The sequence below is a fragment of the Microtus oregoni genome, unplaced genomic scaffold (assembly GCF_018167655.1).
Source record: "Microtus oregoni isolate MIOR12 unplaced genomic scaffold, Mior012 000018F_ref0000195, whole genome shotgun sequence".
Classification (NCBI taxonomy): Eukaryota; Metazoa; Chordata; class Mammalia; order Rodentia; family Cricetidae; genus Microtus; species Microtus oregoni.
The window spans coordinates 29,525,085-29,669,263 of record NW_024543077.1 but is presented as its reverse complement, the minus strand read 5'-3'; the positions used below and the strand labels follow the sequence as shown (position 1 = coordinate 29,669,263).

Here is a 144,179-nt window from a genome sequence, read left to right as displayed (position 1 = left end):
CAGAAACATTTTTCTATTTGACATATTTCTCATATTTGAAGAGGACTGGATAACCTCAGAACAACTTTATTACATTCATAAACTGTCCTATACTATGAATCATACTACATTTGCTAACTGAACTAGGACAATCAGAAGTATTTGCACAATTCTAGAACTCATGTGGCTTCTCTGCACTGTGAGTTTGTTTATGTATTAACAGTGATCAAAACAACTTTGAGATATCATCTTATACCTGTCAGAATGGCTAAAACCAAAAACACCAATGATAGCCTTTGCTGGAGAGGCTGTGGAGGAAGGGGAACCCTCATCCATTGCTGGTGGGAATGCAATCTTGTGCAACCACTTTGGAAATCAAGATTTTGGTTTCTCAGGAAATTAGGCATCAACCTACCCCTAGACCCAGCAATACCACTCTTGGGAACATACCCAAGAGATGCCCTATCATATGTCAAAAGCATTTGTTCAACTATGTTCATAGCAGTATTATTTGTAATAGCCAGAACCTGGAAACAACCTAGATGTCCTTCAATGGAAGAATGGATGAAGAAAGTTTGGAATATCTACTATCTACACATTAGAGTACTATGCTGCGGTAAAAAACAATGACTTCTTGAATTTTGCATGCAAATGGATGGAAATAGAGAACACTATCCTGAGTGAGGTAACCCAGACTCAAAAAGATGAACAGGGGATGTACTCACTCATAATTGGTTTCTAGCAATAAATAAGGGTCATGGAGTCTACAATTGGTGAATCTAAAGAAGCTAAATAAGAAGGTGAACCCAAGGAAAAACATATAGTTATCATCTTGGCTATGGGAAGTAGACAAAATTGCCGGGGAGAAAATTGGGATATTGGGGGTGGGATGGGATGGGGGTAAGGGGAGATGGGGAGAGAAAAGTGAGAAGGGGAGGATGGGGAGAACTTGGGGAAAAAGGATGATTCGTATAAAGGAAGGTTGGATAGGGGAGCACGGAAGCACAATTCTTTGTTAAAGGAGCCACCTTAGGGTTGGCAAGAGACTTGAACCTAGAGTCACTCCCAGGCGCCCAAGGCGATGTTGCCAGTTAGTTCCTTGGGCAGCTGAGGATAGGGAACCTGAAATGACCCTATCCTATAGCAATATTGAAGAATATCTTGCATATCACCATAGAACCTTCATCTGGTGATGGATGAAGATAGAGACAGAGGCCCACACTGGAGCACTGGACTGAGCTCCCAAGGTCCCAATGAGGAGTGGAAGGAGGGAGAAGATGAGGAAGGAAGTCAGGACCACGAGGGGTGCACTCACCCACTGAGACAGTGGGGCTGATCTATTGGGAGCTCACCAAGGCCAGGTGGACTATGACTGAAAAAGTATGGGATAAAACCGGACTCTTTGAACATGGCGAGCGATGAGTGCTGATGAGGACAATGGCATGGGGTTTTGACACTACCTCATGTTCTGGCTTTGTGGGAGCCTAGCCAGTTTGGACGTTCACCTTCCTAGACATGGACGGAGGGGGGAGGACCTTGGACTTTCCACAGGGCAGGGAACCCTGACTGCTCTTTGGTCTGGAGAGGGAGGGGGAGATGAGTGGGGGGAGGGCAAAAAGGGTGGGAGGAGGGGGAAAGAAATGGGAGGCTGGGAGAAAGCTGAAACTTTTTTTTCCTTTTCTCAATAAAATAAAAAAAATTAAAAAAGTGTATTAGTAATACAAGATTTACTATGTGCTCTCAGTTTAGTAGAAAGTCTTACAGATATACTTATCATCACTTCAATGTGTACACATTTTGTATTATGAGTAGCAAGAAATAAATGGATTGGCAGATCTACAGCATAGCTCTCATGGTGCTATGATTCAAATGGTGATATCTGTTTAGCCATTTCTCACTTGTCTTTTTAATTAAGAGAATGCCTAAAAATGCAATTCACCTACATGAAATTGTATATGAATTGTTCAGAAGTTAATAATTATAAATGTACTTAAACCTGTGCTTGCCGGGCGGTGGTGGCGCACGCCTTTTATCCCAGCACTCGGGAGGCAGAGGCAGGCGGATCTCTGTGAGTTCGAAACCAGCCTGGTCTACAAGAGCTAGTTCCAGGACAGGCTCCAAAACCACAGAGAAACCCTGTCTCGAAAAACCAAAATAAATAAATAAATAAATAAATAAATAAATAAAGCTGTGCTTATTCACACTGTTGTCTTTATTTAAATCTTCTAGGACACATTATCATTTCATCAGAGGCTCATTGTTTTCAGCATGCACAAGAAAATTACCTTCCGTGACTTCTAGAACGTTGACAATGTTCTTTACTATTATGTTCTTCCCAAATGTATCCTAAAATGCAGTACCAGAAAATGTATGTTATAATATTGAATACTGTGCAACATTTAAGTAGCTATTTTAAGTAAACCTTAGAACCATGCCTGCGTTATTCACCTCATTCTTTTTCTCCTTTCTAAATCAAATTATTGAAGAACATCACTATCTAAGGAAAAGTTGTTCCTTTATTTTGAAACATGAAGGAAATTCATTTTTACCTATAGTAGTGAGGTTCCTGTAGGTCTCCAGCATCACATCTTTGTAGAGATTCTTCTGGGAAGGATCCAGCAAATCCCACTCTTCCTTAGTGAAATTGATAAGCACATCATCATAGGTCACTGCCTTCTAAAATATGCCATATATGATAGTGACATGATAGTGACAACATTGTAAATGTATACTTTTTTGATAGTATAGTCATAAAATTCTGGTGTTCCCTAATAATATTCCAAGACATAGACAGTCATTTTAGAAGGAAATTGAAAAGGAGAGTCTTCTCTGTCATTTCTGTACTCTTTGAATGAGGTATCACCTTACAAGAGAAATATCTATTAGCAGAGAGAAACGAGGAAACAGATCAACAGTTCATAGTACAAATGAGAAATTTTTATGGAGATTAACTAACTACAAATAGAAAAATAAGTTGTACACACTGGGTGTATTGACTCATGCCTGTAAGCTCAGACCTTCAAAAACAGAGGCAGGTATATTTTTCTCTGAGTTAAATGCCAGACATGTCTATGCAATGAGGTCCAGGACAAGTGGAAGTACATAGTAAGACCCTATCATCCAGGAAGTGGTGATGCATGCCTTTAATCCCAGCAATCAGGAGGCAGAGGCAGGTGGATCTCTTTGAGTTTGAGGCCAGCCTGTTCTATGAGAGCTAGTTCCAGGACAGGCTCCAAAGCTACAGAGAAGCCCTGTCTCAAAAATCAAATAAACAAACAACAAACAAACAAAACTGCACTGTCTCCATTGCAAAAATCACTGAATCAAGCAAGAAGAATAGAAGAAATTACATGTTTTTAATGTAGTTCCTACAAAGAAGCATGCATTCACTCCACTTCTCTATTTATCTTCCAAACATCCGAAGTGCCCTATTTAAAGTGTAATACCAAGAACATTTTACAAACAGAGCTTTATGTTTAAACAGTTACAAATGGACAGATGAAAACATTAGCAATATAAATCTTGGGCATAAATAATAAACACAAGCTGGGAGAGGGATGACCAAGTAGTACCTAGCTTTTGATGGTCTTGAGTAGATGTGGCAGAATTTCCAGTACTTATTTTCGGATCATAACTATCCATTATTCCAAGTTCACACACTCTGAGATCCTTTGATCATGTTGAGAACCAGGTACCCATGTGGTCCATAGCCATGCTGATGCATCAAATAGTGTTATTAATTTAAAAAATGTAAAGTAAGCATAACAAGCAGGAAGAAGTTCATGAACCTACAATTCAATGACTCTGAATGCTTAGTCAGTACTAATGTCCTGCCTACTGAACGACTTCCAGACCCTAAAATGAGGGAAAATTTCTACTTCTATCATAGGCAACACAGACCAGAATACCAAAGAGCAGATAGAAACCAAGGAACCAAACGTGCATCCAACAACGACAAACAGAGATACTGGCACCTAGACCTGCAGTCACCTCAGACCCAGACACCTGACAACAGCACAATAACATGATCAACAACAGACAGAGCAATATGTCACTACCATATTCCAACTCTCCTACTACAGCACACCCTGAATATTCAAACACAGTCAAAGTACAATTAAGTTAGATCAACTATGAAGATGTTTTATGTCCTTAAGAAGGAAGTGAATGAATTCTTTAAAAAAACAGGGAAAAGATAAATGAAATCTTGGAGAATAATAATAAACCCCTTAAAGAAAGTCAAACAAGCAAACAGTTGACAGAAATGAATATATCAGTTCAAGAAGTGAAAATTGAAATAGAAGCATGAAAAAAAAATGCAAGCTGAAGGATTCTGGAGATAAAAAACTAGATAAATGAAAAGGAAAAACTGGCAAATTAACATGAAGTCTATCCTATCTTTGTGAGTCTAAACTTTTATATAAAATTTACACACACCATAACTAAGGGAAATGTTAACGATATAATCGTTTTCTTTTTTTTTTAATATTTATCTATTTATTATGTATACAATATTCTGTCCGTGTGTATGTCTGCAGGCCAGAAGAGGGCACCAGACCTCATTACAGATGGTTGTGAGCCACCATGTGGTTGCTGGGAATTGAACTCAGGACCTTTGGAAGAGCAGGCAATGCTCTTAACCACTGAGCCATCTCTCCAGCCCCCAATTTTTTTTTAAAGAGAGGGTTTCTTTTTTTTAATATTTATTTATTTATTTATTATGTATACAATATTCTGTCTGCATGCATTCCTGATATAATCGTTTTCAACTCAATCAAAAAACCCAAGGCATAACATTAGCCTGGAAGGTCTATGGCAGCAAAAGCAGAGCCTCTTTTCCAAAGTAACAAATTTTGAAGTCAAGATACCTTTAAAGTTTTTGTGGGGTTATCATCGCAGCCCCCAATCAATGTCTCTCTCTGCAGCCCAAAAATTCAAAGAAAGCACAATGTGCAACTCAGACTCTGTGTGTAGTTTCTATCTTTTTAAGGTCCATTAATTGTTTTACTTATTTTTTTCTTTAAGAACATTAGTGTAAATTCCTTTAAAAACCATTTTTAATCCATGGCTCTGTCTATATTTATCCTCTCTATCTTAAGCCCATGGACATTTATTAAATAAACCATCACCCACTCAGAGGCCTTTTTATCTGAATGTTTTTACTGTGTATCTGTAATCCTTTTCTGATGAGGAGTGTTTTGTAATTGAAACCTGCAATTGACTTTCATTTTTGTGCTTTTACAACCCCTCATTTTTAACTTTCTTAGGGTTTATGTGGACTTAGTTGCCAAACATTTGGTGTCCTAATGTAAATGGGGACTACACTTTCATCTTCTGGCTGCCTAGACCCAAATAATCACACACAAACTATATAATTATATCAGCATTTTTAAAATGCTTAAGGCATATTCCTAGTTAGACTTTACATGTTCAATTCATCCATTTCTATTCATCTATGTATCACCATGAGGTTGTCACTTACATGTAATGTTTTGGGATATTTCTATCACCTTCAGTGAATATGTGGCATCTCTTTGATCTTCCCAAATAGTACACCGAACAGTCGGGTCTTTCTTCATTAAAAAAAAGTAACAAATGCTGGAAAGTAATGAAATTGCTCTCCAACTACAATCAGGTCCTTTTTCATAATTGGGACTCCAGCAGTCCTATTTTCCTGTGCAGTGCACACTCAAAACTGTTGCTTCTATTCTGGACTGAGGTAGAAAACACTCTCCACATGCAAATCTTTCTCCTTTACCTGCAATGGATATTCAGTTTTATAACTCAAATTTATAACTTTGAAACTGGTGGTAGAATCATTTAATTTAAGATTTTAAAGGTGTAACATAGGACAAGGTCATTGCTCAGGCGAGGAGGGACCAAATACTCTTATGCCAAGATAAGATAGATAGTGTCAAAAAAATTTCCAAAATACTAGAAGCACAGCGTTTCTAGAATTAATATGACTTCCTAGGGAGAAATCACTCCACATGTTTGAGAGATTAATAAAGAAAAAAATCATTTAAAAATATTCACATACATCTCTGACTCATGCTCAAAGAGGACCCAGGCTAGAATTTTTTTTTTTTGCATTTCACTTATTTTCTTATCCTTATGTCTTTCAGGTTCAGGCTCCATACTCTGAACAATTTAAATAGGGGTGGAAGGCTAAAAGTCTACCCACCTGGACAGATGGAAGACTTACACAGTAAAGTCTTCCCAGTATTATTTCTTTTTTTATTTTTATTTTATTTTTTTGGTTTGTTTGAGCAGGGTTTCTCTGTGGCTTTTTGGAGCCTGTCCTGGAACTAGCTCTGTAGACCAGGCTGGTCTCGAACTCACAGAGATCCACCTGCCTCCCGAGTGCTGGGATTATAGGTGTGCGCCACCATCGCCCGGTTCCAGCATTATTTCTTAAATAAACCAGTAACCTTAAACAGTAAGACCATCTTCAGTGACAGGATCATGAGATGTCAGACTTTTCTTCCATTTTTACAAGCTTTTCATTAGCCTCTTAAAAGAGTTGATGGCCCTGATTTTGGTACATTTCTATCCAGAGTTACAAGATGGAGATTGCAGGGGATGTGAAGGACAGGAAAAGTATAAGGCAGAAAAGACAAAAACAGGTTAGGGAAGTCTTGCACAAGCTATGTCTCATGTCAAGTAAATTTCCTAAGAAGAATAGATTTGGGCTGGAGAGATGGCTCAGCGGTTAACAGTATTGACTGCTCTTTGAGAGGACCTGGGTTCAATTCCCAGTACACACGTGACAGCTCCTAAATATCTGTAAATCCAGTTTCCCAAGATCTGATACTAACATACCAACACATATAAAATAAAATAGAATAACTCATAAAATATCCACTATTTAGCTGGGCGATGCTGGCGCACGCCTTTAATCCCAGCACTCGGGAGGCAGAGGCAGGCGGATTTCTCTGAGTTCAAGAGCAGCCTTGTCTACAGAGCTAGTTCCAGGACAGGCTCCAAAAAGCCACAGAGAAACCCTGTCTCTAAAAAACAAACAAAAAAAAACCCACTATCTATACTGCCTGAGAAATAACTTGGGGCTCTTTCATATTGACTTTTAGTCCTCTAAGTCTGTTTTATGTTTCTATCTTCATTTCTTTTAATCTAACATTTCCTCAGCCTCAGCATCCCTTCCCAGAGAACCCACAGCTTAATTCTGTTGGACAGACCATATGGGGTATCCAACTATGCTTGAACAAAATTTACTGCAGTTTCTGTATGATGCTGCTTTTGATACAAGGAATTACTTTGCATATTCTGTCCATAAATTAAGAGCTTATCTGGATAGAGCCTTACACTTTAGGGCACCTTGGTAAGATTTAAATATAAAGCAAGGGCCTTCTCTTTAGCTGTGTAAAATCCTTGAAAATCCCTCTTGCTTTCACTACTGGACAGCCATCTGAAACAACCTAGTGCTTTTTTCTTCAACAAAAACATAGATTTTTTTTCATTCTTTTTATGTGTTTCTTTTGCACTGTAGATTTGAAGGAGTCAGAGGTAATAACCATCCAGCAGAAATAATATTTTGTCTAAGATATCAGTCCATTAATTTTTAATTCTGCCTTAGTCACTTTCTTGGGACATGGAAACATTAAGAGAGATTGGGGGCCAAAGTGTCACACAACTGATCTCCAGCAAACTTTTTATGAAGTTTTCTAAGCTCCTGTACTTACTTACCAGGCCAAAATAAATCAATAGGGCCACAAGGAATAAAGCCAGGCTTGGGCTGGAGGGACCAGAACAAGATGAAGTTATGAGAGCAATCAGAATTATATCTTTATCAGAAACAGAAAATAAGACAATTTCCAGGATCAATACCGTGCACTTGCCAGGATATCATGAAGACTGCAAGCTATACAGGGAATACAGGATTGTGGTCTCAGACCAAGTGTACTGTTGAACTTCCCTACTTCCTCGACCACTAAGGGATAACTCAGAGAAACACAGATTAGCCTGAATGACTCATTGCTCAAGGGAGTGCATCACCATGTCAGCAACTTAAAAAAGCACACTGTGCCCAAGGAGCCATGGATTTTAATGTGAAATAACTAAGACACACGTCTCTCAGGGTAGATGGGCCAATCCAACCCCCTTTTCCCTGCAGAGTCTTTTGTCCACTAAAATCCTATAACCTCGACCTCCACTGCCTGCCACTACCCTCAACGCTCCTGTCTTTCAGGTCCTACAATGACAGTCAGTTAAGCTGTGTAGAGTTTTCTATGACTTTTGCCATCTAAAGTCATGTTAGCTTGAAAAGTCTTCCCCAGTCAATATTCCCAAGTCCATTGCAGCACCAAAACCACTCTTATGGTACCACTTTTATTCGAACTTGCTGCTTTGTTCCTGTGATTAAAGTATCTAACCTAAAGCAACTCTGGTAATGGACAGGTTGATTTATTTGTTACCCCTAAGTCAGAATCCACTACTGTGGGAGCTTAGGGTAGGAACTCAAGTTAATCACTGAAGGCAAAACATTTGGAACCATTGTTTCCTGGTTTTCTCTTGTGCTTTCTCACTGACTTGTGCTCAGCTAGCCCCCTTAATCAGCCCAGGCCCACTTGCTTAGAGACATTGCCAACTCAGTGAAAGAATCCTCTTCCAACACCAATCATCAATCAACATAATCACTTTCAGACTGAAATCAGACATTCTGATCTAAGCACACACTCAATTGAAAATTCCTCAGGTGACCCTAGCATTTGTCTTATTGACACCTGAGGCTAATTAGCACACAGAGAAAGTCTTGTATGAGAATGTTTGTAAAGAACCAAAAATATAATGTATTATTCCTGTCAACCACTTAAGCAGCACCTAACCATGAGGATAACAACAAATGGAAAGCAGATTGCCAGAAAATGGAAAGAGAAAAGGATCTAAGATCAAGAAGAGAAAACTAAAACTGTTACTCCACAGAAACTATTCAAAACAAAAACTTAAGGAACTGATAGCAGAGGAAATATTCTGAATACAAATTGATGAATGTCCATTATTTTTGAAATTTTAATGATATATTTAGATAATGGTCCATAAAATCAACATAGATGGCACCAATGTCAAAACAAGACTCAAAGACAGACCTACAAATATATATTATAGTCCCTTAAACAAGAACTACAAGATTCTAGTCAAAATCAAATTCCAAAAAATCACTGGCCATCACGCATCCTGTACACTCCAGTTCTCTTTTTTACTAATAACAGAAAAAAAGGTTGGGTAAGGAGGGCTGTTCCACCAAAATTCACAAAATTCACTTGACACCTTCTGATATTTTTGCTTTGTGGAAATAGTTTTGATTACTAAAAGGATCTCATTTTCTTATGATAAAGAAAATGATGTCTGTTAGGATCACTTAGACACCATTTCATTTCCTACAATTGGTGATTGCCTCTAAGTCTGTATCAGAGTGAGGAAGTATAAACTTTTTAAATGAAATTTCAAGAGAACAGATTTTTAAAGAATCACTGTACATGAGAAGTAACTTGCTTTACTCTGACTGCTTTATAAATCACAATTTTGAAAACAAGGTTATTCCTATTTTTGAGTATGTTTGTGCATGAGACAAAATACCTGTGATATACAAAACAATGATTGTCAGATTTCTTGGATTGGGAATAGTAGACATTTGTTAACATGCAAACTTGAATGTAGGTTTAAATTTGGGTTATCCACAAGGAAAAAAATATGTGCTGAGCCACCTGCCAAGATGCATAATAAATTTTATCAAATAATCCAAGTCTGTCTCAGATTAATCAAAAACAAGATAAACAAAACATAAATAAAGAAGTAAAGCCGGGCAGTGGTGGCCCACGCCTTTAATCCCAGCATTCGGGAGTCAGAGGCAGGCAGATCTCAGTAAGTTTGAGACCAGCTTGGTCTACAAGAGCTAGTTCCAGGACAGGCTCCAAAACCACAATGAAACCCTGTCTGAAATACCAAAAAAAATGTAAAGAAATGAGGCAGGCATCTAAGATAAAAAAAAATTATCTGCACAGAAACATCCACCAAACCTCAAACTTAAGGAATTGATGCAAGAAATTTTCTGAATAAAATTGGTGAAGGTCCATCATTTTCAAGAAAGTGAATAATATATTAGATTTCAGATGCATATTACAAAAAATCTTATACAGATTCACATAATATGCTTTCTGCATTTTTTAACAAAGATCCATCAATCAAGAATGTGTACAATATTTGTGAAAGAATAAAGGTGTTAAAGAGAAAGAACTGTGAACAAAAGCAGGAATAAGTAGTCAATTTTTAATCCAAAGACCAAAGTAAACTTAGGCAAGGAAAAGTGTGATCTTGGTCAATGCTACCAGCAATCTTTGATTTTATGTGTACAGAAATTAAATAAACATAAACTGTTCAACTTTCACAAAGATATCTCAAAGTGATCCTAACCTGTTGTTTCTGACCCCAGGTACAGATCTGTCTTCTGAGATGCAGCCACATGATATAGATGTTCTCTTTGAAAATAGAGAAGATCTCTTGTTACAGCTCTCCAGATCCATGTGCTATCTATCTTCTGGACGAAGGGAAACACAGTCCCACTGATGTCCAATCCCAAAACACCTAAAAACTGATTTAAAATCTGCTTCCTGCTACAGGCATTATGGCAGAATTGGTGGATTGTGCCCTATCTAGCTGGCTAACACAATGCACACCTGAGAAATCTCTGCACATCAGAAACTCCTTTTGTCCCCTGGTAAGCTTCACTGGATCACACCATTGTGGCATGTGACAGAATCACATTAACAGAATTCTACTCAAGTATTGCTCTAGCAGTTCCTAAACAATTTGTAATCTTTAGAACAGAAACCTGAAATTGGAAAGCAATATTCAGATATTCAATATTCTAGAAATTAGAACTACAGTTTTCTAATCTCTCTTCCCACTTCACAACAAAAGCAGTTCCCAAGTATATACTCTGGACATAGATACAACCAGCATTATATCCTTCCATTCCAGGGCTGCAGAGTCGCCCCTTTCCCACTAAATCTACACAGAAGAGGGATCAGAGAACAAGGGCCACTGCCAGCATGAACCACATGGACCAACATAACTACAGTCTGGCTCATGATCCTTCCAAGTCACAGCAGAAATAACAGTTCAACAGACCTGCTCTATACGCCAGCTTCACTCAGTATGGGATAGCTTGTGGTCCACCTTAAAGCTACCTACTACAGAGGCATAGGAGAATCATGGAAAAAACCCACAAACTATCTGCCACTAGTACTCTGATTGCCAATGCTTCCCAGAATTCCCTCATTGGCTAGGACCTCCCAGTGGGACTCACAATATTAGCAGCTCCTCTACTGTAGGATCAGAGATCAAATGACTCAGACAGCACAGCCCTTCCAGTTCTGCCCTCCCAGCCCAGCAGACAGGGCCCCAGTTTAAAAACTTTGTATTTAGCACACATTATTCCACTCTCCTAGAGCACATACATCCTGTTCCTCATCCAAAGTGCAGGGTCGCCGGGCGAATGCGGCACATGCCTTTAATCCAAGCACTCAGGAAGCAGAGGCAGGCAGATCTCTGTGAGTTCAAGACCAGCCTGGTCTAGAGAGCTAGTTCGAGGAAAGGCTCCAAAGCCACAGAGAAACCCTGTCTCGAAAAAAAAAAAGTGCAGGGTCTTTTGGGTGCTCATTCCATGAAGGATGAAAGCTTCTCTCACCCTCAGTCCAACCTTTTTGTTTCTGCCCTGTGTCTCCACCAGCTTCAAGTTGGTCAACAAGCTCAACTTTTGCACAGGTCCCTCTGCTTCTAAGTCCCCAATAAAGCCAGAAAGATCAGCCAACACTCATTAACTACTCTATTTTTCTTTCTCATTGACATATCAAGGTCAAACCTGTAAGGAGTTACAGGACTGTTTTCCCAGCACTAGGCAGCAGAGGAAAGATTAATTAGGAGTTCAACATGATTCTCAATTACAGAGCATGAAGAAAGCCTAAACTATTGGGTACATTGTTCTACACCGAAATCAATAATCATCACTTGAAAGAAATCAAATCCCACTATTAATAACTTTGAAATGTTGGAGAACAGTAACAGAAACAAGAGCAGCAATACACTCAAAGAAAACATCTGAAAATGACAAAAATAGTGCACTTTTAAGATTAAATAAAACTTTCTATATTGACTTTGAAAGAGTCTTCTCTTTCTATAAGAAAGGAGATGTCATTAATAAGAGATAGATTGATGGTGCCCATATACATATGCTGACTGCTGAGATCTGTAACCTGACGCATAAGAGTTAGTCAATGGCCTGTTTCTCAAATCTCTGAGTTGACATAACTGTGTCAAACAAGAGCAACCACATCTGCAGAGGATAGTGGCCTAATTGCAAATTCAATGTTCATTGGCCCAAGATGACCTTCCCAATCTGTACACCCACACAAATGATCTGCATTCATTCACATGGCATTAATTTAATAACACATGCTGGGAAATTACAAATTCATTGAACCTACAACAATCAGACCCTTTTTCATAATGGTGGCTTCAATAGTTGATTGCCTCCACTGTTTCCCCTGCAGTGTACACAATAAACTATTCCTCCTATTGTGGTCTGAAGACAGAAGGAATGCTCCATATGCAAATCCTTTTCTGTGACAGCATTGCATAGTCAACTACATGACTCAAATGCATGAGTCTAAAACTGTGGGCCAAGCGATGGTGGCACATGCCTTTAATCCCAGCACTTGGGAGGCAGAGGCAGGTGATTCTCTGTAAGTTCAAGTCCAGTCTAGTCTACAGAGCAAATTCCAGGACAGGCTCCAAAGCCACAGAGAAACCCTATCTTGAAAACAAACAAACAAACAAACAAACAAACAAAAACGTGAGGTTTTACAGTCATTTTTTAGGGGAATTTTGAAAGTGTAGTATACGAAGGACACATGAGTCAAAATAAGAATTTGTCTCAGAAACTATTTTTCTAACAGGATGGAAATGCAGCTGTTCTAGAATTAATATGCCTTTCCATTGAGAAATTACTTCATACACTTAGGAGATTAATAAAGAAAGACCTCCTTAATGATGGTATACATCAATCTCTGGCTAATGCTCAAAAAGGAGCCAGCTAGACAGATTCCACATTTGCTCTTGTCCGTCAGCCTCCTTTGGGAATAGGCTGTAGGTTACACCTTGAACAATTGAAATACAAACAGACAACTTGCCAGGCTAGACATTTAGGCAGATAGGAGAGTTACAGAGCAAATATATTTCCAGGATAATTTCTTATGTACACTGGTGACCTGAATCAGCAGATCATGCTTTAGTGACAGGGTCCTGAGTTGAAGGTCACAGGGGGTGACAAAGTTAGGAAAAGTAAAATGGGAAAAGTTAAAAATTTAGGGTGGGGATGTCTTGCAGATGCCTAGTAAGCTTCCCAAGAAAAACAGCAACTTGCTGGGCATTGATGGCACACACCCTTGCTGAGCCAAGGGACCTCTATGAGTTCAAGGACAGCCTGGTCTACCCAGTGAGTTCCAGGATAGTCAGGACAGTCCTACAGAGAAACACTCTTTCAAAAAATTTTAAGAAAAGGAGTAAAAGAAGAATAGCATCTTGGATACAGCCAGAGGGGAAATGGAAGGAAATGGGAGAACTATAAGAAGTCAGTAAACAATAACATATGAATTTGGGAGGAGGTTAGTCAGACAATTCTACTTAATTGGAACATGGGTTATCTCATGAACTTTACTAAGAGCAGAGTGGCCTGGGAACTGATAACCATAGCTCCATAAGGTGAAAGGGTTGGGTTGTTGGGCCTAAAGGAACCCCTCCACAAAGGCCTTGGCACCAGACTATTACCAGATCTCCAAAGCATATTCCTGGTTTTAGAGAAGAAGCTCTGTTTTATTAATATGTCAGGTCCTTAGGGAAACTCACAAGGCTTAACCCCAAGGGCTGTTACCAGATCTTCTAGGAATGTACTGCTCCCTGCCTCAGGGAATAAATAAAACCCTTGATTGATCAGGTAACTCCTTCTCACAACAATGTTTCGCATTTCAAATATATGTCACCTGGTGTTCTATAGCCCATATGGAAGAACTGTGCTTTTCTTTGTTGTGTGTTTTTTGTGTTTTGTTTGTTTGTTTGTTTGCTTGCTTTTGGGGGATTTCTCTGTAGCCTTTTTTTTTTTTTGGCTTTTCGAGACAGAGTTTCTCTGTGGCTTTGGAGTTTGTCCTGGAACTATCTCTGTAGACCAGAGATCCGCCTGCCTCTGCCTTGCAAGTGCTGGGATTAAAGGCATGCGCCACCATCGCCTGGCGAACTGTGCTTTTTCTTAAGAAGAAAACTGGAACTTTGAGCCACAACAGGCCTTGAGGTTGTTTAGGAGCCTGTAAAGCCTCCTTGAAACCCTGCTACAGGTTTTTTTTTTTTAATGGAGATGTGCCTGGTGTCTGGTTTTAAATCAGTGGTGACTTCTCTGTAGTAGTTTGGAGCCAAATATCTGTACATTCCAGTTGAACAAAGTGTGCCCTAGCATCCTAACCTCTAACAGCCCTGATTAAAACACATTTATCTTCTGTGTGATTTAGAGGCAGTCCTCCCTCAGCTAATTCTACTTTGTGAGACTAAACTATTTCCAAGGCATTGGAAAATCTTTTATATCAGCAATTCAACTCTTCTATGTGGCAGCTTAGAAGTGCAGCGCTACCCAACAGGTGAGCTGCCTTGATATCGTCCACGGGGTTAAATATATGGAGATTGTATGTAAGGTTAAAGGCAAAGTGCTCATTTTGAGAAGATACTGGAGAAACTAGGCCTCTCTGAGTATGGCATATTTAAGTTGAGAAGAAAGATGTTTGTACACACAACACCCTGCTCCCAATTCTTTAAGCAGATTAAGCCCACAGCACAAGGTCTACGAATTAAGAGGATCACATGGGACTTCACGAGGCAGGGAATATAGCAGCAGATTCCCACAGGGATCCCGGGAGGATGCACCATGCTGTCTCCTGCACCTCACCCTCTGCTCCTCCCCATCTGGAGACAGCATTCCCTCGCTCACCATGTTGTGGTTCCCCAGATCGCCAAAGCTCTCAGATAGTCATCTCCCTGCAACAGCAACTTCACCACAGCACAGGAGACAACTGGCATAAGCTCCTCCACAAAGCCGAGTCTGAAGGCGTGTGCCCGGAAGAGCCCTGCACTGTTGCTGACTGGCAGGTCACCTGGAGGGCCTGATTGGCTGGTGCGGTCTGAGTGGCAAGAACACTGTCCACAGGGCTACAGTGTGCTTAAAGACACAGTACAGTAGTTCCTGGCCATTCCTTCCACCCCAGTCAAAGATCTTTTCTAGATTGGCCAAGCTTTGCATTTCAATAGCACTTGCCACTTGCTCCAAAAGGAGACACAGTCACAATCTTACACTCCATAGGAAATTTCCCCTTTTCCTCCAGGACACAATGTGGTTAGCTAGCTTGTACTGTGAACTGTGCCATGCTAGGTGGATGCAGTGGTTTCTTGTCCTACAGGGGGATGGGTGCACAGAATATTAACAGCTAAAGGTAACTTTAAGGTCACAAAAGATGATTGTTCTCTGGCTTCCTGCTGAGGTCACATGAACTGAAGGTACTTTTTACATGGTTTTCACAGGGATTTCACACAACAGAAAAGAGAAAAGGAGGAACCACATCTTAAAAACCATATAAAAAGTACCGTCAGTTCATCTGACCTCAGAATGAAGCCACAGAAAAAATATTTCATTTTGTAATTTTAAAACTCTCTTTAGTTCTTATTATTCCAGGCATCCTTACCTCTGTGGGACAGGAATTACTCCACCCACCTAGCACAGTGCACTGTACAAGTCACACAGTGTGCTGGAAGAAAAAGGGAAACTTCCTAGGAGTGCAAGAAGACATTGACTGCTTTAGTAGCCAGGGGCAAGTACTATTAAATGCATATATTCTCAGATCTGGAAAAGTTCTCTGTTGGGGTGAATGGAATGGAGAGGAGCCAGTATTCTGTCTCTTTAAGCACACTGTACCCCCTATGGGCGGTGCTCTAGCCACTCAGGACTCACTAGCCATTCAGCACTCCAGATGACCTGCCAGTCAGAAGCAGTGCAGGTCTCTTCCTGGCAGCCGCCTTCAGTGTTGGCTTTGAAGAGGAGCTGGCCCCAGGGGATTCCTGTTCTCGGGTGCAGTTGCTGTTGCAGGGAGACGATGATCTGAGAACTTTGGCAAAATGGAGAAGCACAACATGGTGAGTGACGGAATGCCGTCAACTGATGGGAGGAGCACAGGGTGAGGTGCGGAAAACACTATGTTGTTACCTCCATGGGTCTGGGTGGGAACCCGCCGCCATATTCCCTGTATTGTGAAGTCCCTCATGGTCCCTGGTAACTCATGGGCCTAGGGGCAGGCCTCTGAATAACTTTGCGCTGTGGCTTCATCTGTTTAGAGTATTGGGAGCAGGAATCTCCCAAACTCCTCCGTAGTCATCTTCAACAGGGTTCATGCATTTATGGATACAAGTTGCAAAACTCAGAGAAGCCTCGTTTCTCCAGTATCTTCTAGATATCGAGCACTTTGCATTTAAGATTTAAATATAATCTGAATTTATATATAAATAATATATATAAATTTATATATAAATAATATATGTAATGGAGGTTATGAAAGGCATCTCACATGTCGTGTAGCTCTCCACTACTGAGTCATAATGTTGAAGAGTAGAATTGGTGATACAATAGATTGACCAATGCTTAAAAAATAATTAAGTCGGGGGCTGGAGAGATGGCTCAGAGGGTAAGAGCATTGCCTGCTCTTCAAAGGTCCTGAGTTCAATTCTAGCAACCACATGGTGGCTCACAACCATCTGTAATGAGGTCTGGTGCCCTCTTCTGCTCTGCAGGCATACACACAGACAGAATATTGTATACATAATAAATAAATATTAAAAAACATAATTAAGTCCCGCAAAGTAGAATTTATAAGAGGGAGAACTGCGTCTAAAACACCCAAAATGTAAGTATATGCTAATTAGGGCTGGAAGAGATTAGAATGCCTGTTAGAATGATTGTTCACCAGGATTGTCCAGATATTTGACCCCAAACCATTTCAAAGAAGCCATCACTGATTTAAAGGCGATGATTGTGCACACCTCTAATTCCAGCACTCTTGAGGCAGAGGCTGATGGATTTCTTTGAGTTCAAGGCCAGCGTGATCTACTAGAGTACCAGGACAGGCTCCTCAGGTACTGAGAAACCCTGTCTTGAAAAATCCCCGAGTTCAGGGATTAAAGGCGTGCAACACCAGCAAAGATGCTAATTTTCTTCAGAAGCTTACTAGGCATGGGATGTGTCTTCTGCAACACCTCTCCACTCTATCTTTTTTATCTTTTTCTTGCCCAGTCCAGACTTTCCCCTCCCTTGTGATCTTCACCTTAGAACCCTGTCAGCCAGCCGGGTCGTGGTGGCGCACGCCTTTAATGCCAGCACTCGGGAGCCAGAGGCAGGAGGATCTCTGTGAGTTCGAGGCCAGCCTGTTCCTCAGAGAAACCCTGTCTCGAAAATCAAAAAAAAAAAAAAAAGAACCCTGTCAGTGAAGAATGACCTGCTGTAGCAGGTCATGGGCATACTTGAGAAAATAGTCTGCGAATATTTTGCCTAAATATTTAGACTGGCAAGTTGCCTGTTTCTATTTCAATTGTTCAGAGTATAATCTGGACTACTATCCTAAGGGATACTTATGAATAACAGCATATATTAAATGCAAAATCTGTCTAACCTAGCTCCCCTTGAGCATTGGACAATGCATAACATTATTAAAGAGACTTTTCTTTATTAATCTTCTAAGTGTGTGATGTGATTTCTCAGTGGGATGGTGTATTAATTCTAGAAGAGCCTCATTTCCATCTTGATAGAAATATTGTTTCTGACGAAACTTTTGTTATGTTGACTCAGTTGGCCTTGGTCCCTATTTGTTGCTTTCCTGGACAGTGACCTTGAGTGTCCTCTATATTACACCCTCAAAGTTCTTTTTTCTTTCTTTTTTTTTTTTTTGGTTTTTGAGACAGGGTTTCTCTGTGGCTTTGGAGCCTGTCCTGTAACTCACTCTGGTAGACCATGCTGTCCTCGAACTCACAGAGATCCACCTGCCTCTTCCTCCCGAGTGCTGGGATTAAAGGTGTGCGCCACCACTGCCTGGCTCACCACCAAAGTTCTTAAATGACTCTACCAATTCACAGTTTTAAAATTATGTATTTGCTGGGCAGTGGTGGTGCATGCCTTTAATCCAATCACTCGTGAGACAGAGGCAGGCAGTTCTCTGTGAAATTGAAGCTCGTGTAGTCTAGAAGAGCTAGTTCCCGGAAAGGCACCAAAGTTACAAAGATACCCTGTCTTAAACAAAACCAATAAAATAAAATAACAGATTTGAACCATGTAGTTGACTGCCAACGCAGTCACAGGAAAAGGATTTGCATATGGAGCATTTCTTCTGTCCTCAGATCACAATAGGAAGAATGGATTATTGTGTGCACTGCAGGGGGCACAGCATAGGCTATCAGCTGTTGCAGCCACCACTATGAATAAGGGCCTGACTGTGGTAGCAGCAGCGCTTTGTAGTTGCCCAGCATGTGTAAATTAAGGTCATGTGAATGAACACAGATGAGATTGTGTGGGTGTCCCGATTAGGAAGGTTATCTGAGTCAAGGAACATTGAATTTGCAATTAGGCAACTATCCTCTGCAGATATGATCGATCTTTTTTTATTGATATATATTGAGCTCTACAATTTTCTTTGCTTCACTCCCTGCCTCTCCACTCCCACATTCAACCCTCTTCCAAGGTCTCCATGTACCAAATTTACTCAGGAGATCTTGTCTTTTTCTACTTTATACTTCCCATATAGATTAGATGTGTGTAAGTCTCTCTTAGCATCCTCATTTTTGTGTAAGATCTGGGATTGTTGTTTGTAGGCTGGCTTTCTTTGCTTTATGCTTAAAAACCACCTATGAGTGAGTACATGTGATCATTATCTTTCTGTGTCTGGGTTACCACACTTAAAATAAAGTTTTCTAGATCCATCTATTTACCTGCAAAATTTAAGATGTCATTATGTATAGCACTCCTTTCTGTAAATGTTCCACATATTTCTTTTTTTTTTCTTTTTTTTTTTTTTTTTTTGGTTTTTCGAGACAGGGTTTCTCTGTATCTTTGGAGCCTGTCCTGGAGCTAGCTCTTGTAGACCTGGATGTAACACATTTTTCTTATCCATTCTTCTATGGAGGGGCATTTAGGTTGTTTCCACATTCTGGCTATGACAAACCAAGATTCTATGAAGATAGTTCAGCACATGTCCTTGTGTTACGATTGAGCATCCTTTGGTTACATACCCAAAAGTGGTATTACTGGGTCTTGAGAAAGTTTGTTTCGTAATTTTCTAGGAATTGCCACACTGACATCCAAAGGGACTATACCAGCTTGCATTCCCACCAGCAATGCAGAAGTGTTTCCATTTCCTCACCATCTCTCCAGCAGAAGTTGTCATCGGTGTTTTTAATCCTGGCCATTCTTTCAGGTGTTAGATGGAATCTCAGAGTTTTGATTTGCATTTCTCTGATTAACGATATTGAACATTTCCTTAAGTGTCTTTCAGCTACTTTAGATTCCTCTGTTGAGAGTTCTCCCTTTAGGTCTGTTTTTTTTTTTTATTGGATTATGAGTTCTTCTGGTGTCCAATATCTTTTGTTTTTTTTGTTTTTTTTTTTTTCGAGACAGGGTTTCTCTGTGGTTTTGGAGCCTGTCCTGGAACTCGCTCTTGTAGACCAGGCTGGTCTTGAACTCACAGAGATCCTCCTGCCTCTGCCTCCCAAGTGCTGGGATTAAAGGCTTGCACCACCACCGCCCGGCAGGTGTCCAATATCTTGAGTTCTTTGTATATTTTGATGATCAGACCTCTGTCTGTTGTGGGGTTAGTGATGTTCTTTTCCCATTCTGTAGGCTGTCGTTTTGCCTTGTTAATCATGTCCTTTGCTTTACCGAACCTTTTTAGTTTCAGGACGTCCCATTTAATTGTTTCTCTCAGTGTCTGTGCTACTGCGGTTATATTTAGGAAGTGGTTCCCTGTGCCAATGCCTTCAAGTGTACTTCTCAATTTTTCTTCTATAATTTTCAGTGTAGCTGGCTTTATGTTGAGGTCTTGGATCCATTTGTACTTGAGGTTTGTGCATGGTGATAGATATGGGTCTATTTTCATTTTTCTACATGGTGATATCCAGTTATGCCAGCACCACTAGTTAAATATGCTTTCTTTTATCCACTTGATATTTTTTGCTTTTTGGTCAAATATCAGGTGTTCAGAAATATGTGGATTGATATCCGTGTCTTCTATTCAGCTCCATTGGTCTTCCTGTCTGTTCTTATGACAATACCAGGCTGTTTTCAGTACTGATTGAAGTCAGGGATTGTGAGGCTTTCAGAAGTTCTTTTATTGTATAGAATTTTTTTGGCTATCCTGGGTTTTTTGTTTTTCATATGAATTTGAGTGGTGTTCTTTCAAAGTCTTTGAAGAATTTTGCTGGGATTTTGATGGGCATTGTATTCAATCTGTAGATTGATTTTGGTAAGAAATATGATGGATCTTGCTTGACAGAGTTATATCGGCTCAAATATTTGAAAAACAGGCCATTGACTAACTCTATGTGTCAGGTTATAGAGCTCAGCAGTCAACATATGTAAGGGCAAAATCAATCTGTCTCTTGTTAGTGACATCCCCTCTCCTAAGAAAGGGCCTACTCTTTTTTAAAGTCCATATAGAAAATTGTATTTAATCTTAAAAGTGCATTTTTTGGTGTATTGAGACAGGGTTTCTCTGTATCTTTGGAGCCTGTCCTGGAACTAGCTCTTGTAGACAAGGCTGGCCTCAAACTCACAAATATCTGCCTTCTGCCTCCTGAGTGCTGTAATTAAAGGTATGCACCACCACCGCCCGGCTAAAAGTGCATTATTATCATCACTTTAAAGATCACTTTTTGGTATCAGTTTCAAATACTTTCTTTAAGTGTATTGCTGCTCTTATCTCTGTTTCTGTTCTCCAGTGTTTCTAAGTCATTGATAGTTTCATTTCATTTCTTTCAAGTTATGTTGATTTCTATGTAGAGAGAGCAATGTCTCCTATACATTAGGCTTGCCTCATGCTATGTAATTGAGAATTGTTTTGAACACCTACCTAATCCCGCCTCTGCTGCCCAGTTCTGGGAAGACAGTCCTGCAACTCCTTCCAGGTTTGTCCTTCACTAGTCAGTGAGAAAGGAAAATAGAGCAGTTAATGAGTGTCTGCTAGTCATTCTGGCTTTTATTGGGGACTTAGAAATGAAGAGGGATTGGTATAAGAATTGAACTCAATGATCAACTTTGAAGTTGGTGGAGACACAGTGCAGGAAGTGAGAGGTTGCACTGTGGTTAAGGGCTTTCCTCCTTCAACTGTGATTACTTATGTGGAATCAGTTAGTCAATTGTGATGCTGTATGATTGTCCTGATTGACCATTGTGTGCAGTCCATAGACAATGGCAATCTGGGTATGGGACTGACCTTATCTTGAAATCTAATTGTGATATATACAATATTTCATCAAAAATAGATGATCTGTGTAAAATGTTGTGTCCCTGCTTAACAGGACTGTTACTTTTCTGGATAAGATCTTCATCTTTAGGGAAAATACATGAGAAATATTTATTGTGCTCTAATACAAATCCTTAGTCTCTGGAGCACATGACCATATAGTGTGTTTCAAGTTTTCAAAATAATTTTTGAGATTAAAACTTCATCATGTCCACATTGTCTTTGCTCCCTCCAAGCCGTAACATATCCTGATTGTTTTCTAATTCATGGTCTGTTTTTGTTTAACAACAGTTACAAAATAAGCACAATTACACAGGAACAGTGATTCCTTTATGACTGTGACCTGTGTTTGTCTTCAGGATTTCCCATCTCTGAGGGAATGGGATGGCTGCACTGGAAAGTGAGTGTGCAATGCAATGTGCACACAAAGGACCCTGTGCTTTGGATGAAGAATAGGATGTGCTATAGGGGAGTGGAATAATGTGTGCTAAATACAAATGTTCTAATCTAGGCCCCTGTCTTCTGGGCTGGGAGGGCAGACTGGAAGGACTGTGCTGTCCGAGTCTTTTGATATCTGATCCTTCTATAGGGGAGCGGCTAATATTTTGAGGCCCAGCGATGTGGCCCTAACCATTAAGGAATTCTGGGAAGGGTTAGAAGTGGGGAGTACTAGTAGCAGACAGTTTGTGGGTTCTTTCCATGATTCTATTCTTCCTCTGTAGTAGGAGTTGGAAGGAAGATCACAAGCTATACCATGGCGAGTGTTGGGTGTTCAGGTCTGTTGAACTGTCATTTCTGCTGTGACTTGGACTGATCATGAGCCAGCATGTAGTTATGTTGGTCCATGTGGTTCATGTTGGCAGTGGCCCTTGTTCTCTGAGCCTCCCCGTATATGAATTTATTGGGGCAGGGGAGTCTCTGGAAATTCAGGATATGATCGTGATTGTCCAGAGTACACATGTGGACACTGCTCTTGGTGTGCAGTGGGAAGAGAGATTAGAAAACTGAAGGTCTGAATTCCAGAATTTCTCAATATTGCATTCCAATTTCAGGTTTGTGTTATAAGGATTACAAATAGTTTAGGAACTGGTAGGAAATGATGATATTGACCTTCTAGCAATGCATGATCAGAATGCTTTTAATGTCATCCTGCCACTTGCTGCAATGGTGTGATCCAGTGAAGCTTTCTTCCAGGGGGAAAAGGAGTTTCTGATCTGAAGAGATTTCTCAGGTGTGCCTTGTATTGGACAGGTAGATAGAGCATAATCCACATCTTGGAGCATAATCCATGTAGCAGAAAATAAATTTAAACCATTTTTTTTGTTTTCCATAAACAACATTCTCCATGACACATTATTTTAAGAAACCCCATCCCTTTTAAATGAGTTTAAGAAAATAAACAAAATCCAGCTCCCACCTCCTTATTCCCACTTCTTCCCATTCCTTTTAAATAAAAGGGGGAAATGTAAAGATAAAATAAAACAAAACAAGAACACCTGATAAATAAATAAAAAAAACACTGCAAAACTTTCCAAAACAAAGTACTGTATTTCTCTAAGGTAAGTAAAATTTACACTGAATCCACTGGGAGTGAGTTCTTTCTGGTAATAACTTGCAAAGAAAGACACTCAAGACAGAAAAATAAACAAAAAAGCAAACAAAATAGTTCACCAAAAAAACTGGAGAGGCTGGAGCTCTGAGGAAAGAAGGGTAGCGTGTGCCTAGACCTGGTAAATCAGAAGCAGGCAGGGACTGCAAAAGACAGAGAGAAGATGAAGGAAGAAAGTAAGCTGAACAGATTGGTGCCCTTCCAGAACTCTGTGTAAAAAGAGTTCTACTACCTGTACCCACCTACCCTTGAGCATTCCCAAAGAGAGTGAAGTGGAGCAGAGGAACAGGAAACAGTTTGCACATTTTTGAAGTGTCCATGTTGAATCTCCATAGGAAATATGTCACACCTGCCCCCAGAGCAGGTCCCTATAGTTAATTTTGGGATTCTCCCCCTTCCACAGCATAACTTTTTTTAAAGATTTATTTATTTTTTTATTGAGAAAAAAAATTTCCGCCTCCTCCCAGCCTCCCACTCCTCCCTCTCTCCCCCCACTCCTCTCCCTCTCCCCCCACTCCTCTCCCCCTCCCTCTCAAGTCTGAAGAGCAGTCAGGGTTCCCTGCCCTGTGGAAAGTCCAAAGTCTAGGAAGGTGAACATCCAAACTGGCTAGGCTCCCACAAAGCCAGAACATATGGTAGGATCAAAACCCCGTGCCATTGTCCTTGGCTTCTCATCAGCCCTCATTGTCCGCCATATTCAGAGAGTCCGGTTTTATCCCCTGCTTTTTCAGTCCCAGTCCAGCTGGCCTTGGTGAGCTCCCAATAGATCAGCCCCACTGTCTCCGTGGGTGGGTGCACCCCTCTTGGTCCTGACTTCCTTGCTCATCTTCTCCCTCCTTCTGTTCCTCATTGGGACTTTGGGAGCTCAGTCCAGTGCTCCAGTGTGGGTCTCTGTCTCTATCTCCATCCATCGCCAGATGAAGGTTCTATGGTGATATGCAAAATATTCATCAGTATGGCTATAGGATTTCAGGTTCCCTATCTTCAGCTGCCCCAGGAACTAACTGGGGGCCTCGCCTTGGGCACCTGGAAGCCCCTCTAGGTCCAAGTCTTTTCCCAACCCTAAGATGGTTCCCTTAATTAAGATATGTGCTCCCCTGCTCCCCTATCCAACATTTATTTATTTATTTATTTATTTATTTATTTATTTATCCCTGCAGGCCAGCAGAGGGCACCAGATCTCATTATAATTGGTTGTGAGCCACCATGTGGTTGCTGGGAATTGAACTCAGGATCGCTGGAAGAACAGTCATTTCTTTTAACCTCTGAGCCATCTCTTAGCGCCCCAGTATATCTTTTTTATAAAACATTTTTTCCCATCGAGGTCATCGTTTGTTTTCTATCTTTTTAAATTCTTTTATTCCCTTCTTTCCTCTTTTTCCCTGTCTCTCCTTCTAATACTTTTTTAGTAAGGGGAATACCATGATATCACTCTAGCCTGGCCCTTGTAGACTTGATCCCAGGGCCTGCTGTTAAAACCACTATAGAATCGAGACAGGGAGATGTTGTAATTGGTAGTCTGGGCATGGTATTGGATTTGTGGGAAACCCCTGTCTGTTGTAGTAATGAGAATCATCTTGATTTGTCTCACTCTAAACAGGGACTCACCTAAAGCCAGGGAAGTCCTCACTGACTCTTTGTCTAAGAAGTCTACATCTTCAAACCCTTTGCCAAGGCCACTGAATTTGTCACAGACTGACAAATTAGTAACACGGTTGACTGAACCACAGCCACGAAAGTGAGCTTCCAACTCTTCTGCTGTTGCACCAAAGTCCACATTGCCAACATAGATGGAACTGGCATCAGCCTCCATCTTCTCCTCAAGAGATGACCACTGAGCCAGCATTGTCTGGGGTTGTACTCTTATTTTGGGGTTGTATTCTTATTCATCTGCTTCTTTACCTCATTTTGTAGCTCCTTTAATTTCTCATTCTCTTCCTCTATCTCCCTGACTCCCTGAAGCTTTGATCACTTCTATCTCTGGGTCCTCAATGATGCTGTCCTTGAAGTGCTCATTCTGGCTTCTGGGGACTCCCCAGCTGGTCCCAGAACCTGTAGCTGAAGGATCCTCATTCCCAGCCTCCCCAAAGGCCCCAGGCCCACTTCTCAGGCAGGGATCCCCAACCACCTGCTTCCCCCACTGTTCTTCAAATCATTTTTCTAGGTTGTTTGTGATTGGGCATCAGTGGAGCAGCATTTATCTAAAACAGAAGAAAGCACAAGGGCTTGGAGAGCCATCACAAGCAATCTCTTCTGTTTGCAAAGAGAACATCTATATCATGAGACTTCTGTCCTTAGAAGACAGATCAGTAATTAGAGGTCAGAAACAACAGTTTATGGGTCACTTTGAGATCACTGCTTTTTCTGTTGGCTAACACAGATGTTACTCACTGCCATCAAGGTTCCTGGAAGAAGAACAGCAGGCATAATAAAATTCTGTATGATGTTAAAACCTACCTAACATGATTATACTTTCAACTGTAATAAGTAACAAACTACTAATATGCAGTACTTTGTATCTTAATTACTTGATAATAATAGCTTTCAAGGACTAAACATTTTCTTTTTTCTTTCTTTTTTTTTCTCCCAACAAAGTTTGTTCTCAGAATTAGGGATATCATTTAGGGGTTGATTATAATTGGTATAGGGTTGCAAGATGGAGAGAAAATTTGAGGCTGAGGGATCACTTTGAAAAAAATGGGAAAATTGGATGGGATAATAGATTAGTGTGAGCTTACTCACACTAATAATAATAGTGAGTTGGGGCTGGAGAGATGGCTCAGAGGTTCAGAGCATTGCCTGCTCTTCCAAAGGTCCTGAGTTCAATTCCCAGCAACCACATGGTGGCTCACAACCATCTGTAATAAGGTCTGGTGCCCTCTTCTGGCCTGCAGGCATATGCACAGACAGAATATTGTATACATAATTAATAAATAAATATTTTAAAAAAATTAAAAAAAATAATAATAGTGAGTAAATAGAGTAAATATTGTGATTTATTATTTACAGCGAATTGCATTGGTATAGATTATTGTATATTGATATAATGTGAAATTATATTGAATATTGTATGCATTCATGCTTCTACCTCTGCTTAAAAACATTTTTATGGATTGATATATATTTATCATATTGCAACATACATTTCTACCTTTGATCAAGATACTTATACATTGTTTACATTTTGAAGTCATTGTCCTCATTTGTTTCAGTTGTTTATTGTATAATATTCCAATATTTATTTCTTTATTATGTATACAATATTCTGTCTGTGTGCATGTCTGCAGGCCAGAAAAGGGCATCTTTGCAGATGGTTGTGAACCACCATGTGGTTGCCGGGAATTGAACTCAGGACCTTTGGAAGAACAGGCAATGCTCTTAACCAGCGAGCCATCTCTCCAGCCCCCTTGTATAATATTCTAATATGAGCCTTAGTTTTTAAGTTTATAGGTATTAAGAACTATAGATCAATAGTCATTTATGGTTTTTATAGTTGGAATAATCAGGTTCTTTAGATACGTAGAGATTATATTCTTCATATATAGGTAATCTTCAACCACTTCAAAGAGCTGTAGATTATGGCATTTAAATAACTTTGAGTTATGTTTAAGTGAGACACAATTGCTCCTAGTAGCATCATTCTATTTCCGAGAGAATGTTGAACACCGGTCACTTCACTTGGAGCTTGTTTTCTTCTTGGCAAAACTGGCCTTTAGGCAAAGACATGTTCGTGTCTCAACTACTGACAAGATACATGATATCCAAAAATGGATAAGCAGGATTGTTAAATCTTGCCAAGATAGGATAAGATGGATTTTAAATTTTTCCTACCTCCTTAAGTGGTCAGTCAGTTATTCTAGGTCTTTGCCAAAGTGGGTTGCTTCAACATTGCAAATGAGACTTTGGATGATTGCCCAGGGAGCCAGTTGTCTCTGTAATTTGTTACACATTTTGAAAGTTGCTTGATTGCACTTCCTGCTTACTCAAGTAATATTATTTCCCTTCTTGGATCTTCGATGGGGTTGAAGACTAGATAGTTGAAGTTACTTTCCTCTCATGACTTGGCCAAGTTATTATACAAGACATAAACTAGTTAGGATAGGATAATTAATGAATATATTGTTCTTATTTATAGTATAGAATTGTGTATTGGGCTTAGAACTCTCTTATTTTTTTTTAAAAAAAGGAGAAGGTGCTGTAGGAAATCTTACAGCCAGTGGTTTCCTGACCACTAAGGCATGGCCTCTTATATTATATATACCAGTATAGAGCATGAGTCCAGCCTCTTTCTGGCTGCATGATTCGGTTTCTGATCTCAGTTCGAACATAGGATTCTGATTTGTGAGTCTATCCCTAATAAATAAACATCTATTTCTCAATTCTGAGCTAGTATTGCATTTCTTCTAAGAGTCCTTCTTTAAGAATCATTAAATGTGAATCTTTTAAGTGATGAAATGATTTCCTTCATTTGTTGACCATGGACCAATAGTGACTGGGTTCAGAATGTACTTGATTAAATAAACAACCCACCAGAAAATATCATGTATTTGAAGAACTTTCTCTCCTTATTGGTTTTATTTCAATTTTCTGTGGATCCTTAGTAGGAGAAGCCTTTCTAGATGAAATTCCTCATTGTATGCTATGAATTTCAATAAACTAAAGTAATTTCCTGACATTTATATCTACTGTGTTGTGCTTGACATTAATCGGCAAATTTCGTATTTATACTGAAATGTGTTTACCATCATTATAGGTTCAATCTCTAAATCACAGAAGATATAGCAGAAACAGTTGTTATTCGGTGCTCAAGAGTTTGGTAACCTGCTGTTTTATCTGAGTCATTGTGTGGCTCTAAATTCCTGAAAGTAAAGGGAGGCATCATTCCTGGCTCTATTTGTTGTTATCTTATTGGATGATGGCCCTGGAATGCAGGTATTTTTTATGTCAAGTATATGCTGCTGTGCTGAGCTTCATGCTTATCTTGAATTTTAAAATTTGACAGAGGGTATCTCTCTGATTCCCAGGATACCATCCCATGGATTGATAGTGTTAATACTGCCTGAGTATTTTGAGTCATTAAATTACAGTTGTATGAACATCTTTGAAGGTGTAAGTCACAAACAATGCCATACCAGTTTGGAATTATAATTAATAGAGTGGTATTTATTTCAAGGGGGAAAAACTTACAGATCACCGTCCCAGACAACAGCCCTCTGCACAGCCAGGAAGGGAGTCTAGTCACCTGCAGAGCAGGAAGTGAAGAGAGTGAGGAGAGGGAAGTGGCCGCGTTTTTAAAGGGAGAGAGACCACGCCCCAATGGGCTGGTTTCTCAGCAGCTATAGGCTGGAAGAGCAGGAGGACCTCCCGCAACACTTCCCCCTTTAGTTTAAATAAGAGAGTTTTAAACCTACTATGAAATTATATACAATAAGTACAAATATTCTATTCTAACTAGCTTAGGTCTTGTATAATAAATAACTTGGTCAAGTCATGAGAGAAAGTAACTACATTTATATAATCTTCAACCCCATCAAAGATCTGAGAAGGGAAATAATGTTACTTGGGTAATTAGGAAGTTCAGTAAAACAACTTCCAAAACATGCAACAAATCACAGAGACAATTAGCTACCTGGGCAATCAACCAAAGTCATGTTAGCAGCGTTGAAGTGACCAACTTTGGCTAAGGCCTAACATAACTGACATACCATTTTTAAAGGCAAGCAACTTTTCAAAACTATCTTACCCTGTCTTGGCAGGATATGACAGTCCTGTTTTATCCATTGATGCATGCTCTGTATCTCTGTCAGTGGTTGAGGTATGGGCATTTCTTTGCCCAAAGGCCAGTTCTGCCAAAAAGAAAGGCTCCAGGTGGAGTGTCTTTGGTGCTCAACATTCTCTCAGGACTAGAGCGGTGTTGCCTGGAGAAATTGTGTCTCACTACCACAAAACTCTGAGTTAGATTAAAGGCCATTTTCTACAGCTCTTTGAAGAAGTTGAAGATTATCTATCTATACTGAGTATAATCTCTATATATCTAAAGAACCTGATTAGTCTAATTATAAATGACAAACATAGATGACTATTAATCTATATAATTTTCAATGTCTATCTAACTTAAAGACTAAGAAAATAAATGACTGTGAAACAAATGAGGACAATGACCTCCAAATATAAACAATGTACAAATATACATTGCAGTAGGTAAATATATATCAATACACAAACATCTTAATCAGAGGTAAAAATGTACACTGCAATATGGTAAATATATACTATATATATATATCAATACAATATATGTCAATACATAAAAAAATGTTTTAAACAGAGGTAGAAACATGCTTGCATACAATAGTCAATATAATTTAACTTTGTATCAACATACAAGAATCTCTACCAATATATTTATCTAAAAACAGTAACTCACAATTACAAATCTATTATCCAATCATCCCTCTTTTTTTTTTTGAAAATTATCCCTGAACTTATAAAATTCCTCCCCCAACCCTCAATTGTATACTAATTATAATCAACCCCTAAATGATGTCCCTAAACCCAAGGGCAAACTTTACTGGGAGAGGGGACGTCGTCCTCTAGAATTATTTAAAGCTGTCATGGGGGCGACATTCTTTCTGGGGGATCCTGTGAAAGTAAAATGATGGTTAAATTTCAAGATCAATGTCTTTTAAAATTGCAAATAGTCTCTGAGTATTTTGTGCAGGTCTGGCCAAAATGTTGTATAAGATGTGCACCATTTCACTTAACCAAGTTGGAACTGTCTTGTGCAGCTGGTACCCAAAGCAGGTCTTGTAGTAGTGCTATCTATCAGTATCATGACGTCATATCAACCAGGTGGAGCTGTTGTTATGGGGCCTCATCTTCTTCCTGGAAACTTCAAATGTCACTTCAGGAAAAATTCATTGTTCATTGTGAAAAACTTAAACATTAATCATATATATATATATATACACATATATATATTTATATATTCAATGAAAGGCATGATAGATATATTCATTGAAAAGTATGATAGATATGAAGAAAAGCAAAGATGTTTCCTAAACTCATATTTCTTTTTGTCCCATATCATGACTCTTGACATGAGACAGAAACTCCAGAAACTTTGGGTTTTTCTCTTACTAACAGGCTTGGAATTGGAGAGGGACTGAGCCAGAGTCCAACTTCAAAACCAGCTCTATAAATTTAGAAATATGGTCTAATATTACTTACACAACCCATTCAGTTTTTTGATATTTCCTATTGGGCAGGTATTTTTCCATCTGTCAGTATCCAAACATCCAGGGTCCCTTGAATTTTTCAAAGATGAGTGTTTTCCTGTGCAGATAAGAACAGAACCCTGCCCCCATTTTATATGTTTTTCTCTTCACCTGTATGAATATCATCATTGTGAATGAGTTATCATTTCTCCTTTCCAAGAGGTTTATCCTCTTCAAATCGAAACTTTATTAATTTTGATGGTATCCACAATTTTCCTTCTCCTGTGGAAACAAGAGCAGAACCCCTTCCCCAATGTAGCACATCTCCTGGCTTCCATTGAGAGGTCAGCATGTCTTTGAAATAAATCGGTTGATTTAGTTCAGCAGACTTTTCCATTATCCAATGTCTTTCTGCTGCTGTCATTCCTTTCTTATTAGCCTTAAGAGAATTCAAGGTTAATAAAGCATTATGTAATCTATTTCTGGGGGTATTTTAGGTCCCTTTCTGTTTGTTTAGCGTATCCTTTATAGTACGATTTGCTCTTTCTATAACTGCCTGACCTGTAGGGTTATTTGGTATACCTGTAATGTGTTTTATATTATAATAATCAAAAAAGCATTTCATTTTCTTAGATACATATGCTGGACCATTATCTGTCTTTATTTGTGCAGGTATACCCATGATGGCGATAACTTCCAATAAATGTGTGATTAATGAATCAGCCTTTTCTGAGCTCAGGGCAGTAGCCCATTGAAAACCTGAATACGTGTCTATGATGTGGTGTACATATTTTAATTTACCAAATTCCATAAAGTGGAACACATCCATCTGCCAGATTTCATTTCTCTTAGTACCCTTTGGGTTACTCCCTGCAGGCAACGGTGTTTGATTATAGAAAGAACATCTCTTTATAATGTCCTTAGCTTGTTGCCAAGTAATGGAAAATTCTTTCTTTAGGCCTTTACTATTGACATGATGCTTCTTATGAAATTCTGAGGCCTGCAACACACTTCCAATCAATAATTGATCAATCTCAGCGTTGCCTTGGGCTAGAGGACCAGGGTGACCTGTATGGAACCGGATGTGTGTTATGTACATTGGACAAAGCCTGTTCCTGATTATGTCTTGTACCTGGATAAACAATGAAGTCAACTCTGTGTCATCTGGTATAAATTCAGCGGTTTCAATATGCAAGATAACTCTTTCTGCATTTTGTGAATCTGTAACTATATTAAGAGGTTCTTTAAAATCCCTTAGCACCATAAGAATGGCATATAATTCTGCCTTCTGGACAGAATTATAAGGGCTATGTTACACCTTACTCAATTCATCTGACTTGTAACCTGCTTTCCCTGATTTATTTGTATCAGTATAGAACGTACAGTTATTGGAGCATCACGTACAATTCTAGGAAGAATCCAAGAAATTCTTTTTATGAGGTTAAGTCTACCACTTTTGGGATAGTTGCTATTAATTTCTCCCAAAAAATTAGCACAAGCTCTTTGCCACGGTTCATTGTCTTCCCATAACTTTTTTATTTCTTCAGTAGTAAAAGGCACTATAATTTCTGCTGGGTCTATACCTGCTAGTTGACGAAGTCTCAGCTTACCTTTTATAATTAATTCAGAGACTTTTTCCACATAAGTTTTTAATTTTTTACTTGGTTTGTTAGGTATGAATATCAACTCTAAAATAATATCTTCCCTCTGCATTAGAATCCCTGTAGGAGAAATTCTGGAAGGCAATATGACTAGGATGCAGCTCAACAAAGTAAATGTAATTAAATCAATTCCAGAGACGGAACCAGAAACCCAGAATCCAGGGGTAGAGAAGAGCAACATGGAAGCCGCTTATAGTCACCCTGAGGGGTTGCAGCTTTCAGCAACCTGCAACTGCGTGCTCTGGTTTGCGCCACTTAAGAGCTGTGCTTGCAAGGGAGATTTAAAAGCGACTCAGAAAAGAGCAAACCACGCGGGCAGAGAATACACAGGCCTGTGGAGTTTAAATCCATGTGGGGAGGCAGATGATAGGGTGTGTGGGGGATGGAAGTCAATCTGAGGTGTCTAAAGGGAAAATATAAAGAACTGCAGCAAGAAAAGCCAGTGCGTGATGATTTATGTTAAGCTGCTGGCTCCACGCACAAGACACAGGCCACAAGGCTGCCACCACAAGGTCGCCACCGAGGAAGGGAGGCTCACGCCAAGCTGAACTCGAGGCCGGCAGCCAAGAGGGGGAAGGAGGGGTCCTAACACCAAACTTTGGGTGCCAACTGAAGGCGTAATTCACAAACAATGCCACACCAGTTTGGAATTATGATTAATAGAGTGGTATTTATTTCAAGGGGAAAAAACTTACAGATCACCATCCCAGACAACAGCCCTCTGCACAACCAGGAAGGGAGTCTAGGAAGTGAAGAGAACTAGGAGAGGGAAGTGGCCACTTTTTTAAAGGGAGAGACACCACGCCCCAATGGGCTGGTGTCTCAGCGGCTATAGGCTGGAGGAGCCGAGGACCTCCCGCAACACATCTTCTTGCTTGTTATGCTTGCTTTGATTTTTTTAAATCAATATGACTGTTTTATATGCCTGCATGGATATGTACCATGAAAGTGATCAAAGGATATCAGAAATCCTTACCCTAGAAAATGGATAGTTATAATCCCCATGTAAGTACAGGCAAATTTGTCCATCTCCATTCCAGATCAGCAAGAGTGCTGAATTAATCTGCCCTCTCTCCAGGTCTGTGTTGATTATTTATGACCAACATTTATATTTCTACTGTTTTCATCTGTCCACTTGTAACTGTTTTATACAGGAAGTTCTTTTTGTTCAAAATGTTATTGGTATTGCAGTTTATATTAGGGTACTTCAGGGTCTGGAAGAAGACTACAGAACTGGAGTGAAAACAACTCTTTGTAGAAACTTCAATAAAAGCCTGTTAGTTTTTCTATCCCATTGTTTGTGTTATTGAGGTTTGTAATGGAGACAGAGTCTTAATGTGTACTGCCACCTATCCTGGATCTGATTATATTGACTTGCATGGCATTCATCTCAGAGACAAATATACCCACCTCTGTTTTCTGAGTGTTGTGGCCAAAGGCACAATACACCAATACACCCTTTTTTCCTTTCTATAATGAGGAATTTTTCATACAATTTTCTCATGCATACAATTTACTGTTGAACTTTTTTCTTGTCTCACCCTGTTAATAGATACTGTTCTTAAAAGGTGAAATCCCATTCAACGTGTATAGAAATGATAGAATTGACTCTCCTTTTCAATTTATTTCTAAAGTAACTGACTATATCACAGAATAAGAATGGGGAGCACCAGAATCATACAACTGTACTTTCAAAGAAGTATGCATTTCCAATGATGTCACTGTCATGCTTACATTGTATACATGTGTGGTATATTTTTGAAGGCAGTGACCTATGATGATGTTCATATCAACTTCACTCAGGAAGAGTGGGATTTGCTGAATCCTTCCCAGAAAAATCTCTACAAAGATGTGATGCTGGAGACCTACAGGAACCTCACTACTATAGGTAAAAATGAATTTCCTTCATGTTTCAAAATATGGAGACAACCTTTCCTTGCCTTATAATGTTGTTCTGTAATTTGATTTAGAAAGAAGAAAATGAGATGAATAACACAATCATAGTTCTTAGGTGCACTTAAGATAATGAGCTAATTGTTGTACAATATTAAATAATATAACATACATATTCTGGTACTGTATTTCAGGGTACATTTTGGAGGACTGTAACACTGAAGAACATAGTCAATGTTCTAGAAGACCTGCAAGGTAATTTTCCTGTGCAAGTTTATAACAATGTGCCTCTGATGAGTTTGTAATATGTCCTGGAACAATGAATCAAAAGCAGTAGTGTAAATAAGCACAGCTTTAAATGCATTGATGGTTATTAAATTCTCACAAATCCATATTCCTCAATTTCTCATATGTGAATTGCATTTGCAAGGCATTCGTTTAAGAAAAAGTCAAGGGATTGGGCTACCAGCGGCCCTGTTTAGTTGCTGAGGAATCCCATCAGGACGGGTGAGTGTGTGCTACCCAGGGGCGGGCGGACTGTCCAGGAAGAGAGTACAAACCCCCCTCCCCCAGCTCCTTCTGCAGGGCTGTCTTTCTTTTGCACGACCCAGCACCCCTCCCCAACCCTGCCCCGGTGTATGCTAGGACCAGTGCTCAACTACAGTCTTAAGCTCCTAAACTAAGGCGACCCACCCAGAGCGGTGAGTGCCTGCCAGCCGGGCAGGCCTCAGGGTCCCCTGTAAGGGAGCCGGGCACCTTCAGCTCCGGCGCCAGGCTTCCTGCGCGCTCCTGGATACCACCCCCCCCCACCCCCCCCACCCCCCCCCACCCCCGCTCCATTCATCCTGTTGGCCCTGGATCATTGGGCTACTGGCGGCCCTGTTTAGTTGCTGAGGAATCCCATCAGGACGGGTGAGTGTGTGCTACCCAGGGGCGGGCGGACTGTCCCGGAAGAGAGCACAAACCCCCTCCCCCAGCTCCTTCTGCAGGGCTGTCTTTCTTTCGCACGACCCAGCACCACCAGCACCCCTCCCCAACCCTGCCCTGCTGTATGCTAGGACAAGTGCTCAACTACAGTCTTAAGCTCCTAAACTAAGGCGACCCACCCAGAGCGGTGAGTGCCTGCCAGCCGGGCAGGCCTCAGGGTCCCCTGCAAGGGAGTCGGGCACCTTCAGCTCCAGCACCAGGCTTCCTGCGCGCTCCTGGATGCCACCCCCCCCTGCTCCATTCATCCTGTTGGCCCTGGATCATTGGGCTACCGGCGGCTCTGTTTAGTTGCTGAGGAATCCCATCAGGATGGGACGGTTCCGGAGGAATCCCATCTGGACGGGAACGGTTCCTGCTTCTACACTGAAGAGATATACGCTGAGAGTCAATCACAGCAAAGTCTGGACCAAGAGACCAGGCCTCTCCTGGCTCCTTTTGAAGGAAGAGATGGGAAGGCGCCAATACAAGAATTCCTCCAACAATCTGAAAGGCAACATGACACCACCAGAAACCAGGGATCCCGAAATAAGAAGAATTGTACACCCTCCTCCTGAAGAAATAGAAGAAATGGACTCAAAAGTAAACTATATGAAAATAATAGAGGACCTTAAACAGGAGGTGAAAAACTGCCATAAACAATTAGAGATTACAAACAAAAAGGTAGAGGAAATGAATAAATCGCTCAAAGACACGCAAGAAAACCAAGAGAAACAAGAAAAAGCAATCAAACAGGTTAGGGAAGCGGTTCAAGACATGAAGAATGAAATGGAAGCAATGAAGAAAGCACAAACCGAGGGAAGAATGGAGATGGAAAATCTGGGTAAACGAACAGGAATGACAGAAACAAGTACTAACAACAGATTACAAGAGATAGAAGAGAGAATATCAGACACTGAAGATACCATAGAAAAAATAAACACACTGATCAAAGAAAACAGCAAAACCAACAAATTCTCATCACAAAACATTCAGGAAATTTGGGACACAATAAAAAGACCAAACCTAAGAATAATTGGAGTAGAAGAAGGAGAAGAAGTGCAGCTCAACGGTACAGAAAATATACTTAATAAAATTATAGAAGAAAACTTTCCCAACCAGAAGAAAGAGGTACCTATGAAGGTTCAAGAAGCATACAGAACACCAAATAGGCTGGATCAAAAAAAAAACATCCCCTCGCCATATAATAATCAAAACACAAAATACACAGAATAAAGAAAGAATATTAAGAGCCGCAAAGGAAAAAGGCCAAGTTACTTCTAAAGGTAAACCTATCAGACTTACACCTGACTTCTCTATGGAAACCATGAAAGCCAGAAGGTCCTGGATAGATGTACTGCAAAAACTAAGAGATCATGGATGCAAGCCCAGACTACTATATCCAGCCAAGCTTTCGTTCACTATAAATGGAGAAAACAAAATTTTCCAGGATAAAAACAAATTCAAACAATACGTAGCCACAAATCTAGCCTTACAGAAAATTATAGAAGGAAAATCACTAACCAAGGAGTCCAACAATGCCCACAATAACTCAGTCATCTAGAGACCTTTCACCAGCGCAACTCAAAGAAGGGAAACACACAAACCCTACTACTAAAAAAGTGACCGGAGTTAACAACCACTGGTCATTAATATCACTTAATGTCAATGGGCTCAACTCACCTATAAAAAGGCACAGGCTAAGGGATTGGATACGAAAACAGGATCCAACGTTCTGCTGTCTACAAGAAACACACCTCAACCACAAAGACAGGCACCTACTCAAAAGAGTAAAGGGCTGGGAAAAGGCTTATCAAGCAAATGGTCCTAAGAAACAAGCAGGTGTGGCCATACTAATTTCTAACAAAGTTGACTTCAAACTTAAATCAATCAGAAGAGATGGAGAGGGACACTTTATACTCATAACAGGAACAATTCATCAGGATGAAGTCTCAATCCTGAATATTTATGCCCCGAATATAAAAGCGCCCACGTATGTAAAAGAAACATTACTAAAACTCAAGGCAGCCATCAAACCACACACACTAATAGTAGGAGACTTCAACACTCCTCTCTCACCAATGGACAGGTCAATCAAACAGAAACCTAACAGAGAAATTAGAGAATTAATGAAGGTAATGAAGCAAATGGACTTAACAGACATCTATAGATTATTCCACCCGAAGAGGAAAGAATATACCTTCTTCTCTGCAGCTCATGGAACCTTCTCGAAAATTGACCACATACTCAGTAACAAAGCTAACTTACACAGTTACAAAAAAATATTAGTAAACACCTGTGTCTTATCAGATCACCATGGATTAAAGTTAGAATTCAACAACAATGCTACCCCCAGAAAGCCTACAAACTCATGGAAACTGAACAGTCAACTTCTGAACCATACCTGGATTAAGGAAGAAATAAAGAAAGAAATTAAAGTCTTCCTTGAATTCAATGAAAATAAAGTAACAACATACTCGAACTTATGGGACACTATGAAAGCAGTCCTAAGAGGAAAGTTCATAGCACTAAGTGCCCACTTAAAGAAAACAGAGAAAGCACATATTGAAGACTTAACAGCCCACCTGAAAGCTCTAGAAAAAAAAGAAGCAGACTCACCTAGGAGGAGTAGAAGATTGGAAATAATCAAACTGAGGGCTGAAATCAACAAAATAGAAACACAGAAAACAATCCAAAGAATCAATGAAACAAAAAGCTGGTTCCTGGAGAAAATCAACAAGATTGATAAACCCCTTTCCAAACTAATCAAACGGCAGAGAGAGAATACGCAAATTAATAAGATCAGAAATGAAAAGGGGGACATAACCACAGACACAGAGGAAATTCAGAGAATCATCAGATTATATTACAAAAGCCTGTATGCCACAAAACTGGAAAATGTAAAAGAAATGGACACTTTTTTAGATAAATACCATATACCAAAGTTACACCAGGACCAGGTGAACAATCTAAACAGACCTGTTGGTCATGAAGAATTAGAAGCTGTTATCAAAAACCTCCCTACCAAAAAAAGTCCAGGACCAGATGGTTTCAATGCGGAATTCTACCAGAACTTCCAAGAAGAGCTAATACCCATACTCCTTAATGTATTCCACAATATAGAAACAGAAGGGTCATTACCTAATTCCTTTTATGAAGCTACAGTTACTCTGATACCAAAACCACTCAAAGACTCAACCAGGAAAGAGAATTACAGGCCTATCTCACTCATGAACATCGACGCAAAAATCCTCAACAAAATACTGGCAAACCGAATCCAAGAACACATTAGGAAAATTATCCATTATGATCAAGTAGGCTCCATTCCTGAGACGCAGGGCTGGTTCAACATACGAAAATCTATCAATGTAATCCAGCATATAAATAAACTGAAGGAAAATAACCATATGATCATCTCATTAGATGCTGAAAAAGCATTCGACAAAATTCAACATCCATTTATGTTAAAAGTCTTGGAGAGATTAGGGATACAAGGGTCATACCTAAATATAATAAAAGCTATATACAGCAAGCCGACAGCTAACATCAAATTAAATGGAGAGAAACTCAAAGCCATCCCGCTTAACTCAGGAACTCGACAAGGATGTCCACTCTCTCCATACCTCTTCAATATAGTACTTGAAGTTCTAGCAATAGCAATAAGACAACATAATGGGATCCAGGGGATTCGAATTGGAAAGGAAGAAGTGAAACTTTCGTTATTCGCAGATGATATGATAGTGTACTTAAGCGACCCCCAAAACTCCACCAAAGAACTTTTACAGCTGATAAACAGCTTTAGTAATGTGGCAGGATACAAGATCAACTCCAAAAAATCAGTCGCCCTCTTATACACAAAGGATAGGGAAGCAGAGAGGGAAATCAGAGAAGCTTCACCATTCACGATAGCCACAAACAGCATTAAATATCTTGGGGTAAATCTAACCAAGGAAGTGAAAGATCTATTTGACAAGAACTTTAAGGCATTGAAGAAAGAAATTGAAGAGGATACCAAAAAATGGATGGATCTACCTTGCTCTTGGATTGGGAGGATCAACATAGTAAAAATGGCAATTCTACCTAAGGCAATTTATAGATTCAATGCAATCCCCATCAAGATCCCATCAAAATTCTTCACAGATCTGGAGAGGACAATAATCAACTTTATATGGAAAAACAAAAAACCCAGGATAGCCAAAACAATCCTATACAATAAAGGATCTTCTGGAGGCATTACCATCCCTGACTTCAAACTCTATTACAGAGCTACAGTAATGAAAACAGTGTGGTACTGGCATAAAAACAGAGAAGTCGACCAATGGAATCATATAGAAGACCCGGATTTTAACCCACAAACCTATGAACACCTCATTTTTGATAAAGGAGCTAAAAGTATACAATGGAAGAAAGAAAGCATCTTCAACAAATGGTGCTGGCACAACTGGATGTCAACCTGTAAAAGAATGAAAATAGACCCACATCTTTCACCGTGCACAAAACTCAAGTCCAAATGGATTAAAGACCTCAATATCAGCCCGAACACACTGAAAAGGATAGAAGAGAAAGTGGGAAATACCCTACAACAGATGGGCACAGGAGATCGCTTCCTATGTATAACCCCAGAAGCACAGACATTAAGGGCAACATTGAATAAATGGGACCTACTAAAACTGAGAAGCTTCTGCAAAGCAAAGGACACTGTCACTAAGACACAAAGGCAACCTACTGACTGGGAGAAGATCTTCACCAACCCCGCAACAGACAAAGGTCTGATCTCCAAAATATATAGAGAACTCAAGAAACTAGACTTTAAAATGCTAATTAACCCAATTAAAAAATGGGGCACTGATCTGAACAGAGAATTCTCAACAGAAGAAATTCAAATGGCCAAAAGACACTTAAGGTCATGCTCAACTTCCTTAGCAATCAGGGAAATGCAAATCAAAACAACTTTGAGATATCATCTTACACCTGTGAGAATGGCTAAAGTCAAAAACACCAACGATAACCTTTGCTGGAGAGGCTGTGGAGGAAGCGGTACCCTCATCCATTGCTGGTGGGAATGCAATCTTGTGCAACCACTATGGAAGTCAGTGTTTCGGTTTCTTAGGAAATTCGGGATCAACCTACCCCTGGACCCAGCAATACCACTCTTGGGAATATACCCAAGAAATGCCCTATCATATGACAAAAGCATTTGTTCAACTATGTTCATAGCAGTATTATTTGTAATAGCCAGAACCTGGAAACAACCTAGATGCCCTTCAATGGAAGAATGGATGAAGAAAGTATGGAATATCTACACATAAGAGTACTACTCAGCAGTAAAAAACAATGACTTCTCGAATTTTGCATGCAAATGGATGGAAATAGAAAACACTATCCTGAGTGAGGTATCCCAGACCCAAAAAGATGAACATGGGATGTACTCACTCATAATTGGTTTCTAGCCATAAATAAGGGTCACGGAGTCTACAATAGGTGAATCTAAAGAAGCTAAGTAAGAAGGGGAACCCAAGGAAAAACATATAGTTATCCTCTTGGCTAAGGGAAGTAGACAAAATTGCCGGGGAGAAAATTGGGATCTTGGGGTGGGGTGGTTTGGGAGTAAGGGGAGATGGGGAGAGAAAAGTTAGAAGGGAAGGAGGTCGGGCCTTGGGATAGCAGGAGGATTGGGATAAAGGAAGGTTGGACAGGGGAGCACGGAACCACAATTCTTAGTTAAGGGAACCACTTTAGGGTTGGCAAGAGACCTGACCCTAGAGGGGCTCCCAGGTGCCCAAGCTGAGGTCCCCAGTTAGTTCCTTGGGCAGTTGAGAATAGGGAACCTGAAATGACCCTATCCTTGAGCAATACTGACGAATATCTTGCATATCATCATAGAACCTTCATCTGGTGATGGATGGAGATAGAGACAGAGACCCACACTGGAGCACTGGACTGAGCTCCCAAAGTCCCAATGAGGAGCAGAAGGAGGGAGAACATGAGCAAAGAAGTCGGGACCACGAGGGATGCACCCACCCACTGAGACAGTGGAGCTGATCTATTGAGAGCTCACCAAGACCAGCTGGACTGTGACTGAAAAAGCATGGGATAAAACTGGACTCTCTGAACATGGCGAACTATGAGGGCTGATGAGACGCAAAGGACAATGGCACGGGTCCTACGTAATGTGATGGCTTTGTGGGAGCCCAGCCAGTTTAGATGTTCACCTTCCTAGATATGGTCGGAGGTGGGAGGTCCTAGGTCTTACCACAGGGCAGAAAACCCTGACTGCTCTTTGGATTGGAGAGGGAGGGGGAAAGGAGTGGGGGGGAGGGGGAGAAGGGGGGAGGAGGGGGTGTAGGGGGGGAGGAGGGGGAGGGAAATGGGAGGCTGGGAGGAGGTGGAAACTTGTTTTTTTTTTTCGCCTTTTCTCAATAAAAAAAAAAGAATGAGAAAAAACACAGAGAAGTTGATCAATGGAATAGAGTAGAAGAGCTGGATTTTATCCCACAAATGTATGAACATCTGATATTTGATAAAGGAGCTAAAATTATTCAATGGAAGGAAGAAAGCATCTTCAACAAGTGGTGCTGGCAGATCTGGTCGTCAACCTGTAGAAAAATGAAAATAGATCTATATCTATCGCCATGGACAAAAATCAAGTGAGAATGGATTAAAGACCTCAATATCAGGCTGAACACACTGAACCTGATAGAAGAGAAAGTGGGAAGTACTCTACCACATATGGGCACAGGAGATCACTTCCTAGGCATATCCCCAGCAGCACAGACATTAAGGACAATATTGAATAAATGGAACCTCCTGAAACTGAGAGGCTTCGGTTAAGCAAAGGACACTGTCACTAAGACAAGAAGGCAACCCACTGACTGGGAGAAGATCTTCACCAAATGGCAACAGACAAATATCTGATATCCAAAATATATAAAGAAACTGAATATTAAAATGCTAATAAATACAATTCAAAATTAGGGCACTGAACTGAAAGGAGAATTCAAAACAAAAGAAGTTCAAATGACCAAAAGACACTTAAGGTCATGCTCGTCCTCCATGGTGATCTGGGAAATGCAAATTACAACAAATTAGAGATATCACCTTACACCAGTCAGAATGGCTAAAATCTAAAAGACAATGATAGACTTTGCTGGAGAGGTTGTGGAGTAAGGGGCACACTCATTCATTGTTGGTGGGAAGGCAAACTTGTGCAACCACTTTAGAAATCTGTGCCGTGATTTCTCAGGAAATTTGGGATCAACCTACCCCAAGATCCAGTAATACCACACTTGGGAATATACCCAAGAGATGCCATATCATATGTCAAAAGCATTTCTTTTTTTTTTTTAAAAAAAAACAACTTCTGATCCAGGCAGTGGTGGCGTACACTTTCTTTTATTTTATTTATTATTATGTATACAATATTTTGTCTGTGTGTATGTCTGCAGGCCAGAAGAAGAGGGCACCAGACCTCTTAACAGATGGTTGTGAGCCACCATGTGGTTGCCAGGAATTGAACTCAGGACCTCTGGAAGAGCAGGCAATGCTCTTAACCACTGAGCCATCTCTCCAGCCCAAAAGCATTTCTTCAATTATGTTCATAGCAGCATTATTTGTAATAGCCAGAACCTGGAAACAACCTAGATGCCATTCAATGGAAGAATGGATGATGAAAGTGTGGAGTATATACATATACTATTCAGCGGTTAAAAAAAAAATGACTTCGCGAATTTTGCCTGAGAATGGATGGTAATAGAGAACACTATCCTAAGTGAGGTATCCCTGACTGAAAAAGATGAGCATGGGATGTACTCACTCCTAATTGGTCTCTAGCCATAAATTAAGGACATTGAGCATATAATTGATGATTCTAGAGAAGCTAAATAAAAACGTGAACCCCCCCCCCCCCAAAAAAAAGACATATAGTCATCTGCCTGGATATGGGAAGTAGACAAGATTGCAGGGCAAAACCTGGGATCTCGGGGGTGAGGTGGCTTTTGGCTATGGGGAAATGGGGTGAGAAATGTGAGAAGGGGAGAATGGGAGCATCATGGGAAAATGGGATGTTTGGGATATAGGAAGGGTGGGCACAGTAGCAGAGAAATTTATATCCTAATTAAGGGAGCCATCTTAGAGTTGGCAAGAGACTTGTCTCTAGTGGGGCTCGCAGGTGTCCTGGAAGATGTCCCCAGATAGTACCTTTAGCAACTGAGGAGAGGGAACCTGAAATGACCCTATCCTATAGCCATACTGATGAAAATCTTTCATATCACCTTAGAGCCTTCATCTGGCGATGGATCGAGATATAGACAGAGACCCAAATTGGAGCACTTGACTTAGCTTAAGATCCCAAGGCCAGCTGGAATGTGACTGAAAAAGCATGGGATAAAACCGGACTCTCTGAATCTGGCGGACAAAGATGGGTGCTGGGAAGCCAAGAACAATGACACTGTCAATGATCCTACTTCATGTTCTGGCATTGTGGGATCCTAGCCAGGTTGGATGTTCACCTTCCTAGGTTAGGATGGGGGGGGAGGAGCACTTTGGACTTTCCACAGGGCAGGAACCCTGACTGCTCTTCTGTCTGGAGAAGGAAGGTAGAGCAGTGGGGGGAGGGGAAGAAGAGTGGGATGAGGAGGAGGGAAATGGGAGGCGGGAAGAAGGCAGAATTTTTTTTTCAATTAAAAAATTAGATCCAAATGAAGAGCAGAAGGAGGGAGAACATGAGCAAGGAAGTCAGGACAATGAGGGATGCACCCACCCACTATGATAGTGGAACTGATCTATTGGGAGCTCACTGTGGCCAGCGGGACTGGGACTGAAAAGCATGGAATGAAACCGTACTTTCTGAAACTGGTAGAGAAAGAAGGCTGATGAGAAGCCAAGGAAAATGGCACTAGGTTTCGATCCTAATACATGAACTGGCTTTGTGGGATGCTGTTTGGATGCTCACCTTCCTGGTCCTGGATAGAAGTGTGAGAACCTTGGACATCGGAGCGGGCAGAGAATCTGGACTGCTCTTCAGTCTTGAGAGAGAGGGGGAATGGAGTTGGGGGAGGGGAAAGGGTTACAGAAGTGAGGGAATGGGACACTGTGTGTGAGGATGGGGAGGGTAATGAGAAATGGGAAGGAGGTGGAAATTTTTTGCAATAACTAAAAAATAAACAAAAGAAAAAAGAAAAAGTCAAGGAAGCAATGACTAAACAGAAATCACCATTTGAATCATAGCAACGTGAGAGCTATGTAGTAGATCTGTCAGTCCATTTCTTTCTTGCTACTTATGACAATAACTGTATACACACTTCAGTGATGAGTGTAGCTGCAAACTTTTTCCTAAATCAATAGCCTATGGTAAGACTTGGATTACTCTTAGACTTTTTGTAACTTGCTAAGTTTAGTGAAAGTGGCAATTAGAGTCAAGGGTCAAGGGGCAGTTGTTGTGGAGAAACCTTAATATCTATACCACAAGTCTATGAGGAACAGAAAGTGAAACCATGAGGATTCAATGTGGAAATCTTTTATTTACTATTCTTCCTTACTATGTATATCATATGTTCCTCTTGATACAAGCATATGAGAATATGGATATGGAAAGATGTAGCATACGTCTCATTAAGAACAATTAGAAGATAAACTGTACTTCCCATGGAGAATATACTTGTTCAGTTAAGTCCAAGTATACAGTAATTGGTTTTCTACCATCATTGTTAATACATAAACAACTTCACATTACAAAAAAGCCCCATGAGTTCTAAGTCTGCCTATACTTCTTGGTGTCTTTGTTCATTTAGCCAATGTATAAGGATTCATAGTAAAATTTATGAATGCAGTAAAGTTTGTAAGGCACTCAGTGTATGCAGTTCTTTTAAAAAACATGAAAAATATCATAGAAAAATATAGGGATAGGTATAGATGAAATGGTAAACCGTGACACAAAAGAATTGATCATCACAAATATTTTTCCAGATGCAAAATGACCCCTAATGAAAGAAGAAAACATGATTTTAAATGAAGTTATAAGACATTAATATTTTATTCATTTTTACAATTGGAACAAATTATGAAATTAATTCATACAGATCTGAGGTTCAACAGTGTATTGAATGTGGTAAAGCTTTGACATGTGTAAATTATCCTTGCAGGATTAAAACATCAAATTGGAGAGAAATTTTCAGGATGTTCTCACTGTGATAAAGCCTTGTCTTATGACACTCACCTTCTAAGGAATGAAAAAACACATACCAGAGAAAAATGCTGTGAAATTAAGCAATGTGGTAAAGCCTTTGATTATCACAGTCATCATCAAATGCATGAAAGAACACACACTGGAGAGAAACCCTATGAATATAGTCAAGATGATAGAGACTTAGTTCTTTATGAAACTCATCACAGTCATAAAAGAACACAAAATAAAGAAAAATCAAATGAATTTAATCTGCTTGGTAAGGCGTTTGCTGATCACAGTCATCTTCAAAGGCATAAAAGAACACATACTGGAGAGAAACCCTATGAATGTAGTCAGTGTGGTAAATACTTTGCATGTCTGGATTGTTTTCAATTGCATGAAAGAACACATACTGGAGAAAAACCCAATGAATGTAATCAGTGTGGTAAGGCCTTTGCTCAACGTGGTAGTCTTCAAAAGCATAAGAAAACACATACTGGAGAGAAACCCTATGCATGTAATCAGTGTGGTAAGGACTTTGCTGAAAAGAGTACTCTTCAAAAGCATAAAAGAACACACACTGGAGAGAAACCCTATGAATGGAATCAGTGTGGTAAGGCATTTGCTCAACACAGTCATCTTCAAAGGCATAAAAAAAGACATACTGGAGGGAAACCCTATGCATGTAATCAGTGTGGTAAGGCCTTTGCTGAAAATAGTACTCTTCAAAAGCATAAAAGAGCACACACTGGAGAGAAACCCTATGGATGTAATCAGTGTGGTAAGGCCTTTGCTCAACGTGGTACTCTTCAAATGCATAAAAGAATACATACGGGAGAGAAACCCTATGAATGTAATCAGTGTGGTAAGGCCTTTTCACGTCATAGTTACCTTCAATACCATAAAAGAGCACATACTGGAAAGAAACCCTATGAATGTAATCAGTGTGGTAAGGCCTTTGCTCAACGTGGTAGTCTTCAAAAGCATAAAAGAACACATACTGGAGAGAAACCCTATGAATGTAATCAGTGTGCTAAGGCCTTTGCTGAAAATAGTACTCTTCAAAAGCATAAAAGAACACACACTGGAGAGAAACCCTATGAATGTAATCAGTGTGGTAAGGCCGTTGCACGTCATAGTTACTTTCAATACCATAAAAGAGCACATACTGGAGAGAAACCCTATGAATGTAATCAGTGTGGTAAGGCCTTTGCTCAACGTGGTACTCTTGAAATACATAAAAGAATACATACTGGAGAGGAACCCTATGAATGTAATCAGTGTGGTAAGGCCTTTGCACGTCACAGTCACCTTCAAAGGCATAAAAGAACACATACTGGAGAGAAACCCTATGAATGTAATCAGTGTGGTAAGGCCTTTGCACGTCACCGTCATCTTCAAAGGCATAAAAGAACACATACTGGAGAGAAACCCTATGAATGTAATCAGTGTGGTAAGGCCTTTGCACGTCACAGTCATCTTCAAAGGCATAAAAGAACACATACTGGAGAGAAACCCTTTGAATGTAATTAATGAGGTAAGGTCTTTTCTCACAACTGTGCTCTTCAAAATCATAAAAGAACACATAATGGAGAGAAACCCTATGAATGCCAGCAATGTGGTAAGGACTTTGCATGTCACAGTCATCTTCAATTGCATAAAAGAACACATACTGGATAGATACATGTGAATGGAATCTGTCCTGAATCCTTTTTCCCAATCATCTCCAAATATGTAAAATAAGACATCCTATAGAGAAACTCTGAGTTTAATATGTGTGTTCTTTAAAAACATGAGAAAAATCATACTGTAGTGATACTCTTTGAAAATCAGTGTCAGAATGTTTGTGCTTCATATAGGAGTAAGACTTTTTGTGTGTAATCAATCTGATTAAGTTTGTGGTGCATATTACCATAATCTTTGGACCTGAGGAAAAAACTGAGGGCTTATTGTAAATTATTCTTTAAACAAAAACAGTTATTGTATAGAAAAGAATTTTATAGTGTCAAAAATCTGTTCAAGTATCATGATACCTCTTATTATTTTAGTTTGAAGTAGCAAACTAATGGACAAACATTTTATGAAGCATTATTGGTTGGAGAAAGGGTATTCAAAGAAACATACATTGGTCCTGAAACCAGAGCCAAAAGAAAGTACCTTGTCTCTGAATCTAGAAGTAGTTAAAGAAACAACATCTCTCTGAAAACAGCCCAGCATTAAAAGGGGCCAGTAAACACACACTATTTGGCTCTCAAATCAGATCCATAAAAACAAACTCTATCCTTGTCCAACTGAGCACAAAAGCAATGAATCCCTCGGCATAAAATCAAGCCATCCCTGAGCTTTTTCAGGATCAGGGATTGAAATCCAGCAAAATCCCACCATCAAAATCTCCTTTGCTCTCTGTTATTAAGAAGTCCTATTTGAGCCATATGCTCATTCAGTATGCAGCTGTCCCTTCCACACTTTGCAGAGGTATTCATACTCATGTTTTCTTCCTTCTCAAATAAATCTGATTCAAGATTTATGTGAATACCTCTTTTACTGGAATGTTTCAGAAACTCCTGGAGTTGAGCCAAGATACAATTGATGCCTCTGTTTGGGAACTAGTTCAGAAGATGACAGAGGAATTGGACATATACTATGAAATATTCCCTTGGGAATGGAGGAGATCAGCACCAGATATTTCTACTGGGAAACTTTCTTTTTTTTGGTTTTTGTTTTTTTTTTTTCTTCTGTTTTTTGAGACTGGGTTTCTCTGTAGCTTTGGGGCCTGTCCTTGAACTAGCTCTTGTAGACCAGGCTGGTCTCTAACTCACAGAGATAGATCCACCTGCCTCTGCCTCCCAAGTGCTGGGATTAAAGCTGTACACCACCACTGCCCAGCCTGGAAAACTTTCTTAGAAGAATTAATTTCTTTTACTTCAAGTCAATGTTCACTTTTTCTTTACATGAACCAATTTATTGTGTAAGTAAGCTGTACAATGATTCTCAGCTCCTCTTTTACAGAAATGAATGAATGTTTACAGGAGGAAAGTGTTCATGAGTGAAAAACTGTCTTAAAAGTTGTGTTCATTTTAGTTATGTGATGTTTGTGTGTGTCTCTTGTGTGTATTTGAATGTGCATTCTGTATCCACATAAAGATAATACCTTGGATATTATTGCAGAAGAAATTACTGGAAGCTGTCAAACATCTGACATTAGTTCTCACCTAGGCATGACTCTAGTGCCTCATATATTTTTAGTCTATTTATATCTTTTTGAAATCTGGAAATAGGAACACACTCTTAGAAAAAAGAAAGTTCAATTCATGACAACAATTGGTTAATTTCTTTCACAGTTTTCTTTAGCTTTAAGTAAAAATTTTTTATCATAACCTTGAAGGAAGTAAATTACATACCATGGTTAATCAAGACTGGTGGAGATCATTGCATTGTGGTTTCTACATTGAAATATTTGAAGTATGTACTAAAGTGAGCTATTTGTGTGGCAAATCCATTTAGTGAATTCTATTTTGTAGTCTTTATATTACTTCTATGGATTTTGTTCATCTTTTATTGTGCCTTTACCAAGTGATGGGTATTTTTTTGCTATAATGTATAGAATGGTAAACCCATCATACTTGTTTCCCATTGGTTATTGAAGTGTCAGGCCATGTGGGAACATACTTTTTGAGTAATTCTTTTGGGTTGTTTCTGGATTAGATTTTTATCTTTTCAGGAATTCCCTTCAGCTTTTGTTTGTTATTAATCCTAGCTTGGATATCAATAAAAATTCAGAGTTAATTTTGAACTCATGGTGCTCATATGTCTGCCCCCTGTATACAAGTCCAAGGGTCGATGATAAACTCCAAATGTGTGTGGTTTTTCAATAGAATTTGACAATATTCACATTAAAATGACTGATAAAATAAATAATAAGAAACATGAAATACCTTATGTGTATTCAAAGAAGTATTTTCATTCATGTTTTATAGATGTAATAAAGTAGTATAATCAGCAATCAACTGTTTATCTGACACCATAATTAATGTTCTTTTCTTTTAAATTTTTTTGATCTTTATTGAGCTCTACATTTTTTGCTGCTCCCCTCCTGCCTCCTCCCTTCCCTTCAATACTCTCACAAGGACCAATCCTCCCAATTTACTCTGGAGATCTTGTCTTTTTCTAATTCGCATGTTTATTAGAACTTTGTATGCCTCTTTAGTGTCCTCATCTTGTCTAAGTTCTCTGGTGCTGTGATTTGTAGGCTGGTTTTCTTTGCTTTATGATTAAAACCCACTTAATGACTAAGTACATGTGATAATTGTCTTCTGTGTCTGGGTCACCTCACTCAAAATGATGTTTTTTAGCTCCATCCATTTTTCTGGAAAGTTCAAGATGTAATTGAGGTTGGGATTCTAGTCTTGCCCATAAGAGTCCTTTCCCACTGAGTCATCTCATTGGTGCTCAAATTCTTCTAATTGAAGTTGAGTCTTATTTTCTTTTCAAATTGTAAATGCAATTTCATACAAGAATAGAGGACCATGGGAAAATTTGAATAGTCAGTCTGCTATGCATGTGAAAATATTCTTACCAGCACAGATTTTTTTAATTTCTTCACTCTGAGAACAAGACATGTATTTATATTTTCTCAAAACCAAAATTACATGCCAAAAAGTTGCATCATTTATTAAAGTTCATTGCCTCTAAGTCTGATAACCTGGCTTCCATATCTTGTTTACCCTAATACTCTTACAAATTTTTTCATATTTGCTGACTTCATCAGTTTTTATACACACTCCTACATCATCTCATTCACAAACAATTTTTAAACGAAAGGAAGTGTCTTTCAGTGTATTTGCAGTCAAATGACTCCCTAGGTTTAAGGACTAAAACTCACAAAGTGGAAGTAGATCATAGACCCCTGTTAATTTTCCTATCTGTGCTACATGCTCATCATGTTGCAGGTGTATTCACAAAAACACACTTCAAATATTTTTTTAAAATATTTATTTATTTATTTATTATGTATACAATATTCTGTCTGTATGCCTGAAGGCCAGAAGAGGGCGCCAGACCTCTTTACAGATGGTCGTGAGCCACCATGTGGTTGCTGGGAATTGAACTCAGGACCTTTGGAAGAGCAGGCAATGCTCTTAACCACTGAACAATCTCTCCAGCACCACTTCAAACATTTTTAAATGGATGGAATTGACAATGCAATAACAATGACTCATTTTGAACATATGAAATTATTTGGCCATTTAAATTATACAATTTGAAGAAATATTGTTATTTATCAATACAATGATGTTCCCTTTTAAGTCTTTCATTATGTTTTTTTTTTTTTTACTCAATAAGTCCTTTACAAACATTTCAGCTCAACATAGAGGTGCATGGCTCTAATCACAGAACACAGGAGTGTGGGTGGGTCCAATCTCAGTGAGTTTGACGCCAGCTTGTTCCACATAATGCATACCTGGCATCAATGGCTATGTGGACATATCCTATCTCAAAAAGATCACAAAAGACAAAGACTCCCAAATTATGGAAGTTCTCCTAATAAAATCTGCCTGGAGTCAGACTGATTTCAACCAACCTTTTAAATATTCCCTCACCTAACGAGAACTGTCTTAACAATGAAAATATGAAGCAATATACAAATTTCATTCACATTCCATCCATTGAATCTTTGACAACCATCTCGAGTGGACTTTATCCTTCAAGTGATGAGAGACAGAAGGAACAGTGTGACTACTCTCCCTTAAGAATTATGACACATGTGGGACCTGGAGAGTTGTCTCAGGAGTACTGCTCCTCTTGGGTACCCAAGTTTGACTCATAGCACCATATCTGATTGGACAGAACTCCCTGTAATTGGAGGTCCTGGAAATGGGTGCATTCTTCTGGCCTCTTAGGGTACAAAATGTACAAATACTGAAAAGATAGATCTGTATTTGATTCTATATTTTAAATAGGTTTTCTTCATGTGTCTGTTACCTTAAAAAGGAATGAAATTCAATCTAGATGTAGGAATTTGACCAGTGAGTGTAGCAAGTGTATCTCAGGTACTAGTGATGACCAGAAGACAGTGTCTACTCTCCTGGGACTGGAGGTACAGACAGTTGTGAGCTGTCTTATGGATGCTGAGTATCAAAGATTCTCTGGATGAGTCGCCAATGATCTAAGAGCTGAGCCTTCTTTTCAGCCTCCTGAACATGTCATTTATAACAGTAAGGTATAAAAGGCTGATCTAAGTTCATCTTAACTCATCCTTGGCCCAGAAGAAATAAAGGACTGATAGTATTGGAAACTAACTTAGTCTTTGTTCTTTTTTTGTCTTTGTTCTTAAAGAATTCCTGAGCCCAAATGTTACTCAACTGAGGGAAAAATACAAAACAAATAATCAGGAAACAAGCTGAAAATGTAAATCTTTAAAAGATAGTTGGTGGCTGGGCGATGGTGGCACACTCCTTTAATCCCAGCAGTCGGGAGGCAGAGGCAGGCAGATCTCTGTGAGTTCGAGACCAGCTTGGTCTACAGAGCTAGTTCCAGGACAGGCTCCAAAGCTACAGAGAAACCCTGCCTCGAAAAAAAATCAAAAATAAATAAATAAATAAATAAAAATAGTTGGCTATTTAACCAAAGCAATTGGCCATAATTGGAACATAAAGACTGACTTCTCAGGTGTACTTTTGCTTGAGTTCATTCTACAAGGTTGTGAATGAATCATTCTTGGCTGGCCAGAAAAAGCAATCATGTTGTTATTTATTGGTGGCACCTACTAATGACAGTAAACACATCAATTTTATATTCAAAGTTCAAAATTTTCTCTTATCCTGATTTTTGTTTATAGACCATAATCAATCATCATGCATTTAAATAACTCAAAATTCTGAACTATCAAGAAAGAACTAAAAATGGGGAAAATACCATTCTGCAGTAGAAGTCAGCAATCATATCTCTGAACTCAGAACATTATGGTAAATTTCTGTATGATATAGTGCACAATAGCAAAGGAGATCAGTGTACTGACTAAGAAAGGACATTTCTGTGAAGGTGTTGAAGATAATTCCCAATAATGCTGTCTAGAAATTATTCAAGATGCAGTCATGTCGAGTTAAAGACCAAAGGTGGTCTTCAGCCACAAACACATGACCTTAACACCTGAGCGTGTCTGTCCTGGAGAATCAAGTCAGGGCTCCACACATTCTTTGATTTTTTTTTTTTTTTTGCAGAAATACAGGTGTATAACCAGCAGGTTCATAACCTAGGCTCTCAGGTCAGCAAGAGAAAGAAGATACCGTATGAGTAAACTTGATGTCTCTTTATTTATTTATTTATTTATTTATTTATTGGGGATTTTCGAGACAGGGTTTCTCTGTGTCTTTGGAGCCTGTCCTGGAACTAGCTCTGTAGACCAGGCTGGTCTCGAACTCACAGAGATCTGCCTGCCTCGGCCTCCCAAGTTGATGTCTCTTTAAAGAACTCCCTGTTTTCTGCAAATGCTGATTTAGAAAGCCATCTGTAATAGGAGGCGAGCCTCTGATCACAGACCTCCAGCATAGCCCACCAAATAAAGGCAGTTACCGAGAAGCTGCATTTGTCTATGTAGTTTTGTGTTTAGATTCCTTTTCCAAGGTATTTCAGATTTTATCTGAAAATTTTGGCCACACATTGGAATGCCATTTTTATTTTTTTTACTTTAAAAATTATACCTTTAATTATAGAATATTGTTAGGATAATACAGCCATAGACAAGACACTGGGATAACTTACCAATACCAAAGGGATCCGCTCTCCACAACCACAGAACACAGGCACAGAGTGTCTGGGAATGTGCAGGAACAGCCAGGGGCCTGCAAACAGCATTGGTGAAGTGTGACAGAGGCATGACTTCCACAGAGCTCAGCACTGGGAGTGGGCAGCGGATGACTGCAGGAGGAGGGCACTCAGCTGGTGCAGACAGGTATGGGGAGATGGGAAGACAATCAGAGACCCTCCCTGAGCCTTTCATCTACAAGGCAAAAACAGCAAATGGCACACTAGCAAAACCTTTAGGCTGGAGGTGGTGTTGCAGGGCTGGGGGGATGGGGACCGGGTAGGGAAAGGGGTAAAATGAAGTTGGATCAGAGGTGCTGTCTTCTACAAGCTACTCCCAAGCAGACACTTACAATGACTCAACGAAGTCATTGGCTACATACAGATGCCATATCTGAGTTTAGTTACCAAGAATACATAAGTCACCTAACGGTTAAAATGTGAATACCCACAGCAGGCTAGATGTCGTACAGAATAGAAACCACGTGCCTGCCCCAAGTTCATGCTCAAATGGGAGGGGCCAATCGGAGTGCTTTTCATTTGGTTGCTTTTGAGGCTGTCACTAGTGAATGACATGGTAGGTGTCACCAGCTACGCTCGCAGTGATTCTGTAGTGAAAGCACTAAATGCCAAATCCCAAAGAACTTCAACAAAAAAGTTTTTTGTTTTTTTTTTCAAGACAGGGACTCTCTGTGTAGCCCTGGCAGTCCTGGACCTCGATCCTGTAAACCAGGCTGGCCTTGAACTCACAGAGATCTGCCAGCCTCTGCCTTCCAAGTGCTGAGATTAAAGGCATGTGCTACCCCCAATCCCCACCCCTGCAAAAAGAAAAAAAGGTTTCTTGAAAAAAAAAAACATGTTAACATTTGCAAGTCTGCACTACGCACCATAAAATGCACTGGGCTCCATCCACTTCCATCCCCACGGGACGGAGTAAGCACCAATATCTGGGCTACTCATAATTCCTGCCTGGGCTGAGATAAAGAGAACTGAGGTACTGGGCGACACTGGGCAACTCTCACTGTAACTCTTTGTACCTGGAGGCGGGAAACACACTCCTCTTTAGGCTTATTCATTTCTTCTGATGAGGCCAAAGAGGTTTCATCACAGGAGAAGATAACTCAGTCTGAGAAAGGGCAAAGGACCTAACTGTCCAGTCATTGTCTCACAACTGATGGACACATACGAGCAAGAGTTTAGTTCTGTACAAAACCAAGCCTTACAGGAGAGTGCACGCCTGCGCACCAGTGTTCAAATTCTTTCCCATAACACAAGAAAAGTAAAGGAATTCTCTCACATGGAGTATGCCTACAGTTCTATCTTATGGTCTACATCACGTAAGAACATGCTGATTCTTAGGAATTCGGTCTCTGCTATTAGAATACACACTTCACTATACATACACATGCCTTTATGCAAGCTATGATAAAGACTGGGGCGTGGCCCTATCAAACCCTAGAGTTAGCAGTACAAGGGCGAGTGAACTAACTGTTAAAGTTAGATGGCAAAGGACACAGAAATGACTGTCGCTCCCTGGGAAGGGCTCGGTGCTCCCTTCCCTGAAGGAGTCAACCCACTTCTACTCCTTCCATCATCACCTGTGGTCCTGTCCTTTCGTAAAGGCAGTTTCCACACTGCGATCTCTAAAGTGATTTCTGAAGACAATTCATAAACCTGATTAATGACAGCATCAATGGGTATCTCTTGCTAAGGTCACCACCATCCAAGGGCCCTTGGTCCTCAACCTTGTACCCTTCTCCTTTCACACTGTGTCTTCGGGTAGCTTTCAAAAGCGTGCAAGCTATATACAAGTGAGAAACAAGGGAAGTGATTCAGTCACTGCTTTCAGCGTGCAGAATCCTGTGCACAAGAAGGCAAGGTACCAATATGAGCTACTCAAGGAAAAAGCCCTTTGGAAGGGAAGTGCATGAGCCCGGCCACTGCGGTGTGTGAACAGTGGCTACCCAGGACAAGTCCGCATGCCTTCTTCCAGAGCAGCTGTGGCCACCCTGGTCCAGTTCTACATTCCCACTACAGTCTTTTGGGGCCAAAGATACGAGAGGAAAAAACAACTTTTTAAAAACCTACTCCATTTCCAGGACTAAGCATCCACCAGCATCTTGTCCTCTGGTCTTCAGCTTTCAAGTTACTAGGAACGGGGGCTGCTTCTGATGAAGCGATTCTTGTAATAAAACCAGTGAAGAAAACTAACTATTTTGGAGAAGGGGAAAACTTCCCCAACGCTGTGGGTCGGAATTTCAAAGGGGTCGTATTCTACAATGTTTGAAAATGTGGCCAACAATAAGGAAAGTCAGTCTAAAGGAAGCTCACTGATATCAAATCAAATATAACTACCTCCACGAGTCATTTCTTACTCAGGAATATAGGACTTAGTCGGTATGGACTCTCTTGTGTTTAATAAGAGCTGAGCTCCGGCTGAAACTCTTGTCACAGTTGGTACATTCGTAAGGCTTCACTCCCCTGTGAATTCTTTGATGGGTGATGAGGTTGGAGCTTTGTGTAAACCCCTTTCCACACTGCACACACTCGTAGGGCTTTTCTCCCGTGTGAGTCCTCTGGTGCTTAATCAGATCTGACCTCTCCCCGAAGCTTCGCCAGCACTCGTTACACTCATAGGGCTTCTCCCCGGTGTGAATTTTCTGGTGTGTGATCAGATGGGAGCTGTGGCTGAAGCTTTTCCCACAGGCCATGCACTCGTAGGGCTTCTCTCCCCTGTGCCTCTGCTGGTGCTGGACCAAGTGCGAGATGCGGCTGAAGTTCTCCCCGCACTCGTTGCAGTGGTACGGCTTTTCCCCGGTGTGGATTGTCTGGTGCTGAATGAGGTGAGAGCTCCTTCCAAAGCTCTTCCCCCACTCGTTGCCGTCATAGGGTCGCTCGCCCGTGTGTGTTCTCTGATGCTGGATAAGGTGGGAGCTGCGGCTGAAGCCCTTGCCGCATTTGTAACACTTGTAGGGTCTGTGTCCCGTGTCGATTGAGGTCTGAAATCTGACTGAAGGCCTCCCCACACTGAGAACTGTAGTAAAAAGAGCAGCGGGGCTGCGTTCCCAGCACCCCGGCAGCCTGATTGGTTAGCTTATGCCCCGAAATAATTACACGGACACTGTATTCTTTTAATCACTGCTTGGCCCATTTCTATCTAGCCTCTTCTAGGCTAACTCTCGCACCTGGACTAGCCCATTTCTAATATTCTATGTAGCACAGCTAGGTGCGCTTACCGGGAAGATTCTAGCCTACGTCCATCCTGGGTCTGAGCTTCATCACATCCATCTTCCCGGGAGCTGGGAGCATGGCGTCTCTCTGAGGCGTCTGCTCTTGAGAGGAGAGCTGTGGAGTCTGAGCTCACTTCCTCTTACTCCCTGCGTTCTGTTATGTTTACTCCTCTCACCTATCTTCTAACCAATGAGAGCCAAGCAGTTTCTTTTTATTTAACCAATGACCTTCCTCCATCAGAGAACATATGTGATAGCGGATGCCTGTGTGAACTTCTTTGTGGGCCAGCAGGTCAGTGACCTGCTGGAGAGGGTAGCTGACCCACTCCTCTGCAGTCAGCTCTCCCCACTGTCTTTCGGACCTGTCCCCACTTTCAAAGACTTCTTCGCTTTCCAGGTTCTTCTCAGCATCCCCAATAGGCTCTTCGGACATGGTCACAAACTCCACATCTTCACTAAGCTCTTCTTTCGGGTTTGTTTCGTTCTCGTTCCTGATCTGACAGTCCAGTGAGACAACATTTCCTTAATTCTCCTGCATCACGTCCCTGTAAAGGTCTCTTTGTGTAGGATCCAGAGGTCTCCATTCTTCCTGAGTGAGGTACATGGCCATATCTTCAAATGTCACAGGGGCCTGAAATCACACAATGCTTCCTCACTACTTAGCATCTAGGAGTTTAGTCCCAGCCTTTCTTCTTGAAATTAGAGACATGGTTAGAAATGTCGAGAAGGCATTGGCATTAAGTCTGATCTGGGACCCAGCCATGAGCAGGGTGGCTGCCATCTCAGGCTCAAACGTTCGTCTCCTGGGACAGAGAGCAGGAAAAGTAGCTAGTAGACAACGCTGAAGGAGAGGAAAAGCAGGGAGCGAGGCGTGGCTAGAGGTCCTGCCCACTCCCTAGGGCTGGAGTTCAGGTCGCCACCAGGTATGCAGGAAGGGCCCAGGACTGGTCACTCTCCTCCTTCTCTGACCCCCGAGCGAGACCCGCTCTCCGCGTCTAGGTTAATACCAAGTACATGCAAGGCTAGAGTAAGGGAGGACAGCCCCTGGCTAGGTGCCCCCCAACTGGGGGTCAGGCCGATGCTATTAGACAGAGGCTTTCAACCCAGCCCTACAGAACGCCTCTGCTCTTCCGGAATGCCATTTTTAAACAGTCTTGTTGCGGGAGGTCCTCCCACTCCTCCAGCCTATCACCGCTGAGGTACCAGCCCACTGGGGCGTGGTTTCTCTCCCTTTAAAAAAGCGGCCACTTCCCTCTCCTCTCTCTCTTCACTTCCTGCTCCTCCTGCGACTAGACTCCTTTCCTGGTTGCATAGAGGGCTGTTGCCTGGGACAGTGATCTGTAAGTTTTTTCCCCTTTAAATAAATACCACCCTAATAATCATAACCCCGAATTGGTGTGGCATTGTTTGTGACTTACGCCTTCACAGTCTTTTCTTTCCTACATACCAGTTCAAAAACTACATCAAGGCTTTTAATAATTGAAAATTCTTGACCAATATATCAGGCTTATTACTAACTACCTGTCACATTTTTAAGTTAACACATATTCTCCACATAGTAAAACATTTATTAGCATGACACAATCTAGACATGCTCCCTCTGTCTCATGCCTATCTGCTGGCCAGTCATTGCTTTATTTAGGCAAATTGAGTGACAATTCTTCAGAGTATACAACAGAATAATCACCCCACCACAGATGTTCCTTGTACATGAGATTTGCTTTGCAAAATATTCAAAACCTGTCACGAAGCTGATATCTTTTTTACATCAGACCTACTCAGAGCTGGGCATGTGTGTTACAAATATAAACCAGCATAAATAACCATAGAAAGACACAGTCAGAGCTAGCAATGAATTGTATGTACTATTGTATGAATTTGTATGTGCTATTGTACAACTGTGTGTGTATGTTTGGGCATTCTGTGTGTATATACTTGTGGAAATATAAGTATGTGATTGTATATATGTGTGTGTATATATTTGGAAGACAGAAGTGAATCTCTGGTTTCAGGCCTTTGATTTGATCAAACTTTTATTTTCTATTTCTTTTCAGATAGGGTCTCTGATTGCTTTGTAACTTTCCAAGTAGACTAGGCTAGCTGACCAACAAGCCCCAGGTACTCATTTGTCTCCATGTCCCTTTCCCATTACTAGTGTTAAAAGTCCTTGTGACTTTTTTCGTTTTCTCTTCAGCATGGATTCTTGGGCTCAAACTGAGTTCCTTCTTCTTACAAGAAAATCTCACCTGTCTTCTCAGGCCTCTCAACTACAGATATTCTGTCAGCATTGTTTAGTTTTGGTTTAGTTTGTCAGATAGTTCCATGTAGCCGTGAGATTGGACTCCAAGTGCTTTATCTCCCTACCTATCTATGTACCTATCAATCTGTCTTTCTAATTTTTTTGAGACAGTATCTCAAAGTGGAGCGCTCAAATTCTCCTACTCTAATTAATCAATAAATTCCAGGAATCTTCTTGTCTGCTTCTTCCCCTGACCTGGAATTACAGGCATAGGCATCCAGAACCTGACATTTTATTTGGGTGCTGGGAACCCAAAATCAGGTATCTAATTCTTGCACTAAGGACTTTAACATCCCCCCATGCCCCACTGCGATCTCCTAGAAAGCAGATTATGAAAACAGTGTGAACAGATGGATAGATGTTAGATAAACTGATGACACAGAATGGCTAGCAATTGTGAAGTCTAGCTTTAGTGCTTAGGAGTTCATTGCCATGGTTAGAGTTTGAAATTGAATTGAGCCCATAGTTCACATGCTTATTGACTTGTTTTTCCCAGATGGTGGTACCATTTGGGGTTAGTGTGATCTTTAGAGTATAGTTGGAGGAAGTAGGTCACTGGAGATGTGCCGTGCAAGTTGTATATTTCCCTGGCCTTTCATGTATTCCTTCTCTCTGCTTTCTAGTCCCCATGACATAAAGAAACTTCTCGGTAACCTTTCCAGTCATTGTGAATTTCTGCCTAATGGCACAGGACTAATGTTCCCAGAAGAATGCCACACCTACACTGGGCCTTCTGCAAGAATAATCAATTGATTAGAACTTTTGTGATTCTGGAGAGGTTTGGATGATGTAGGTTTAGAGCATAATTATAGTTTATCTTAGATTATCTTTAGTCCCTTTAATAGTTATTTGTCTTAGTGTTCTATTTTCTGTACTAAGGGAATTTAAAGGACTTCTCAACAAAGTTATTGATTTGCAATATGCAGAAAAAGTAACTTTGGATATTGAAACCACATAATTAATACCAGATGATGTAGAATTGACTCCATTGTTTTTTCAGGTTCAAGATATAATCAGGAATAGGCTTTGTCTTATATATATATAGCACACATTAGATCCCATATGGGTCTGTCAGGTCCTCTAGCATAAGGAAATGTAGAAACTAAATAATTATTGTTTGGAAATGTGATGATGACATCAGAATTCATAAAAATATCATGTCAATAGCAGGATTGAAAAAGTTCTTTTCCAGGAGCTGGAGAGATGGCTCAGAGGTTAAGAGCATTGCCTGCTCTTCCAAAGGTCGTGATTTCAATTCCCAGCAACCACATGGTGGCTCACAACCATCTGGAATGAGGTCTGGTGCCCTCTTCTGGCCTGCCGGCATACACACAGACAGAACATTGTATACATAATAAATAAATAAATATTAAAAAAAAGAAAAAGTTCTTTTCTATTGCGTGGGAACAAGCTGTATAACAAACACCACTGTGTTTGAGAACTAACAGATGTCATGACTTTGTCTTTTTCTACTTCCCATGTATATTAGATTCATGTATGCCTCTTTAGGGTCCTCATGTTGTCTAGGTTCTCTGGAATTGTGAATTTTAGGCTTGTGTTTCTTCGCTTTATGTCTAAATGTTACTTATGAGTGAATACATACAATATTTCTTTCTGGGTCTGGGTTACCTCAATCAATATAGTGTGTTCTAGATCCATCCATTTGCCTGCAAATTTCAAGATGTCATTATTTTACTGTGAAGTACTCAGTTATGTAAATGTAGCCCCCTTTCCTTGTTCATTCTTGGGTCAAGGGACATATAAGTATTTTTCACTACCTGCTGCCTGGTGATTTGGATGTAGCGCTCTCAGCTCTTTCTTTAGTACCAAGTCTGCGTGCACACCACCATGCTACCTATTGAAGTGAGAAACCACAAAAGTGTATTTAACTATTCAGGGTTCAAAGGAAAAATAAACTCAGAAATAGAGAACTAGGTAGATGCCACTGTTCTAGACGCTCCTGTCCTGTAATTCTCCCAAGAGCTATGATGACCAACAGCCAGGATTGCACCAGTTCTGACTAACAAAGAGAGAACATAAACTTCTACTCCCTTTTTTTGGTCATATTTACAGAGAAAAACATACCCTTGGTAAGTCATGCCCAATTGTCATAGACTATCTAAAATATATCTCAGCTTGACCTTGAAAATATACCTAATATAACTACAAGATGGATTATAATTGATGACTACTAATTTATATTTCATGATATTCTAATTAGTTGATATAATAACTTTAAAGGCCTACACATTTGCATTGAATTGTTATATAAGGTATATAGGTACAATACTTTGATTGAGATTAAAAACAAATATATGTATATATATATAATTTTCTAACAAAACAACTGTAAATTTGTATCAATTTACAAAAATCTATATCAATATAAACTGAGATTATCCAAGCACCACCCAAAAATAGACCATCCAAAGGAAATGCTTAACATTCCAACCATTTTAGATAGGATCACCTGCCAGCACACACTCACCAGGACACCCCTAGGCAAATGTCAACCAATCAGGGGTCCTGAACCTTAGAAACTCCTCACCCCCACCTTGACTACTATAAAAACCAAACTCTAACTCAGTTCAGAGCTCTCCAGTTATTCCAATACACAGGACATGCAGAGAGACCGAGTTTGCAAACTTGCATAAAATAAAGGCTCTTTGCTTTTATGTATAGGACGTGATCTCCTTGTTGGCTTTTTGGAGACTTTGCAGATTTGGGTATAACATATTTATGTATTTCAGCATACATATTTACCCACACTTAACAAGGATGAAGTTGGAAGGGAATTGTGGCAGGGATGGAATAAGGAAATAAAAAAATGATGTATTTTCTTTTGATTAACAAATTGTAAAGATTAATTTTAAATTAAAAAGAGGGGCTAGATAGATGGCTCATCACTGGGTGTTTTCACAGAGGACCCTGATTCCATTCCTGGACCCTGCATGCTAGCACACCATTTGTTCTGATTCAAGTCCCAGGTATCTCATCCCTTCTTCTGCCCTCTGTAGGTACTGTGCAGAGGCACATGCAAGCAAAACACTGTATAACTAAAGATTTTTTTAAGGTTAGAGAAAAGAAAAAAATGAAATTCTCTACAGTGATGTCCTGACCCCGAGACAGACAGCAAGCCAGGTCTAGTTAAAATGGACTCCTTCTTACCTTGCATGGAAGCAGCTGTGGCCTTCTGTCTTGCCACCCTGCTCAGAGCAAAACCAGCTTTGCCCTGAGAGTAACAGAGATCATCATAACCATTCATCCAGGAGCACTGTATAGAGGGCTTTTAGGTGACTTTTCCTTGAAGTTTTCTGGTTTTGTGTTCTCTATCTTTTGTGTCTGTGAGATATACGGTGTTGGTACAGTTATCTTTTAGATTGATCATCAAGATTGACAATCTACTTTTCACAATGTCATCTACTTGATTTTCAACTAAGACCTTATGGTAAAATATAAACATGCCAGAGACAGTTCTTTCCATCATTTGTCTAATTTACGTATGTTCCTACAAGACTTCGTGGTAAGATTTCCTAAATATCTGTTTTTACATTGGAATCATGTTCACTAGTGGATTTGTTAATTTAGCATGCTTAAGAAAAGGGAGAACATATCATGAGTGTGTTCAGACATCCTAAGGAAAATCCCCATTCTTCCTTTGTTGAGGAAAAACACTGTTTTGAAAATAACTCCCTTGCACTTTGTGCCTCCAGCAAGAATAATTTTGTTTTCATTTCTTTTGTCTTGGCTGTAGAAATGGCTATTTTTGGTGGTCAAACTGACTACCTCTGGAATTAATCAATACACAAAGAATTAATTATACCTGAGGGAGATTTTACTTAAAGATTTTGGAATGGGAAAATCCTCCACTAATCTGGATAGCTTGAAATAATAGGACCCACCTTTAGCTGCTTGGTGGGCATGCACACCTTTAACACCTTGACACAGGAGCAAGAGGTGTGGGACCCTCACCCCTTATTATCAAAGGGAAGAGAAGAAATTTCCTAGCAGAATGTTTTCTCAGGAAGATAGTGGAATTCCCCTCTCCCACCTGCAAGATTCCAAGCAGAAGGTCACCTAGGTCAGCCCAGCCAGCCACCTGGTACAGGCTGTTAAAGATGGCCTAACTCAAGGACAGTGGCCTTGCTCTAAGAACAAGGAGTAAGCTGACTTTACAGAATGGGAGGGAGCAAAAGTCCTTGTACCCTTGCCAAGGCAACATCAAAGATTCTCTTTGTAGTTAAGGCTTTAAAAGCTTACCCCACAGAGGAGATACAACTCCTCTCTACCTTGCTGTAATGGGGGTGGAGATGAGTTCCAAACATGTTTGCATTATGCTGATTAAACCTTGCTTATTACAGTCTGGACCTATCTGGTGGTCTCTCTCTGGTGGTCATAATCTGGGCACAACAAGAGGCACTGGGATTTTCTGAGTTTGAGACCAGTCTGGCCTACCGAATGAGTTCCACACCTACACAGAAAAATCCTGTCTTGAAATCACAAAAGCAAGAAAATCTGAATCAAACAAGATTATGATCTAATTTTAACCTTCTCACCTTCTGGTAGCAGCAATTGCATATAAAGTACATTGAAGTAGAAAAGTCTCTTTTTTATCAACTTGCTCTGGCTACCAAGCTCATTCCTTTACTAGTACTAGAGACTACTTCTTTGAAATTTCGGTGAATACTTAAAATCAGTTGAGACATCAAGCCTCATGGGCTGAACAACTACTGGATTCTTCACTTGATCTTTGGGAAAAGGCTGAGAAGCAATCTACGGAATTCTTTAATTGTCATTTTTAAGTAGCTATTTTTAGACAACCTGAAACACAGCTTGTGAAACATTATACTAAGCCCACTTTTTACATACATGTTGAGATTCATTCTACCAATCCTGTTCATGTAGAGAATCTTGAATACTGCAGTTCCTTCTAGCGCCATTATTCTCTACATATTCCCATTTCCATGAACACTACTCTTTTTATTATTATTCATTTTCCTGAAGTTTGCTTCAAATTCCAGTAATAAAACCCATAAAGCAATGGAGCCATCATCCAGCCTTCTGATGGGGGAAAGATCAGTCATCTTGTTTGAGATCTGGTTCCTCCTTTTCTCTTTTCCGTTGTGTGAATCCCTGTGAAAACCATGTAAAAAGTATCTTCAGTTCATCTGACCTCAGCATGAAGCCACAGAACTAACATCTCCTTTTGTGACCTTAAAACTCTCTTTAGCTGTTAATGTTCTGGGCATCTTTCCCCTGTGGGACAGGGAATCCCTACACCCACCTAGCACAGCACAGTGCACTGTACAAGCTAACTGGCCAGGTCGTATTCTGGAGGTAAAAGGGAAAGTTCCTGTGGAGTGCAAGATTATGATGGTGTCGGCTTTTATAGCCAGGGCAAGTGCTATTGAAATGCATATCTCGGCCAATCAAGAAAAGATCTTTGACTCAGGTGGCTGGAGAGGCCCAAAGTCTCTGTGCTGTCTTGTGAAGCGCACTTCAGTCCTGTGGGAGGTGTTCTTGTCACTCAGGCCTCCCTCACTAGCCAATCAGGCCCTCCAGGTGACCTGTCAGTCAGATGTTGTGCAGGGCTCTTCCGGGCACCGCATTCAGTCTCGATTTTGCAGAGGAGCTGGCGCCATTTGTTTTCTGTGTTCCGGTGAAGTTTCTGTGTTCCGGTGAAGTTACTGCTGCAGGAAGTTGATAAACTGAGAGCTTTGGCGAGCTGAGAAACCACAACATGGTGAGCAGGGGAATGCTGTCTCCAGATGGGGAGGAGCAGAGGGTGAGGTGCGGGAGACAGCATGGTGCATCCTCCCAGGATACGCGTGGGAACCTGCCGCCAGATTCTCTGCATTGTGAAGTCCCACGTGGTCCTGTTAATTCCTAGACCTAGGGACAGACCTCTGAATAACTTTACGCTTTGGGTTTAATCCGCTTAAAGAATTGGGAGCAGGGTGCTGTGTGTACAAACATCTTGTCAACTTCAATATGCCAAAGTCAGTGAAGCCTAGGTTCTTCAGAATCTTCTCGATATTGCGCACTTTGCATTTAACTTTACATACAATCTCCATTTAAGTTTAACTATGTGGATGGTATCAAGGCATCTCACCAGTTGGGTAGCGCAGCACTTTTAGCTGCAACGTAGAAGAGGAGAATTGGTGATATAAAGGATTTGCCAATGCCTTGGAAATAGTTCAGTCTCACAAAGTAGAATTAGCTGAGGGAGGACTGCCTCTTCATAACCCAAAAGATAAATGTGTTTTATTCAGGGCTGTTAGAGTTTAGGATGCTAGGGTACACTTTGTTCAACTGGGTTGTCCAGATATTTGGCTCCATACTATTACAAAGAATCCACTGTTGATTCCACATATCAAAGAACAACCTTTATCAAGCCTTTCAAGGAGGCATTACAGTTTGCCACTGTCAGTGTGTGAAGTGATTTCTCAATGAAAGTTATATTAATTCTAGAACAGCTGCATTTCCACCCTGTTAGAAAAATAGTTTCTGAAACAAGTTCTCTTATGTTGATGCAGGTGGCCTTGGTCTGCTGCTGTCCAGGGCAATGACCTTGCTGTCCTGTACACTAGACTTTCAAAACTCCTTTAAAAATGATTGCACCACCTCACAGTTTTAAAATTATAAATGAGAGTCATTTATAATTGTAGTTGACTATGCATTGCAGTTGCAGGGAAAGGATTTGCATGTGGAGCATTCCTTCTGTCCTCAGACTACAGTAGGAGGAAGAGTTTATTGAAGCTGGTGGAGACACAGTGCAGAAAAGGAGAGGCTGGACTGAGGGTGAAAACTTTCCTCCTTCATAAGTAGTTGAGGTTAGCTATGTGAAATCAGGTAGTCAACTGTAGATGCTCTATGAATGTCCTGATTGACCATTGTTTGCAGTCCACAGACCAGTGCCAAAAGGAAACTGGGAAAGGGAGTGACCTTATCTTTAAACCTAATTGCTATACTTACAGTAGTTCATCTACAATAGAAGATCTGGGCAAAATGTTGTGGCTCTACTTAACAGGACTTTTCTCTATTAAGACATTGATCTTTAGAGAAAATACATGAAAAATTTTTACTGTGCTCTAATACAAATCCCTAGTCTCTGCAGTATATGACCATAAAGTCTGTCCCAAGATTTCAAAATAGTTTTTGAGATGACAACTACATCATATTTACATTCTCCTTGCTGCCTCCAAGCCCTAAGATCCCTGGATTGTTTTTTAATTCCTGGTCTGTTCTATTTTAACAACAGTTATAGAGTAACCACAGTTACACTCTAACAGTAGTTACGTTATGAATGTGACCTGTTTGTCTGTAGGATTTTCCATCTCTGAGCCAATGGGATGCTGAACTGGAAAGTGGATATGTAATGGAATGTGCACACAAAGGACCCTGTGCTCTAGATGAGAAAGAGGATGTGCTCTAGTAGAGTGGAAAAATGTGTACTTAATACAAACTGTCTAAACTGGGGCCCTGTCTGCTGGGCTGGGAGGGCAGAACTGGATGGAAGGATTGTGCTGTCTGAGTCATTTGATCTCTGATCCTCCTGTAGAGGAGCTGCTAATAGTGAGAGGCTAGGCTAGGTGGCCCTATCCAGTGAGGAATTCTGAGCAGGGTTAGACATCAAGAGTACTAGTGGGCAGACAGTTTGTCAGTTCTTTCCATGATTCTCTTCTGTCTCTGCTGTAGGGAGTGGTAAGGAAGACCATAAGCAATCCTGTCATGAGTGGGGCATGTTCAGAGCAGTTCTGTTGAAATGTCATTTCTGCTGAGACTGGGAAGTACCATGAGCTAGACTGCAGTTATGTTGGTCCATGTGGTTCATGTAGGCAGTGGTGCTTGTTCTCTGAGCCTCTTTGTGTATAGAAATACTGCAGCCCTGGAATGGAAGGAAATGATGCTGGTTGTATCTCTGTCCAGAGTACACACATGGGCACTGCTTTTGCTGTGCAGTGGGAAGAGAGATTAGAAAACTGAAGGTTTAGTTTCTAGAAGTTCTGAATATTGCATTCCAGTTTCAGGTTTGTGTTATAAAGATTACAAATTGTTTAGGACCTGGTAGAGCAATAGTAGAGTAGAGTGCTTTTAACATGGTGTTACCACTAGCTGCAATGGTGGGATCCAGTGAAGCTTAGTTCCAGGGGACAAAAGGAGTTTCTGATGTGCAGAGATTTCTCAGGTGTGCAGTGTGGTAGACAGGTAGATAGGGCACAATCCACATATTCTGCTCTTTGCCATGTAGCAGAAAGCAGATTTTAAACAATTTTTAGGTTGTTTTGGGATTGAAAAGATTAATTAGATTAACACTTCATCAGGCATCTTAAAATATATGCTCAGTTAGCAGAAAGGAGGAATTAAGGCCATAAAGATAGGTTACAGAATAGATTATTAATTTTTACAGTTTTAAATGCTAGTAAAAAGGAAACAACAGCTGTGGGGAGACATTAGATAATAAAAAAGCCCTGCTAAATTAAACCAACCTGTATGGTTTAAAGATACATTGCATTCAGAATAAAAACCAAGATATGTATTAAATTGGGGAATAAAGTTATAGATACCACTTCAATCCTTAAAGATTAACTTCAAACAAAAAGATCTCTTGAGACTGCTCTTCGGGCTGATGATGGAGGGGGAGTTGATTGGGGGAAGGGGGAGGGAAATGGGAGGTGGTGGCAGGGAGGAGACAGAAATCTTTAATAATTAAGTAAATAAATAAATAAATAAAAAATCCCTTGAGTAAAAGAAACAGTAGTTCATCAGAGAGCATTACCATTCAATCTTAACTAATTCGTAAGATTACCAGATGTCTTCCTTTTGATTAAATATAATTTCCAACAATAAATCTTCATAAAGGTAGGGTTCCGGCAGAGTTTTGTTTTGTCTTTACAAAAGTATGAAAACATTGAACTAAGGAATCTAAAAACCACTAGACAACCGAGGTATCTAAAAAATAACACATCATCCAAATAAAATATCCTCTTCAAAAGAATAAATTGGCCTAACAGTCACTTATTATAATCATGTTAGGTGTGTTTTCAAGGTGAAACAAAAAGACATTTTGTTTCCTTTTTTTTTTTTAAAGACACATTCCTCTGGCTTTCCTGGAATTCACTTTGTAGAACAGGCTGGCCTCTAACTTAGTGAGATATATCTGCCTCTGCTGTGAAAGTGCTGGAATTAAAGGCATGCACCACTATAGCCTGACAAAAATTTATTTTACAAACACAGGTGGTGTTCTTTCTTCATTTTAAATGTTGTTTGCTTTATACTTCCTGTTTACTCAGGGAATATTATATCCCTCTGAGTTCTCTGATGGAGCTAAAAGCTCAATAATTGTAATTATGCATGTTAACAAATTGAAAAAAAAAGAATTAAAAAATGTATAATGCATATAAGGCTAAGAGGTAGAAACATTATTTAAGGTTAGTAATACCAGTTAGGATAAAAAGTACTTTAGGTACAACACCTTGGGCTTACTAAGATAGGATAGATGATCAAACATTTTCTCTAAATTTACCAAATGCAAATGGATTGGACATTGTTAGTATAATTCTCCCCTTTATATATTATATATAGTTAATGTATTTAGTGTATATAGCTTTACTGTGTTAGTTAAAACCTTCATTTTTAATTAGACAAATAGGGAAATGCGTGATATTTTGATTATATTCTGATAATAAAGCTTGCTTAGCATTACAGCAGAGCTAATCACTACCTGACCAAAATTTACCATAGAGGTTTGGAGGACTCTGGACAGATAGGAGTCAGGATTCCTAAGGCAGGCCTAAGAGAATATTAGCACTTTACTAACATGGAGAGACTGAAGAGGTGGTAGTCACAAGTTGCTGGTTAACTGCTTCTCTGATCTTTCAGTTTCTTACCCTGCTCTCTGACTCCTGATTTCTTATTGTTAAATGTCAATTAGACTAATGCTTCAGCAGGGACAGAACTTTCTAAACCCTTTGGAAATAAAGCCCATATACCTGAGATAGAGCCACAAGATTTGTCATTTGCCCTGCTAAGTTTTCATCTTTCCTTGACCCAATCTTCCCTCAGTTTTCCTCATTCCTCTCTTTCATTTGTCTTTTATTTATTCTTCTTTCATCTTGATTGCAGTGTTTCCTCCCACCATTGCTCTCTGTCCCAACCTTCCCCCAAATCTCTCTTCTTTGTTTAACTTTAGAGAAGAGCAGGTCTCTCATACATATCAACCGAATGTGGTGTCTTAATTAGGGTTTCTGTTGTGATGAAACACGATGACCAAAATGCAAGATTGGGAGAAAAGAGATAATTTGGCTTATACTGCCATATTGTTGTTCACTATTAAAGGATGTCATGGTAGGAACTTAAAGAGGGCAGGACCCTGAATAGATTTTTGTATGTTGAACCATCCTTGCATCTGTGAGATGAAGGATGACTTCATCATGGTAGACGATTTTTTTGATGTGTCCTTGGATTTGATTTGCTAGTATTTTATTGAGTAGTTTTGCATGTATGTTCATCAGTGAGATGGGTCTGGAATTCTCCTTGTTTGAATCTTTGTGTGGTTTGGTATAAGGGTAACTGTAGCTTCATAAAAAGGGTTTGGCAATCTTATTTCTGTTTCTATTATGTGGAACCCTTTGAGGAGTATAGTTATTACTTCTTGGTTCTGCCAGAATTCTGAACTGAAACTGTCTTTCCATGGGCTCTTTTTGGTTGGAAGGCTTTTGATGACTTCTTCTCTTTCCTTGCAGGTTATAAGCTACCTTGAATTGTTCATCTGGTCTTGATTTAATTTTGGTATTTTATTGACTTCAGCCCTCAATTTGATTATTTCCTATCTCCTACTCCTCCTGGGTGAGTCTGCTTCTTTTTGTTCTAGAGCTTTCAGGTGTGCTGGTAAGTAACTGGTGTGAGTTTTCTCCACCTTCTTTATGTAGGCACTTAGCGCTATGATATTTCATCTTAGCACTGCTTTCATAGTGTCCCATAGATTTGGGTATTCTGTCCCATCATTTTTGTTGAATTCTACAAAGTATTTAATTTCTTTCTTTATTTCTTCCTTGACCTAGGGGTGGTTTAATAGATCACTGTTCAATTTCCATGAGGTTTTAGGCTTTCTATGATTAGTATTGTTAAATCCTAACTTTAAAACATAGTGATCTGGTAAGACACAGGGGGTTATTCCATTTTTTGTGTGTCAAGGTTTGCTTTGTTAACATGTTTGTGGTCCATGTTAGAAAGGATCTGTGAGGTACTGAGAAGAAGGTATATTTCAAAGAAGCCATTTAAACTTCTTGGTTCTTCCTCATGTCAAAAAACAGGCCTCTAACAAGCTGTTCAAGGAGGCATTAGAGGGTCACAACCAACCTTAAGGCCTGGTGTGCCTTCAAGTTCCCCTTTCTTTGTAAGAAAAGCATAGTTCTACCAGATGGGCAAAATGACATCAGCTGACAAATATTTGAAAAGCAAAATACTGTTTGGTACGGACTGACCTGGTCAATCAAGGCTTTCATTTAGGACCTCAGGCAGAGAGAAAGAACATTCTTGGAAGCCTTCCCTTAGGGCCCGATGTATTGATAATAAAACAAAGCCCCTTATCTAAAACCAGGAATATGTTTGGAAGCACTGGTAATGGTCTGGCGATAAGCCCTTTGTGGAGAAGTTTCTTCTGGTTCTTAGAAACCAACTCTTCCTAGCATATGGAGCTATGATTTTCAGTCCCCAAGCCAACTCTGCACGTAGGAAAGTTCTTGAGATGCCCTGTATTCCTGTTGTGTAGAATTGTTTGACTAGCCTCCTCCTAAATTTTTCCCATTGTGTAATAGTTTCTACTGACTTCATAAAATTCTTCCATTTCTTTCCATTTACTCCCTGGAAGTATACGAGATACAGGATGCTTTTCTTCTTCTCTCTTTTTTATTTTGTTTTTGTTTTTTAGGACAGAGTTTCTCTGTAGGTCTGACCTGACTATCCTAGACTGTCTTGACTATTCTAGAACAATCTCTGTAGACCAGGCTTGCTTTAACGTCACAGAGATTACTAGGTTCTGCCTCCTGAGTCTTGGGATTAAAGACCTGTGCCACCATTGCCTGGGAAGATACTACTTTTCTTAAGAAGCTTACAAAGCATAGGCCATATCTTCTCCAAGTCCACCTTAACCTAGCTTCTATCCTTTTTACATTGTACTTGTCCTGTCTTTCTCATCCCCTGTGACCTTCACGTCAGAACACTGTCAGTGAAGAATTCCCTGCTGTCTCAGGTCACCCTTGTACTTAAGAAATTATTCTGAGAATAACCATGTCGTGTAGCTCTCCTGTCTGCCTAAATGTCTAGCCTGGCAAGTTTTCTGTTTTTATTTCAGTTGTTCAAGGTGTAACCTGGAGCCTGAACCTAAAGGACACTCAAGGATAATAGCATATGTGGAACTCAAAATCTCTCTTAGTTTGCTCCTCTTTGAGCATTAGCCAGTGATGGATGCATGCCATCATTAAACAGATTTTTCTTTATTAATTTCCTAAGTGAGTGAAGTGGTTTCTCAATGCAAAGGCATATCAGTCCTAGAACAGCTGCATTTCCATCTTGTTAGAAAAATTGTTTCTGAGACAACTTCTGCTATATTGACTTAGGTGGCCTTGGTCTGTTGCTGTCCAGGGCAATGATCTTGCTGTTCTCTATATTACACTTTCAAAATTCTTAAATAAAAAGACTGTACCACCTCACAGTTTTAAAATTATCCATTTGAGTCATGTAGTTGACTATTCTATGCAGTCACAGGAAAAGGATTTGCATATGGAGCACTCCTTCTGTCTTCAGACCACAATAGGAGGAATAGATTATTCTGTATACTGCAGGGGACACAGCATAGGCAATCAGGTGTTGGTGCCACCATTATGAAAAAGGACTGGACTGTGGTACAGGGAGTGATTTTGTAATTTCCCAGTATGGTTTATTTTAATTAATGCCATGTTAATGTATACAGAACAGATGGTGAGTGGTGAACATTTTGGGAAGGTTATCATGAGCCAATGAACATTGAATTTGCAATTAGGAAACAATCCTATGAAGACATGAATGATCTTGCTTGACACAGTTGTTTCTGCTCAGAGATTTGGAAAAGAAGCCATTGATTGTGACTATTGTAACTCTTCTTGTCAAGGTTTCCTATCTCAGCAGCCAACACCTACATATGGGCAACATCAATCTATCTCTTATTAATGATGTTCTCTCTTAGGGAAGGGCCTACGCTTTTTCAAAGTCAATATACAAAGATTTTTTAATCTTAAAAGTGTAATATTTTTATCAATTTAGAAATCACTTATTGGAATCATTTTCAAATATTTAATTTCAGTGTATTGCTGCTCTTATCTCTGTTTGTTTCTGTTCTCCAATGTTTCTAAGTCATGACTAGTTTCATTTCATTTCTCTCATGATGTTGACTGGATTTCTTTGTAGATAAATGTCTCCTATAGTTTAGGCTTGCCTCATGTTAGGTAACTGAGAATCATTTTGAACATGTAATCCTGCCTCTGCTGCCCGGTGCTGGGAAAACAAACCTGCAACTTCTTCCAGGTTTGGCCTTGACTAGCAATGAGAAAGAAAAATAGAGGAGTTAATGAGTGTCTGCTGATCTTTCTGACTTTTATTGGGGACTAAGAAGAAGAGGGACCTGTGCAAGGATTGAGCTCATTGACCAACTGTGAAGCTGTGGAGACACAGTGCAGAAAGGCAGAGGAGAGATGGAGGGTTAGAGCTTTCCTCCTTCAACAGTAGTTGAGATTACCTATGTGGAATCAGCAGTCCGTTGTAGATGCGGTATGATTATTCTGATTGACCATTGTTTGATGTGCACAGACCATGGCAATCAAGAATCTGGGTAAGTTACAGACCTTATTTTAAACCTAATTGCTATATCTATAGTATCACATTCATAAAATAACTACTATTAATGTGTAACTGTTGTTAAAGAGCAGACCATGAATTAGAAAACAATTGGGGTCATGTTAGGGCTTGGAGGGAGCAAAGACAATGTGAATATGATACAGGTTTAATCTCAAAACTCATTTTCAAAAGTTGAAACCGACATTTTGGCCATATGTTCCAGAAACTAGGGATTTTTATTACAGCCCATTAAAGATGTCCTATATATTTTCTCTAAAGATGAAAATCTTAATCCAGAAAAGTAACAGTTCTGTTTGGCGGGACCAAAACATTTTACCCAGATCTTCTATTTTGGATGAGGAACAGAATTTGCTCTAGGAGAGGGGAATAATGTGTACTAAAATACAAAGTGAACTAGGGAACTGTCTTCTGGGCTGGGAGGGCAGAACTGAAAAAACTGTGCTGTCTGATTCATTTAATCTCTAGTCATCCTGTACAGGAGCTGCTAGTATCCTGAGGCCCAGTTAGTTGACCCTAGCCAATTAGGAATTCTGAGAAGGGTTAGCAATCAGGAGTACTAGTGGCAGGTTTGGGTTCTTTCCATGTTTCTCTTCTGCCTCTGTTGTAGGAAGACCAAAAGCTATACCATGTTGAGTGGAAGGTGTTCAGAGCAGGTCTGTTGAACTGTCATTTCTGCTGTGACTTGAATGGACCATGAGACAGACTGTAGTCATGTTGGTCCATGTGGTTCATGGTGGAAGGGGCCCTTGTTCTCTGAGCCTCCCTTTTTAGAGATTTACAGGGTAAAGGGAGACTCTGGAGTCCTGGAAATGAAGAATATGATGCAGGTTGTATCACTCTCCAGAGTATCCACATAGTCACTGCTTTTGTTGTGCAGTGAGAAGTGAGATTAAAAAACTGAATGTCTAGATTCCAGAAGTTTTCATCTAATTCTAATTTCAGGTTTGTGTTATAAAGGTTTTAAATATTTTGAACCTGCTAGGAAAAGGATGATATTAAACATTTTACAGCGATACGTGTATTGTAGGCTTTTAACATGATGTTGCTACTAGCCACAATGATGTACCATACAGTGAAGCTTAGTTCCAGAAGACAAAAGGAATTTCTGATGTGCAGAAACTTCTCAGGTGTGCATCGTGTTAGACAGTGAGATAGTACACAATCCACATCTCCTGCCATATTCCATGTAGCAGGAATCCATTTTAAATCATTTTATGCTTGTTTTGGGATTGGTCATCAGTAGGGCTGCCTTTCCCAGAAACCAGAAGAAAGCATGATGGGCAGGAGAGCCATTGAAAGAAATCTCCCCCATTGGAAATACAGCATTTATATCATGAGGCTTCTTTCTTTGGAAGACATCAGTAACTTAGGGGTCAGAAATAACAGTTTAAGGATCACTTTGAAAAACCTTTGTGAAAGTTGTGAAGTTTGTGATTATTTAATTTCTGTTCACTTCTTATCAAAGGCAGCTGGGTAACATTGGTCAAGTTCACATTTTTCCTTACCTAAGTTTTCCTTGGTCTTTTGATTTAAACTTGACAATATTTCACTGCTTCTGTTCTTTGTTTCTCTCCAACCCTCTTATTCTTTCACAAATTTTATAAACATTCTTGATTGATGTGAATTTGTGGAATGTAAAGAAGTCATATGAACCTGGTTTTTTCTGTAATGTATGACTGTAATTTAACTATATTATTCATTTTCTTTAAAATGGTAGACCTTCACCAATTTTATTCAGAAAGTATTTTCTGTGATCAGTCTTAAGTTTTGGTTTTGGGAATAGTTTACCTGGAGAGGCTCATTTTTTTTTTTTTATCTTAGATGCTTGCCTCTTTCCATTTCCTGGTGTATCTGTGTTTTATAGATGTTGCTATCTTCATATTTGAGTCTTTGCTACCTAAGTGTTGGTATGAACAATACATAATCTCTTTGGGTGTTCTTTGTGTTTCCACTGTGGATGTAGCTTTGTATTCAGCTTTCCTGCTGTAAATTGTTGGACAAACTCATTGGATTCCATTCATTTAATTGTGAAAATTTACCAGACACAAAATCTTAATTTTGATGCATCATCTTCCTAAGGATCATTTTTTATTTCTTTATTTATGATTTGTTTTTCTTGTTTTTATCAATATTAATAGACTTGACTTATTGGATATAAGATTTCATGTGTCTTGGCAAGTGGCTCAGCACATATTCTTTTTGTGAGTAACCTGAGTTCAGATAGTTACACTCAAGATGGGAGGTTAATAAATCTCTACTATTCCCAATCCAGCAGATCTGACAACCTCCTTTTCTGTGTGTCACCTGTATACATATGCAAGACATTGTCTCCCATACACAAACATACACAAGAAATAGCAATAACCTTGTTTGCAAAGGTGCTTGTGTCTTAAAGTCAGGGCAAAGGAATTTGCTTTACATGTACCCTGATTCTTCAAAAATCTGTTCTCTTGAAATTTCTATTAAAAAGTTTTTATTTCCTCACTGGGATGCAGACTTACATTCATTCACCAATTGTAGGTAACAAAATGTTATCTAAGTTATCCTGAGACACATTATTTTTTTATCATAAGAGAATGAAATGTTTTAATAAGCAAAACTATTTTCTACAAAGTAAAACCATCAGAAGACTTCAAGTGAAGCTTCTGACTTTTTTAGAACAGCCCTTCTCACCCAAGCCATTTTCTATCATTGCTAAAGGAGAGAACTGGAGTCTATAGGATGCCAGTGATTTCTTGGAGGTTGATTTTGATGAATATCTTGTAGTTCATGTTTAATGGACATAACATATATATTTGTAGATCTGTGCTTGTATTGTATTTTATAATGGTGTCATCTATATTTTTTTATTTTTTTGAACCGTAAACTTATTACATCATTCATTTTCTTGAAAATTATAGACCTTCACCTATTTGTATTCAGAATATTGCTTATGCTATTTGATCCTTAATTGTTCATTTATAATAGTTTCTGGGATAAACAGTTTTAGTTTTCTCTTATTGATCTTAGATGCTAACCCCTTTCCATTTCCTGGCATGTCTGTGCTTTCTAGTTGCTGCTGTCTTCATGTTTGAGTCTTTGCTGTTTAGCTCATTGACTAGACTAATACATTGTCTTTGCTTCTCTAAAACCTTCTCATACATTGTGTCTGTGTGCTTATCAGCCTCAGCTGTCAACATGACAAAGCCAAGGTTCCCCTGAGGGCACATCAATTAAGCATGTGCTCAGATCAGAATGTCTGATCTGTGTCTGATATACACTGTGTCGATTGACAATTGATGTTGGAAGATCTTCCACTGAGTTGGCAATGTCTCTAAGCAAGTGGGCCTGGTCTGATGAAGAGAGCTAGCTGAGCACAAGACAGTGACAAGGCAAAAGAGAAAATTAGGCAACAATGGTTCTGCATGTTTTGCCTTCAGTGATTAACTTGAGTTTTGATACTAAACTCCCACAGTGGTGTACTCTGACTTAGGCATAACAACCCAATAAACCCGTTCATTTCCACAGTTCTTTTGGTTAGATAATTTAATTATAGCAACAGAGATGAAAGTAGCAACAAAAAATGGTGCCTCAACAGGGATTTTGTTGCTGCAATGGATTTGGAAATATGGACTTAGGAAGAATTTTGAAGATATCGAGACTTTAGATGGCAAAAATCCAAAAGTCAAGGAAAGCTCTACACAGAGCGTAACTGACTGTTCTTGTAGGACCTGAAAGCCTGGAACGTTGACAGTGCTGGCAGGCAGTGGAGGGCAGGGTCATAGGATTTTAATGGGCAAAAAGGAGTTGATCTGGACTATCAGTCCTGAGAGATCTGTGTCTCAGGGATTTCAGGTTAAGTCAATGGCTACTGGGGCACAGCGTGACTTCCAGTTCCTGACAGATTGATGGACTCACTCACAGAGGCATTCAGGCTAATTTGTGTTTCTCTTTATAATCCCTTAGTAGTCAAGGAAGCTCAGAAGCTTTATAGGGCAACTGGTCTGAGACAATGAACTTGTATTCCCTGTATAGCTTACAATCTTCATGGCATCTGGGGGAACCATAAATGTCTTGAGCCCAGAAATTGCCATTAACTTCAGTTCTTGATAAATATATAAAAATTCTGATTGCTGTCAATAAGCTTCTTAGCATCATCTAGCTCTGGTCCCTCCAGCCCAAGTCTGTCCTCTTTCCTTGTGGGTTTATTAGGTGATATTGTTCTGGTAAGTAACTACAGGTGCTTAGAAGACTTTATAAAAATTTTCCTAGAGATTATTTTTGTGATTCTTTGGCCCCAAATCTTTCTTAACATTTTTATATGCCAAGAAGGTTATTAAGGCACAATTAAAGAGTAATAGACTGATATCTTAGAAAAATATTATTTCTGTTGGATAGTTATTACTGCTGACTGCATTAGGTCTACAGTCAAAAAGAAACACATAGAAAGGAATGAAAAGAAAGAAAAGCATTAGGTAATTTCAGATGACAGTCCAGTGGTGAAAAAGAGAGATTTTCAAGGATTTTACACCATTAAACGGAAGACCCTTGCTCTGCATTGAAAGCCAAGCAATGTACCTTACAGTGTAGAATGTATCTAGCTAATCTCTTTATTTATAGAAGGCATATGCAACAAAATTCCTTATCTCAGGGCAACATCATACAGAACCTGTAGTCAATTTTGTTCAAGCTTGGTAGAATACTCCATATGGTCTGTCCAGCAGAATTCAGTTAGGGTTCCCTGGGAAAGGACACTGAGACTGAGGAAAATTTAGATCAAGAGAAATGAAGACACAAACATAGGTTAAACCACTGAAGGCCATAGGACTGAAGGCCAGTACCAAACAGCTCCGAGTTTATTTCTCAGACAGCATATATACTGTTTTCAAGTAATGTTCAGTCTCTGAATCTCTTAATTGTCTCCCTACAGTTGTCATCAATTGAGAAACAAAATCTTGAAACAATTCATCAGGTTTCTGTTTCATCTTAGACAATTTTTTTGTTTTCTTTCCAGTGCAAGGTAATTTGTACCAGGACTTTTTTTTTGCTGTAATATTAAGTTGAGCATATACTGCCATGTCAAATTTCAACTGATGATCTAAGTCTTTACAATCACCTTCTCCTGCTTGCATGTCAAACTTAATAGGCATTTAAAGTTTTTTATGGTTTATTTAACTTTATTTTATGTGCATTGGTGTGAAGGTGTCAGATCCCCTGCAACTGGATCTTCAGACAGTTGTGAGCTGCCACATGAATGCTGGGAATTGAACCCAGGTCCTCTGGAAGAGCAGTCAGTGCTCCAAACTACTGAGCCAGCTCTACAGCCCTAGACAGGCATATTTTGAGCTTTATTAATATTATCTCTAAGTTCACATACTCATGGAATTATGATTCCACAATATATAATCTCCTCCAGACAAACAAGCCCTAGCTTGTTGGGGATTGTATCTGGGAATTTAGTGAGTGTGTTAGTTTCATAGATTGGTGGACTGCCTACCTGTTCTTCTGGCTGGGATGATGTGCACATGAGCAAGGATTTTCTGCTTGAATTTGGGGCTGAAGCACAACTATATTCCTTTTTCTGAATGGGAGTTTATCCTATGCCATTGCATGTTGGAAATCCTTAATTTGTTACTTGAAATTTCAAAATGTGTCAGACAAGAGGTTGGCTGGAATTCCAGAGGAGTTTATAGACATTTGTGCTTTTTGGGTTATTACAGATTATGAAGCTCAAAAAACTCAGACTAAATGCATTTAATTTTTTTATTTTCTCTTTTATTTATTCTTTTCTCATACAATACATATTGACTGCTGCGTCCAGTTCCTCCACCACTTCCAGTTTTCCACAGTCCTCATTCCCCCAGGTCCATTGCTCCTTTTTCATCTGTCATAAAATAGAAGGCCTCCAAGGGATATCAAAGAAACCCTTCATAAAAATGTTCAAGAAAGGGCTGGAGAGATGGCTCAGAGGTTAGGAGCACTGGCTGCTCTTCCAGAGGTCCTGAGTTCAATTCCCAGCAACCATATGGTGGCTCACAACCATCTGTACTGAGATCTGGCACCCTCCTCTGGTGTGCGGGCATACATCGAGGCAGAATGTTGTATACATAATAAATAAATAAATCTTTAAAAAAAATGTTCAAGAAAATTAGGTAAAAATCCCTTATCAAAACTGGACAAAGCAAGTGAATAGGAATGAAAAGGTCACAAAAATTGGCAAGAGTAAGAGATACCAAGAGTTCTACAGTTAGTAATCACACAAACACCCCAAGCTAACAACCAAAGCATGCATGCACAGGGCATGCACAGAGCTGTTCATGTTCCATGATTCTCACTTCATTTTGTCTGAGACCCTATGAGACTTGTTTTGTTGATTCTGTAGCTTTGGTTTTCCTGGGTTCCACAAACCCCCCAGATCCTACATTTTTTACCCCTTCCTTCCACAGGATTCCAAGAACTCAAGGTAATGTTTGGGTAGGGATCTGTGCATGTGTAACCATCAGCTGCTGGAAGAATTCTCTCTGGTGGCATTTTTCCTGGGAATCTATCTATGATTTTAGATATGAATCATTTTATTTTTTTTTCTTGTTTAGTTGTATTTGGTTCTACCCTAATTCTGGAAGCCATCAAGCTCTGGTTCCTGGCCATCCTGGCAGTATCAGACCTTGGCTTCCTCTCACAGCTTGGATTAAAAGATCAGTCATTGGTTGTTCACTTCACAAACTCTAAGCCACTTTTCCCCAGTGAATCTTGCTAGCAGAACAAGTATAGTTCTCAGTTTAGTGACTGACTTTGTGTCCCAATCCCACCAATGGGAGCCGTATGTATTACAGAATAAGGCTGGTTCAGCCTCTGTATTCCTCACTACTAGGAATCTTCAATAGTGTCTTTCTTGTAGTTCTGGAAGTTTGCAGTGTACTCTTTCCATACCTCCTGCAAAAAGCTCCATTATTCCTATCATCTCTCCCTCCTATACGTCATCTCTGTCCCTTGCTTACTTGATCTTTCTTGTTCCCATCCCCACCTGCCTCCAGTGCACCCACAAAATCTATTCTATTCTGTCTTCCCAGAGAAATCCATGCATGTCCCCCAGAGCAGTTCTTGTTACTTAGCCTTTCTGCATCTATGGCTTGTACTGTGATTGACTGTGATTACTATGGTTGTACTTTACTTACCTGCTCATATCCACTTATAACTGAGTAAACCATTTTGATTTATGTGCTTCTGGGTTGCCTCACTCAGGGTAAAAAATAGTCGTGCAACAACACAGCAACCAAATAATTCAGATACGGTGTGGTACACCTCTAAATGGAATTTTCAGTAGAGGAATCTAAAATAGATGAGACACATTTAAAATATGTTCAGTATCATTAGCCATCAGGAGATTTCATCATAAACCTGACAGAAAGGATAAGTTCAACAACACAAGTGACAGCTAAGGCTTCAAGGATGTGGAGCAAGGGGACTCATTGCTCTTGCGGTGCAAAATTGTAAAAATCCAGCCACTGTGAAAATCAATATGCAAAAATCCTCAGAATATTGAGAGTCAATCTACCCCATGACTCAGGTATCCCCCTCTTGCGCATATTCCCAAAACTCGCTCTTCCATCCCAGCACAAGGACATTTGCTCGACTCTGTTCATAATAGCCAGAAACTGCTGTGTCCGTGAGAGATGGTGTTGATTGATGATTGATGTAGGAAGCCCCTAAGAAGGTGGACCTGTGCTGGGATATGGAGCATTCTGAGCATGAGGTAGAGACTAGGCAAAAGAGAAAGGCTGTAAACAGTCTTTGCAAATGTGTTTTGCCTTCAATTGTTAGCGTGCAGTTTCTCCTACATTTCCAAAATGATTGAGTGTGATTTGACACAATCAATGAAATAATCCCATTTACTGCCTGAGATGCTTTCAGTTGGAGTATTTAATCACAGTAGCATAAAAGCAGGCAGCACAAACAATTACAACACAAAAGTTGATTTTGTTTGTCAGTAGAATATAGGAATGATGACTTTTGCCACAATGTGGAAGATATCAAGATTTTTATGTGACACAAAAAAGAAACATGAACATAATTAACTGTTCTTATAGGACCAGGAAAATTAAAATGTAATGGCAGAGAGTGGGTATTGAGATCATAGGATTTCAGTTGAAAATAAACTTGATAAAAAAAAACCAATCCTGAGGACTTTTGTCTGATTTTTTTTCTTTTTGGTTTTTCAAGACAGGGTTTCCCAGTGAAACAGTCCTATTGTTCTGGAACTAGCTCTTGTAGACCAGGCTGGCCTCAAATTCAGAGGGATTCACCTGCTTCTGCCTCCCCAGTGCTGGGATTAAAGGCGTGTGTCATGACCATCCAGACTTTTGTGTGATATTTTGGCTCCACAATTTTTCTTCTTCTGCCTATGCACTAGAACTTTAGTAATGCCAAATTCAAAAGTAATGGGTTAATGTCTTAAACGGAATATTGAAGCTGTTCAATGGTTATCATTCATGACTCATTTAGGTGCACAGTAAAAAAATCCAAGTAGGGCAGAAATAAAAGAAAATAAAAAGATAGTTTCAAAGGGCATTTTGTGTTAAAGCAGGCAGGAATTTTCCAAGAGTTAATTATCATTAAAGAAAAGCCATTACTCTGCAGTGGAAGCTTATCAAGGTGCCCTAAGGGTAAGACTCCATACACTTAAACCTTCACTTTAGGGTAGCAAGCTACTTCATTCAAAACTGTCTGCACTTGTGGTCCAAGCTCGTTAGTGTTCTTTGCAATTAAGAGATCTAATTTCTCAGCATCACCAGTAATGTATTGGTCTTGGGAACATGAGAGAATCACAATTTAAGATCATGGATTTTTAGTTTATGGTTACAGTTTACCATTGTTGCAGGCATCTGTGTTTGGCAGAGTCAGAAGCCCAATGAGGAGACAGTGAGAGTTCATTGCACGAAGCTGTCAGGATCGAAGCTGGGTGTGGTGTGGTATCTTTTCCCCTCTTGTTCCTTTAGGGCCTGCCACCCAGTTCTCAATTAAATTTCACACATGGAGGCTTATTTTTTTTCTTATAAATGCTTGACTTTGATTTGTTTCAAGGCATGTTGATTTAACTTAATTGTTCTCTCTACAATTTCCCCCTGGCCTTTATCTTTATTCTGTATTCCTCTCTTTGTTTCTTACTCCATGGCTTGCTGTGTAGTTGGATTAAAGGTTCCTGTTGTTTTCTCCTCCTGTTGCCTCTTCTTTCTGTTTTCCTCCCAGATTTCCCTTCCCATGTATTCTCTTTTCCTGGCAGCCCTGCTTGTCCTTTCTTGCCATGTGATTGGTCATTCAATCTTTTTTTTTACACCAACCAGGTATTTTAAATAGGCAAAGCATCAAAACTTCACAGAGCTAAACCAATGCAGCAATTCCTTGCATCATTAAAACAATTTTCCACAGCTTAAATAAATAAAACACACTTAAAAATGTTATTTCACAACATACTGGGTTACATTTTGAGCCCAAAGATGTTAAGATACCTAAGTTATGACACAACTTCCATGGAGACCTAGCTGCTTATAGTGAGTGGAAGTTACCAAAGAGAGAAATGCATGAGAAGTTGCAAGGATAGGGCCATTTAAGTCATTTGAAACTGAAGCCATACATCTGACAAGAGAGCTACAGGATTTGATGTTTATCCTGCTCTGCTTCAGTCTTGGTTCAAACTTCCCTTACTGTGTCTTTATTTTTCTCTTTTGGGATGTTAATGGTATTTTGTGCCACTGATGTTAGAAAGAGGTAATGTGTTTTCAGGTTTTATAAGATGTTGCTGTCAACAGATTGTCTTGAGTGCCAGAGGAGACATTACACATTTGGACAGTTGTAGGGACCATTGCAGATGAGGATCATTAAATGTCTATCCTTGAAATGACTAACTGCAATTTTTCCATTGTTGACCTTGAGCCAATAGTGGCCGGGGTCAGAATGTACTTGATTGAATGAACAACCTCCCAGAAAAGATCATGTATTTGAAAAAGTTTCTTTCCTTTGTGGCTTCCTTTCAATTTCCTGTGGATCTTTAGTAAGAGAAGCCTGTCTAGATGAAATTCCTCTTTGTATGTGATGAGTCTCAATAAACTCAACTAATTTCCTGATATTTGTATCTACTGTTTTGTGCTTGTCATTAATTAGACAATTTCCGTCTTATACTAAAATATTTTTGCCATGATTATAGGCTTGATTTCTATATTCTATATATTACCTATATTCTATAGGTTAAAATAAGATATAGCAGAAACAGTTGCTATTAAGGAGTTTGGCAACCTGCTATTTTAATTTTTTTCTTTGCTTGTTGAAGTAGCCCTTACTGTGTGGCTCCATATTCCTGAAAGTAGAGAGGGGCATCATTTCTGGCTCTATACATTTTTATATTATTGGGTGATAGCCTTGTAATATAGGTTTTTTTATATGTCAACTATATGCTGCTGTGCAGTGCCTCATGCATATCTTGGATTTTAAAATTTGAAAGAGGGTTTCACTCTGATTCCCAGGATACCATGTATTTATGGCATTAACACTGCCTTAGAATTCTGAGTCAGTTATTGGAGGTGCATGAATTTCTTCTGGATGGTTATGCTTGATTTGATTTTTCTTAAATCAAATATGACTATTTTATATGTCTGCATGGATATTCATTACATGGGTATCTAGTCACCGAAGTGATCAAAAGATCTCAGAATTCCTGTTCATGGAACAAAGGAAAGTTGTGATCCCCATGTAAGTACTGGAAAATGTGCCCACCTCCATTCATGACCAGCAAGATCTCTGAATTCCTCTGCCTTTTCTCCAGCTCTCTGTTGATTATTTGTGACCAACATTTATATTTCTAGTGTTTTCATCTGTCCATTTTAACTGCTTTGGTTATTGGTATGACAGTTTAAATTATGGCACTTCAGATGTCTGGAAGATGAATACAGAACTGGAGTAAATGCAAAATTACTTGTAAGAACTTCAGTAACAACCTTTAAGTTATTTCTATCCCATTTGTTTTTTTGTTTCACTGTTTTTTGCAATGGAGACAATTTAATGTGTACTTCTACCTGTCCTGGACCTGATTGCTTAGACTTGACTGGCATTCAACTGAGAGAGAAATATACCCACCTCTGTTTTCTGAGTGTTGTGGTTAAAGGCACAATACACCAATACACCCAGTGTGTCCATATTACTTTTTTTGTGTGGTCTGTAACTCTTTATACAATTTTCTCATGCATACTATATACAGTTGATCTTTTTTTTTTTTTTTCTGTTGATCTTTTTCAATACCTCTTCCTCTCAATAGATGTTGCTCTTATGGGGTGGTATCCCATACAAAGGGTACAGAAATGACAGAGTTCACTCTGCTTTTCAATTTTCCTCTAAAGTGACTGTCTAAGTCATGGAATAAGAGTGGGGAACACCAGAATCATATGACTATACTGTAAAAGAAGTATGTTTCTAACATTGTCACTGTCATGCTTTCCATTTTGAACATTTATGGTATATTTTAGGAGACAGTGACCTATGATGATGTGCATATCAACTTCACCCGGGAAGAGTGGAATTTGCTCAATCCTTCCCAGAAGAATCTCTATAAAGATGTAATGCTGGAAACCTACAAGAACCTCATTTCTATAGGTAAAAATGAATTTCCCTCATGTTTTAAAATATGGAAGCATCCGGGCAGTGGTGGTGCACGCCTTTAATCCCAGCACTCGGGAGGCAGAGGCAGGCGGATCTCTGTGAGTTTGAGACCAGCCTGGTCTACAAGAGCTAGTTCCAGGACAGGCTCCAAAACCACAGAGAAACCCTGTCTCAAAAAACCAAAAAATAAAAAATAAAATAAAATATGGAAGCAACTTTTCCTTGGTTAAGGATTTTGTTCTGCAATTTCATTTAGAAAAAGAATGAGGTGAATACAGCAGTCATAGTTCTTAGGTGCACTTAAGATAATAAGCTAAACCGTGCACATTGTTCAATGATATAACATATATTCTGGTCCTGTATTTTAGGATACATTGGGGAAGACCATTACACTGAAGAACATTGGCAATGTTCTAGAAGACATGCAAGGTAATTTTCATGTGCAAGTTGATAACAATGTGCCTCTGATGAGATTGCACTTTCTCCTAGAACTTTTAAACAAAAGCAGCAGTGCAAATAAGCACAGCTAAGTGCATAGATGGTTATTAAATCCTCACAAATCCATATACCTCCATTTCATGTATGTGAATTATTCTTCCTTTACTAGGTGTATCATACAGTACCCTTGATATAAGCTTATGAGCATAGGGATATGGAAAGATTTAACATACCTCTCCTTAAGAACAAAAAGAAGATAAGCAGTAGTTCCCATGTAGAGTATACTTGTTGAATTTCATTCAAGTATGCAATAATGAAGGTTTTCTACCATCATTATTAATATATAAACATTACAAAAATTCCCCATGAATTATAGGTCTGTGCAAATACTTCTGAATGTCCTAGTTCACTTAGCAAATATAATATGATTCAAGTATAGTAAAATTTATGAATGCAGTAAAGTTTTTAAAGCTCTCAGTTTAATCAGTTGTCTTTTAAAATATGAATAATAACATATAAAATGTTTTTGTAAATGTCAAAAGGTAAACCATGAAACAAAGGAATTGATCATTATACTTATTTTCCTAGATGCAAACTGAACCCTAATTAAAAAGAAAGCATGATTTTATACAGAGTTATAAAACCTTAATAACTAATTCCATTTTAGAATTGGAACAAGTTATAAAATTAATTCATACAAATACCAAGGTTCAGCAGTGTATTGAATGTAGCAAAGCTTTTAAATGTGCCAATTATCCTTGTAGGATTGAAGAAAATCAAAATGGAGAGAAGAAACTTTCAGTGTATACTCACGGTGTTAAAGTCTTGTCTTATGACACTGACCTGCTAAGGAATGAAACCCATATAATGGAGCAAAACCCTCTAAAAGTAAGCAATGCAGTAAAGCCTTTGCTTATCACAGTCATATTCAAGTGCTTAGAAAACACACTGGAAAAAAACCCTATGAATATCGTCAAGGTGATAAAGACTTTGTTCTTTATGAGACTCATCAAAGTCATAAAAGAACACATACGGGAGAGAAAGACTATGAATGCAATCAGGGTGGTAAGGCCTATGCATGTCAAACTGATTTTCAAAAGCATAAGAGAACAGATACTGGAGAGAAACCCTATGAATGCAATCAGTGTGGTAAGGCCTATGCATGTCAAACTGATCTTCAAAAGCAGAAGAAAACACATGCAGGAGAGAAACCCTATGAATGTAATCAGTGTGGTAAGGCCTTTGCTGAAAATGGTACTCTTCACAAGCATAAAAGAACACATACTGGAGAGAAACCCTATGAATGTAATCAGTGTGGTAAGGCCTTTGCAGATCAGAGTAATCTTCAAAAGCATAAAAGAATACATAGTGGAGAGAAACCCTATGAATGTAATCAGTGAGGTAAGGTCTTTGCTGACAACAGTAGTCTTCAAAAGCATAAAAGAATACATACTGGAGAAAAACCTCATAAATGTATCAGTGTGGTAAAGCCTTTGCACGACATACTCATCTTCATTTGCATAAAAGAACACATACTGGAGAGAAACCCTATGAATGTAATGAATGTGGTAAGGCCTTTGCGTATCAAAATAGTCTTCAATTGCATAAAAGAAAACTACTGGAGAGAAAGAAACTCTATGAATGTAATCAGTGTTGTAAGGCCATGCACATCACAGTAATCCTCAATTGCATAGAAGAACACATTCTAGAGAGAAATCCTATGATTGTAATATTTTTGGTAAGGCCGTTGCACAAAACAGCCATCTTCAAAAATACAAAACATCACAGACTAGATAGAACCCCTATGAATGTAGTCAGTGTGATTAGGCCTTTGGAGACCACTGTACTCTTCAAGGTAATAAAAGAACACACAGCCGGGCGATGGTGGCGCACGCCTTTAATCCCAGCACTCGGGAGGCAGAGGCAGGCGGATCTCTGTGAGTTCAAGACCAGCCTGGTCTACAGAGCTAGTTCCAGGACAGGCTCCAGAGCCACAGAGAAACCCTGTCTTGAAAAACCAAAAAAAAAAAAAAAAAAAAAAAAAAAAAAATAAAAGAACACACAGTAGAGGAAAACGTTATGATTGTATAGTAGTGTGAGAAAGCCTATTCACATCTTATCTTCAAATGCATAAAAGAACACAGACAGGGGAGATAACTGTGAATGGAGTCTGTGGTAAATCCTTTGTCACAACCATCTCCAAATGCATAAAATAAACCATCTTGCAGAAAACTATGAACTCGGTGTGTGTATTCTTCAAAAATATGAGAAAACTCATACTATAGTGAAACTCTAAGTGAATTTAGTGTTTTAATGTTTTGTACTTCATACAGGAGTAAGACTTTTGTGTGTAATCAATCTGAGAAAGCTTATGCATATTACCCTAATCATTTGGACCTGTGGAAGAAACGGAGGGCTTTTTATAACTTATTTTTTAAAGATCTTAAGCCCACACACATATAGTCAGTTAGCCAATAGCAGTTATTGTGTAGATAAAAATGGATAGTGTAAAAATCTGTTCAAGCACTATGATATCTCTTTATTTTGTTTGAACCAGCAAACTAATGGCCAAAACCTTTTTTTGAAGCCTTTTGGGTAAGAGAAATGGCTAGTCAAAGAAATACACCTTGGACCTGAAAGCAGAGCCAAAGGAAAGCACTTTTTCTCTGAATCTCGAACTAGTTAAAGAAACATCATCTCCCTGAAAACAGCCCAAACATTAAAATGTGCCAGTGAAAGAAACACACTCTCAAAACACAACTGTCAAGTTGGGAGCGTAGACCCCAGTTCCTCGCATCTATCCCAGCCCCCAGGCCTGGTCTGGACACTAATTCCCAGCTGGCCAGGTCCTGACCCCACCCCCAGGGATGGGTCAGGACCACTCTGCAGGGTCTTTAAGTGATTCCCCAAAAGAGGAACACGTGGTCTCCCTCTCTTCCTCCTGGGGGTAGCATTTCTGCGGCTTCCTGGTTCCCGCTCAGGGCCCCCTGAGAGCACAGATCGCCCATTAAACCTGGATATTTCTTAATTTGGCTTGTTTTGATTTGGCTTGATTGGGAATTTTGCGTCGGCAGGGAGCTAGTAGTAAGAAATATTCCTAGGGGCTGGAGAGATGGCTCAGTGGTTAAGAGCATTGCCTGCTCTTCCAAAGGTCCTGAGTTCAATTCCTGGCAATCACTTGGAGGCTCACAACCACTTGTAATGAGGTCTGGTGCCCTCTTCTGGCCTGCAGGCATACACACAGACAATTGTGTACATAATAAAGTAAATAAATACATTTTTTAAAAAATGAATATTCCTAACATTTTGGAGGTTCCCGCCAAGCTAGGCCAGGCCCTTTCCACTTCGCAGGCCATGTGTTGGAAGGCCCCTACTCTATAGTTTGAGCTCTCTACACCACGCTGACAAATGGCTTCTGGGCCACAGCGGCGTCTTGATGAGTCCCTTTTCTTATCTATGCTATAGAGTTCTAGGGGACCCGTTCATACTTATTTTTGTCGTTTTCGGATTCCCGCTGAAGTCATGAACTCACACCGGGAAGTCAAGTCAGGTGGCAGTCAATCCCGTGGGATCAGGCTTGGCTGAGTTGGAGATCTGTCTGTCCTGGGACACCAGGCATCCAATATACAGTTGAGGACATGCTAAAATGGACTTAGGCCACGTGGTTGGGCATAGACTAAAATGGACACTTACAGTTCAAAGCCAGGTCTGTTGTTGCCCCTATGAGCCTCTTACAAAGATCTTTTTAAATTGAGCTTGTCTGATACAAATAAACAGAGCTTACATATATGTGTCCATGATTTTTGGCCTCTGCACTCTTGCCCCCCTCCCCCACTTAGTAGCCAGTGTCTCTCAGCACCACAGTGCCAGAGGCACTGGCCCCTCTCCAACTCCCTGAAACCCACACTTCCCAACCCCTCCCATGGAGCAACATTCTTTCCCCCTCCCTTTCCCAATTCAGAGGTTCAAGGTCAATTTCAACCTCCCCCTCCCCCTCCCACCTCTCTGCACTCCTGGATCCCTTATGCACACTGGGCTAGTCCCTCCCCTGTTCCCTTTTCTCTTCCAAATCTATCAGGTAGAAAAGTAGCTGCTTGGGCTGGAGAGATGGCTCAGTGGTTAAGAGCATTGCCTGCTCTTCCAAAGGTCCTGAGTTCAATTCCCAGCAACCACATGGTAGCTCACAACCATCTGAAATGAGATTTGATGCCCTCTTCTGGCCTGCAGGCAGACACACAGAATATTGTATACATAATAAATAAATAAATAAATATTTTTTAAAAAAAAGAAAAGTAGCTGCTTTCCTTTTCTACTAATAATTCTGCTTCCTCAGTCAGAACCAGATATTAGGGAAAAAAAGTTGAGGATGGTCCCCAAACTCCTATATGGGAATTAGTGAAAATGGCCTTTAAAGTTTTTAATGCCTGAGAAGAATCAGCTGAGTCTTCCCGACAGACAAAGCTACAACAATCTACAGGCCCAGGCCTTAGCAACTGCCCTATGGTCACAGGAAGGGGGATAAGGGAAGCCAATCATATGGCTGTATCAAGTGTGGCCTAAATGGTCTTGTGGCATGATATTGCACTACACCTGCTCCGAGGTTCTGCCCTATCTGCTAGCAACCTGGACACTGGAAATCACAATGCCACAATACAGGCTTGTCCTCTATGCCAAGCCATGGAGGTTCAGCCTCATCACTATCGGCAAGTGAAGCTGTGCCAGCCTTCAAACGTCTGAGCCTTGCAGAGGCTGCCCAGATTTGGTTTATCCCGTAACCTTCACCTAGCCTAGGGTCATGATACAAGTCGCGGGTAAGTCCATTACTTTTATTCTCACTCGGGCCTTAAGTTTCCCTTACCAATTTTACGCTTTTACAGGATGGATAGGAGTGTTTTCAGTCTCCAGGGAAACAGCAGATGTGGTGGCTCAGGGTCATGGAGCTAGTGTCAGAAGCTCTCAACATCTCCTGGACAATGGGACTCATCAAACAACAACTAACCAAGCTCTTCACTGAACTCAGGTTATCTTGGCTCTCGCCTCAGGGCCACTCCACATTCCCCTACGGACCTGAGCTTTTTTGAGTTGCTTCATGGCAAGCCCTTTCTCCTTAACCATCACCTCCCAGTTCAAACTCCTCCACTGGTGGGGTACCTACTCTAAGGTACCTTCTCCATTCACATACTGGAAACAAACTAAATATCCCCCAACCAAAAAATGGACAAGGAAAATGTGGTACATTTATACAATGGAGTACTACACAGCAGAAAATAACAATGTCTTGAATTTTGTGAGCAAATGCATCAAACTAGAAAACATCATTTTGAGTGAGGTAACCCAGATCCAGAAATAAAATTATCACATGCACTCACTCATAAGTGGTTTTTATGCATAAAACAAAGAAACACAGTCTACAAATCATAATTCCAGAGAGCCTCAACAACAATGAGGACCCTAAGAGAAATATACATGAGAAGTAGAAAAAGACAAATTCTCCTGAGTAAATTGGGAGCATGGGGGTCTTGGGAGAGAGTCGAGGGGGAGGGGAGCAGAGAAAAATGCAGGTCTCAATAAAAATAGATTTAAAAAAAATGACCCTTCAATGCGTAGGCAAAATTTTCACATAAAATCTGAAATAACGGGGCTGGAGAGATGGCTCAGAGGTTAAGAGCACTGACTGCTCTTCCAGAGGTCCTGAGTTCAAGTTCCAGCAACCACATGGTGGCTCACAACCATCTGTAATGATATCTGGTGCCCTCTTCTGGCATGCGAGCATACATAGAAGGAATATTGTATACATAATAAATAAAAAAAAATCTGAAATAACTTGGGAAAAGATTCTAAACACCCAAAAAGCATAGTCAAACACAGCTTCTTTGTAACTGCCTTTTTTGGTGGGCTGTGTTTGATAGCAGTGACCAGAGGCTTGTCCCCTTTAACAGAAGGCTTCCTGTCTCAGCATTGGTGACAGATAAGGCAGCTCTTTTAAGAGATCCTAATTTGGTGCTTATGTGTCCTCTTTCTCCGCCTGACCTGAGGGCCCAGGCTATGATCCTGCTGGCTGCTCTCCCTGTATTTCTGTAATTGAAAGAATGTGTGGAGCCTGATTTGATTCTCTAAGACAGACTCTCTCTGGTGTGAAGGCCATTAATTTACAAGTGGCTGCTCTCCCTCTCTGGTCTTTTGTTCAATATGGCTGCCTCTTGAATAGTTTCTGGGCACCATTATGGGGAATTACCTTCAAATCCTTTCCAGAAATGTCTTTTCTTAGTCAGTACACCGATCTATTTGGTTACATTCAGTATAACCTATTAAAATTTACCACAAAGTTCTGGGGCCAAAGATAGGATTGCTGACTTCTACTGTGGAATAGTATTTCTTTTTTTCTTTTTTTTTAAATATTTATTTATTATGTATACAATATTCTGTCTGTATGCCTGAAGGCCAGAAGAGGGTGCCAGACCTCTTTACAGATGGTTGTGAGCCACCATGTGGTTGCTGGGAATTGAACTCAGGACCTTTGGAAGAGCAGGCAATGCTCTTAACCGCTGAGCCATCTCTCCAGCCCCTGGAATAGTATTTCTTGCACTTCTAATTTTGTGTCCAATTTATTGATAGTTCAAAATGATGAGTTAGTTAAATGCATGATGGATAAATAGTCTATAAATAAAAGAAAGGATAAAAGAAATTTTTGATGTGTCAGCCTACAAAAGTGATTTCTTTACTGACACCACGAGGTGGTGCCACCAATAAATGAAAACAATGTGGCTGTTCAGACTGGCCAATTATAAACCACCTATAACCTAGTGTGGCACATGAATAAATACGTGCATATATCCAAGAATATGTGCACATGAAAGAAATGATGTCACTGGTCTTCACAATGTGACATAAAGTGTACTTGTGCAGATAAAGACCTTAATTAAATTGAGGCAAGGGATTGAAGTAAGACAGCAAGATCTCCCAAAGGCTTACAAATCAGTTGGTAGTCTGAAATGACTGCATAAGAAAGCTTCCTTTGGAGTACTGCAGATGATTTAAAAGCAATCAGCTGGAACTTATTTGTTTCTTAAACATGCACCACCGGCAAATGTAATATCTTTGTACAAGTTCAGCAATGTGAGGGTTAAATCATGTCGGAACCAAACCCAAGGCCATTTTCTTGTGTTATCTTCTACTTGTTTGAATTGTGGAATATTATAGAGGTCACTGTTCATTTAATTCCAAAAGAATACTCTTGCTTCCCTCTAAGGAGAAATACTATTTGAGTAACTATTTAAATAATATAAAAGCATGTGTAATGGTATTATGTATTGCTAGGCTAATTATATTTTAATCATTTATTAACTGATACATTAAAATATTAATTATTTAAACAGTATACAAAGCATAAATGAAAGGATTACTGTTTAAGGTGGGTTATTTCAACAAAAGAAAACAAAGACTCAATGTATAAGATTAGCATATTTTTGTCAAACTATAATTATTGTCATTATTTAAATTCAAACAAAACAGACATTCTGTTTCTTAACTTTGTTTTTACTTCTTGTATAGTATAAATCACTGGCAAAAATTTCTCAAACTAACAAAATTAAGCAATTTCCTGCATTTTTACATTACAATAGCACATTTGCAGCTCATCTTTATAACAAACATTTCTACAAAAATCTTGATACTTTTGTTCTCCACATACTGACTAAATGAACATTAGAAAACTATTTAAAAGTGATTGCCGCAGCTAGATTTATTTTTTTCTGCCCCTCATTTTTCATTGCTGAAGCTCTCACTTCCATCTGATTTATGAGACTGCACTAGTTGATTAAAAGCAGATGGAAGAAATAGGTGGTTTGACATAGCCTAAGCTGTAATTACATTTTGTTTTATGATGAACGCAATACAGACTGTGACAGTACTTTAGGAGTGCCTGAGCTTTTTGACCATTGTTGTCATCATTCATTTTGGTTTAGCACAGTGACCTCATGCACAGCACTGTTCCTCTATATGCGAACATTTAGGTCATTTGTACATTTAAGCCACCACAGAAATACCTGCCATAAACATGAGAAGTATAGGAATACTTCTTCATTCTAATTTCAATAATATGCATAATATGCTGAGGAGATTGCTGTGATCTACAGTAATTTATGTCATTTTATGAGTACTCTGTATATTATGAAGACACATAAACACAGGAATATAAAGAGAATGTCTAGGCATTACAAGTCACTGTGTTTCCTATGGTAAAGGTGCTGGCCATGGGGGTGTATGTCCAAAAGCTCCAGAATACACACACTAAATATGTGTAATTTTCATCAACTCTAACAATACAACATGATGTCACTTAATTTTAGTTGATATCTGTGGGAAATCCCAACCTCCTGCTATCAGAGTCTATTTCCCATGATATTACACAATCTCATGTCACATTCAGATTCATTGTTAAATTGTGGAACGTGCATTATTTTCACTGTTTGTTTTCTCCATTACATAATACTGAGTGTAGAATCTTTTAGATGAAAATAAGAATGTATTCTTTGTCACTATCTTATACTGCAGTCTTCGTTCTATGTCTCTTTACACTATTTTCCAAATCCACACGCAAGAATGTTTAGAGTCCAGGGTGCATGATCAGCACATGAATGAACAGAACCACACTGTCTTATGAGCCATCAAACTCCCAGATCTGGCAGCTCAGCCAACCTGCTTTTCCTGTTCAGAAGGCAATGCACCACTACTTACCATGGCATGACTTACGGTCTCCCTCACATTTCCCCCAGAGCATCATAACTAGAGCACCATAAGAGGAGAAAGCAAGAATACCAAAATCTACTTCCCAATGGTGCCTCTTACAATCACCCTTCTGGGCCTCAGGAAAATAGCAGCTCCCCTACTAGATGAGCAGAGATCAAATGATTAGACTGCACAGGCTTTCCAGCTATGGCCTTAGACCCTAGGGGAAGACAGGAGTCTCATCAAGAAAGTTTGTATTTTAGTAGAAACTCTTGTCAGTCTCTCAGTGCACTTCCTGTTATTTTTCAAGATACAGTGTTCCTTGTGTGCATAATCTACTACACACTCAATGTTCAGTGCAGAATATCCTCTGCATAGTAACTCCTAAATCCTGATGCCAAACAAAGGTCATATTTAAACAGTAACTTCTGTTAAAGCAAAAAGAGGCCATGAATTAGAAAACAATGAAGAAGCTATGGAAGGGCTTAGAAGAAGGATGAAGCAGAGGGAAACTAAGCAATTGTTATCTCCAAAAACTTATTTTAAAAAGTTGAAATAGGGGGGCTGGAGAGATGGCTCAGTGGTTAAGAGCATTGCCTGCTCTTCCAAAGGTCCTGAGTTCAATTCCCGGCAACCACATGGTGGCTCACAACCATTTGTAATGAGGTCTGATGCCCTCTTCTGGCCAGCAGACATAAACACAGACAGAATATTGTATACATAGCAAATAAATAAATAAATATTTTTTAAAAAAAAAGTTGAAATAGGTTTTATGGCCATGTGCCCTAGAGTTGAAAGATTCATATTAGAGCACAAGTTTTAGCCATACATTTTCTCTCAAAATGTTCATCTTAAACCTGTAATATAAGAGTTCTTTTAGGCAGGCTCACAGCATTTTATCCAGGTCTATTTTGTTCACACTAGTGGACCTTCTGAAATTTGGTTCCATAATAAGTTCCATTCTTTACCTAAACTCTCAAGTCCCTGGTCTGTGTAATCTAGAAATGACAAGTCAGAACATTTATCAATTACAATATATTTTGTGTTTGTTCTAATAAATAAAGCTTGCCTGGAGATTAGAGGCTGGAGGTAACCACTATTGGATGACAGGATCTGACAGAAAGTGGCTCATGCTATTAATTCTAGCATTTGGGAGATAAAGACAGGAATATAAGGTGGGTGGAGACAGGATCTCATCCCCCATTTGGTCTGATGATTTGGAGAGGTAGAAAGTGAATTTGACTGCTGGTTGCTTCTCTCTTCTGACAGCTGTTCCCCAATATCTTCTCTGGGATTTTATTAACAATACTAATTAGGGCCATGCATCAAGCAATCATCTTAACTACTTATTTCTAAAGTGTACTACTTTCAAAAGATGGAAATATTTGTGCTCCTTTCTGTCTATAACTTTTTGTGCTTGGACTGCACATGGTTTAAAGTTGACCTTTAAATTCAGTTCTTACACAAGGGGGCACTCATTTACTGGTATATATTTTTTTCTAACTGACCAGATGAGGCACAGTGTTGAAGCAGTTGAAGGACTTTCTATCCGGTGCTGGGGAGCAGAAGGATAGTGAGTTCAATAAAATTCTCAACTGCATAGTGTAAGGCAAGCCTACTCTACAGGAGGCATTGCTCTAAACAGAAATAAATAATCAACATAACTTGTAAACACAAGAAAGAAATTCTTAATGACCTGGAAACAATGGGGGACAGAAAGAAATAAGAGATTAGAGCAAGGATAAATTTAAAGGAATTCAAATTTAAAAATTAAAACTCACAATTGTTTTTTTAAAAAAATATATAATTAAAAAAACATAGCTCTATTGACTTTCCAAAAGTTAAAATAATCCCTGCACTGAGGGAACGGCAGTAATAAGCTATTACTTCAGCCTGTGCTCATGTGTACCGTCAGCTGCTGAGACCTGTCAGCTGACACATGCAGTTACAGCGAATGGATGGAACAATGACAGCAAGGTTGAACACATCTGTATGAGAGTTCCTTCTTGCAAATTCCATATTCTTTGGCTCAATAAATCTTCCCACAATGTATACAGAAATCTGGCCTGACTTCATTGACATGCCGTGGATCAATACATGCTGGAAAATAACAAAATCACATATCCATCATAATCATGTCTTCTTTCATAATGGTGACTCCACAACTGTTTGACTTCAGTGTTTCCCCTATAGTGTACACAGTAAACTATTCCACCTATTATGGTATGAAGGCAAAAATCATGCTCCACACACAAATCCTTTTTCTATTACTGAAATGGAAAGTTGACCATATGACTCAAATTTTTAATTGTATGACTAAGTGGTGAATGAGTTGTTTAATCTAAAAATTTAGTTGGTTTAATCATGAGAACAAGGTCATTCCCCTGGGGAACAATGGAGTGGGATCAAGGGAACTTGATCCAAAATAAGAACTTTTGATTCAGAAACATTATTCTACAAACTGGAGATACTTATTTTCTAAAATTAATGCACCTTCCTCTGGATAAATTATTCCACAAAATTAAGTTTAATAAAAAAAATCTCTTTAAAAACTGCATGCACCTGGGGTGGTTAATTTTTAAAAGAGGAGCCAGCCTGGAAAAAAAATTTTGCATACCATATAAAATGTCATTTTTAAGTCTCTTTTGTGTTCAGACCCAAGGTTATACTCTGAACAATTTAAAAAGGAACAAGAGGACCTAGGCAGTGGTTGCACATGCCTTTACTCCCAGCACTTTGGAAGCAGAGGCAGGTGGATCTCTGTGACTTCAAGGCCAGCCTGGTCTATAAGAGCTAGATCAGGACAGGATCTAAAGCTACAGAGAAATCCTGTCTTGAAAAACAAAACAAAACAGAAAACTAACAACAACAACAAAGAAAAAGGCACATCTAACCACTTAGGCAGATGGAGATTTACAGAGCAAAACTATCTTTTTGATCATGCATAATGATCAGAAATTCTAAAAGAACCAAGTCTAAGTTAGATTCTGGGACTATCAATCTTTAGTTCTTCTGGGTCATGAAGGGTGATGAAAAGATAAACTTATTATATCAGCCTTTCCCACCTCACTATTATTAATGACATGCTCATGAGGCTGAAGACTCAGCATTTAGAACACTGGATACTCATCCACAGGGCCTAACATTGATACTACGTACCCACAGCTGTCTGTAATTCCAGACAGAGCATTAGACACCACCTTTTTATCACCACTGGTACCTGGGTTGTGGGGCTATAAACCAAACTCGGGTACCCAAGAGGAGCAGTACTTTGAGACAACTGTCCAGTTACCACATATGTCATTATAATGTGGAAGGTGAAGGTGTCCCACTGTTCCTTCTGTGTCTTAGCACATAAATGCCCTCCAGATGGTTGTCAAAAGATTCAATGGATTGAATGTGAATGGAATATCTATAATGCTTATGTTATTGTTATCAGTTTTTTTTATGTGAGTAAAGATACTAAAAAGTTGGTTGAAATCAGTCTGAGTCCAGCCAGATTTTATTAGCAAAAGGTTATATTATTTGAGATAGGCTCTTTCTTTTAGAATTTTTGAGACAGGATACTTCCTCATAGCCATGGATGGCATGAATTTATTATGGGGAAGAAGCTGGCCTCACTATGATCAGGCCCACCAACACTCTGGTGTGCTATAATTATAGCCATACACCTGTAAGTCCAGTTGAAATATGTGTTTCTAAAGGACTTATCATTGAGTCAGAGAAAAAAATAATAAAATAAGATTTAAAAAGGAGCATCATTGTTTTGATGGATAGTAACTTTTCACAAAATTCTATAATTTAAATGACCAAATCATTTCATATGTTCTCAATAACAGGTTATTTTCTTTGCATTGTTAATTACACCCATTTATAAATGTTTGAAGTGTGACTGTGTGAATACACCCGTGCCATGATGTGTATGTAGCACTGACAGGAAAACCAACAGGGGTCTATGATCTACTTCTGCTTTGTGAGTTCTCGTGATTAAACCTTTGGAGTTATTTGACTGCACATGACCTCAATGGCACTTCTTGTGAAGTGAAGAAATATGAGAAAATTTGTTGAAGTATGGTGCATAACGCAGAGATAGAACCCAGGTCAGACATAGCAGCAATGAACTTTACTAAATGTGGCAATTTTCTGGTGTATAATTTTGGTTCTAAGAGTGTTATAAATAAATGCATAGTCCTCAAAACGAACAAATTTGCTTGTTGTAATATTTCCTCAAATTGAAATTGAGCACCACTGAAATGGCTCAGGGGGAAAGGACTGTTGTGTGTAAGACTAGAAACCTATCCTCAATTTCTATAGAACATCAAGCTGTGGTATTAGATACACAGTTGTTTGCTGATTCTCATACATTAGTACATCCATATCAGATAAATGAAAATCTTTTAATACACACATGAATTATTTAATGTTTCTTATAATTTCTTTTGTTAGTCATTTTAACATATACATTGTTAAATTCTCTTGAAAACCCAGCACATTGGAAGTTCATCATCTACCCCTGGACTAGTACTCAAGCAGAAGACAAATGAGCATCCTGAGTTCAAATGTATCCCTGAGTCATTACTGACATCCAAGGTAAGATGAACAACAAATAACAAAATCTCAAGGGAATTTGTGAAAAGATGAAAATCAAAACCAGAAACACAAACCACCACCCTTATGAGTAAATCATGATCAAACATGGCCTGGTATTTAAATAACCAATGGGAAAAATTATATGATGGAGGCTCCATTATATACATTACAGTAGAAAAATACCTATCACTAGGTACAGACAGAATAGAAGATAAACTAAAGTCATAGAAGTAATATAAGGTCTACAAAATAAACTTCACTAATGGATTTGCCACATATACAGCACACGTTAGTGACTCCCTCAAATACTTTAAAATAGAAACCACAATACAATGATCTCCTCCATCTGTCTTGACTGAACGTGGTATGTAATTTACTTCTTTCAATGCTATGATAAAAAATATTTTTTCATGAAGCTGAAGAAATCGGTGATGTTTAATGTCATTAAAATTTTTTCATGAATAGGAATTTCTTCATGACTTCTTTCCTATTGCAGACTTAAAAGTGTTCTAAATAGAATTTAAACATTTATAGCACTAAGTCATGGTGAGGTGACTAAGAAATATTCATTCCCAAGACTAAGATCAGATTTTTAAAAGTTTGCTGTAATTCCTGGTATAAGAAGACCCAAAGTCTTAATTTTTTTTTTTTCGAGACAGGGTTTCTCTGTGGTTTTGGAGCCTATCCTGGAACTAGCTCTTGTAGACCAGGCTGGTCTTGAACTCACAGAGATTCGCCTGCCTCTGCCTCCCAAGTGCTGGGATTAAAGGCGTGCGCCACCACCACCCGGCCCAAAGTCTTAATTTTCTAAAGATACAAAATATCAATCCAAAAATTCTCTCTCTCATTCTCTCTCTCTCTCTCTCTCTCTCTCTCTCTCTCTCACACACACACACACACACACACACACACACACACCCCACATAAAAACAATTAAAATATTTTTTTATATTTTTTCGAGACAGGGTTTGTCTGTAGCTTTTTTTTTTTTGGTTCCTGTCCTGGAACTAGCTCTTCTAGACCAACCTGGCATCGAACTCACAGAGATCCGCCTGCCTCTGCCTCCCAAGTGCTGGGATTAAAGGCGTGCGCGACCATCGCCCGGCTTCATATAGGGTTTCTTAAAACCAGATCTCTTCTAAGGAGATTTTGAAGGTGGGAACTGGTCAGATTTCAATCCCTCTGCTTGAACAACCAGAGAGTTGGGCTGGATTTTGTGCTCAGAGATTGGTTGCTTTGGTGCTCATTTGAACAAGGGAAGAGTGTGTTTCTTTGGCTCTGGTTTGAGAGCCAAAGTGTGTTTCCTTCACTGGCTCTTTTTAACTTTTTGGCTCTGTTTTAGGGTGATGTTCTTATAACTAGCTCTAGATTCAGGGACAAAGTGTTTTCTCTTGGATCTCATTTCAATTACAGGGTGTGATTCTTTGACTGGCTGATTTTCCTGCCTGTAGGACTTCATAACTCCAAATAATATGTTTTTTCCATTAGTTTGCTGGTGCAAATAAACTAAAGTGTTATCATATTGAACAGATTATTGACACTATCAGCTTTTTTTCTACAGAATGAATGCTGTTAGTTATCTGACTGTAAATGTATAGGCTTAGGATCTTGAAAAACAATTTAGAATAAGCCCTCGGGTTGTTCTTCAGGTATCCAAAGGATATTGTAATTTGCAAAAGCTTTATCAGATTGATTACACACAAAAAGTTTTACTCCTGTATAAATTACAAAATATCACATTGAATTTATTCATAGAGTTTCACTGGAGTATGATTTTTGTAATGTTTTTGAAGTCTACATTCATCAAATTCACAGTTTCTATCCTGAATGGTTTAATGTATTTGGAGATTATTGTGACAAAGGATTTACCACACAGATCCAATTCATGGTTATTCTTCTGTATGTGTACATTCCTGCATTTGAAGATGAATAAGACATGAAAGGGCTTTATCACAGTGATTTCATTAATACTATTTCTTTTACTTTTAAGCCTTTGAAGATTACTGCAAAGGCATTACTACACTGAATACATCCATGGAGTTTCTCTCTTTTGTAGATTTGTTTATGTTTTTGAAGATCACTGTGCTGTGCAAAGCTCTTACCCCACTGATTACATTCAAAGAGTTCCTACCTAGGGTGAGATCTTTTATGCCTTTTAAGATTACTTAAAGCTGAAAATGCCTTACCACACTGATTACATTCATATGGTTTCTCTCCAGAATGTGTTCTTTTATGTTTTTGAAGACTACTGTGTTGGGCAAAGGCCTTACCACACTGACTACATTTACAGGGTTTATCTCCAGTATGTGTTCTTCCATGGGATTTAAGAGTATTATACCGAGCAAAGGTCTTACCACACTGATTACATTCATAGGGTTTCTCTCCAGTATGTGTTCTTTTATGGTTTTGAAGATTACTCTGATCTACAAATGTCTTACCACAATAATTACAATCATATGGTTTCTCTCCAGTATGTGATCTTTTATGTGTTTGAAGATTACTGTGTTGAGCAAAGGCCTTACCACACTGATTACATTCATAGGGTTTCTCTCCAGTATGTGTTCTTTCATGGTATTGAAGAGCAGTGTGCCATGCAAAGGCCTTACCACACTGATTACATTGATAGGGTTTCTCTCCAGTATGTGTTCTTTTATGGATTTGAACATTACTCTGACCTGCAAAGGCCTTACCACACTGATTACATTCATATGGTTTCTCTCCAGTGTGTGTTCTTCCATGGTATTGAAGACCAGTGTACCATGCAAAGGCCTTACCACACTGATTACATTGATAGGGTTTCTCTCCAGTATGTGTTCTTTTATGGATTTGAACATAACTCTGAACTGCAAAGGCCTTACCACACTGATTACATTCATAGGGTTTCTCTCCAGTGTGTGTTCTTTTATGGTTTTGAAGATGACTCTGAGCTGCAAAGGCATTCCCACACTGATTACATTCATGGGATTTCTCTCCAGTATGTGTTCTTTCATTCCATTTAAGGTGACTGGCATGTGTGAAGGCTTCAGAACATTGAATATCTACTGAAAGTTTTTCTCCAGCTTGAATTCTTTCAATCCTGCAAAGATAATTGGCACATATAAAAACTTCACCATATTCAATACGCTGTTGTGGCTACACATTTGTATGAATTAATTTTATAATATGTTCCAATTATAAAGAGGATTCAGATACTAAGTTTTTATAACTGTGTCTAAACTCATGTTTTGCTCTTTAATTAGGCACTGTTTTGCCACTTGGAAGATACCTCCAATGGTCAATTCCTTTCTTTTATGGCTTACCTTTATACCTTCACAGAATCCAGAATCTTTTTTCTATATGATAATATATATATATATATATATATATATATATATATATATATATGAAGAGAACTGGATAAACCCAGAGCTTTTATTTTCATAACTTCTCCTATACTGTGAATCATATTGCATATGCTATGTGGACTAGAACACTCAGAATTATTTGCACATTTCTAGAACTTATAGGGCTTTTTTGCAGTTTGAATTTGTTCATGTATTAACAATGAGGGTGGAAAACCAGTTACTTGTATACTTAATTAAAATTCAACAAGTATACTCAACATGGGGACTACCAGTTATCTAATTGTTCTTAGAGAGTAGTATCCTACATCTCTCCATATCCCTGTGCTAATACACTTGTATCAAGAGCAATGTATGGTATCCATAGTAAAGAAGAATTACAAATAAGAGATTTCCACATTGAATTCTCAGGGTTTGACCTGCTGTTCCTCACAATCTTGTGGTATAGATATCAAGGTTACTCGAAAACAACTGCCACTTGACTCAGCTCTAACTGCTTCTCTCACTAAAGTTAGTACAGTCACAAGAAATTACAAGTAATAAAAGATTTACTATGGGCTATTGGCTTAGTACAAAGTTTTACAGATATACTTATAATCTCTTCAATGTGTATACTTTTGTATTATGAGTAGCAAGAAAGAAATTTATTTGCAGATCTACAACAAAGCTCTCATGGTGCTATGCCTCAAAAGATGTTATCTTTTTAGCTATTGTTTTCTTGACTTCTTTCTTAAAAGAATGTCATTCAAATGCAATTCACATATATGAAATAGGGATTTGTGAGAATTTGATAAAACTGTACATGTTATCAGTATTGCTTTAAACTAAAACTTTTAAGACACATAAAAATTTCATCAGAGGCACATTGTTATCTGCTTGTATATGAAAATTACCTTTCAGGTCTTCTAGAAAATTGACAATGCTCTTCACTGTTAGGGTCTTCCCAATTACATCCTAAAATATAATGCCAGTAAATGTATGTTATATTATTGAAAATTGTGCAGTATTTAAGCTGTTATATGAAGGGACCCTTAGAACTATGTCTGCTCTATTCAACTAATTCTTATTCTTTCTAAATAAAATTACAGAAGAACATCATTAACCAAGAAAAAATTATCCCCTTATTTTGAATCATGAAGGAAATTTAGTTTCACCTATAGTAGCGAGGTTCCTGTAGGTCTCCAGCATCACATCTTTGTAGAGATTCTTCTGGGCAGGATCCAGCAAATTCCACTCTTCCTGACTGAAGCTGATATGCACATCATCATAGGTCACTGCCCTCTAAAATATTACATTCATGTGTATAAGAGAAGCATGATGGTGACAACATTGTAAATGCATACTTCTTTAACACTATAGTCATAAAATTCTGATGTTCCCCACTATTATTCCATGACAGAGACAGACACTTTTTTTTAAAAAAATATTTATTTACTTATTATGTATACAACATTCTGTCTATGTGTATGCCTGCAGGCCAGAAGAGGGCACCAGACCTCATTACAGATGGTTGTGATCCACCATGTTGTTGCTGGGAATTGAACTCAGTACCATTTGGAAGAACAGGCAATGCTCTTAACCTCTGAGCCATCTCTCCAGCTCCGAAGCAGACACTTTAGAAGGAAATTGAATAGAAGAGTCATGTCTGTTATTTTTGTACCCTTTGAATGGGATATCACCAACAAAAGAACTGTCTATTAATAAAGATAGTCAAGGAAACGGATCAACAGGAATCACGCAGAAAAATTGTATGAAGAAAATTGTATGAAGAAATACTAATTACAAAATAGAAAAAAATACGGTGGACAAACTGGGTATGTTGACTCATGCCTTTAAGCAAAACACTCATAAAGCAGAGGTGTGTAGATTTGTCTCTGAGATGAGTGCCAGCCAAGTCTATGAAATCATGTCCAGGACAGGTGGAAGTACACATTAAGACCCTGTCTCCATTGCAAAAATCAGTGAAACAGGGCTGTAAAGATGGCTTGGCAGTTTGGAGCACTGATCCTTCTTGCAGAGGTCCTGGGTTCAGTTCCCAGCAACCATATGGTGGCTCACAACCATCTGCAATGAGATCTGGTGCCCTCTTCTGGCCTGCAGGCAGACATATAGGCAGAACATTGTATATATATAATAATTAAATAAACCTTAAAAAATCAGTGAAATAAACAAATCACACAGAAAGAATTTAGAGCTGTGTACTGAAGTTCCTACAAAGAATTATACATTCACTCCAGTTCTGTGTTCATCTTCCAGACAGCTGAAGTGTCCTATTTTAAACTGCAATACCACAAACATTTTATGAAAAGGTACTTTATGTTTAAAATAATTATAAATGGAGAGATGAAAACATTAGCAATATAAATGTTGGGCATAACAAATTAACATAGTTCTGGAAATATGGCTGAGTACTACTGAGCTCTTCCTGGTCTTGAAAGAGGTGGGCACAATTGTCAGTACTTACATGGGGACCACAATTATTTATTATTCTAAGTTCAGGATTTCTGAGAAGCTTTGATCACTCTGATGACCAAGTACCCATATGGTACATATCCATGCAGACCCATAAAATAGTCAAATTGAGTGAAAAATTAAAAGCAAGCTAATCAAGCAGGAAGAAGTTCATGCACCGGCAATTCACTGACTCAGGATGCTCAGGCAGTATTAATGTCATGAATACATGGCATCCTGGGGATCAGAATGAAACCCTCTGTCAAATATAAAATTTAAGATATGTAAGAAGCTGAGCACAGCAGCATATGCTTGACATTTAAAAAGCCTACATTCAGGGTCATCATCCAACAACATAAAAACAAAGCCATGAATGAAGCCCCCCTCATTTTACTTTGAGGAATTTGGAGCCACACATCAAAGGTTACTCAGACAAGCAAACAAAACAATTAAAACTACAGGCTACAAAACTCCTTAGCCCTGAACAGCAACTGTTTCTTCTTTATTTTCTGTGATTTACAGATCAAGCCTATAATGATGATAAAAGCATTTCAGTGTAAGTGGGAAGTTGGCTGATTAATTCCAACTACAACACAGTAGACATAAAAGTCAGAAAATTAGTTAAGGATATTGAGACTCATCACATACAATGAGGAATTTCATCTTGAAAAGCCTTTTTTACTGAAGGTTTATAGGAAATTGAAAGGCCAGCAAGGAGAGAAACATGATCTTTTCTGGGAAATGTTCATTAAATTAAATGCACAGACTGGACCAAGAGAGTGACCCAGGAGAGCAGACCAAAAGAGCAGGCCAAGACAGAGGGCAAAGACACACCTCAGAGGTGTGGCTTTCTGAAACACAGAGTAGGCCAAGAACAGGTCTCAAAAACAAACTGGGTGGTGGCGCTCGCCTTTAATCCCAGGCAGAGGCAGGCGGATCTCTGTGAGTTCGAGACCAGCCTGGTCTACAAGAGCTAGTTCCAGGACAGGCTCCAAAACCACAGTAAAACCCTGTCTCAAAAAAACCAAAAAAAAAAAAAAAAGAAAGAAAGAAAATGATTTCTAGTGTAACTTTGTGAGGATGATGAGGAAATGAAAATCCCCTTAAAGAAATTGAGGAAAACATAAGCAAAAGAATGGAAGACATCAATAAATTTCTCAAAGGGGCTGGAGAGATGGCTCAGAGGTTAAGAGCATTGCCTGCTCTTCCAAAGGACCCGAGTTCGATTCCCAGCAACCACATGGTGGCTCACAACCATCTGTAATGAGGGCTGGTGTCCTCTTCTGTCCTACAGACATATATGCAAACAGAATAGTGTGTCCATAATAAATAAATAAATAAATAAATAAATAAATTTCTCAAAGAAACCCAAGAAACCAAGAAAAAAAAATCAATATTTGATTGAAACAAGCAAATCTAGACTTGAAGACTGAAATAGAAGCAATAAAGAAACCACAGACAAAGGGAATGTTGTATATGGAAAATCTGGGTAAACAAATGGGATCCACAGCGAGAAGTGTAACCAACAGAATACAAGAGATAGAAGAGAGAATCTCAGGTGCTGAAGATTCTATAGAAGAAATCGAATCATTGGTCAAAGAAAACAATAAATCCAAAAATTCCTTACACAAAACATTATTTCTGGGACACCATGAAAAATCCAAACCTAAGAATAATAGGAATAGAAGAAAGATAAGAACACTAACTCCAAAGCACAGAAAATATATGTAACAACAAAAAAAAATCATAGAAGGAAATGTTTCCAACCCAAAAAAGGATACACCTATGACGGTATAAGAAGTTTAGGGAATACCAGATAGACTGGACAAAAAAAGTACCCCCAACATATAATGATCAAAATGCAAAACAGAAAATGAAGAAAGACTATTAAGAGCTGCAAAGGATAATGGCCAAGTACAATATAAAGCAGACATATCAGAATAACACCCAAATTCTTCATGGAAACTTTGAAAGCATGAAGGCCCTGGACAGATGTGCTGAAGACACTAAGAGACCATGGACACTACTCTACCCACCAAAGCTTCCAACCAGACTACTATACCCAGCAAAGCTTTCAGCCACCATCAATGGAGAAAACAATGTATTCCATGACAAAACCAGATTTAAACAATACTTATCCTAACAAGTCCAGTCATACAGAAAGTACTAGAGGGACTTACCAAGGAAGCTAACTGTAAACACAGGCAACAGATAACCTTACATCTGCAAACACCAAAGAAGGCAAACATACAAACACTACTACTGAAACATAGCTGGAACTAGCAATCACTGGTCATTTATATCTCTTACTATCAATAGACCCAATTTGACTATAAAAAGGCACAAGCTGGGCTGGAGAGTTGGCTCAGAGGTTAAGAGCATTGCCTGCTCTTCCAAAGGTCCTGAGTTCAATTCCCAGCAACCACAGGGTGGCTCACAACCATCTGTAATGAGGTCTGGTGCCCTCTTCTGGCCTGCAGGCATACACACAGACAGAATATTGTATACATAATAAATAAATAAATATTTTTTAAAGGCACAATCTTAGAGAATGGATCCGAAAGCAAGATCCATCACTTTGCTATATAAAGAAAACAAACCTAACCCTCAAAGACAAACATTGCCTAAGAGTAAAGTGTTGGGAAAAGTTTTTCAAATCATATGGACCTAAGCAACACACAAGTATAGGTATCATAATAGTGAACAAAACAGACTGCAAAGTAAAGTCAATCAGAAAGATGGACACTTCATATTCATAACAGGAACCATGCATTAAGATAAAGTCTCAATCCTGAACATCTATGCCCCGAATATAAGAACACCCACACATGTAAAAGAAACATTCCTAAAGCTTAAAATGCACATCAAATCCCACATCTTACTAGTAGGAGACTTCAACACCCTACTCTCCCCAATGAACAGGTCAATTAAACAGAAACATAACAGAAAAATGAGACAACTAACAGATTTCTTGACCTAAATGGACTCAACAGACATCTACAGAATATTCCACCCAAGCGCAAAATATAATTTCTTCTCAGCACCTCGTAGTATCTTCTCTAAAATGGACCATGATCATGGTAACAAGGCAACCCTTGACACACACACACACACACACACAAAATTGGAATAACCCCCTGGGTTTTATCAGATCACTATGTTTTAATGTTATAATTTAACAACAACACTAATCACAAAATTGAATAGTGGAAATTGAATAGTGCTCTATTAAACTACCCCTGGGTCAAGGAAGAAATAAACATATACTACAAAAAAAAAAAGCTGTTCTCCACAAAATTGAAAAGGTTAAACACATTTGGACAGGGTTAGTCAGCAAAATAAAATCAAACCTAATGACAGCAGACAACTTATCCATCTGCTTTTGGCCAACTTTGATGAGACCTGATTTTGAAAATCGGGAGTTCCTGTCTACCACTATAATCCATCAACCTGTCCTTGAAACAGTGTCAGTTTTTCTTTTCCAATGGAGAAATTGTAGAAACTATGAACACTGTGGCTCCTGCCCCACTCACAAATCCAGGACAATTGGTGGAGTCAATGGTACCACTTCAGTTGCCACCACCATTACAACCGCAGCTCATTCAACCACAATTGTGACAGATCCTCTTGCTATTATATAAATAGAATGTGACTGCAAACGGCCTGAAATTGGACAAAAGCAAATCTAGACATGCATGTTTCAGGGTTTAGTAGTATATTTCATTTTTCATAGAGATAATCCACATTCAAAATGATGAGACATTTTCTCTTTGAACTATGTGTATTCCCTGTTAACTTACACTGCAAACCTAAAAATGTGGGAAGCATGACTGGAGAGGCCTAATTTTTATAAACAAATAATAGTTATAAAAATGCAAAGCTGCTGCTGCTGCATACAATACTATTGCAATCAGTATATCAATCCTGTGGTGATTTCTGTCATATTATATTGTGAATAAAATTGTTCTATAGAAATTAAATGATTTAAAACTCATATATAAAATGTTTAATGTTTCTGCCTGCTTTGTGGCTGGTTTTGTTATTTGATGTGCTAATTTGGGAACTTAATTCACATTCATGCAGTCTGTATAGATAACTAAAGCCCAGTTAAGTATTTTGTAATTTCAGGCTCCTATGTGGTTTGAAAGAAAGAAAGAAAATACATGTAACATATTTCACATTTCTGCACTTTCACCTTTTATGTAAATCTGTGGAAGATTTGATGAGGAGTAAATGAACCTATTTCTTCTACTCACATACCAAGGACACACTTGTGGTTAAAGTGAGTTGATAATGTGGTGTAAGGATGATTGTCCCCAACTCATTTCTTTGTGATCTCTAATGAAAAATACATTTTGTATAGGGTTAATTCTGTAAACAGATGCATGTTTATAAGATCTATAATGGTCTTGTAATCTTAATCTAGTATATTTTAGATATTTTAATTTTTCCCTCTTGGGAAATACATTTAGTATAGTGTAGAAAAATACTTCATGACATTTTCATATAAGGTTAGATAACTTTTCATACATAAACATGAAATTTGTTGTAGATAATTCTTTAAATGAAACATTTAATCTAGAAATCCAATTTAATATATTCCCCGAATCTATTTTTATATGACCAGTGAGAATATATCCCCAAAAATTCATTGCTAATCCAGCAATAAAAATAATTTGAGTACTGATAAACTTCTTGGAGTACATATATATAAAATCACAAAACTTGTATTCATTCTCTTCTGTGATATGTTGTTCTATAGTCCAGAATAGCTTTTGCACCATTTTTTAAACCAGTTTTCCCCTTTGATGTTGGTACCAGAGTTGCTATAAATGACTACTGCTTTAGGGGTTAAATATTTTGTTAGTGGAGATACAACCAAAACACTAAATTATGATAAAACTTTCTGACTGGATAATAGGTATATGTCACCTGGTGGCATATTGCAAATGTGGAAAAACTGTGTTTTCCTCAAATAGAAAACTGGAAGGTTAAGCGACATCAGGCCTTAAAGTAGGTTAGGAACCTGTAGAGCCTCCTTGAAAAGCTTGTTAGAGGTTTTTTTTTTTTTTTTTTTTTTTTTCATATGGGGATGTGCCTGGTGTCTGGTTTTAAATCAGTGGTGGCGTGGTGGCTTCTCTGTAGTAGTTTGGAGCTAAATATCTGGACAATCCAGTTGAACAAAGTGTGCCCTAGCATCCTAATCTCTAACAGCCCTGATTAAAACACATTTATTTTCTGGGTGATTTAGAGGCAGTCCTCCCTCAGCTAATTCTACTTTGTGAGACTGAACTATTTCCAAGGCATTGGAAACTCTTCTACGTTGCGGCTTAGAAGTGCAGCGCTACCCAACAGGTGAGATGCCTTGATACCGTCCACATAGTTAAACACAAATGGAGATTGTGTGCGAAGGTTAAAGGCAAAGTGCTCAATTTCAAGAAGATACTGGAGAAACTAGGCTTCTCTAAGTATGACATATTGAAGTTGACAAGAAAAAACATTTGTACACACAGTGCCCAGCTTCCAATTCTCTAAACAAATCAAGCCCAAGGAGCAAAGTTATACAGAGGCCTGTTCCTAGGTCTAAGAATTAACAAAGACCACATGGGACTTCACAGCACAGGGAATCTGGCGGCAGGTTCCCACACAGATCCCAGGAGGACGCACCATGCTGTCTCCCGCACCTCACCCTCTGCTCCTCCCCATCTGGAGACAGCATTCCCTCGCTCACCATGTTGTGGTTCCTCAGGTCGCCAAAGCTCTCAGCTCATCAATTTCCAGCACACGAAACCACTGAAAACAGCGTCTCTGCGAAGCCGACTTGGAACTTGGCTTCCCGGAAGAGCCCTGCACTGTTGCTGACTGGCAGGTCACCTGGACGGCCTGATTGGCTAGTGCAGTCTGAATGACAAGCACACTGTCCACAGGGCTACAGTGTGCTTAAATACTCAGTACAGTGGTTCCTGACCATTCCTCTCACCCCATTCAAAGATCTTTTCTAGATAGGCCAAGGTAAGCATTTCAATAGCACTAGCCCTTGGCTACAAAAGCAGACAATGTCACAATCTTTTTTTTTTTTGTTTTTTTTGTTTTTTGTTTTTTCCAGACAGGGTTTCTCGGTGGCTTTGGAGCCTGTCCTGGAACTAGCTCTTGTAGACCAGGCTGGTCTCAAACTCACAGAGATCCACCTGCCTCTGCTTCCCGAGTACTGGGATTAAAGGCGTGCGCCACCATCGCCTGGCTGACAATGTCACAATCATGTACTCCATAGGAACTTTCCCTTTTTCCTCCAGGACACAATGTGGCTAGCTGGCTTGTACTATGCACTGTGCTTATCTAGGTTGGTGGAGTGATTTCCTGTCCCAGAGGGAAAAATATTAAGAGCTGAAGAGAATTTTAAGGTCACGAAAGAAGATGATTGTCATGGTGTTGAAAGTGAGCACTGCCACCAAGCAGCTAAAGGTGGTCCTATCATCTCAAATTATACAGATTAATGGAGGTTTTCCCATTTAAAAACCGTTAAGTAAAATCTCTCTCAGGCATAATCAATTTTTAGGTAATCCCAGAGGTAGTCAGTTTTACTACCCAAAATCACGATCTCAACAGCCAAGAGAGAAGAAATGAGAAAATATACTTGCCTGCAGGAGGCACAAAGTGCATGGGAGTTATTTTCAAAACACTGTTTTTCGCCGGGCAGTGGTGGCGCACGCCTTTAATCCCAGCACTCGGGAGACAGAGGCAGGCGGATCTCTGTGAGTTCGAGACCAGCCTGGTCTACAGAGCGTGTTCCAGGACAGGCTCCAAAGCCACAGAGAAACCCTGTCTCGAAAAAAAAAAAAAAACAGTGTTTTTCCTCAACAAAGGAAGCATGGGGATTTTACTTAGGGAGTCTGAACATGCTCATGTAATGTTCTCTCTTTCTTTAAGCATGCTCACTTAACAAATCCACTTCTGAACATGATCACATTGTAAAAACAGAGATATTTTGGGGGCATTCTTACCTCAAAGTCATGTAGGAACATAAGTTATCACTGGTGCTTTAAATCTTAGCCATTCTTACTATTCTAAGATGCTATCTCAGAGTCATTTTGATTTACATTTTCATGATTACTAAGGATGTGGAACATTTCCTTAAGTGTCTCTTAGACTCTTGAGATTCTGCTGTTGAAATTTCTCTATTTAGATTTGTATCCTACTTTTATTTGGAATATTTGGAATTTGATGTCTAATATCTTGAGTAGTTTATATATTTTGGAGATCAGTCTTTTGTCTGCTCTGGGGTTGGGAAGATCTTTACCCATTCATTGTGATGCCTTTTTATCTTATTGACTGTGTCCTTTGCATTACAGAATTTTCTCAGTTTCAGAAGGTCCCGTTTGTTTATTGGTACTCTCAGTGTCTGTGCAATTGATGCTATATTTAGACAGTAGTTTCCTATGCCCATGCTCTGAAGGCTACTTCTTGCCAGAAGCAAAGGCCTGTAATTTGAGATCTGCGTTTTTGTTACAGCCATCTTAAGCTCACAAATTAAGAAAAATATCTACCTCTATCCCCTCTGCAGGGTCCAGGAAATCAACCTGGTATCTTATCTCCTAGCAGAGACCTGCAGGCACCAGGCTCTGGAACCTATTAGCATTTTCCTTGGTTAGTCAACAATCACAGACCCTCAGTATATACTTATCAGCTAGGGATGTCTCCAGACATGAATTCCAGCAAACCTGAGTTTCCTGACACCCTTCCCTTCCCCCTTTGCCTGTTTGCTATATAATAGCATCTGAGAAAGAATAAACAGAATGGCTTGATCAAAAAATCCTGTCTTGCTGTCATTTCTCATGTCTCTTGTCTCCTTTCATTCCTCTCCACTAGGTTTATCAGGGACCCCCGTTCGTATCCCGCAGGCTGGGATAACTTCCCACTTTCTCCTCTACTGTATTCACCGTGGCCAGATCCGTATTGAGTTATTTAATCCATTTGGACTTGAGTTTGTGCGTGGGGAGAGATATGGATCTACTTGCATTCTTTTTCATTTTGATATCCACTTATTCCAGCACCATTTGTTGAAGATGCTTTCATTTTTCCATTGTATAGTTTTAGCTTCTTTGTCAAAAATTAAGTGTTCAGGGCTGGAGAGATGGCTCAGTGGTTAAGAGCACTGCCTGTTCTTCCAAAGGTCCTGAGTTCAATCCCCAGCAACCACATGGTGGCTCACAACCACCTGTAATGAGATCTGGTGCCCTCTTCTGGCCTGTATACTTAATAAATAAATAAATCTTTAAAAAAAATCAGGTGTTCATAGGTCTGTGGATTCATATCTGAACCTTTGTTTTGATTCCATTGGTCAACCTGTCTACTTCTATGCCAATACAATCTGTTTTCATTACTGTAGCTCTATAATCCAGGTTTATGTTAAGAATGGTGATACTTCCAGAAGTTCCATTACTGTACAGGATATTTTGGTTATCTTTGGTGTTTTATTTTACACTGTTTTGTTTTCTGATTTGAATTTGAGTAGTGTGCTTTCAAGGTCTGTGAAGAATCATGTTGAAATGTTTTAAATTATTTGTGGCTATTGTAAATGGTGATGCTCCTCTGATTTCTTTCTCAGCATCTTTATTATTTGTTTGTTGTTGTTGTTGTTGTTTTTGTTTTTGGGGTTTTTTTTTGAGACATGCTTTCTCTGTGGCTTTGGAGCCTGTCCTGGAACTAGCTCTGTAGACCAGGCTGGTCTCGAACTCACAGAGATCCAGCTGCCTCTGCCTACTGAGTGCTGGGATTAAGGGCGTGTGCCACCATCGCCCGGCTCTTCTATATTATTTGTATATAGGAGTGCTACTCATTTTTTGAGCTCATCTTGTTTCCTGTCACCTTACTTAAGTTATTTATGGATTGTAGGAATTCCCTGATAGAGTTTCTGGCATCACTTATGTATACTATCATATCATCTGTGAATAGCAAAAGCTCAACGTTTTCCTTTCCAGTTTGGATTCCCATGATCTTCTTTAGTTTTCTTTTGCATATGTAGTATCCATATCAAACTCCTGTGTGCATACACTAGGCAGCTTTTTTGGGGGGGGGAGGGAGGGTTTCGAGACAGCGTTTCTCCATAGCTTTTTTGTTCCTGTCCTGGAACTAGCTCTTGTAGACCAGAATGGCCTCGAACTCACAGAGATCCGCCTGTCTCTGCCTCCCGAGTGCTGGGATTAAAGGCGTGTGCCACCACTGCCCGGCTCTAGGCCCATTTTAAAAGCTGGATGAGCCATCTTCCTCCCTCTCTCTACACACTGACTTCTGAGGCCTGTGCACACCCCTTCTAATAAACTCCGAAGAGTGTTCGCTGTGTGTTCTCTGTTTCTTTCTTGTTAAGAAAAAAACCCAAGAAGGCGCAGCTCTGCCAGCACAAAGAAGTCCAATTAAGTGAAATGAAACCAAATCAAAATGCCCATTATTTTATTAAATACAGTGCTCTCTGGTGGCTGAGCACATGTGGGGGAGACAGGACAACGGGGAGCCCATGCAAACCCAGAACAATGTGTTTCTCCTCTAGGAACCCACCTAAAGGCACTGTGGGAGTGGTCCCGACCTCTCCACAGGGACAGGTCAGGACCTGGAATGCTGGGATTTAGAGTCCAGGATAATGCAATTCCCAGACCAGAGGGGCTGGGATGGATGCCAGGGGCTGGAGGCTAAGGTCCAGACTTAACACTTCTCACTTGTACCAAGTAATTTCTGTGACCCACTGTCAAATGTTCAGTTTTTCTTTTTTTTTTAATATTTATTTATTTATTATGTATACAATATTCTGTCTGTATGCCTGAAGGCCAGAAGAGGGTGCCAGACCTCTTTACAGATGGTTGTGAGCCACCATGTGGTTGCTGGGAATTGAACTCAGGACCTTTGGAAGAGCAGGCAATGCTCTTAACCACTGAGCCATCTCTCCAGCCCCCAAGTTTTTCTCAGTGAATTGAATTAATGGCATGTGCTTGCATATTTTTGATTGATATTTATTGAGCTCTACATTTTTCTCTGCTCCTCTTCCTGTCTCTCCCCTCCCCCCTTCAGTCGTCCCCTAAGATCCTCATGCTCCTAATTTACTCAGGAGATCTTGTCTTTTTCTACTTTCTAATTCCCATTTAGATTAGATCTATGTAAGGCACTCTTCGCATCCATATTGTTGTCTAAGTTCTCTGAATTTGTGGTTTGTAGGCTGGAATTCTTTGCTTTATGTTTGAAAACCACCTATGAGTGAGTACATGTGATAATTGTCTTCCTGTACCTGGGTATGTTATTCAGGTTTCTTCTTTTCCTGGGTTGTGTAATTTTTTTGTTTGTAGACTATATAGCAGCTGTGGCCTTCTGCCTAGTCAGACTGCTCAGAGCAAAAACAGCTTTCTCTGAGATTAATAGAGATCATCATAACTGTTCCTCCAGAAGCATTGTATATAGGGCTGTTAGGTAACTTTTCCTTGAAGTTTTCTGGTTTTGTGTCCCCTTCTTTTGTGTTTGTGAAAATTATGGTGTTGGCAAAGTTATCTTTTAGAATAAGCATCAAGATTGATAGTCGACTTTTCACAGTGTCATCCTCTTGATTTTCAAGCGAGACCTTAATGGTACAGTATGAACATGCCAGAGACATTTCTTTCCATCATTTGTCTAATATACATTTGTTCCTACATAATATTGAGGTTAGAATATCCCTAAATGTCTTTGCTATTACACTGTGATAAGTGGATTTGTTAACTGAGCATGCTTAAGGAAAGGGAGAACATTGCATGAGCATATTCAGACTCCCTAAGTAAAATCTCCATGTTTTATTTGTTGAGGAAAAACACTGTTTTGATAACAACTCCCAAGCTCTTTGTGCCTACTGCAGGCAAGGTTTTTTTTTTTTTTTATCATTTCTTCTGTCTTGGCTGTTGAAATGTCTGGCTATTTTTGGTAGTAAAAATGACTACCTCTGGGATCATCCAATACACAAAGAATTGATTATATCTGAGAGAGATTTTACTTAAAGGTTTTTGAAATGAGAAAATCCTCCATTAATCTGTATAATTTGAGATGATAGGTCCCACCTTAAGCTTCTTGGTGTTTCTGCACTCTTAACCAGTGAGCCATCTCCGCCACCCATGTCTGTGAACAGTTTTAACACCATCACTCATGAGCAGAGGTAGTGGGATTCTCTACATTTGAGACCAGTCTGGACTACAGAATGAGTTCTACAAATACACAGAAAAATCCTGTCTTGAAATCACAAAAACAAAACAGAACAAAACAAACAAAGAAAAAACCCAAAAAACTGAATAAAACAAAGACTATGACCCAACTTTAATCAGCATCTTACATTCTGGCAGCAGCAGTCACGTAGAAAGTATTTTGAAGAAGAAAAATCTTTTTTTTTTTGCCTCTGTGCTCTGGCACTGGCTACCAAACTCATCCCTTTACTAGCATTAGTCATTGTAATTTTGGTTAATACTTAAAACCAGCTGAGTCACAGATCCTTGTGGGCAGAACAACTACTGGATCCTTCTCTTGATCTTAGACAAAAGGCTGAGAAGCAAGCTATTGGATTCCTCAATTGCCATTGGTATGCAGCTGTTCTTAAGTTAAGTGGACCACAGCTTGCGAGACATTCTAAGAATACTACTTTTTACATCCATGGTGAGAATCATTCTACCTGTCTTGGTCATGTAGAGAATCTTAAATACTGCAGCTGTATATTTTATTCACCTGACTATAGAGGAAGAAGTGCTGGCTAACAATAGTGCTCATGAAGACATTCTTTCTAGCTCCATTATTCTCTACATATTCAAATTTCCATGAACACTACCCTTTTTATTATTATTCATTTGCGTGGAGTTTGCTTCGAATTTCAGGAATAAAACCCATAAACAATGGAGTCATCATCCAGCTTTCCGATGGGGAAAAGACCAATCATCTTGATTGAGACCTGGTTCCTGCTTTTCTCTTTTCTGTTGTGTGAAATCCCTGTGAAAACCATGTAAAAAGTACCTCCAGTTCATCTGACCTCAGAGTGAAGCCACAGAACAAATATTTCATTTTGTAACTTTAAAACTCTCTTTAGTTGTTAGTATTCTAGGCATCCTTACATCTGTGGGACAGGTACTAGCACAGTGTACCGTAAAAGTCACACAGTGTGCTGGAATAAAATGGGAAAGTTCCAAGGAGTGCAAGAAGATGACATTGATTGCTTTAGTAGCCAGGGGCCAGTGCTATTAAATGCATGTATTCTTAGATCTGGAGAAGTTCTCTGTTGGGGTGAATGGAATGGAGAGGAGCCAGTATTCTGTCTCTTTAAGCACACTGTATCCCATGGGCGGTGCTGTAGCCAGTCAGGACTCACTAGCCAATCAGCACTCCAGGTGACCTGCCAGTCAGAAGCAGTGCAGGTCTCTTCCTGGCAGCCGCCTTCAGTCTTGGCTTTGAAGAGGAGCTGGCGCCAGTGGATTCCTGTTCTCGGGTGCAGTTGCTGTTGCAGGGAGACGATGAGCTGAGAACTTTGGGAAAATGGAGAAGCACAACATGGTGAGTGTGGGAACGCTGTCTCCTGATGGGGAGGAGTAGAGGGCGAGGTGCGGAAAACACTATGTTGTTACCTCCATGGGCCTGGGTGGGAACCCGCCGCCATATTGCCTGTATTGTGAAGTCCCTCATGGTCCCTGCTAACTCCTGGACCTAGGGGCAGGCCTCTGAATAACTTTGCTCTGTGGCTTCACTTCCTTAGAGTATTGGGAGCGGAAAGCTGCGTGTACAAACACCTTCCTAGTCAACTTCAACAGGGTTCCTGCATTCATGGAAACAAGTTGCCAAACTCAGAGAAGCCTCATTTCTTCAGTATCTTCTCGATATCGAGCACTTTGCATTTAAGCTTTAAATATAATCTGAATCTATATTTAAATTTGTGGACGTTATCAAAGGCATCTCACATGTCGTGTAGCTCTCCACTACTGTGTCATAATGGAGAAGAGTAGAATTGGTGATACAATAGATTGACCAATGCTTAAAAAATAATTAACTCTCACAAAGTAGAATTTATCAGAGGGAGAAATGCGTCTAAAACACCCAAACTGTGAGTCTATGCTAATGAGGGCTGGTAGAGTTTAGAATGCCCAGGTATACATTGTTTATCAGGATTGTCCATATATTTGACTCCAAACCATTTCAAAGAAGCCATCACTGAGTTAAAAATAAAAAGTCACTGCTGGGTGGTGGCGGTGCACACCTTTAATTCCAATACTCTTGAGGCAGAGGCCGGTGAATTTCTGTGAGTTCAAGGCCAGCCTGATCTAAAAGAGTGAGTTCTAGGACAGGCTCCAAAGCTACAAAGAAACCCTGTCTTGAAAAATAAAAAAAAAATCACTAGACCCACTCAAATATCAAAAAATAGACCTGTTAACAAGCTGCTCAAGGAGACATTACAGGTCACAACCAACCTTAAGACCTGGCATGCCATAAAGTTCCAGTTTTCTTTTTGAGAGAGGCATAGTTCTGTCACCGGGTGACATATATTTGAAATGTAAAACACTGTTGTGTGAATGACTTGACTGATCAATCAAGGATTTCCTTCAGGACCTCAGGCAGGGAGGAGGGACATTCTTGTTGACCTAGTAACAGCCTGGGACATAAGCCTGTGAGTTTTCCTAAGGAACTGATGTATTGATACTAAAACAGAGCTCCTTCTCTAAAACCAGGAATGTGCATTGGAGAGCCCATAACGGTCTGGTGCCCAGGCCTTTGTGGAGGGGTTGCTTCAGATCTTGACAACTCAACCTTTCCCACCATATGGAGCTATGGTTCTCAGTACCAAGGCCATTCTAGACATAGCAAAGATTGCAAAATACCCTGTATACCCTTTGTGTAGAATTGTTGGACTAGCCTCTCCCTAAATTTGTCTCATTGTATCATAGTTTCTGCTGACTTCATGTAATTCTTTCATTTCCCCCTAGGAAGTAATAGACCAGGCTGGCTTTGAACTCATAGAGAGGCATAGGGTTCTTCTCCTCTGTCTTGATATTAAAGGTATAAGCCACCACCACCTGGCAAGATGCTATTTTTCTTTTTTACTTTTTTTTTTTTTGGTTTTTCAAGTTTCTCTGTAGCTTTGGAGCCCTTCCTGGAACAAGCTTTTGTAGACTAGGCTGGCCTTGAACTCACAGAGATCTCCTGGCAGGAATTAAAGGCGTGTCCCACCACTGCTCAGCTAAGAAGCTATTTTTCTTTTTTCTTTTTTTTTGGTTTTTTCGAGACAGGGTTTCTCTGTGGTTTTGGAGCCTGTCCTGGAACTAACTCTTGTAGATCAGGCTGGTCTCAAACTCACAGATCTGCCTGCCTCTGCCTCCTGAGTGCTGGGAGCTATTTTTCTTAAGAAGCTTACTAGGCTGGGACTTATCTTCTGAAACACCTCCCCACCCTATCTTTTTTATCTTTTACTTATCCAGTCCAGTCTTTCTCCCCCCCCTTGTGATCTTCACATTAGAACTCTGTCAGTGAAGAATGACCTGCTGTAATAGGTCATGGGCATACTTACAAAAATATCTGAAAATATTTTTGCCTATATATTTAGACTGGCAAGTTGCCTGTTCCTATTTCAATTGTTCAGAGTATAATCTGGACCATTCTCCTAAGGGATACTTATGACTAACATCATATATTTAATGCAAATATCTATTTAACCTCTGTCCCTTGAGCTTTGGACAGAGATCAATGCATAACATCATTAAAGATACTTTTCTTTATTAATCTCCTAAGTGTATGATGTGATTTCTAACTGGGAAAGCATATTAATTCTAGAAGAGCTGCATTCTGTCCCGATAGAAATATTGCTTCTGAGACAACTTCTGTTATGTTGACTCAGGTGGCTTTGGTCCCTCTTTGTTGCTTTCCTGGGCAACCTTGAGTGTCCTCTATTTTACACCTTCAAAGTTCTTAAGTGACTGTACCAACTCACAGTATTAAAATTATGTATTTGCTGGGTAGTGGTTTTGCATGCCTTTAATCCAAGCACTCGGGAGGCAGATGCATGCAGATCTCTTTGAGTTTGAAGCCAGGCTGGTCTACAAGAGCTAGTTCCAGGACAGTCAGCAAAGCTACAGAGATACCCTGTCTCAAAAAAAAAAAACTGTAAAGTAAAATAATGCATTTGAGGCATGTAGTTGACTGCCCAATGCAGTAGCAGGAAAAAGATTTGCATATGGAACATTTTTTCTCTCCTCAGACCACAATAGGAAGAATTGATTATTGTGTGCACTGCGGGGGCACAGCACAGGCAATCAGCTGTTGGAGCAACCACTATGAAAAAGGGCCTGACTGTGGTAGCAGGAGAGCTTTGTAATTGCCCAGCATGTGTAAATTAATGTTATATGATTGAACACAGACGACATTGTGTGGGTGTCCAGATTAGGAAGGTTATCTTGAGTCAAGGAATATTGATTTTGCAATTAGACAACCATCCTCTGCAAATATGATCGATTTTTTTTATTGGTATTTATTGAGCTCTACAATTTTCTTTGCTTCACTCCCTGCCTCTCCATTCCCCACTTCAACTCTCTCCCAAGGTCCACATGCACCCAGTTTACTCAGGAGATCTTGTCTTTTTATACTTTATACTTCCCATGTAGGTTAGAGCTCTGTAAGTCTCTCTTAGCATCCTCATTTTTGTCTAAGATCTGGGACTTGTGGTCTGTAGGCTGGCTTTCTTTGCTTTGTGCTTTAAAACCACTTATGAGTGAGTACATGTGATAATTTTCTTTTTGGGTCTGGGTTACCTCATGCAAAATAATGTTTGCAAGTTCTATCCATTTCCCTGCAAAATTCAAGATGTCATTATTTTTTCTGCTGTGTAGCACTCCATGGTGTAAATGTACCACATTTTTCTTATCCATTCTTCAGTTGAGCAGCATTTAGGTTGTTTCCAGGTTCTGCTAGGACAAACAAAGCTGCTATGAACATAGTTGAGCACATGTCCTTGTGGCACGATTGAGCATCCTTTGGATATATACCCCAAAGTGGTATTACTGGGTCTTGAGAAAGGTAGTTTCCTATTTTTCTGAGAAATTGCCACACTGACATCTAAAGGGCTGTACCAGCTTGCATTCATACCAGCAATGCAGAAGTGTTCTCTTTTCCCCACAACCTCTCCAGCATAAATTGTCATCAGTATTTTTGATATTAGCCACATATTCAGGTGTCAGTTATAATCTCAGAGTTGTTTTGATTTGCATTTCTCTGATGACTAAGGATATTGAATATTTCCTTAAGTGTCTTTCAGCCATTTTAGATTTCTCTGTTGAGTTCTCTGTTTAGGTCTTTACTCCCTTTTTTATTGAATTATGTGTTCTTTTGATGTCCAATTTCTTGAGTTCCTTGTATATTTTAAAGATCAGACCTCTGACTGATGTGGGGATAGTGATGATCTTTTCCTATTCTGTAGGCTGTCATTTTGTCTTGTTGACCGTGTCCTTTGCTTTACAATAGCTTTTCAGTTTCAGAGCTCCCATTTAATTGTTTCTCTCAGTGTCTTTCCTGCTGGGGTTATATTTAGGAAGTGGTTCCCTGTGCCAATGCTTTCAAGTATACTTCCCACTTTCTCTTCTATAAGTTTCAGTATGGCTGGCTTCATGTTGAGTTCTTTGATCCATTTGGACTTGAGTTTTGTGCATGGTGATAGATATGGGTCTATTTTCATTTTTCCACATGTTGATATCCAGTTATGCCAGCACCACTTGTTAAATATGCTTTCTTTTTTTTCCATTTGATATTTTTTTGGTTCCCAGTCAAAAATCAGGTGTTCTAAGATGTGTGGGTTGATATCTGGGTCTTCTGTTTGGTTCCATTGTTCCTCCTGTCTGTTCTTACGCCAATACCAGGCTATTTTCAGTATTGTAGCTCTGTAGTAAAGATTGAAGTCAGGGATTGTGATGCTTCCAGAAGTTCTTTTATTGTATAGGATTGTTTTGGCTTTCCTGGATTTTTTTGCTTTTTTCATATGAATTTGAATATCATTCTTTTGAAGTCTTTGAAGAATTTTTCTGGGATTTTGATGAGCATTGTATTCAATCTGTAATTTGGTAAGAAATTCAATTTGGTAAGAAATATGATCAATCTTGCTTGACAGAGTTATGTCGACTTGGAGATTTGCAAAACAGGCCATTTCCTAACTCTATGTGTCAGGTTACAGATCTCAGAAGTCAACATATGTATATGGGCACCATCAATCTATCTCTTGTAAATGACATCCCCTCTCCTAGGGAAGAGCCTACTCTTTTTTAAAGTCAATATAGAAAATTTTATTTAATCTTTTTTTTTAATTAATTTATTTATTAAGGATTTCTGCCTCGTCCCCACAACCGCTTCCCATTTCCCTCCCCCGATCAAGTCCCCCTCCCTCATCTGCTCGAAGAGCAATCAGGGTTCCCTGACCTGTGGGAAGCCCAAGGACTGCCCACCTCTATCCAGGTCTCGTAAGGTGAGCATTCAAACTGCCTAGGCTCCCACAAAGCCAGTACGTGCAGTAGGATCAAAAACCCACTGCAATTGTTCTTGAATTCTCAGTATTCCTCATTGTCCGCTATGTTCAGCTAGTCCGGATTTATCCCATGCTTTTTCAGACCTAGGCCAGCTGGCCTTGGTGAGATCCCAATAGAACATCCCCATTGTCTTAGTGTGTGGGTGCACCCCTCGTGGTCCTGAGTTCCTTGCTCGTGCTCCGGCTCCTTCTGCTCCTGATTTGGACCTTGAGATTTCTGTCCGGTGCTCCCATGTGGGTCTCTGTCTCTGTCTCCTTTCATCGCCTGATGAAGGTTAATATTCATGAGGATGCCTATGTGTTTGTCTTTGGATTCACCTTCTTATTTAGCTTCTCTAGGAACATGAATTATAAGCTCAATGTCCTTTATTTATGGCTAGAAACCAAATATGAGTGAGTACATCCCATGTTCCTCTTTTTTGGGTCTGGCTTACCTCACTCAGGATCGTGTTTTCTATTTCCATCCATTTGTATGCAAAATTCAAGAAGTCCTTGTTTTTTACTGCTGAGTAATACTCTAATATGTATATATTCCATACTTTCTTCATCCATTCTTCCGTTGAAGGGCATCTAGGTTGTTTCCAGGTTCTGGCTATTACAAACAATGCTGCCATGAACATAGTTGAGCATATATTTTTGTTGTATGATAGGGCCTCTCTTGGGTATATTCCCAAGAGTGGTATTGCTGGATCCAGGGGTAGGTTGATCCCGAATTTCCTAGAAACCGAAACACTGCTTTCCAGAGTGGTTGCACAAGTTTGCATTCCCTCCAGCAATGGGTGAGTGTGCCCCTTTCTCCACAACCTCTCCAGCAAAGGCTATCATTGGTGTTTTTTATTTTAGCCATTCTGACAGGTGTAAGGTGGTATCTTAAAGTTGTCTTGATTTGCATTTCCCTGATCGCTAAGGAAGTTGAGCATGACCTTACGTGTCTTTTGGCCATTTTAAGTTCTTCTGTTGAGAATTCTCTGTTCAGATCAGTGCCCCATTTTATAATTGGGTTGATTAGCCTTTTACGGTCTAGTTTCTTGAGTTCTCTATATATTTTGGAGATCAAACCTTTGTCAGTTGCAGGGTTGGTGAAGATCTTCTCCCAGTCAGTGGGTTGTCTTTTTGTCTTAGTGACAGTGTCCTTTGCTTTACAGAAACTTCTCAGCCTCAGGAAGTCCCATTTATTCAATGTTGCCCTTAATGTCTGTGCTGCTGGGGTTATACGTAGGAAGTGGTCTCCTGTGCCCATGTGCTGTAGAGTACTTCCCACTTTCTCTTCTATCAGGTTCAGTGTGTTCGAACTGATATTGAGGTCTTTAATCCATTTGGATTTGAGTTTTGTGCGTGGTGATAGATATGGATCTATTTTCATTCTTCTACAGATTGACATCCAGTTTTGCCAGCACCATTTGTTGAAGATGCTCTCTTTTTTCCATTGTATACTTTTAGCTCCTTTATCGAAGATCAGGTGTTCATAGGTTTGTGGGTTAATGTCAGGGTCTTCTATTCGATTCCATTGGTCGACTTCTCTGTTTTTATGCCAATACCAAGCTGTTTTCAATACTGTAGCTCTGTAATAGAGTTTGAAGTCAGGGATGGTAATGCCTCCAGACAATCCTTTATTGTATAAGATTGTTTTGGCTATCCTGGGTTTTTTGTTTTTCCATATAAAGTTGCTTATTGTCTTCTCCAGATCTGTGAAGAATTTTGATGGGATTTTGATGGGGATTGCATTGAATCTATAGATTGCTTTTGGTAGAATTGCCATTTTTACTATGTTGATCCTCCCAATCCAAGAGCAAGGGAGGTCTTTCCATTTTCTGGTGTCTTCTTCAATTTCTTTCTTCAAAGACTTATAGTTCTTGTCAAGTAGATCTTTCACTTCCTTGGTCAGGGTTACCCCAAGATATTTTATGCTATTTGTGGCTATCGTGAAAGGTGATGCTTCTCTGATTTCCCTCTCTGCTTCTTATCCTTAGTGTATAGGAAGACTACTGATTTTTTGGAGTTGATCTTGTATCCTGCCACATTACTAAAGCTGTTTATCAGCTGTAGGAGTTCTTTGGTAGAATTTTTGGGGTCACTTATGTACACTATCATATCATCTGCAAATAATGAAAGCTTAACTTCTTCCTTTCCAATACGAATCCCCTTGATCTCCTTATGTTGTCTTATTGCTATTGCTAGAATTTCAAGCACTATATTGAAGAGGTATGGAGAGAGTGGACATCCTTGTCATGTTCCTGATTTTAGTGGGATGGCTTTGAGTTTTTCTCCGTTTAATTTGATGTTAGCTGTTGGCTTGCTGTAAATAGCTTTTATTATATTTAGGTAGGACCCTTGTATCCCTATTCTCTCCAAGACCTTTATCATAAAGGGGTGTTGAATTTTGTCGAATGCTTTTTCAGCATCTAGTGAAATGATCATATGGTTTTTTTCTTTCAGTTTATTTATATGGTGGATTACATTGATAGATTTGCGTATGTTGAACCAGCCCTGCATCTCTGGGATGAAGCCTACTTGATCATAATGGATAATTTTTGTTATGTGTTGTTGGATTCGGTTTGCCAGTATTTTATTGAAAGTTTTTGCGTCGATGTTCATGAGTGAGATCGGTCTGTAATTCTCTTTCTTGGTTGGGTCTTTTTGTGGTTTTGGTATCAGGGTAACTGTAGCTTCATAAAAGGAATTTGGCAATGACTCTTCTGTTTCTATATTGTGAAATACATTAAGGAGTATAGGTATTAGTTCTTCTTGGAAGTTCTGGTAGAATTCTGCATTGAAACCATCTGGTCCTGGGCTTTTTTTCGAAGGGAGATTTTTGATAACCATTTCTAATTCTTCGCGAGAAACCGGTCTATTTAGATCATTCACCTGGTCTTGGTTTAGCTTTGGTATATGGTACTTATTTAAAAAAATGTCCATTTCTTTTGTATTTTCCAGTTTTGTGGCATACAGGCTTTTGTAGTAAGATCTAATGATTCTCTGAATTTCCTCTGTGTCTGTGGTTATGTCCCCCTTTTCATTTCTGATCTTATTTATTTGCGTGTTCTCTCTCTGTCGTTTAATTAGTTTGGATAGGGTTTTGTCGATCTTGTTGATTTTTTCCAAGAACCAGCTTTTTGTTTCATTGATTCTTTGGACTGTTTTCTGTGTTTCTATTTTGTTGATTTCAGCCCTCAGTTTGATTATTTCCAGTCTTCTACTTCTCCTGGGTGCGTCTGCTTCTTTTTTTTCTAGAGCTTTCAGGTGTGTTGTTAAGTCCCCAATGTATGCATTCTCCGTTTTCTTTAAGTGGACACTTAGTGCTATGAACTTTCCTCTTACCACTGCTTTCATTGTGTCCCATAGGTTTGAGTATGTTGTCCCTTTATTTTCATTAAATTCAAGGAAGACTTTAATTTCTTTCTTGATTTCTTCCTTGACCCAGGTGTGGTTCAGTAGTTGACTGTTCAGTTTCCATGAGTTTGTCGGTTTTTTGGGGGCAGCGTGGTTGTTGCCTTCTAACTTTAATCCGTGATGATCTGATAAGACACAGGTGGACACTGATATTTTTTTGTATCTGTGGAGGTTTCCTTTGTTTCCGAGTATGTGGTCAATTTTTGAGAAGGTTCCATGAGCTGCAGAGAAGAAGGTATATTCTTTCCTATTTGGGTGGAATGTTCTATAGATGTCTGTTAAGTCCATTTGCTTCATTACCTCCAATAATTCTCTTAATTCTCTATTAGGTTTCTGTCTGATTGACCTGTCCCTTGGAGAGAGAGGTGTGTTGAAGTCTCCTACTACTAGTGTGTGTGGTTTGATGTCTGCCTTGAGTTCTAGTAATATTTCTTTTACATAAGTAGGTGCTTTTATATTGGGGGCGTATATATTCAGGATTGAGACGTCCTCCTGATGAATTGTTTCTGTTATGAGTATAAAGTGACCGTCTCGGTCTCTTCTGATTGATTTTAGTTTGAAGTCAGTTTTGTTAGAAATTAGTATGGCCACACCTGCTTTTTTCTTAGAACCATTTGCTTGAAACACCTTTTCCCAACCCTTTACTCTGAGTAGGTGCCTGTCTTTGTGGTTGAGATGTGTTTCTTGCAAACAGCAGAATGTTGGATCCTGTTTTCGTATTCAATCTTTTAGCCTGTGCCTTTTTATAGGTGAATTGAGCCCATTAATATTAAGTGATATTAATGACCAGTGGTTGTTTACTCCGGTTATTCTTATTGCTTTTGGTAGTAGAGATTGTGTGTCTCCCTTCTTTGAGATGTGCTTGTGAAGGGTCATTAGATGCCTGGGTTATTGTAGGCAGTGTTGGCAGTGTTGGATTCCTTGGGTTGCGATTTTCCTTCTATTACTTTCTTTAGGGCTGGATTTGTGGCTACGTATTGTTTGAATTTGTTCTTATCCTGGAATGTCATGTTTTTTCCATTGATAATGAACGATAGCTTGGCTGGGTATAGTAGTTTGGGTTTGCATCCATGGTCTCTTAGCTTCTGCAGAACCTCTATCCAGGACCTTCTGGCTTTCATAGTTTCCATCGAGAAGTCAGGTGTAAGTTTGATCGGTTTACCTTTATAAGTTACTTGCCCTTTTTCTTTTGCAGCTCTAAATATTCTTTCTTTAACCTGTATATTTTGTGTTTTGATTATTATATGGCGAGGAGATGTTTTTCTTTGATCCAGTCTGTTTGGTGTTCTGTATGCTTCTTGAATATTTAAATGAATATCTTTCTTTAAGTTGGGAAAGTTTTCTTCCATAATTTTGTTGAAAATATTTTCTGGGCCTTTGAGCTGTGACTCTTCTCCTTCTTCTATTCCTATTATTCTTAGGTTTGGTTTTTTTATTGTGTCCCATAGTTCCTGAATGTTTTTTGTTGAGAATTTGTTGGCTTTGCTGTTTTCTTTGATCTGTTCGTTTATTTTCTCTATGGTGTCCTCAGCATCTGAGATTTTTCTTCTAGCTCTTGTATTCTATTGATTATGCTTGTTTCTGTAGACTCTGCTCGTTGGCCTAGATTTTCCATATCCAGCTGGTCCTCAGTTTGTATTTTCTTTTTTGCCTTCATTTGAGTTTTCAATTCTTGAACTGTTTCCATTACCTGTTTGATGGTTTTTTCTTGGTTTCCCAGGGTATCATGTACGTATTTACTCATTTCTTCAAACTTTTTGTTATACTTCTCATCCATTTCTATAAGGGCATTTTTTACATGTTGTTTAAGGGACTCTATTATCTTCATAAAGTCGATTTTTTCCACTTCTTCTGTGTTAGGTTGTTCAAATACTTCTGTTGTAAGATCATTGGGTTCTGGTGTTTTCATGTTGTTTTTCGGATTATTGGGTGAATTCTTGCCTTGGCGCCTGCCCATCTCCTCCTATTGATCCTATCCAATGGGTCCTTTAAAAACCGGATCAGGTTTCCCTGCTGGCCAAGGGCTCCGCTTACAAAATGCCCTCACTCTCTTTCGTGGTTCCTGCTGCAGGCCAAGAACCCTCTCACCCCTCTGAAGGATCTTCAGGACAGGACCAGGCTCCCCTTGTGCCAGTGACCTGGCCAACCAAAGGCCTACCTCTTTGATTCAATTGTAGTAGGGCGATCTGCTCTCCTTATTGCACGCCTGTCCCCGCCGCTTGGGTCTGCCGCTGTGCTGGTCCCCGAAAGCCTCTTCCTGTATGCAGTGTTGCTCCGCCGCGTCTGGGCGCCTCTGTGCGTCTGGCCCCGCTCTGCCTCTGTGCGTCTGGCCAGAAACTTCAGGAAGGCCAGCTAGAAATAGAGAAGAGGCTCAGCTCACCCCAATGTCCTTTCCATATAAACCCGCCGCTGCCACTGCCGCCTCCTCCGCAGCCAAGGAGCCGGTCTCCTTTATTTAATCTTAAAAGTGCACTTTTTTTTGGTATATTGAGAAAGGATTTCTTTGTAGTTTTGTAGCCTGTCCTAGAACTAGCTCTTGTAGACCAGGTTGGCCTCAAACTAACAATGAACTGCCTGCTTCTGCTTCCTGAGTGCTGGGATTAAAGGCCTGAGTCACACTGCCCATTTAATAGTGCATTATTATCATCACTTTAAAAATCACTTTTTGGTATCAGTTTCAAGTACTTTCTTTTTTTCTTTTTCTGTTTTTTTTTTTTTTTTGGACTTTTGAGACAGGTTTCTCTGTAGTTTTTGGTTCCTGTCCTGGTACTAGCTCTTATAGACCAGGCTAGCCTCAGACTCACAGAGATCAGCCTGCCTCTGCCTCCCAAGTGCTGGGATTAAAGTTGTGTGCCACCACCGACCGACTCAATTACTTTCTTTAAGTGTTTTGCTGCTCTTATCTCTATTTGTTTCTGTTATCCAATGTTTCTAAGTCATTAATAGTTTCATTTCATTTCTTTCAAGTTATGTTGATTTCTATGTAGATCAATGTCTCCTATACTTTAGGCTTGCCTCATGCTGTGTAATTTTGCTGGGCGGTGGTGGCGCACACCTTTAATTCCAGCCCTCAGGAGGCAGAGGCAGGCAGATCTCTGGGACTTCGAGGCCAGCCTGGTCCACAAGAGCTAGTTCCAGGACAGTCACCAAATCTACAGAGAAACCCTGTCTCGAAAAAAAAAATGAGAATTATTTTGAACACCTAATTCTGCCTCTGCTGCCCAGTTCTGGGACGACAGTCCTGCAACTCCTTCCAGGTTTGTACTTCACTAGTCAGTTAGAAAGAAAAATAGAGCAGTTAATGTGTGTCTGTTGATCTTTCTGACTTTTACTGGGGACATAGAAATATAGAGGGATTGTTATAAGAATTGAACTCATTGACCAACTTTGAAGCTGGTGGAGACACAGTACAGGAAGTGAGAGGTTAGCCTGAGGGTGAGAGTTTTCCTCTGTCAACTGAGATTGCTAATGTGGAATCAGGTAGTCAATTGTGGTGCTGTGTGATTTTCCTGATTGACCATTGTTTGCAGTCCACAGACAATGGCAATCTGGGTATGGACTGACCTTATCTTGAAACCTAATGTGTGATATTTACAGTAGTTTATCCAAAATAGATGATCTGCATCTAAACTGAGCCCAGCTGGCTATTTCTAAATATATACACTTTTTCACCATTCAGAAAAAAATAGATGATCTGGGTAAAATGTTGTGTCCCTGCTTAACAGGACCATTACTTTTCTGGAATAAGATCTTCATCTTTAGGGAAAATACATGAGAAATATATATTGTGCTCTAATACAAATCCCTAGTCTCTGGAGCACAGGGTCATAAAGCCTGTTTCAACTTTTCAAAATATTTTTTGAGATTAAAAGTACAACATATTCACATTGTCTTTGCTCCCTCCAAGCCCTAACATGATCCTGATTGTTTTCTAATTCATGGTCTGTTTTTGTTTAACAACATTTACAAAATAAACACATTTACACAGGAACAAGGATTCCTTTATGAATGTGACCTGTGTTTGTCTGCAGGATTTCCCGTCTCTGAGGCAGTGGGATGGCTGCACTGGAAAGTGAGTGTACAATGGAATGTGCACAGAAAGGACCCTGTGCTTTGGATGAGAAACAGGATGTGCTGTAGGAGAGTGGAATAAGGTGTACTAAATACAGTCTTTCTAAACTATGTCCCTGTCTGCTGGGCAGGGAGGGCAGAACTGGAAGGACTGTTCTGTCTGAGTCATTTGATCTCTGATAGAGGAGCTGCTCATATTGTGAGGCCCAGCTGGGTGGCCCTAGCCTGTGAGGATTTCTGGGAAGGGTTAGAAATCAGGAGTACTAGTGGCAGACAGTTTGTGGGTTCTTTCCATGATTCTCTTCTGCCTCTGCTGTAAGGAGTAGTAAGGAAGATCACAAGCTATACCGTGGTGAGTGTTGGGTGATCAGATCTGTTGAACTGTCATTTCTGCTATGACTTGGACTGATCATGAACAAGACTGTAGTTATGTTGGTCCATGTGGTTCATGTTGGCAGTGGCCCTTATCCTCTGAGCCTCCCTGTATATGAATTTATTGGGGCAGGGGAGACTCTGGAAATTCAGGATATGATGCTGATTGTCCAGAGTATACACATGGACACTGCTCTTGGTGTGCAGTGGGAAGAGAGATTAGAAAACTGAAGATCTAGATTCCAGAAGTTGTCAGTATTGCATTCCAATTTCAGATTTGTGTTATAAAGATTACAAATAGTTTAGGAACTGGTAGGAAATGATGATATTGATCTTCTAGCGATGCATGATTAGAATGCTTTTAATGAAATCCTGCCACTAGCTGCAAAGGTGTGATCCAGTGAAGCTTAGTTCCAGGGGACAAAGGAGTTTCTGATCTGCAGACATTTCTCAGGAGTGCATTGTGTTGGGCAGGTAGGTAGAGCATAATTCACATTTTTGGACCATAATCCATGTAGGAGAAAATAAATTTTATTTTATTTTTATTAATTAATTAATTTATTTTTTATTTTGGTTTTTTTGAGACAGGGTTTCTCTGTGGCTTTGGAGCCTGTCCTGGAACTAGCTCTTAGTAGACCAGGCTGGTCTCAAACACACAGAGATCTGCCTGCCTCTGTCTCCGGAGTGCTGGGATTAAAGGCGTGCACCACCACCGCTTGGCCTAATCCCAATTCCTTTTAAATGAGTTTAAAAAAAATAAACAAAATCCAGCTTCCTCCTCCTTGAACAACAACAACAAAAATACAGTACAAAACATCCCAAAACAAAGTAATGTATTTCCTCAAGGGAAAGAGTAATTCACACTGAATCCACTGGGAGTGAGTTTTTTCTGCTAAAAAAACCCCGCAATGAAAGACACTCAAGACAGAAAAAGAACAAAAAAGCAAACAATAGTTCACCAGACAATCTGGAGGAGCAGGAGCCCCTAGGAAAGAAAGGCAGACTTTGCCTAGACCTGAAAGGACAGGAGAAGGCAGGCAGGGTCTGCAAATGTACGGAGAAGATGAGGAAAGGAAACAAGCTGAACAGATTGGTGCCCTTCCAGAGCTCTGGTTGAAAAAAAGCCCTCCTACCACCCATGCCCACCTACCCTTGAGCAGGCCCCAAAAGAGTGAAGTGGAGCAGGCAAACAGTGAGCAGGTTGCATATTTGAGAAGTGTCTATATTGAATCTCCAGAGGGAACATGTCACCACTGCCCCTGTCCCTGGGCCTGGCCTACTACACAGAGTAGGTCCCTCCTCAGTTAGTTATGGGATTCTCCCCCTTCCACAGTATATCTTTTTTCAAAAATATTTTTCCATCTTCTGTTTTTCTTTCTTTTTTTTTAACTTTTTTTTTCATCCCAGAATCAAGACTGGGAGCTGTTGTAATTGGCAGTTCATGCACGGTATTGGGCACATTGGAAACCCATCTGTTGTGCTGATGGGAATCACCTTAATCTGTCTCCCTCTAAACAGGGAATCATCTAAAGCCAGGGAAGTCCTCACTGACTCTTTGTCTAAGAATTCTACACAGGTAAACCCTTTGGCAGGACCACTGAATTTGTCACAGACTGTAGTAACAGGGTTGACTGAACCACAGCCATCCATGAAAGTGAGCTTCCAGCTCTTTGTGGTTGCACCAGAGTCCACATTGCCAACATAGATGGAACTGGCATGAGCCTCCATCTTCTCCTCAAGAGATGAGATCACTGAGCCAGCATTACCTGGGGTTGTACTTTTATTAATCTGCTTCTCTACCTCATTTTGTAGCTCCTTTAACTTCTCATCCTCTTCCTCTATCTCCCTGACTCCCTGAAGCTTTTATCACTTCTAGCTCTGGGCCCTCAATGATGCTATCCCTGGGGTTCACCTTAAGTAGTACTGGCTCTTCTTCCTGCTTCTGGCTGCCAGGGACTCCCCAGGTGTGCCCAGAACCTGTAGAGGGGGGCACATGATCAGTGCTCTTTGGGAAGGCTGTTCCCATGGTGCCCTGCACCCCTGGCTCTTTCCCTCTCAGGCTCCCCATAGGCTCCCAGCCCAATGCTCAGGCACGAATCTCCAATCACCTGCTTCCCCCACTACTCCTTAAATCATTTTTCTAGGTTGTTTGGGATTGGGCATCAGTGGAGCAGCATTTATCTGAAACCAGAAGAAAGCACAAGGGTCTGGAGAGCCATCACAAGAGATCTCCTCTGTTTGCAAAGAGAGCAACTATATCATGAGGTTTCTGTCTTTGGAAGACATATCAATAATTGGAGGCCAGAAACAACAGGTTTTTTTTTTTGTTTTTTGGGTTTTTTTTTTTTTCTGAGATAGGGTTTCTATGTGGCTTTGGAGCCTGTCCTGGAACTAGCTCTTTAGACCAGGCTGGCCTCAAACTCACAGAGATCCGCCTGTCTCTGCCTCCAGAGTGCTGGGATTAAAGGCATGTGCCACCACCACCAAGCCAGAAACAACAGTTTAAGTGTTACTTTGAGATAACTCTGTGAAAGTTGTGCAGTTTGTGTTTATTTAATTACTGTACACATATAATCAAAAGTAGCTGGGTAACATTGGTCAAGATCACACTTTTCCTTGCCTAAGTTTTCTTTGGTCTTTTGATTAAAAGTTGACTATATATTTCTGCATCTGCTTTTGCCTTTTTATATCCTTCCCTCCCCCTCCTCCCACCCTTCTCCCCTCCTCCCACCCTTCTCTCCCTTCTCCCACTCCTCTCCCCCTCCCTCTCCAGTCCAAAGAGCAGTCAGGGTTCTCTGCCCTGTGGTAAGTCCTAGGTCCTCCCCCCTCTGTCCATATCTAGGAAGGTGAACATCCAAACTGGCTAGGCTCCCACAAAGCCAGCACATTGCATAGGATCAAACCCCCCTGCCATTGTCCTTGGCTTCTCATCAGCCCTCATTTTTCGCCATGTTCAGAGAGTCCAGTTTTAACCCATGCTTTTTCAGTCACAGTCCAGCTGGCCTTGGTGAGCTCCCAGTAGATCAGCTCCAATGTCTCAGTGGGTGGGTGCACCCCTCATGGTCCCGACTTCTTTGCTCATGTTCTCCCTCCTTCTGCTCCTCATTGGGACCTTGGGAGCTCAGTCCAGTGCTCCAGTGTGGGTCTCTGTCTCTATCTCCATCCATCACCAGATGAAGGTTCTATGATGATATGCAAGATATTCATCAGTATTTCTATAGGCTAGGGTCATTTCAGGTTCCCTATCCTGAGCTGCCCAAGGAACTAACTGGGGACCTCGGCTTGGGCTCCTGGGAGCCACTCTAGGTTCAAGTCTCTTGCCAACCCTAAAGTGGCTCCCTTAACTAAGAATTGTGCTTCCGTGCACCCCTATCCAACCTTCCTATATCCCAATCCTCCTTTTTCCCCAAGTTCCCCCCATCCTCCCCTTCTCCTTTTTCTCCCCCCATCTCCCCTTACCCCCAATGCACCCCACCCCCAAGATCCCAATTTTCTCCCTGGCAATTTTGTCTACTTCCCATAGTGAAGAAGGTAACTATATGTTTTTCCTTTGGTTCACCTTCTTACTTAGCTTCTTTAGGATCACCAATTGTAGACTCCGTGACTGCACAAAGACTCAACCAAGAAAGAGAATTATAGACCAATCTCACTCATGAACATCGATGCAAAAATCCTCAACAAAAAACTGGCAAACCGAATCCAAGAACACATCAGAAAAATTATCCATTATGATCAAGTAGGCTTCATCCCAGTAATGCAGGGCTGGTTCAACATACGAAAATCTATCAATGTAATCCATCATATAAATAAACTGAAAGAAAAAAAAATATGATCATTTCATTAGATGCTGAAAAAGCATTTGACAAAATTCAACATCCCTTTATGATAAAAGTATTGGAGAGATTAGGGATACAAGGGTCATACCTAAATATAATAAAAGCTATATACAGCAAGCTTACAGTTCTTCTTTAAGAAACACACACACACACACAAACACACATATATACAATTCTTTAAGAAACATATATGTGTATGTATATGTATATATTTGTGTTTTTCTCCTGTTTTGTCAATAGTGTCATCTATATTGCTAATTTTGTGAACTATAATTTAATCATATCATTCATTGTCTTTGAAAATGATGGACCTTCACCATTTTGTACTCAGAATATTTCTTTTTCTTTTTTTTTAAAAAAATATTTATTTATTATGTATACAATATTCTGTCTGTGTGTATGTCTGCAGGCCAGAAGAGGGCACCAGACCTCATTCCAGATGGTTGTGAGCCACCATGTGGTTGCTGGGAATTGAACTCAGGACCTTTGGAAGAGCAGGCAATGCTCTTAACCACTAAGCCATCTCTCCAGCCCCTCAGAATATTTCGTATACTCTTTGGTGACAAACAGTTCTACATTTCTCTTCTTGATCTCAGATGCTTGCTTTTAATTATTTAATTTTATTTTTTCATTTATATTTTAATAATAAAGCTTGCCTGAAGATCATAAATTAAAACAGATACCATGGCCAGCCTTACACCACAGGCAAGGCTGACACATAGCTTTAATCCCAGTAGTCACACTAGTTTGTTGTAGAGTCAAATGCTGGTGTCTCATATCTTTAATCCTATCTCTAAGGAGTTGCAGATAGGAAGTGACATGTCTGGACACAGAGAGGAATATAAGGTGGTACGAGAGAGGAGCTGAGGGTTGAGTGTTTTGTAGAAACAGCATTCAGTCTGAGGATTTACAGGGACATTATACCCCATTTAATCAGTCTAGCAAAATTCACCTAGGGCTTCCCTTGGAGGGGATGCTGAGGCTTAGGAAAAGTTAGATTAAGAGAAATGAATACAGAATCATAGGTTAGACCTAGAGGATGAAAGGTCCATAGAAAGCAGCCTGAGTTTATTTCTCAGCCAGCATATGTACTAAATATAGCCAAAAGGCAGATCAAAAATCAGTACAGCCATTTCCCCACCTCCCTGCACTGTGCTTGGAGGCAGTTCAAGCCTGTGCATTATCTGATTCAGCTAAGCAGCTTCTAATCACTAACCTGGAGTGCCCTTGGCTGGCCTGCACTAGCCCAAAACTTAATAGAAAAAAATGGACTCTTTCAGCTGGGCAAAATGCTTTTCTGTTGGCTAACGCAGATGTTATTCACAGCCCTCAAGTTTACTGGAAGAAGTACAGAAGGCATGCTTCAACTCAACGGGCTTCCTTAAGTCTGAAATGACTCAGGATGATCATTATGATTATTAATATTATGGCAAAAGAGATATTTGTTGTTAATCTCCCCCAAGAAGTTATTGCAAGCACTTTGCCAGTGTTTACTTGCTGTCCATTATGATTCAATTTTAACATTAGTAAAACAGCCTATAATTTAACCTTGGTTAAATCTTGCTAATAGATGAATTTTCAATTTTCTTTTTAATATCAATGCAGATTTTTTTCCACATAACTTTATAGATTTTTGTCTGTTTATATGGTAAAAATATTGATTTTAAAATAATATCTTTCTTCTGCAGTAAAATTCCTATAGGGGAATGCATAGAGGTTAAAATGCCTAGAATGAAGACCATGAGGTGGTGATGCCTTTAATCCCAGCACTTGGATGGCAGAGGCAGGTGGAGTTTGAGGCCAGCCTGGTCTACAAGAGCTACTTCCAGTAGACGTTCCAAGGCTACAGAGAAACCCTGTATCAAGAAAAATGTCTTGAATGTAACCAAACATCAGATCCAAACCATCCGTATGTGCATCCTATAATTTTATTTCCACTAAACCAATTTTTTTTCTATGCTTTAGATGATAATTCTCTTTGACTATTTAAATCTTTGTCACCTTTTATAGTTTGGTTCTAATTACTGTTTTGAATTTTTTACCCAAATAGTGGACTATAGATGGTAAATGCCTTGCTGCAATTTCCGAAAATTATTAAGATTCCACAAATAAACTCTTCTAATTTTTAAATTTAGGGCTCAAATTTTTGTAAAAGTATTTTACATGCTGAATAATTAATAGAATCTCCTTTTTGTATATTTTCAGAATATTCTGTATATTTTTAATCGCCAAGGAGACAAAGTTTGCTTTACTTCAACAAACATTTTCTCTAAAGTATGTTCATTTGAATCATCTAATAAAATTCTGTATAATGTTGAAAACATACCTAAATTGAGTATAATTTCAATTATAATAAGTTACAAACTACTAACCTGCAGTACTTTATATCCTAATTTGTTTATGATAAAACTTTTGAGGACTAGAAATTTTCATTGCATGTTTAAGTGAGCTGTATTAGGTAAAATATCTTGAGTAAGAATAAAACATCATAGACAGTATGTTTTAACAAAAATAATGTCCATATCTATATCAATGTAAAATGTATAAATAAGTAGTTACTTTTAAAATTAATTTCAATGATCTACCCTTTTATCTCATCATACATACATATGCCACTTTATTCTTTTTAGAGCAGATTCAGTAATCTACACTTTTATCCTATCCTTTCATTGGGTGCCATTTTTTAGGTGGATGTATATTTATGAGTATATAGTGGTGGAAACTGGCTATGTCCCTCTATAAATCCAAGCATGTTGTTAAAAAAAATTTTGAGTTTCTGTCTCATGTCAGGAGCATGGGATCAAAAGAAAAAAGAATTCATGAAAATTTTTATTACTCTTCATATCTATTTTTGTCTCTATTGTACATGCCATTGAATATGTATGTCTGTATATGTCTATATAAATAATGTTTAAGTTTTCCACGATGAACAATGGATTTTCCTGCAGTAATTTTTAAATTTCCAGGAAGAATATGGGGCCCCACAACAAGTCAACCTGGTTGATATCATTACATCAGGATGATAATAGCACTACTATAAGATCTGTTTTGAGTACCAGATGCTCAAGATGGTTCCATCTTAGTTAGCTAAAATGGTACCCTTTTTACAATGTTCTGGATTGACCTTCTTATAGGAAGCTCAGAAAAACCTTACCAAATAGTGAGACTATTTGCAATTATACCAGACAGTAATCTTGGAACTTAACCATCATTTTACTTTCACAGGATCCCAAAGAAAGAACATGGCCCCCATGACAGCTGGAAGTAATTCTAAAAGACTTCCTCTCCTTTCCCAACAAAGTTTGTCCACAGGGTTAGGGACATCATTTAGGGGTTGGTTATAATTGGTATAGGATTGTGGGTTGGAGGGGAAATTTTATTTTTTATTTTTTTGGATTTTGAGACAGGGTTGCTCTGTGGTTTTGGAGCCTGTCCTGGAACTAGCTCTTGTAGACCAGGCTGGTCTCAAACTGACAGAGATCCGCCTGCCTCTGCCTTCCGAGTGCTGGGATTAAAGGCATGCACCACCACCGCCCGGCTTGAGGGGAAATTTTAAAGGCTCAGGGATCTCTTTTAAAAAAAAGTGGGAAAATTGGATGAAATAATAGATTAGTGTGAGCTTACACACACTAATAATAGTGAGTAATAGAGTGAATGCTTGTGAGTTATAATTTATAGGCAATTGCATTTGTTTTTTTTTTAATATTTATTTATTTATTATGTATACAATATTCTGTGTGTATTCCTGAAGGCCAGAAGAGGGCGCCAGACCTCTTTACAGATGGTTGTGAGCCACCATGTGGTTGCTGGGAATCGAACTCAGGACATCTTGAAGAGCAGGCAATGCTCTTAACCACTGAGCCATCTCTCCAGCCCAGGCAATTGCATTTGTATAGATTCTTTTTTTTTCATTTTATTTTTATTTTATTTATTTATTTATTTATTTTTTGACTTTTCGAGACAGGTTTTCTCCATTGCTTTTGGTTCCTATCCTGGAACAAGCACTTGTAGACCAGGCTGTCCTCGAACTCACAGAGATCCTCCTGACTCTGCCTCCCGAGTCCTGGGATTAAAGGCGTGCGCCACCACTGACCGGCCATTTGTATAGATTCTTATATTGATATAATGTTAAGTCATATTGAATATTATATGCATTCATGCTTCTACCTCTCCTTAAAATATTTTATATATTGATATATATTTATCATATTGCAAAGCACATTTCTACCACTGATCAAGATACCTATACATTGTTTACATTTTGAGGTCATTGTCCTCATTTGTTGTAATATTGTATAATGTTCTCATATGAAATCTTAGTCTTTAAGTTATAGGTATTAAAAATTATAGATCAATAGTCATCTATGTTTGTCATACTTATAGTTAGAATAATCAGGTTCTTTAGATAAGTAGAGATTATATTCTGCATATATAGGTAATCTTCAACCACTTCAAAGAACTGTAGAATATGGCATTTAACTAACTAAGAGTTCTGTTGAAGTGAGGCACTATTGCTCCTGGTAGTATTGATCTATTCCCCCATAGAATGTTGAGCACCGAAAGCACTCCATTTGGAGCTTGTTTTTTTCTTGGCAAAACTGTCTTTTGGGCAAAAACATGCTCATGCCTCAACTACTGAAAAGATAGAAGGTGTCTGAATATGGATAAACAAGTCTGTTAAATCTTGACAAGACAGGGTAAGATGGTTTTGAAAAATTTCCTACCTCTGAAAATGATCTGTCAGTTATTCCAGGTCATAGCAAATGTTGGTCCCTTCAATGTTGCAAATGAGACTTTGCATGATTGCCCAGGTAGCCAGTTATCTCTGTAATTTGTTGCACATTTTGTTTTTTTTTTTAAGATTTATTTATTTATTATGTATACAACATTCCTTCCCTGTATGCTTGCCAGAAGAGGGCACCAGATCTCACCATAGATGACTCGGAGCCACCATGTGGTTGCAGGGAATTGAACTTAGGACCTCTGCAAGAGCTGTCAGTGCTCTTAACCTCTGAGCCATCTCTCCAGCCCTCTTGCACATTTTGAAAAGTTGCTTGATTGCACTTCCTGCTTACTCAAGTAATATTTCCCTTCTCAGATTCAATGGGGTTGAAAACTAGATAGTTGCAGTTACTTTGCTCTCATGACTTGTCCAAATTATTTATTAAAGAAGAATTAAACTAGTTAGGATGGGAAAATTGTTGAATATATTGTTCTTATTGTATATAATTTTGCATTGGGCTTAGAACTCTCTTATTTATACAAAGGGGGGAGATGCTGTAGAAAGAATTACAGCCAGTGATTTCCCGACCATTGTGGCGTGGCATCTTATACTATACTTGCCAATGTAGAGCATGAGTTTGGCCTCTTTTCTGGCTGTGTGATTCAGATTCTGATCTCTGTTCAAGCATAAGATTCTGATGTAAGGGTCCATCCCTAAATAAGTATACATTTATTTCTCAATTCTGAGCTGGTGTTGTATTTCTTTAAAGCATCCTTCTTCAAGCAACATTAAATGGGAATCATTGAAATGACTAAATGCATTTTTTCCATTGTTGACCATGAACTAATAGTAACCGGGTTCACAATGTACTTGACTGAATGAACAACCTCCCAGAAAAGATCATGTATTTCAACAAGTTTCTCTCCATAGTGGTTTTCTTTCAATTTTCTGTGGATCCTTAGTAGGAGAAGAAGCCCTTCTATATGAAATTCCTCATTGTATCCAATGAATCTCAATACCCTCAAGTAATTTCCTGACATTTAAATCTATTGTGTTAGCAGGGCGATGGTGTCGCACGCCTTTAATCCCAGCACTCAGGAGGCAGAGGCAGGCAGATCTCTGTGAGTTTGAGACCAGCCTGGTCAACCGAGCTAGCTCCAGGACAGGCTCCAAAGCCACAGAGGAACCCTGTCTGGAAAAACCAAAAAATAAAAAAAAAATAAATCTACTGTGTTGTGCTTGACATTAATCAGCCAGCTTCCTACTTATACTGAAATGCTTTTAACATCATTATAGGCTCGATCTCTAAATCACATAAAATATAGCAGAAACAGTTGTTCTTCAGTCCTCAGGACTTTGGTAACCTGCTGTTTTAATTGTTTCGGTTGCTGATCTAAGTAACTGTGTGGCTCTCAATTCCTGTAACTAATGGGAGGCATCATTCCTGGCTCTATTTGTTTTTATGTTACTGGATGATGGTGCTAGAATGTAGGTATTTTTTTATGTCAAGTATATGCTGCTGTGCTGAGCTTCATAATTTCTTGAATTTTAAAAATTGACAGAGGGCATCACTCTGATTGCCAAGATGCCATGTATTCATAACATTAATACTGCCTGAGTATTCTGAGTCATTAACTGGAGTGAAAACAATTCTTTGTGGAAAGTTCAATAAAAGTCTTTCAGATCTTTGTATACCATTCTTTGTTTCATTCCAGTTTGCAATGGAAACAGGGTCTCAATGTGTATTTCTACCTCTACTGGACCTGATTGCATAGACTTGACTGGCATTCAACTCAGAGACAAAGATTCCCACCTCTGTTTTCTGAGTGTTGTGGTTAAAGGCACAATACTTCAATACACCCAGTTTGTCCATCTTTTTTTTCCTTTCTGTAGTCAGTAATTTTTTTGTACAATATTCTCATGCATACAATGTACTGTTGATCTTTTCTGTTTTTCTCTCCCTATGAATAGATATTTCTCTTATAAGGTGGTACAAAGGGTACAGAAATAAAAGAATTGACTCTCCTTTTAAATTTCATTCTAAAGTGTCTGTCCTTATCATGGAATAAGAGTGGATAACACCAGAATCATACAACTATACTTTCAAAGAAGTATGCATTGCAATGTTGTAACTGTCATGCTTACATTGTACACACGTGTGGTATATTTTTGAAGGCAGTGACCTATGATGATGTACATATCAACTTCACTAAGGAAGAGTGGGATTTGCTGGATGCTTCCCAGAAGAATCTCTACAAAGATGTGATGCTGGAGACCTACAGGAACCTCACTACTATCGGTAAAAGTAAATTTCTTTCATGTTTCAAAATATGGAGACAACTTTTCGTTGGTTTATGATTTTGTTCTGTAATTTGATTTAGAAAGAAGGAGAATGAGGTGAATAACACAGTCATTGTTCTTAGGATAATAACCTAATTATTTCACAGTGTTAAAAAATATAACATACATATTTTGGTACTGTACTTTAAGATACATTTGGGAAGACTTAACACTGAAGAACATTGTCAATGGTGTAGAAGCCATGCAAGGTAATTTTCTTTTTTTTTTTTAAAGATTTATTTATTCATTATGTATACAATATTCTGCCTCCATATATGCCCACACGCCAGAGGAGGGCGCCAGATCTCATTACAGATGGCTGTGAAACACCATGCGGTTGCTGGGAATTGAACTCAGGACCTCTGGAAGAGCAGCCAGTGCCCTTAACCACTGAGCCATCTCTCCAGCCCCCCAAGGTAATTTTCTTATGCAAGTTTATAACAATGTGCCTCTGATGAGTTTATAATGTGTTATGACACTTTTAAACAAAACAACAGTGTAAATAAGCACAGCTTTAAATGCATCGATGGTTATTAAATTCTCACAAATCCATATAGCTCAATTTCCTGTATGTGAATTGCATTTGCAAGGCATTCATTTAAGAAAAAGTCAAGGAAGCAATGACTATACAGATTTTACCATTAACCATGAGAATTATATTATACATCTACCAGTCCATTTGTTTCTTGTTACTCATGACAGAAAATGTATACACATTTCAGTGATGATGAATATAGCTGCCAAACTTCCTACTAAATCAATAGCCCATGGTAAGCCTTGTATTACTCATATAGTTTTTGTGACTGTGTTAAGTTTAATGAAAGCAGCTCTTGGAGTCAAGGATCAAGGGGCAGATGTTGTGGAGAAATCTTGGTATCTATACCACAAGTCTGAGGAAAAGAAAGTCAAACCGTGAGGATTCAATGTGGAAATCTTTTATTGACTATTCTTCCTTTCTTATATTACATATATTTCATATATTTCATATGTTACTCTTGACACAAGAGTATGAGCATAGGGATATGGAAATATTTAGCATACCTCTCCTTAAGAACAATTATGAAGATAAAATGTAGTTCCAATGTAGAGTATACTTATTGAGTTTGATACAAAAATGCAAAGTTAATTCATTTTCTACCATCATTGTTAATACATAAAATCACATTGTGAAAAAACCACGATGAGTTCTAGGTCTGTGCAAATATTTTAGGTGTCTTAGTTCACTTAGCAAATGTATAATGATTCACGATATAGTAAAATTTATAAATGTAGTAAAGTTGGTAAAGCACTCAGTGTATGCAGTTCTCTTCAAAAATGTAAAAAATATAATAGAAAAATATAGGTATAGATGAAAATGTAAACCATTGCAGAAAGGCAATTATCATTACAAATATTTTTTGAGATGCAAAATGACCCCTAATGGGTAAACAAACCATGATTTAAAACAAAGTTATAGAACCATAATGTTTGATGCCTTTTTACAATTGGAAAAAATATGAAGTTAATTCATATAGAGATGAGGTTTAACAGTGCATTGAATGTGGTGAAACTTTTATATGCATAAATTATCCTTGCAGGATTGAAAGAAATCAAACTGGAGCGACGTTTTCCGTATATTCTCACTGTGCTAAAGCCTTGTGTTATAACACTCATCTTCTAAGGAATAAAAAAACACATACCGGAGAAAAATGCTCTAAAATTAGGCAATGTGATAAAACCTTTCTTCATCACAATCATCTTCAAAGGCATAAAAGAACACATACTGGAGAGAAACCCTATGAATATAATCAGTGTGGTAAAGACTTTACTCAATACAGTGTTCTTCAAACTCATAAAAGAACACATACTGGAGAGAAACCCGTTGAGTGTAATCAGTGTGGTAAGGCCTTTGCTGACAACAGTGCTCTTCAAAAACATAAAAGAACACATACTGGAGAGAAACCCTATGAATGTAATCAGTGTGGTAAGGCCTTTGCATGTCGTAGTCATCTTCAAGTGCATGAAAGAACACATACTGGAGAGAAACCCTTTGAATGTAATCAGTGTGCTAAGGCCTTTGCAGTTTACAGTAAACTTCAAAGCCATAAAAGAAGACATACTGGAGAGAAACCCTATGAATGTAATCAGTGTGCTAAGGCCTTTGCTGACAACAGTTCTCTTCAAAAACATAAAAGAACACATACTGGAGAGAAACCCTATGAGTGTAGTCACTGTGGTAAGGCCTTTGCTCAACAAGGTAATCTTCAATTGCATAAAAGAACACATACTGGAGAAAAACCCTATGAATGTAATCAGTGTGCTAAGGCCTTTGCTGACAACAGTGCTCTTAAAAAACATAAAAGAACACATACTGGAGAGAAACCCTATGAATGTAATCAGTGTGCTAAGGCCTTTGCTGACAACAGTTCTCTTCAAAACCATAAAAGAACACATACTGGAGAGAAACCCTATGAGTGTAATCACTGTGGTAAGGCCTTTGCTCAACAAGGTAACCTTCAATTGCATAAAAGAAGACATACTGGAGAAAAACCCTATGAATGTAATCAGTGTGCTAAGGCCTTTGCTGACAACAGTGCTCTTCAAAAACATAAAAGAACACATACTGGAGAGAAACCCTATGAATGTAATCAGTGTGCTAAGGCCTTTGCACGTCGTAGTCATCTTCAAGTGCATAAAAGAACACATACTGGAGAGAAACCCTTTGAATGTAATCAGTGTGCTAAGGCCTTTGCAGTTCACAGTAATCTTCAAAGCCATAAAAGAACACATACTGGAGAGAAACCCTATGAATGTAATCAGTGTGGTCAGGCCTTTGCACACCATAGTCAACTTCAAAGGCATAAAAGATCACATATTGGATAGAAACCCTATGAATCCAATCAGTGTATTAAGACCTTTGAATATGAAAATAGTCTTCACATTCATAAAAGAATGCACACTAGAAAGAAACCTTATGAGTGAAATCAGTGTGGTAAGGCCTTTACAGAACCCCTGTACTCTTGAAAGGCATAAAATAACACCTACTGTAGAGATATTGATGAATGGAATTTGTGGTAGGTGGAGAAAGGTCATTGGTTAATCAAGAAACTGCCTTGGCCCATTTGATAGGCCAGCCCTTAGGTGGGTGAAGTCGACAGAACAGAATGCCTGAAGGAAGAGGGAAGTGAAGCAGACATCATTTCCTCTCCTGTCTGAGGAAGATGCAATGCAGCCTGCCACCAGGGCAGACATGCTGAATCTTTCCCGGTAAGCGCACCTCTTGGTGCTACACAGATTAGAAATAGGCTAAATTAATATGTGAGAATTAGCCTAGAAGAGGCTAGACATAGTGGGCCAAGCAGTGTTTTAATTAATACAATTTGTGTGTTGTTATTTTGGGGCCCAAACTCGCCAGGCAGCCGGGACCTGGGTGGCAGGAAGCGGCCCGCAGCTCCTTCAACAGAATGGTTTCTATGTGGACAACTGCTTCCACATAAAGCCTGAGAAAGCTTGGGAAAGAATAAAGCATGTTTTCTTGGTAGCAGCAATTTCTCATTATGCTCTGCTTGCTTGAGGCAAGCAAGCACTTTCATTTAAGAGAGGCTTCCTGACTGAGCTTTAGCTGCAAAACCCTGCAGCTCTTAAGAGGTCCTGCCAAGAAACACTTAAATGGTGTTGATAAAAGCCAACTGAATGCTTCTTTGTTTTCAGCAGTAGCAGGAAAAAGTGCCATTTTAAAATGCCCCCTTCTGGGCTGTCCTGCCAGGGCAGACTCTGACTCTTTCAGGCAGGCAGTTGACTGAGTGTGGTCTGGGAGCAGAATGCTTCAGCTTGCTTGCTGGCAGGGACCTTGAAATGCCATAGACTTGTGGCAATAAACATGGCTACCGCTGGTACCTCAACCATGAAGCTGAAAGCTAAGGCTGGATCTAGCCGCCAAAGCCACGGCTTTAATCTTGCCCATATTGCTCAGTAGTTTAAAAGCTCATGTGGTCAGAAAAAGAGAGGGAGATATATAGTAAAGAGAGATTCAAAAACAAAGAAAACCTTTAAATGATTTACAGTGTGTTAAGAATATATGCAGGCTAAAAGTTAAAGTTCTTAAAATAAAAAACAAATAAAAGGGAAGAAAGAGAGTAGTTGGGTGTGGTAGCACACACCTTTAATTCCAACACTTGGGAGGCAGAGGGAGATTGACTTCTGTGACTTCAAAGTGTGGTATTACACGCCTTTAATCCCAATGCCTGGGAGGCAGAGAAAGGCAGATCTCTGAGAGTTCAAGGACAGCCTGGTCTACAGTTATTCCAGGGCAAAGATATACAGAGAATATAAAATAAAAGTAAAAATAAATGAAATAGAGGTTAAAGTAAAACCACACAAAGATGGAAAATACACAGAGAATCTTGATACTGTATGCTATTGTACTCTCTTTGAATTATTTTA

The 144,179-nt window shown here is 39.4% G+C and overlaps 2 protein-coding genes and 5 pseudogenes across 2 annotated transcripts; 2 read left to right on the top strand and 5 right to left on the bottom strand.

Annotated features, from left to right (window-relative positions):
* LOC121458816 overlaps positions 1-10,175 on the bottom strand; it is an 11,370-nt pseudogene extending 1,195 nt beyond the window's left edge.
* Positions 10,176-24,598: 14,423 nt separating this feature from the next.
* LOC121458815 lies at positions 24,599-25,657 on the bottom strand (annotated as a pseudogene).
* A 7,398-nt stretch (positions 25,658-33,055) lies between these two features.
* LOC121458814 lies at positions 33,056-85,777 on the top strand (annotated as a pseudogene).
* Positions 55,283-56,555, bottom strand: LOC121458733 (annotated as a pseudogene).
* A 9,238-nt stretch (positions 85,778-95,015) lies between the features above and the next one.
* Positions 95,016-109,225, bottom strand: LOC121458813 (zinc finger protein 431-like). Its single transcript, XM_041668154.1, has 5 exons — positions 109,218-109,225; positions 102,190-102,316; positions 101,929-101,989; positions 100,704-100,770; positions 95,016-95,204 (listed from the first exon to the last, which is right to left on the bottom strand). The coding sequence occupies exons 1-5, from the start codon at positions 109,218-109,220 to the stop codon at positions 95,016-95,018; spliced, it is 447 nt and encodes a 148-aa protein (XP_041524088.1). The 5' UTR covers positions 109,221-109,225.
* A 21,018-nt stretch (positions 109,226-130,243) lies between these two features.
* Positions 130,244-130,884, bottom strand: LOC121458812 (annotated as a pseudogene).
* Positions 130,885-139,682: 8,798 nt separating this feature from the next.
* LOC121458729 (zinc finger protein 431-like) lies at positions 139,683-142,619 on the top strand. The gene is made up of 3 exons (XM_041668035.1): positions 139,683-139,717; positions 139,907-139,966; positions 141,419-142,619. The coding sequence occupies exons 1-3, from the start codon at positions 139,683-139,685 to the stop codon at positions 142,617-142,619; spliced, it is 1,296 nt and encodes a 431-aa protein (XP_041523969.1).
* Positions 142,620-144,179: the final 1,560 nt, after the last annotated feature.

Coding starts and splice junctions, on each gene's coding strand:
- LOC121458813 (XM_041668154.1), bottom strand. Junction 100,771..101,928: donor TTTTCTAGAAGACCTGAAAG/GTAATTTTCATA, acceptor TTATCTTTGCAG/GATTGAAAGAATTCAAGCTG. Junction 95,205..100,703: donor GTTCTGAAGCCTTCACACAT/GCCAGTCACCTT, acceptor GTTATTTTCCAG/CATGTATTGATCCACGGCAT.
- LOC121458729 (XM_041668035.1), top strand. CDS start 139,683: ATGCTGGAGACCTACAGGAACCTCACTACTATCGG. Junction 139,718..139,906: donor AGGAACCTCACTACTATCGG/TAAAAGTAAATT, acceptor ACTGTACTTTAA/GATACATTTGGGAAGACTTA. Junction 139,967..141,418: donor TGGTGTAGAAGCCATGCAAG/GTAATTTTCTTT, acceptor TCATCTTCTAAG/GAATAAAAAAACACATACCG.